The sequence below is a fragment of the Varroa destructor genome, unplaced genomic scaffold, assembly GCF_002443255.2.
Source record: "Varroa destructor unplaced genomic scaffold, Vdes_3.0 BEIS01000003.1, whole genome shotgun sequence".
In the NCBI taxonomy this organism is placed as follows: Eukaryota; Metazoa; Arthropoda; class Arachnida; order Mesostigmata; family Varroidae; genus Varroa; species Varroa destructor.
Window position 1 is genome coordinate 30,856,952 of NW_019211456.1, and position 102,210 is coordinate 30,959,161.

Consider the following 102,210-nt stretch of genomic DNA (forward strand, 5'->3'; position numbering starts at 1 on the left):
TCAGAATTTATAATAGCAGAAACATCTGAGTTCGGGCTTCCAATCAGTTGCAACTTCCCGTTTTCTTTTGTACATAAATGTCGCAATATGCAGCTCTTGTGTGTTGAATTTCCATTTGTCCGTTCACTATTCGCTTCTTGCCCATCTTTGTAGCTCAAGTTTTCTGAGCTGTAGTCTACATGTGTCTGCTCATCAAATATTGGGCTTGCAGTCTCCTTTGAATTAGTCCGGGTATCGTTTATGGCTTACCATGCACCGTTCTCGGTATGGGGTCATATCTCTGCCACGAGGCTTCGATAGTGAAAAACCAAGTGTCGTAATCAGAAATGGCCCAGTTCTCGCAAATTCGTACCGCGCGTCGCGTATGCTCTATATGATACTTTATCGTTCCTTTTTTCGATGCTGTCACAAAGGCGATCGACAATGCTAATCCTAGCACGGCGCAATGTCTTTTCCTTTCGACCTTTCCATAGGTTCGGATGATAGCACGATACTTCATTTGGTATACCCTACTGTTTACACGAGCATATCTGAGGGATGCATGATACTGTAACTTATAATATCGTTTGGTTACAACCCAGAGAAGGAATCTGTTGCTTATGTTGGCATGACAAAGGGTCAAATGGAGCACTCCTGGTAACGGTCACCTCATACATGACGGTATCTAAAAGGAATCTTCCACTACCAGATGGCAAAGATATCGCTGAAACAACGGAGTAAAATATTTTGTTATCTCGAAGTATTTTGGGAAGATAAAAGTCTATATATGCCGCTCACCTTTCGACAAATTTCGTCTGAACAAATCGAATACGGAGAGACTTTATATTTTTATAAATTTTTGTTTTCTATGCGCTATAGACAATTTACCTTTAACAACAGGTGTGAGATATATATATATATATATATGTAAGGTCACTAAAAATTGCAGCAAAAATTTTCGATCGGTGATTCAGATCTCAATTGTTTAGACAACACCGTAGTGAAGGTTAAGGACACAATCAATACTATAGGGTGCAATGATAACGATCAAGGCAAAATGAAAAACGCAGCTTTATCAAGCGGAAGGAAACATAAGAGCCGAAAGACAGATATAGTTAGTTCTCGAGCAACGGCAGCTGGGACAGGTCACCGTCAACGATGTACCAAATCTATGGTCGCTTTACATAATTAGGACTAGTTAGTGCCATATAGATTTTTTGCAGTTTCAGTTGATGCTCACTACATGCTGCATATATATATGTATATATATAATAATTATCACTAGGCGACCTACTTGCAAAATTTTTAGTGAATCTTCGGTCTCACCTTACCAACGGAGGTGACAATCACAGGAGCAGTTCAAATAAGTATAACATGAGACATAAATTCATGTTCGTGACCGACCAAAACTTCGGTGACAGTTGGTGCGCATGTCGACCTATTAAAGTAACTGGGTTAAAAGATAATAAATGGCATAGCCTATCATTTCTCGTTCCTCAAACTTTCGCTACCATTCCTGAGCACCGAACTCTTTTTTCGTTTGTTTCTGCGCTTTCTATAATAAGCAGCTTATTAGAGGTAATACATCCTCGGGGCGGCAACATACATAAGAACGTGGGCAGGAAAAAACCTCCGAAAGAGGTGCTCTATTTTTGTTTCTACCAAATGCGTGTATACTTGTATATGAAGCTTAGCTGTGGTGGCCACGCTGAGGTTCCGTTCACGCGACAATTTTGTTCTGCTACCTGGTGTTGCTCACACTGATGTCCTTGTCTTTTAGAGTCGAGTTGACTATTACTTAGAACCAAACGCAGTTAGGCAAATAAGGGGAGCCTTTCACTCTACGGGCCATTGAGCTAGCAACCAGCGAAGGCGTTTGCGGTCGCAACCACGAGGACGAGGCCTACTGCGATAACTCCTTGAAATAGCCGAGTCTATTCGGAGAAACCCGGTGGCGAAATATGTTGATAATGCTGAAGATACTGACGACAGTGCTGACGGCAACGTGTCTAGAACAGAAATGGGAGTGTAGCATCCACTCTGTTGTTAGCCTTAGTGTATTTATATGCTCTTGTTAGCCTTGCGGAGGAAAATACAGCCATATACATGCGTGAGTGTGGATCACACGAGTGCAAGAGCCGAGAGCTACCCAAAGTATGTCAAACTCTTACCGGTAGAGACTGCTTTCGTCTGAATTTCTATAGACCTAGAACGTAGGCCTATATAGATAACATTCAATGAAGAAACGTTCATGCAAGTCTATCGGCAAAAAGTTAATCCATGTATTATATAGAGTTACAGAATTAAGGAACTGTAATGGAGCTGCTTACCTCCCTGGCAAACTTATTTTTTTATTTCTAAGACGTGATCGCTGTTATTGACTTAATCAAGTGGACCAATAAAACCGATGAGCGCAGAACGCTTCAGCTTTATCTTTAATGTCGACTTCGGTGCGTGCAGTTCCTTGTGGTTACTAAACTCTCATCTAGAGTACAAACTTTCAATAGCTTCCGAAACTTATAAAATATATTACGTGGCTGAAACATATTGTAGCAAATTAACTGGATACAAACAGAAGAGCGGGAGTGAATACTTTACAAATAAAAAAAAAATCGAGCGATAATTTTTCAGCCGTCGACTATTGCTTCTATAGAATAAGCCCGTGGCTATTGGCACTCGTATCTAGTTGGGCTGATCAAATTGATTTGTTGGTAACAGCAAGGTCTTCAGTTCCAGTATTCCGGTGTGGAGGTAATCGAAGTACGACGCTGTTATGTTGGTCTACAAACGAGATATTCCCATTGACTTGGCCGATTAAAGTTAACGAGACTAATACGGGACTAGTGAAGGATATAGCCTTCACCTGGGTCATTGAGTGTGTGTCTCTGGATTGACTAGGCATTACCAATTCAAGTAATAAAAAGTTGCAGACTATCTAATGTATTAGGTATTTTTTTTACCATCGCGAACCCACTAAAACTGTTTGGAGGATGTCAGCCATAGACTGTGGGCATAAATATTGATTCACAAAGTTACTCTGTCAAGTCTGAATAGTTCGTCGTTAAGACTTGCTGTCTTAATTAAAGGAAATTGATTGAAGTGTCAACTGGTGTTGCTGCCGACCTACGAAAACAAGCGGGAAATGCAATAAGGCACCAATGGAGAGCCCAGATCAATATGGTATTATGTAACTTGTTTTTCCGTATAGGTTGAATTGAATATGTGATTTGAAAAAGCGACCATTAGGCTAAATTGTGCCGATTTATATACGTTTGAATTTCTGCTGACTGACCTTCTTACTATGACATTTCTGACAATGCGACAAAGTAGACGTGACCGAAAATGCCGGTCTTTTTTCTAATTTCTTCTTTATTTAAGGCTTCATTTTCATGTTTCGTCACTTTCCGCCTTTTGTATAGAGTTCAGTTAAGCGTGTACGTTTTTTCATGATTTCTTTTCTCCCGATCCGAGCTCCCTGCGTACCTAGTGGCGATATGGCTTTTGTTCGAGTTGATAGGTTTATACTGTCTGATGTTAGGTGTCTTGGCGTTGTGAGGCGATTTAGGTAGGAGACTTAGGTAGGAGACCGTGTGCTTTCTCACGAATAGTCGACACAGAGGCTGATTTACGGATCAGCTTGCTGGACAGCCCTTAGTGTGTGGCCGAAAAAGACAGCTGGCACGCATCGAACATGCAAGTGCCCAACGAGAACGAATTAAAGTAAGGATCGCATTGACACTAGGTTGTAATGCGGAAGTCGAATCAGTCGAGATGGGCGCGCGAGCTTTGTCATGCCTCATTAACATTAAATGTCTACCATATCAAAATGGCATTATTTACATGGTGTAACCATAGGGGTATGTACACATGAGCGTCATATAGAGAAATGCGACATGAGGGTAGTGTACTTCGGCACACATAAATAACTTGACAGAATTTGCAATGTTGTATACTTCAAGGTAGCACATTAGCCATGCACAAATGTACTGTATGCACTTGGGGTATAGCGCTTACTGCCTCTATAGATTGTTTACAAGGTTTTTCAGTCAGTATCTGGCTACCTGAGGCTAATTATCCTGGTTCAAACAAAGTTCCAGCTGCTACATTTAAGGCGGAAAGTAGTTATCATAGGTCAGTGAACCTTCTAATCGTGCAGCTGTGAAAAGCAGTTTGCTGTAGCCCACCAAAACAGAACTTTAGGGAACTATTACTATGAATCCTTCATTTCTCGTTTGCACTATTTTGAACGCAGTCGTTATTCTGCGCTTCAGCTTCCTGCAATAAACTTATGTGTAGCAAATGGCATCAGCAGGCAGAGCGTTACTGATACTACCGCGTTGCTGATGGTTTCATTAGCAAACAGCAACCGAATTTGGCAGGTACCTTTATGAGACCGGTTTCCCTACTGCGTTAGTGGAATTTGCTAGGAGACACTCTTGGCAAGGTTTGTCGGTGTGCTCTGTCGATAGATACCATTCATGTCTACTACAGTGCGTGTGGGGATAGCTTGGTAAGCTCAGATCCTTTGAACGGGGTGCCCGTCGATTTAACTTCCTCTAGTTACCTATAACTTTACATGCGCGCCGACTGCGCTATACAGCTATGGATGACCGTGTCAGTACCCCCTGCGTATGTATACGACACGCAAAAAAATTATTAGTAGGATAGACAAAGCAGTAGTTGATGATTGTTGCAAAGTGTGGAAAAGTGGTGACAGGACGTAAGATGTTGGTAGAAGTATGCGAATTCAACCTCCGGAAAGAAGTCTTGCCATTCCGATAAGAAGGCTTATATTATAGTAGGAGGGGAAGCGATGATGTCTAATTTCGTTTATTTGGGTTTTGTGAGGTTAAGCCGGTTGAGATAACGAATCGTTAGGGACTGAAGATGCGGGCGTGTATCTATCTGGTTCAGGTCGTCTTTTGTTTGCGCGAATCCGTACTCCGACTTGAACAAAGAGACGCAAAAGGTAATAATGGGGGTCTTTTTTAGCCATAGGCCAGATTGTCCCTCGACCATCACGTTTATACTGAACTCTAATTTTTCTCTCCGCCGTCCTCAAAGGCAGCTATGTAAAAAGTCTCGTATCTCAGAAGGCTATCCTCCAACTATTACATTGCGGTACGCTAATAGACAATGCGGCCGACAGGACAATGACAATGGTGTCCAATTGTGAGTCGAAGCGTAAGCGCAACAGCACGCCTCTCCTTATACTGCGAGGATTGCCGTAATTCGCAATCCTTTGACATGACTACCGGTAAACGTCAAAGCGGCTAAAAGTCTAAGTCTTAAAATTTACATTAAACCACAACTTGTAGTAGAACGCGTTGTAATCTTCGTGGATTGGTAGTCACGCTAACAAACAAGCATGGTCTGGTCGTAGTCAGCCGCCGCCGACGACAACAAATGAGTCTGGCCAGTCCAACATTGAGTGCTGGCCAATGAATGCGATGCGATGTAGAGTAGAAAAACGGCAAGGCCTCTCATCAAAGGTACTACCTCCACTGAAATCGCAAACAAAGGAACAAACTCAGCGAATTCATTTGACTCTCAGACGATTGAGTCAGTGACGTCGGACGTAGACGCTGCCAAGACGATGACTCTGATGTCAAAGGGGTCTAGTTAAAGAGGCGTAGACATGCGTTCGGCGGCAGAAGAAGCAGCAGTAAACTTAATCACCATCTCTGCAGGGCCCCACGCACGAAAACTCGTGAAAACGACATAAGGTTGACGGGCTGGCTGACCCCAGCTGGATGTCTCATTGCGAAGCAATGATCTCTTTTTATTCGTCGAAGTGCTTGCTGCCGCCGTTCTCTCGTCGTATGAAATCGAGTGCGCAGAAAAGTCCAAAAACGACGAGTTGAACATGGAGCCAAATTGTGCCATCTGTTGTGGCCTATACCTTTGCAAACTTCTCTCTCTCTCTCTTTCTCTGGCCTGTTTTTAGTTGCCTGCTTCCATTCTCTTTTCTTTTTTGACGACTTCATATAGAAAAGCCCTCTTTGCTCTTTGCAGTGTATACGTTACCATGCATGAAAGTAACGAGATGCCTGAAGCCTCAAATCCCACAGGGCCGCCAGCCAATCCGAGAGGATAACGCGAGTTTCCGTGTTCCACGTCTTGTACAGACGCAAAGCTAAATAACCGTCTGAAGACCCAGCCTTTGCTGCCATAGCTGAGTCACTGTCACGTGAGGCCACGGAGTCACAAAGTTAGTCAGCCTGCCTTTTGAACTTATCGGTTTGGATAGGAATAATATGAGGCTCTCAAAGCAAATACATCGGCGGGAGTGTAAGAGATCAATTGAACTAACCGACAAATAATCTGAAGCATTGCTGCTTGGAGGGATTCGGAGTAAGCGGGCATTGTCGCTCTTCGCTTGGTAGCGATAACCACCCGGGGCAAGCGGCAAGCCGTCAAAGAGAACAGACATTGAGCAGAAGAGCCTGATGCGATAGTAATAATGTGGATGTGGATCTTGATGCGGCGCCTCGCCACGCCGTTATTTGTACCCCAAACGAAGCCCAAAATTAATCGTCGTCATTCTCGTTCTTTTCGAGAACGTTCCAGTAATGTCACTCCGAGATGAAAGCCCGGCGGAACCAAGAAGTGCGCAATCACTGCGAAGGCAAATCTCTTTTAGAACGCCGTTTTACACAGAGCCTGGTGGCGTCATGTCCCACCTCAGTAAGTAGCAATTCAGACTGGGCGTTTTTCGTTCGCTCGTTGACACGTTGGCATTGAGTAGGAAAACACGTAGGCAGCGTTAAGGGCCGTCTACCGCTTTGCCTGTTTGCCATCCACCACGGTGCTGCGTCGTGATGAAAGAATGGGGAATCTAAGCAAAAACCGCTAGCTCTTACATATACGTGCCTCAGCCAATACGTGGCGAATTTCTCGTCACACAGACCTTTCCAAGAGGCCTACCCCATTCCGCAAGAACGGACTTTTTTCTTTTTCTTCCTTTTCTCAACTTTCTTCTACTTGTACAGTCCAGGCAAGCGAATCAGTAACGTCCCAATTGCTTCTCGCCTACAACGTACCGCTCCGAGTTTTCGTTGCTGTGCCCTGATTTGGCGTCATTACGCCCGCATCTGGGTCTCTACTCTGGGTAGCTGACTGCCACGACTTCGGTGCCAAGCCGCCAAAGGCAGTTCCACTTTGGCCCGAGCTATTCTGGGGCCGCTGACTCTTGGGCCAAGCTGATGGATCGCACGGCGTCTGGCCACTCAAAAGGGCACACATCCTACCACTTCATTATTATTATTTATTTATGTACACGCTTCTCCGAACCATCTTAATACTAGAGGAGCTACTTTTCTTTGATAAGGGGTCGGCAGACAACTTCTCGTGGTCCATAGCAAGGCCGCTTTGTAAATAGACTTCGTGTATTCCCGCTTTGCTTTCTAAATTTCGCCTTTTTACAATGTGATTAGATCAGTTATCGTTATAGATCTAGCAACCGATTTCGAGAATGTATAACAGGATTGACAGTTATCGCCGAGCCTTATTGACCCCTCCTATAGCGCCCTTGATAACGACCGGGGTCGAGTATAGCCAATTCGAATACTCGGTGTATTCTTCGTCTGAAGCTGTCTCGTAACGGTTATCAACACGTCGAAGTTATCCAACAATATACTGCCTGACAATTCAACAGATTTAGGATAAAGACTTCTTGGCAGTTGTTGGGATGACTCCGTTTCGAAGCCTTTATGGAGTGTAACACGTAACAACCAACAAAAACTGCTTGTTCCTAACGCACGTGCACGACGCAAAATCAAAGCTGATTCTCTCACGAGGCAACAGCACATGAAGAGAGGCGAAAAAATAGCAAAAAAGGACAGCTGAGTCCATATATGTATACAGATGGGCGGGTGGCGGATGGAAGTTCTGCAGTGACCGCGTTCGGCGTGGATTGGGTGGTTAGTTGGTCGCCGGCAAGGAGCCGCACGACGGCTAACACAGAACAGAATTTGGCGACGGAGTACGGGGTATCTCAACTCGTCCATGAAGTATGGCCCTGTGGCCGGCCGTGCTGTGAAAGCGGATTCGACCGTCAATTGTAGTTGGTTGCTACCGAGAGCCTTCTTTGCCCCGCAGAGACGGCTGTGTGTGTCTATGGCTAGTAAGGAACAGAGGGCTAAGGAGTTTCCATTGGGAAGGGGTTCGGTTGAAGGCTGACACCGGCGGATGAAGTCGCCGCGCGTAAAGAAGTGGATGACAAAGCGATGTCACGGCTAGCCACGCGCAAGGCGTTCTCTCGCCACCGCTCACTAGCGCAGCTAATCTGAAGTTGCTGGCGAAACGACAGACCCGAGGAAACGGAGCAAGTGTGCTACTGGAGAGTTCAGGGGGTTCGATAAGATGAAAGGTCTCACTCCCCTTACACCCATCCCCTCTTCAACTTCTTCCTTCTCACGTCTTGGGACGTTGCCCGAGTAATTACGGTAAGCATACCCAGAGCGGGCTGCACACGGACATACTGGAAAGAAATGGGATGATGTTGGCGACGGCTGGCAACGCCGCCATTGCCTATGGTCGCCGCCATTCATTTTTCTCACTTTACCCCACGTCCACAGACAGACACAGGGACTTTCGGAGGGTTGCTTCTACGCACATTTATTTTCACAGTTGCTCGTAGTAGCCAAAAGCCCATCGTTCGTTCATATCGAGTTTGTTAGTTTTGTTGAGACCCAACAGCGAAGTGAACTTGTCACGACACTCTCGATAGTTATTTATATGCTTCTTTTTTCCTTTTACGGCTGTTTTCGAATCGTACATGTCAGAACGATTTGCAAAACGCGGTGCTACGATGAGATTTTTTAGACGTTTTTCTTTTCTTTTTTATCTATCAAAGTGTCATCTTATGTGAATGATCTATAAATAAATCCTCAACAAAAGTTAACTAATCGGAGCCGTTTGTACTATCAAGCATTCCTCTTTTAGTGGATGCGTGCGAAATGTACGTCCTGAAAGCGGATCTGGTTAAGATGACGGTGCTATAGTATATATAGGTATAGTTAAGCTCTCCAAGCTTGCCGTCGTAGACTTTGAGTCGCTTTGAGATCAATCGTTGTTAATTAGTAGTCCTGCTATGAGACAGAACGAAAATTTCTAGTAATGAGCGTTTCTGTTTATAGCTTGCTATTGGTTTTTTTTGATAGTTTATCCGTGTCTAGTGTAGACTAGTAAGAGTAGTATACGCAGTCACTGCGCGTGAGAACTAGATTAATATTTATCGGGTAATAAGGACAACCACCGCTAACAAAGAAAGCTCTAGTATGTCATAACTTATATTCTCGATCGTTCCTTAATTAGGTTTGCGTTGATAGTCAAATGTAGAAAATATAGAATAGTTTGTAGAATGTATTACCGAAGTTTCTTTTTCTACCATTTTTCAATATGAGTGTTTTTCCTTTCGTTCTGTTCAGACATATTGAGACACCATATTTTTTCCTAACACAAAACGTTCTAGAGACAAATCGAATCATACCATATGCGTTCGCTGGTATTTCGAGCGACCTTACTGGTTCAAAGCCTTCAGCTATGTACTACTGCCAATTAAAGGTTTACTAAAAAGGTTTAATTAGGCAAAATCGTATTCTGCACAGCCAATCGATGAATAGCCTTTTGTAGTTTATACGCTGTTAGCAGGATTTTTGTATACATTGTAGGTATTTATTTGTGGAACTAGGATCCTATCGTAAAAATACTAGGTGTTCCCTCTGTTAAAACTCTTCTGTGGCATAGGTGAGTTGTTAGCGTAGTTTTGAATTGTTGTTCGGTATTTTAGACAACATCAACATATTATTTGTGATAGGAAAGAGGCTAGTATCGTTTGGGCACTGAGCGCTCTATGCACAGCGGCAGCATCAACACATACATGGCTATAGGACAATCTAACTACAGAACCCATGTAGTAACAACATGATAGCTTTCATCGAACACTTCCACAACCTCTGGTCATAATCAAATGAATCGATCATAATTTAGGCCTTTATGACCCCTCAGAGGTTATAGGTGCATCACTGCGTAGATTTAGTCAGATTAAAACGTTCCTAATCCACTGAAAATCTTAGGTAATAAGTTCTACACGAATCACCTATACGAATGCCATTGGCAGTTCTCAAACTACAATATAAGCCAAAGATCGATAAATTCAACACGGTTACTTTGATCTAATGCTTCAGAGGATTTTCGAGGTACAAAAAGCTATCAACAGGTTTATGTCCTAGTAAAAAGGAAAACGTTTCCTTGAAGCTTAGCTTTATGTGCTGTTGGTTCTACTGACTTAACGAAATCGAACACAGAAGGTAGGTGTAATTGCGATGTTACCATAAAGTGTAAAGCCTTTTAGCGATATACAATTCTCGAAAAACTGTCACCAAATTGCAGGTACATACGGTGTATAAAGAATCTTGGGCGTTTTTTGCAATTAGGACTCCTTTTATCCTTAGGATATGTGCAAGGCGATGTTGCGGTGGTGATTTTTTAAATTCTTCAGCAGTTTCCAATGATTTCTTTGTAACTGGCTACGAAAAAATATTAGAGGTAACGGTCGTAGTTAGCTTCTAAAACGGAATTTCTGTTGTGCATTTTTACCTACTAAATATCTTTTTTGTCGAAATAACTTGGACGGATTCGTGATTATCCCTCTGCGCGTCGTACAGAATCATTTACTCCTCAAAAGGCGGAAACTTCTATATAAAAAGTTTTATTGCTCTTCGTTTCCTTGCAGAAAGCTTCGAATGAAGTTGATACGCTTGTGCGACCTCAGCATCATTATGATTCATGATACTGTAGCTGGTCCATTGCCATGCCGACTAACACTTAACAAAACCGGGAAATCCGTAAACATAAATAAAACTTCTATTTGCGACACAAATGCATTATTGACGTTTGTAATTGGCGAATATCTATTTTGAAATTTCCAAATTTTCCATTCATACCTCATCGGCATTAAATAAGTGTGCTACTTTATATTGCAATAGTAAACTCCCCTTCAGATTCCTCGTAGATGATATCTTTGCCTCGAAACAATTGTCGTTATTCCTTTAGAACTAAGGTGATATTTTTTTTAGGGTTTCTTCGAAAATTGAATCGTCACCTCATTTTTTCTTGAAATTCTAATTCATTTTATCAATGAACAGAAAAGAATTAATGTAATATTTCACTGACTGTATTGTAAGCTTGAGAATCTAAAATGATGTCCGTCTACGGAAGAATGATGGGTAAGCTTATAGCTTACCATGGATCATGTCGCAGGAGACATCGCCGAGCCAATTACTCACAAATATTGACTGCAGGTTATCGTTCGACTCCACAAGATGTGCGACAATAAAGAATAATATTGACCCAGTAGCGTTCAACCAGAAGATGGTTAAACAACGACCGTTTCCGACGCCCTTAAGAAGCCAAGGAAAGCTTATGGATATATCTCTGTGCATAGCGCTGAGATACCCGATAAAGTAATATGAAAAGGGGGAGGGCATTGCTCGCGGCATATTTGAAATCCTCTGGCAAGCAACTGGCTTGCTATCTGCCTAAGAGCAAGCTATCTGCAATGCCGGCTATAGTCTCGTATCTGTGTCATTGCTTTCTACTCGATGAAAACAAACAGAATTGGTCTCACCAACGTGGGTGACAGGGTGCTCGTATCTGAATATTCGTAGCTTGTTTCATCGACGACTCAGGGAAGAGAATAGATAGCACTAGAGGTTCGTGTCCACTTCCAAGACAGAATAAAACTTGTACCCCAGTGCATTATTCAATCCCGTAACCAAATGGATACCTAACGCACGCCCTATTGAGCTCTATAAAGATTGCGGATGTCGTTACAGGCACCATGGACTATCTATCTCTTATAGGAACATTTCTTAAGCATAAGAAGCAGTTTCTATTTGAGACATGCGCCTGATAAGACTCCTTTGTACGTTGAGGGTTGTGCGACCATTGGCGATTCGAATAGCTCGGATAGACCCAAGGATTAACGATATGTGTAGAGGTTGTAACTAAGCCGGGGAAATAGGCCCACCAGTCAAGCACCGTTACTCCAAAGTAGTGCATAAAAGCAACGCTTTATGTTCACCGGATACGAGTCCAGCTGTAAGTAGAACAACTGCTGAGTGTTGTTGAAAACCGAATCGCAATTACTTAAAAACATATGTAAAGTAGGACATTTTCTAATGAAATGACTGCCAAGAATATGATGGATTTTCTGCTCACGTCTACCGGCTGCAATTGTCGGCCAATAGCATCACATAACAAAACGTCGAAATATTGTGTAATGTTCTAATGAAGTTTTTTTTGGCAATAATTAAAAACCTTCTTATAATGAGTAACATCGGACATCACTGTACATAGTGGCTTTATTAGAGCTGGCAGAAGATATTTTGTACGGTACGCCGATCGACGTCAGATACGGGCGAGTCGGATAGGAACACAGGTCTTATGAGGGTGGTTGTTTGTTTCCTTTGCATTTCTAGCTCCGCAATGAAAAAAAATCACTGTATACTATGTCTTACGAAGATCATTATGCTCAAATATTCTTATGAAATATAGGAAAATACGAGTACAGGTTCTGGGGAAGTTCGTTACAAGTTTCACTAAAAAAAAAATATGCAACACGAGATTAATCTGGTTATTACTCTTCCAAGGTAGCATTTCTTCACGATGCCCGCATATGTTGTCAAGAGAGCTAGCGAAACGGTTTACAATAACGGAGGGGGATATGGTCCCTGTACACACTTTCGATCATATATCCCGCTATGAAGCTTGATATTCTGCCGGAATTATCGTGACAAAAAACATAATGCCGTTCACGCCATTCCACGAGGCTTCAAACAGATAGTTTAGCGTATTCATACTATATCCCATTAAAGTGATAAGAATGCATCGTATAGGCCCAGTGGGTTTGAGGCTTGAGGTAACTTTGCAGGCTCCTTGAACTTATCATTTCAAATAGGCATATTTGACGTGTTAATCATAAACGAAAAGAAAGACTCAATTAATCTGATCATTTCTTAGCCGATAATAGACGTGTCTTCTCTGTTGGCCTTGTCTTCTAGAATAGAATCGTCAGACACACTGTATACTTGACACACTGAAGCCGGACTGCCGAATATATACTAAACATTTAATATAAAAACATCACGACTTTATGAAGTTGAGGGGCTATTTGAATTCCTGTATTAGAAAAAGTTGAATTATCTATGTAGCATCCGTCTAGCTATTTATGAACTCAAGATAATAAGTTTGCCTGGAATATCTTAAAAGCGGCATAACATCCACCATAATATGTCGCCTCATGCCGCACTACACATTGATCGTTGAGGATATCAATATTAATTATGTCTGAAGTTGAAAACTAGTTGGATACTTCCGCGGTTTTCAGCTATGGAATGTAATATCGGTGTTTATTAGACAGTCTGAGTTAGACGGGGCACTTCTCAGATACTTAAAGTAAATTGCAAGCTTGCTTTGTTTTTTATTAATGGCCACATGTTTTTTAACTTACACTTCTTCAGTTTTGTTCTACTAGTAGTAGAAGATACTAGAAACAGAGGTTGAATGAATCATATTGAATCTCCCTAATATTAGCAGTGGCCACGTGTGAAGCTGCAGTAATGCCTCGTCAAGAATTCGCTAGCGAGCTTCAGAACAACGACAACGAATTGAAAAGGATGAAGGCGTAGGAAGTGTTTTTGAAGCTTTCCGGAACAAACGTCGGCGTTCGTTTCGCGGAAACTAGACAAATGTTTCAGTGACAAAGATTCGAGAGTAAGTCACAGCGAGAATGGCTCCCTTTCTGCATAACAAGTTAAAGTAAGGAGTTTCATTTAGCCGAATTGCTCAACTCACGAAATGATGTTCTCACTTGACAATTTCCTATTATTCAATGGCGTCCCTGGCGAGATCAGTTGTACTGGTATCGTTGTCCGTACCTTGGAACAAGTGACGCTGTTCAGATCAAGATGAGGAAACTTGTGTCGTCAATAGTTCTACTTCGCCTATTCGATTAAAAAATGCCGTTTTAGTACACATCACAGGCGTATCTGTTTTGCTTGCATCAACGGATACTCACTCGCAAGCACGAACCAAATAGAGCACAATTATTTTCGAGATATTCACACAATGAAGAACTTTAAAGCACCTTCGAAGCATTTAGCTTTACTATTTGTAGACTATATTTAAATATACGGCAAGCACAAGTGGACCTCGTAGAAAACCCAATCATTATTATTCCTTGTAACTCATCCGTCTACACCACAGCTTGGATCCCTGTTTGCACATTGATTCATCGTAGAATTACACCGAGTTAATCACTTGCTAATGAAGCTATAAACCCACTTTGTGGCACCGCAACTCAATCGGTAAATAAATCGAAATCCAAAGAAACTTTTGGCATGTATATGAACCGCTTAACAATGGAACAATGATAGTGATTTTGGTAGCCCTGCTCAGAAAATATCATTTCTCTCAAGTGAGCACAAATCATATATCTGAGATTTAATTAGTACTAAACGGTAATAACTGCTATTGCGCGCTAAAGCTCCGCTGTCCCAATTTTGAAGAGCGGGGTTCTAGGCCGCTGGTATCGTGTTGATCTGGTGGTCCTGGGGGCCCGCGCGCCTGACACCGGCGCGGCCTCCGAGCACGTGGAACTGCTGAGAGAGGGCCTTGCTCTATGGAAAGGGTCGTTTGGGAGAGTGCCATTCGAGGACAGTGACATTACCTTGCCGTAGAATCGGAAATGCTGCGGATTCGAACATGGAGAAATGGGCCAGCTATTGAAGGAAGGGTGAGTGATAATTGCTAAACAGTAACCACTCTAGGCATGCACACATTTGCGGCTGGTTAATCTGTGAAAAATGGCATCGTTGGTAAAGAAAATTGAATTATCAAACTATTAGTGTACCTCTTCCACCGATTAAGCCTAAAGGGTGACGTATACCTACAACTAGAGTTGCCTGGGAAGGTCATGCGGGGAGTCAGCAAATCGATACTAGTTATTCTGTGACTCAAATGCTTCGTCGGCTAAAAGTATGTAAAACTGTAAAGGATTGCATTGACAACTTTTCCCGTTGTGTAGTCATGGTATTGAGGGTTTGATGTGCTTACCGCGAACAGAATCTGGCTACACATATTCTTGAGAGATTACCGGTCGAATAACTTGCAGCTAGTAAACAATAGTTATTTAGAATCTGACGTAGAAAATAACATTTCCTATAAATTCAAGGGAAACTAATGCTTGGCAGTATAAGCTAAGCGATACTATCTGTTTCGTTACGGAAATTATGACGAAGTCTGATTTACCATTATAATGCAAAGAGATTTTATTGAAGTCAGTCATAAATAAAACAAGTGATCCATTAACAAGCATTAATGCCTCAAGTTAGCACAAAAATTATCTAATCGAATGGTAATGGGATTTTGCTACAACACACATTGATTCCTAATACTTTTATTTATTATTGCGGCTCGGGTATAGGTATCGTGAGCGTAAACGTTGGTCCAAGTTCGGCAACTGAATCAGCAGAAAATGAACCGTTAACTGTAAAAATGTGTAAAACTTAATGTTAAATAAACGTTTGTAAGCCAATGAATTTTGGCTGTAATGCTTAGCTTTTAAATCCTCTATTACGATAACTTAGATAAAAAAAAAGTTTGAAGGAAGAAATGCGTCTTAGAACGAAAGGCTGTATTTCACTTTGCCCCCCAAAGGCTTGACAGGGTACACCCTGTCACTATATATATATGTCTTCAGTCATTTGTGAATTTCTTCGTTTAAGTAAGTTACTTACTTGCCTGTGGAACAGGTTTGTTGGTATTGAATGTTGAAACCTTTGAAAACCTGATTTTCCTTACGGTCTCGTTCGCGCATAGGTGAAACGAAGTTGATAGCCAATATTGGGTTTTCTAAAAAAACAAATCGTTAATGCAACATACAGCCCTTCAAGATCGATATGTTGGTTCTCGTGCAGCTAATGAGAGCACATGCTTTAGGGCATATATGTAATACACATATTAAACAACATATATATATATGTATATATATATATACATACATATATCTAATATACAAAATGAACGGCGATATCGATTGAATATTAATAAAAAAAAAAAATGAGATCCAAGAATTTAACGATATTTTAAAAGGTAGCATGCCAACTAACGCGTCTTAAAAGTACGAATGAATCTTTTTCCACAAAAGCGCACATTGTCAATTTGTATATAAGCCCGCGCTTCGACGTTTGGATCGGTTGGAACGGTGCATCCTGCGTCTACCTGGAAGTGTAACCATTTTTGACAGACTTTTCTAAGTAGCGTATAGCAGATACGTAAAATAACACAAAAAACCGGTTTTCAGTTACCTACAGAAATTGGAAATCTGAACCCGCCAAATGCATATGTTCTATATGGAAAATTAGAATGATGAAAATTAAGGTTCAAGATGCTCAAATCGAACATGTATAACAAAATTTGCTTGTCCTGAAAAAATCCTATTAAATATCTTTGAGTTTAGCGTTTTAAATGAGTTTAGCATAAACGGATGGCGCAAGCAGCTTGAATGCTTATATAACGTACTGAGAATTGTTGGGCAAATTGGATTAGACCAAATAAAAAATACTAGGTTTGTTAAAAAGAAAAAGGTACTCCTACTTATTTCCGTTGAACATTTTGCATTACTGTCAAATCTGACAAGTTTTGCTCCGGGGGTGGGGGCATCTAGCACATTTTGGGTCGATCGGCTGAATGTGTGAAAAAATTATATGACTCACAAGGATACTTCGATCGCAAAGCAACAGTTTTATCTCGTAACAGATTATTCTAATTGAAGCTCTGAAAAACAACTGCCAAGTTTCCCACCTTTTACCCAATATATATAGGAATTAGCCAGCCATCTACTAGCTGCAACAGGAAACGGCACTATTTAATTTGCAACAGAAATTTCTGATTGAAACATATTGTATCTATTCTTATCCGTTATCTCTTTTTAAGAGACACTGGACTTTATTTCAAAGCTCATGTCATCTTTAGTTTGGATCTTGAATAAGAGGCGCGTGGTTCGTGCCGGTTGTCAGTCGTCTTATTTTAGAGTATCCAGAGGTAAAAGTTGATAAATTTATTTCTTTAAATGTTCGTCGAGCTTGCCACCTCGCATTTCTGTATGTTCTACATTTAACTTGGCTTACAAATGCGTCTGCTCTGAATTATATGTAACAGCTGCGTCAAATCACTTTGGCGAAAGGTATCGTGTAGCTGCCAGACAGAAAATGGGCATATTAAAGAGTAGAATAAAGTAATAAACAAATATCGTTACATATTACTTTCGACTGTCGGAGGAGCTGCTGTAAACTATTTCGAGACCTTTTTAATCACGTTTTAATAGATTCACTTTAGTATGCCTACCTAATTTCGCAACAAACAATATAAATGTAAAATAACTGTGATTTTTCTTAACAGATCAGAAATATAAGTGACTTGAAAATTGTAGATTTTAATCGATATTTGTGAATAAAAAAGAAATCGACTCGTTTTCTGTATCAGCGTTTGGATTTTTCCCTACCTGGACATCCTGGATACTATTAGCAGGATTCTGATCAGCCTTCTCGCCCAACTCAAAGGGACCGACTTGAGATAATTGCAGTTGGCACGGCTCTCGGAAACACATAAAATACCTGGAAAATGTAGGGTTGTCTGATATAGTGAACTCCATTTGACATTATGAGAAAGGACCCATGTTTTTTCGCATGTACAACTTACGACAAGCCTAGAGGGTACGTCGAACTCTCCGCTACGGGGTCATAACCAAAGCTTTTTAAGTATCCTGTCGAGTCTTCGAAGTACTGCAAACAGCCTGTTGGTGCAAGGCGTTGGGAGGTGCAAGGGATCTGAGTGACTCGGATCTTCCATCGGCGGGTTGTCGAATTAGCGCCCAGATTAACCATTAATTGAATACTTCGAGAATTCCGAACATCCACATATACTGTAAAGCGGGTCCATGGGAAAAGAAACTCTGAGCTAGGTCAAAGGAAGCAGTTTTATTATTCCAACACTTGTATTGCACGTATGGCCATTAATGTCATTCGTTATTATTTGGTACGCAAGATCGATATTAAACAAATTATGAAAAAATTACTAAGTATACATTATACTGACAGTGTTGGCGATCGTTTCTCCCGCAAATTGTTGGTACTGGTCGGTCAACCCCAACAACAGTGAATGCATCATGAAGACAGATTCCAGAGAGCGCGTTGGCGGGTCCCATTTCGAACTTCAGCAGATCGAGTCTCATTTGGCAAACGCTTTCCAAAGCCCACTTCTTCTCAACATCGACAACACACGATGAGCCGGGCCTTATCTCGCTAGGGTTTACGAAGAATGTGTTGTTTGTCGTGATGACGTCGTTACACGTCTTCTCAACTAGAATATCACCGACCCGCATGGGGGGATATGTTTGGCAGCGGTTATAAACAAGTTACAAATATATCAGTGCTACTGTGAAAAGAAACCGTATACGCAGGACAATTTTCAATTATTCCTTCATCGAGACTTACTTCTGCAGCATGTACCCAGGGCGCATGCTCCGAGTGTACGACCCTTTTGAATTCTACACTCGATAGAACTCATGCAGACACCATAGCCATTTTCACACGGCTCCATGTACTGCCGAGATATAAAATCTGAAACAAGAATGAAAAGACGAAAAATATCAAGTTGTAAATGCACGATATTTTACAAACTTAAGGAATGAATCGAAGATATGAGCAGGAGGACGCTGGCTCTAGCAGAACAAATTATAGCAACATTTCTCTAAAAATAGGTTTTTCCATCAGTGAAAAAAGCGCTTGAACCGAGTAAACAAGAGTTGGACATTCCTATCAGTCCTGCTAATAAGCCTTAATCCAATGTATCTGGGTTAAAATGCATACGTATTCAGGGTCATTTGAGTTATCTAGAAATAGACATCTAACAATGCAAGAAGCGTTTATACTATAGACTATCCATGCGCTGTTTGTGTCATCGAATATATATGGGTTGCGCTTCGTACTCTATCTAACTCCGGCACCGAAAAGGCGCACGAGACCTAAGCAAAAGGTGTACGCTTTACGGGCGCAGAACGCACTCACAGCCGAGAGCATCCGCTGGTGAGTATTCGCCTAAAAGTCCAAAGAGTCCAATAAGCAATATCGACCATTTTTTGCTCGTCGACATACTGATACGATTTGTTCAACGCAATTAGTAGCTAGTAAAACACCGGTTGCTCTATACACAAAATTTCGCTATTAGCAAAACCCACTAACGCTAACTCGGTGACGGCTTATATATATATGTATGGCTACAGCGATAGTTCTATGTTTACGATAATGACCAATGCTTCTGTAAATATTTCCCTTTCTGCTTTAAATACACCGTTGGCATGCTAAGAGGCATACCAGGATGAGTCTACCACGGTTAAAGCGTTGACAAAGCTGGATACTGCAAGGCTAAACGACGAAATAGAAGTGATGACACCTTATTTTTATTGTACTGGCTGGTGTCGATTGATGTTTCGATCCTGTTTTAGCCACCAGTGGGTGAGATACTTCGAAAACAAAAAAAAAACGTCACCCAGCCTTTCCTCCTTGACAATGCATACGAGAGTGAGTGGTGCTAATACAAAACGATGCGAGTGAATATGAGCAAACGGTTAAACAATGCCGGTACAACCTCGTATGATTTTAGGAATGGCACAATGCGATAAGCTGTGTGAAGACGCCCCTGGGGTTTGCATTGCAAGAAAGGCCGGGGACATCGCTGCCTAGTTTAGAATTGGTCTCAAGTTGGATTATGCAGAAAAAAGACCTTGCCAAATTACCCTCTTAAATACCTAATGTTTACAAAGATAATTCGTATGTATGTATTAGCGGAAAATCCTTTTGTTAAAGCGATTGTGCGCTCTATGCTAAGTGATCTAGTGGTATTGCAGTGCTCGCTAATTAGAATCACTTAATCAGGCCAAATAAAAAAGAATATAAATCATTTTTGATTTATTGGCTTTTGTTACGCTCTCGCGTTTCCTTCTTTCGAAATAATACCCAGTATAACTTCAAAATTGTGCTAACTAAACTTTTTATTAATATTTCCCAACGAAATTAAGCTTTTCAAAAATCGATAGATTTTCATTTTCATATAAAGTTTGATCATGTTGTTCATTGTAATTGATTTAAGCCCCAGAATCTCGAAGCTTCTTTCCAAAAGAAGAAACCCAATTATCAACCTTTGCTTTCACCAATGCGAGAATACAGAATATTAAAAAAAAAACATAACTTGCTCAATATTTACTTGTAGTTGTAGATGTAGCTTTTAAAACTTACAGAAAGCACCATGTCTAATAGATTTTAGCTGTGCTACTGCTTATTCTAAGATATCTATTTTTTATGGTTCATGCTGACTTTTTCGGCTCTAGCTTGTGTCCCAGCCGTACTGGCGCACATCGAACGTGGCAATGACCGCGGCAATATTGATTCTACTGTTTGACAATATTTTCGCCCGCAGATATCCGTCGTACGGTAATTCCCTCAATAGTGACAGTGGTTTTAGAGATTGTGGAAGGTCTGGTGCGGATTGTGGCTTCGGAAAATCTGAAGGCTCCACATTAGCCAACCTAATATTAGTAGCATTATTCACAGCAGTTCAGAACACCCTCACCTTTGGACAGGTGTACGAGGCACAATGACAATCTGTCATTATGGGCGATGTGGTATTTAAAGGGCTTCATTGATGATGCAGGGGCGATGCAGTGATTGCCTACTTAATCTAAGGACGCGTAAGGTCGTCTAGGTTTAAAGGCGAAGGCAAGAACATTTCGTTCAATGTTGGGGGCAAACCTGAGCCTAACAATAGTACGGGTTGTAAAACATTTCCTTATAATATTTAGTGGAAAATCGTATACGGTTATTCCGGCGAAGCTATGTGAGTCTGTTACGAAGACGCTGCTTAAATTGGATGAATTGCTGAACCAAAAATATTATGCCTGGACGAGTGTTAAGGTGTGCCTGTTAAGATGAATGACGAAAAATACACTAAAAAGACGTGTACGCATCGATCAGTTTTCTCAGGCTGTTAGCCAGATGATTTCCTAGAGAAAAATATTTATCTGACTGATGAAAGGGGACAATGAAATTCGGTTTCAGCGATGTATCGGCAGCGGACTTTCGAGCATATGATATTATCTTTGTCGTATAATATAATTCAGTGGTTAATGTATGCATGTTTGTCAGGGCGTCTGGGTACTCTGAAGCTTAAGCCCAATCATGGATCTGAGCTATCAGCAGAACTTCCCTTCAGATGCTCAATCGAATATCACGTTCCGACTAATAATAGCTCGTTGATTCCAGCTCTGAGCTTAAACTCGACTAATTAATACTTTCTGTGAGGTTATTAGTAAAATACGCCCGATAAGTTTAATTGTATATTAAAATGAGTTATCTTTTCAACTGTACTAATGCAAATGAAAGACTTCATTCATTTCTTTTACGATACAGAATACGGAATAACGTGAGGCCTAATGGCGCACTGCTTTTCTTCGAGCGCTACCTGCTGTTAGTTTAAAGATATGTCACTAGACTGTTTAACTAAGTATAGCGTGTAAAACGTATTACGTAAAAGTGAACGGTTGTGAATAACTGCTAAAGGAGACATCACTCGTTCTGGTCCGCCGATTCTGTTATTACGCCATAGAACTACTGCGGTACGGTTCATAGCCTCGGAGGCGCGTTTTCCTACTTCTTTTCAATGTTTTTAATATAATATGAAACTGATTTCTAGATGGGCTAACGTTTTGAGTAACTACGACTGGACCGAAAATGTATGATTTCCAAAAGTGTTGCATTTTGACACGTGTTGTACACACTACCAGGGCTTTTAAGAAATGTACTCAACTTTTCTGTATCATATTCCTTGATTAGGGCGGTGATACTGAAGAACGTAGTAGTTGATATAGTGAAAACTTTTTGAATTTCCACCTAACTAGGCTACATGGACAAGCGGAGATTGCGATTTGACAGCGATTGAAGTTAAACGTCCGACGTAGTAACTTCTCGAATATACCTGGCAGGTCGTCCTGAACTAGATACTGGTTCAGCTTTTAGTTCAAGTTCAAATGTAATTTATTCAGAAGCTGCAACCTGGTACCGCTTAAATTCTCAAATTATTAATAAATACACCTGACAATGCCTAAATCTATCCTTTAGTTCAAATCCACGATAGTAGCATTTGAATGGTATTATTCAAAAACATATTTTTGCCGTTTTTTTTTTGTCTTCGGTTGTGGTACTTAGCTTCTTCGTGGGTTGCATTAGTAAACAAACGTTTGCACTTACAATTGATCTTCGTTGGGTTCCTGCGAAGAAAAGAAGCTATTATAGTACAGTGTCAGCTGTATATTTCGAAGTTGCGGTCAGGATTTGAATGTTTTTCAGATTACTTACACCGTGTCTAATTATCTGTAATGAAAAGTTATCAGAAGAGTGTTCGCATAAATCACTTAGCTTTTGCCCGCTGCTGTAAAATTAAGTTCGAAGTGCTTATTGCATTGAGTTTTACCTTAATTCGAAATCGTTTTTAGCGGAAGGCGAAGCAGAATAGCTTTTGACAATGTCAGTAATGCTCTTTGTTCGTGTCGCTCGTATAAAATTCAATTTTATGTAATACTTCATATTCTACTTGCCCCTGCTATAACATATCTGTTTTTTTGAGCCAAAGTCTTACGTTAGCACCACTATTCTTTTCATTTCGTTATGTAAGCACATCAATTCGGCTTATCGGATTTACTTCGGACCGGATAAATTGGTTAATTTTTTTCAGAACTTACAACTTAAGCAGAGCGATGGTTATTGATTATGAAGACTATATAATGCTCAAGACAAATTAGCGCACGATAATATTAATAACTCGTACCCGGTATGTACATTAGTGAAAATTGCTTCCGCAAAAGCGTACGTTATCGAAATCAAGGTAACATTTTTGATTATCCACTTCTGGTGAGTGAGAGAACTCAAGTTACTTTGGTTGATGTTAGTTTTCTGTAATATGACGGTATTTCGCTAAACTGACACGTTTAAGCACGTTCGTAGACAATCAATGTATATACTGAAGGGTACACAAGGGATTGCATATCAAATAGAAAGGTACTGAAACTGTGAGAACGGTTTGTATCGGCAATGCTCATTGCTAACTTTGACGAAACATGCTGTACTTCGTATGTAGATTTACATTGTAGAAATATAAAGCTAGATATTATGAAATAAGCACCATTGTGTACCAGGTTATCCTGCATGGGAGTGTTTGCTTTCCTCAAGGGTTCAAATTAACTATGGCCGTGAAGTTGACAGTTAGGCCGACTGTAGGCTGTTCCGGACGACGAACCCATTAGAATCTATAACCACATTGAGATTGCTTTGAAAGCACAAAAACCACGAGTTCGTTTTGTAGACGCTCTCTCCTAGCGTTTGCACTCATAGCATGGTAACATTAGCAAAGCGAGTTTTTTTAATTTTTACAAATCATCCTGATATATAATTAAATTTATATTTGCTACTCCTGTTCGGATATGATCTTACGTGGTTTTGAAATACTGTAGACAGCATAAGTGGGCCAAAGGTCGTGGGCAGCAACGGATTTAACTGACACGGATTTTACATCTCTGCTTAGTAGTTACTGATTAGCCTAGATGTTCCGTTCTTCTTAACATTTAGCTACATTGCTTTGGTAGGCGAGTACTCGGCATAGGCAGTAATGCGGATCCTAAGACCGCGGAATAATACATCAGAACGTCTTACCTTCAAAAAAAAGCTCGACGGAAATCCTTGAACAATAATTATGTCGCAAATGAGTCAGATATTTGACTTCATATGAGGTAGGCGCGGGCTCCGGCTGAGTTTACTATTGATCTATCAGGCGTCGTTTTTTTGTCACTTAAACATATACACAACTGTTGTATTTGTTTATTGAACTTTTAATTGTAAGCTATTAGACCGAATATAAGTGGGAAGAATGGGTCTACATATATTTATAGTAAATTTTTCATATTAAGTATAAACCTAGGCAGTCATCGTATAACAATGCTAGGCTATTCACGCAACTGTATAAGATCTAGTAGACAAATGGTCTGTCCTTTGGTTTATTTTACTTCTTAAGATTTTGTCTATATGTAAAAACTGCATTATCCTAAAGCTAGAATCGACTATGGAAGCAAAATACATCACAGCCTGTACACGGTGAGTTGGTGCTACGGGCTAATATACAGCCTATAGCAGCGTGTTACCACCATCACTGAAACAGATTCAAGAAATCTATTAATCCTAAGTAACCACTGCAGGTCTGATTGAGGCTGCGCTTCAATATCTGAAGACATGCGTAATCCGTCTTTTTTCGACGCATGTGACCAAGTTCACAATGTTTTTGGCTTGTTTTTACAGTCAATCCGCCTGTTTGCTAATGAAGCAATCACACTATTTCTATTTTATGAGTTGCAATGAAAATACATCTTTCCTGAATTCGCTCATTGGTCACTTAAAACGACTTCATCGTGTCGAGAATATCGAAGTAGTATTCTTGCATACGAAACACGTGCTACCAGCGTGAAGCTTATTTTCTATAAGTGAACTGTAGGAGGTCTCAAACCTGAAGGACTTAATTCCGCCAAATTTCTTTTACCTGCGGTTAGGTAAATGCTCTGACCAACATCTATTTTGGATTATACCCGCAAATCGATGGCACTAAACTGTTCTGTCTATTGATAATTAGAAAGTCGATAGCGTACTCCCCATCCTGTCGGTTTAGCCCTATGATAGCAACTCCCTTAAAGTCAAATTGCCTCCGACACACGCTATTCCAACGAAGGGCATTTCGTGTAAAAAGTCTACAACGGGATTTTGAGTTCCGTGTTCTGGGATAAACGTAATATGAGTTATGCCTCGGTTGCAGGTTTTCTGAAAGAGTTCTACGGACCAAACATATGCAGAATATTAGGATAATCCGTCAGCCAAACTGAACTTGCAAATTAACTTAATTCCAAAAATGTACACTTCTGGGCAGCAAAGTGAAGGCGCATCCATTGATAGGTTCCAGTAAGCTTTGTGGCTTTATATTTATGTTTTTAACGATTCCTCGCAAAGTACTGTAACTTTTTTAAAATTTCGTTTTTCAGAGTATCTAAGAGAATACTTGTGTAGAACAGCTGGCAAGGGCGAGTATCACAAGACGGAGCTCCTTCAATTGTGGTCATTTATTTACACCCACTTTGACTGCAGGCTCCGAATTTGCAATTGCGTATATTAAATCCACGATAGGTTTTACAGCTGCCTTTCGACGTGCGAACGCCGTTACCATCTTTGCCTGGTTTCGTACATAAGCGGGCCACTACACCTACCGATCGGAAAGAACGTATGAAATAGAACAGGAAAAATGCATTGAACGGTTATGTAGCCGCATAGTTTTACACAAACAGAATATGGTATCATTTCAACCAGTATTTTATCTACGAATCATAAAAACTGCCCTAGGCCACTGCGTCTGTGTTAACACAGGATCATCTATTGATACCCGATGGGCCGTCGAGAACGCCGTGAACATAAAGTAGCTCGTTATTTTCCCTAAAGAGCATTTCCCGCTTGGCTTCGGTCGACTACTAAGTCGATACGAAGGAGAGAGCACTCTGATACATTTAGCACGAAGTACCAAAATCGAAGCACTAACGTCTACTGAGGCATTAAATCATGTGGTTTAAAAGCGCGAGCCAACGAATGCTGGATGGCAAACCATATCCAGAGCATCGAATCGACTGGCTCGGTGTTGTTTCAAGACGTTATGGCCGAAAATAGCGTGGCTTGATTATTACTGACGGAAGTCTAGTTTTGCTGTTCATTGTCAACGAATACTACCAGGGGTCTGATTCATTGGCCAGCAGTTGCAACAACTGCAACGTAAGTTGTCGTTTGGCATCCTCGTACTTAAACTGTAGAGCTAAGTTAAATAAGTTTTCTACTCCATGCGACAAAAACATAGAGACGGTTATTTACACAAGGTCGACCACATTTATCACTGGCAGTCACCAGTTTAAAATATATTTAGATTAATTCGCACATTTAATTGCGTAGGTATGACGGATTCTATTAGAGAAGGCTATCTCTTTATTGCGGGATAGCAACACGATGGGCCCGGAAATCCAGCGAGCGATCAGTCTTGGCTGGATGTCGACATGGCACTGGTACTATTGTGTAGCAGAGACGAAACATGGACTGCTGTGGAAGCATTCAGGTCTAAGGAAGTCGATAGAACTGTATATAGATAGAGAGAGAGAGAGAGAGAGAGAGAGAGAGAGAGAGAGAGAGAGAGAGAGAGAGAGAGGAATATTTATGTGAAAGAAAATAGCGGCGTTGTTCCGTTACGTAGCACGATGAGCGGACCTTGTAAAGTAATAGATCATATACGCAAGCAAGTATTTCTGTAAAAGCCGCTGGAAGTTAGCATTTTTTGCTTTTTAACTACACATGCGTATATCTACGTTGCGTCTCAGGGTTCTTCTGCCAGTTACACCCGTGAAAATTGCGCATTATTGCGAAGTAAGTATCTAGACAAACAGTGTGAAATACACGTCGTATTGTATCGTATAGACAGATTTTTGACTTTTTCTACTGCGAATTTTGTCGACACTATTTGTCGATATTATATTATATTATATTTGTTATTATTTGATATTATATTATATATATTATTATATTATATTTGATAGATAATGAAAAACACCAGATAGAGTCTCGTCTTAAGTTGGTTTTGACAAATAGGGTTATTAGATTTGCTTTCGCTCTTTAAGGTACCACAGAATGTGAAGTTGGAGAATTTGTCTTTTAATTACCTTTCTACATGTTGCTAGTTAGAAAGTTAAAATGCCTTTTAGCGATAAATATTTAATAAACCTTTAGATTCTAGTTCATTATTAAGCCAACCATTATTTTGCCAACGAGGAGCCACCTAATTTCACCATGGATTTTCTTGGCATCCACGATGTCTATCTGAGGTACGACCCCAAAAAGAATATATGTAACGAACGCTTGAAGAAAAATTGGCCGCTATTGTTCGACGCCCCAATTACTGATGAAATAATAATGGGTTATGGGTTCAATGGAAAACTAAACAGTTCAAATTGCATAGTCATGTACTAATTTATTATCTGATTTTTGGATCATTTTGTGTATCCGTTTGATTATTTCAACTTAAAAAAAAAGTATTAGCATTATTATTAGGTAACAAAAGTATTCCATAATAGATTGTTTCTGGCCTGGAAATGGGACCGATTAGAACACACTAAGCTAAATTAAATATCGAATACTTTAGACGGATTGGTCCTTTTGAGATATAGACATGGTTCGCAAACCACTGTTCCGTTAAATGTTAACATAGAATCCAAACTATCGGATATATTTTTACTACTTTATTATTAGCAGTAAAGTTGAAGTTATCCTTAAGCGGATGTTTCAATTCTTTGACTTTGACTTCCCTTACATATAAAGTCTCGCTTGGACGCATTCGTCATAGAGACACCTACACAAAGGGTGAGCGCGTGCTGGATTTAGAGATCTCTTTTGATAATCTCAAATAAGTCTGATATCCTTAAGGTTCCTTTTACTCGAAATTTCGAGTTACTCTGTTTACCCGTGTAACAATCGGCTGACATACACCTATTCGATGAGTCAGACATTTTCCTATATAAATGAGTAGGCACATTCGTGATATTAAAACAGAGGTTGCGACCTAATACAGTTTTAAACAACTTCAAGTTGTTTGAGTTGCTAGGACACATCCCACTTCCGTTCCCATAGGCTCTGTTGGGCTAAAATGCACGTTGTTCACGTTTAACCTTATATCTTTCTGTACTGTTACCTTAGGTTTGTCACACAAATTTACGGATTTACATCAAAAATGCGAGCACATATTCTCGGTAAATGTAGGGGACGTTGACCGGGACATCTAGTAATCTAGATCTCGTAACACATTCTGCCGTACGGCACGAAAAAATCATCGTCATGACATGAAAATTGGCTAATAAACAAATTACTTTGTGCAGTACTTCGACATTATGATTTATTGTTAGCCCGGAGCAACAGGACTGGGTATCCCGTAATTGAATATAATCTTGGCTTCAGAAGACATACTTACACTAATTGAACCTCTTATTGCAGTCAGAGTTTTTGAACCACTTCATTTGTCGAGTTGATGGGATATAACGATCAGACTTCATGCTTCCGATGGTATATTTTTCGATGGGGGAGTCTCGATGAATTGACTGCGATGAAGATCTACTACGCGCGTTGGTCACTTTTATCTAACAGATTTTCCTTCTTTTCAATAAATGAAAAAAAAAACGCCGATTACTGAAAGGTTTTATATCACACGGAAGAAATCGCGTCTAGGTACACCAGAGACATCTATAGTTGATATGGACAATTTTTCAAAAAAGACAGAAGTGCTATCCTGCCAATTACGCAACGACACTAAAAATCTCAGTAGTACAGTGACTCTATAGCATAAGTTGTTATTGAACCCTTAAAAACGGCACCGTCCACGGTAAATGGTTACGTCGTGATCAGACTGAGCATCGTTACTTTTCCTGTCCGCCTATATATTTACACACATAAACTAATATTCATCCCATTTGTACTGCAGACCATAACTTCATTGTCGTATGGCTGTTGTAGAAAGCTTCGAGGCGTAAAACGACAAATAAGTCAATAAATTGCAGATAGATTATGTATTATAAAAATTTGGAGTTTGGTCGTGCGTCGTAGAAAAAAAAACATTCGAAGAGATCATTTCGAGACAGCATTGCATTACAGCAAACCGAGCGTCAAATTGGAGACGAGTTTCTTCTGCAATATTTTCTGGGTTCATACCCACTTTACTGGGTACAAGCGCACTTAAGCTACGCGCGTTCAGAAGCTTATTTTGAAGACATGGCTAAAATGTTGCTTGCTACGGCATTCTACAGAAAAATTTTAGAATCATGACAGAAACTGTATTCACAAGTGGGCATAAACTTAACCGTATTTATTTTTTGTGTTTACCGATAGCCTAACAGCATGATTTTATTAACTACAGTCAATCTGTGCCTGATTGGATTTTGCAGTGCGCAGTTCATTCATGAACATAGTAAAAGTCCTTTCAGCTTGCAGGGCCTACAACCTATCGGCAACTTTATGTCCCACATTGGGACATATTACATGCGAGCTAATATTTTCAGATTAATCTAAATATATTATTTACTGCCTCATATGCTATAAAACTTACATATATTCATTTGCTTCATATTTATCATCTCTCGTAGTACCTTTACTACTAATAAAAAATCACTCAGATGTCATCAAGAAACGTATGATACTGTCTTCAGAGCAATTAACAGGCCCATAACAACACCCTGTGATGTTTACACAACTGGCGTCGTGTACATACACTTCGCTATTGGCGTACGATAAGTTTACGTATATCTTGTAAAACGCTCACCGCCTGTTCTGCTCAGTAAAGCTTAAAAGAATCTTCACCCAAAATAGTAACAAGTATTATAGAAGAGGGCTCTCCAATGTTAAACGTAAGTACCTCGGCCGACATCTATTCGTTTCGATTCCTCTAGTCAATGATGCGCGCGAAATTGTTGCATCATCGTTGCTGATCCTATTTGAACCCAGCTTGCTGTCATTTATCGAGCCAGGCCCGGGTGAAGCACTGCAGCTCCTGTCATAGAAAAGAACTTCTCTAAGTCATATAAATGACTTAGGAGGGATGTTGGCTAAGAAAGTTTTATTTGGATTAATTTGACAGGACTCATAGGGCTGCCTAAGTAATGCTTTTGTTTTAACTACAATTTGCAATCATTATTTTTATATTGTTCTTTATATTCCGCTTATTCAAGGAATAAAAGGCGAGTTATAATGTGTCTTCAATGTAATGGCTACTTATTTCGACGTTCCGAAGTCAAGATTGGTGGTACGCTTTCCGCTGATTGCAGTCACATCTTGGCCGACCTATTCTATGCGAACGTACCCCTAGCTATTTTACGAAAATAAACATTGGTAAATAGCTTATTTAGGTAATGCAAACGAGCAGTTGCCTTTGGGGTTTGTCGAAAGAAAAAAAACCGCAAGAGGATTGTAATGTTAGAGTTTTTCGTCTCCGACTAATTCTGTTTCCCAGACAAAATTCTCTTAAAATCCAGTAACGTACACAATTCACAGAGCAAGGTCACTACGTAAATTATACGGGCAGGTCTTTGAAGAGGACAGGAAAACTTTTCCGGACCGTAAACACAGTTTTCAAGTGTTTCAAAAGAGGCTTCAAAACTAGAAACAAAAATAAGCTTTTATCAGTTATAGAATTACGTCAAGACACCATGAGTTGCCAACAAACCATAATGAACGCGATCGTGGCTTCCTACCGCATCAAAACCGTACCCTAAGTGTTACGGTTCCGTAGTGTTGGGCACCATATAGTACTGCTATTCGGAGATTACCATCCATCTTATATAATTGCGTAGATATTAAAGCTGTCCGGGGCACTCAGAGCACTAATCGATCGTTCTCGTACAGGCAATAATATTTCAACTATTTTCGACGTATGCCACCTCACGTTCGTTCGCAGAACGTGCGTCACGCAAAATGCACAGAGATGCGTCATCAAGGAAACAATAGAGTTCCTACTACAAATAGCCTCACCACATAATTCCTTCGATAATAAACAGTTGTTACTTATACCTGAACATAAAAGTTGTATTTACAAACCGTTCATAATACGGCCTTTACATATACTATAATATAATGAGCTCGAACAATAGTGGCAATAGTTGTAACAGCTTTATTATAAACCTCTTTTTAAAACCGCGTGTACTTAGATGCCACTGGCAGTTGTTTTTGGCGGTTACGAACATTTATATCCCATTGAGGTTGCTGCCGTTGACCTCGAAGATTTACTTCGGTCGACCTTCGAGTTGATAAAAAAGCTTTTATCCACACAAAGCTTAGCAACACTTTCGCTATTTCAAAAGCTGGCCGCGGGCACGATCGAACATTTTGGATAACGACTGCCGCCAGTATAAACCGTGAAAAGCCGTCAGCGTTTACTTGATTGTCTATCGTTCAATGGAACTTCTCTACATAATGCTAAACGTATCAATTCGGCCACATTCTTGGCTAGTCGTCAAGGGCGCCTATGGGCTGCCAGTCGACATGAGAGGCCGGTACGACGTCTGCGTGGATTGAAGCAAATTTGCTGCCCTAGAAGGGGGTGTGAAGGTGTTAATTAACCATACAATAGTGAACGCATCATTGTTAGATATTATATTATTAGAATAAATAAATAATAGTATTATATTTTTCTTGAAATATCTGTATATCCATCTCATTGTCGTGTCTGTTTCATAAACAATAGGCCGAGTTCGAGAGTGGTTTATACAACGTACGCGTATGGCATTTACTAATGATCTATTGGCTCGAAACCTGTCGAAAGGAGTCTCCCTTATTCATCGACATGGATGTCGGGTATAATCTTTGACTATCGAGACTTTCGATAGTCAAAGATTATACCCGATTTCGTTTGCGACGTTTTGATTCCATCGCACCGTTCGCTAGCAGACGTAAATTTCGTACATTTCTAACTAGGTAAAAAATAGGTTTGTACACAATCCTCATGGGCTATGGTTGACGCAATATTAGCTGCGCCTGAGGCATTTGACTGCCAATATTGCTGACTGAGCGATATAATCACTGTTTTGAGTCATGACAGCAGGTCTATAGAGTTAAGGATAAATGGCCTAAATAAGGCCCGTAAATGATATTAGGAAGAAAATGTAGAGAAATTGGAGCAACCTGCAAGTGACAGGGATTATGCATGTGTATATAAAGTGTGTACATGTATAAACAGAGTTTACATAGGATGGCTGAGGTCAATAATATAAATTAAAATGTTGGTAAGACAAATGTGCAGATTTCGAGCGGAAGAATCATGCCACCTAAAGCCAGGCCAAATATCGGATTTACATAGATTTTCATGATGTATGACCAAAGAACTTATTGATAAAGTCATTCCCAATGACCGTTGCTAGCTCAATATATATTTGGCATGTCGAACAGTGCCTGTTACATCTCTGCCTGTATAAAGCTTTAAGCCCTGTTTAACTTAGGCCTAATGAGTCATATATGTTATGGGCAAGCAGGGAGAATCTTCGTACTTGTTAATCTTAACAAAGATGCCTTAATAAGGCATCTTAATAAAATGGACAGACCTTTGTATTATTTACTACAGGGAGACATTGTGCACAAATTATTTGTAAGTAATCCTTCTTCTTCTTCTTCATCTGAAATGAAAGAAATCATTTTCAGAATCTTCCTATGTCGACGCTGTGTTTCTACACAATCGACGTAGCGTACTCTGCTGAAACTATATTAAAGCAACACAGAAAAATTTAGTATTGCCGTTGTATTAAATTGAAGCTACTGTCCTCGGTGCGAGCAAATATTATTTAATATTTCGTATTTAGATTAACCATTGTCAAGCGTTAGCCGAAATACGTTGAAGCGTTGTCCTAAAGCTGGACACGAACGTCTCACAGGAACCAATAAGTGTCGCCGCAGAGCGGCATAATACTAGTGCATATATAGTGCTCTGAGTATACCGTAACGGTGGTTACTTAAACTAAAACCACTACTTGGACTTCGATTTAAGATTTTTGTTCGATATCTGTCCCTTAGTGAAAAAATAATCTTATTCTACAGTTATTTTCCTTACTTATTTAAGTTTCTAAATGAAATCGGCTCGGAAGAGGCAATTTTTATTAAAAATAAACGACTATATATCTGAATTTTGGCTGTGAATAATGTTCGTCGTATAACAGACGTTCCATGTTTGCTATGCGATCTTGTAGCTAAGAACGAGCCCAGGCAACTCGGTGACAGTCACTTTAAATGGAGTGTACAAGCAACGGGTACATTACCTGTAGTGTTTCTATATATCATGTATAAGTATCGATCTGTATAATGCACGCCCGATACAACAAGCAAGACAAGTAACGCTTAACTGAAAACATGAAACAGGCCTTAGCGGGCCTCAACTGGTAGGTCGTCTGCCCCTTCATAGGCTATCTTTCATATAAAAGGTATATCTTCGACTATAAAACGATAACGCTCATAGGAAAATAATTTTCTCCCCAATCATGGTAAACCAATATAAATATAACCATTTATGTGCAGATATTTTTCGTTGCGCAATTAAAAAGCGCGGTTCTGTAACACGGTACGAAAACGAAATACAGTGAATTATTGTCGCTGCGTCGGCTCTCGAGAGGCGTGAATATACCACCTACATAGCACTCGATAGCGCCTAGCAAGCGTCGTGCTCCCATATCCCTGATATAGGACCAGTTTTTTTTTATTTCTTTCTTCGTCGACGTTCTATCATTGCCTAGAATTCGTTTAATGTCTTGAAGCAGAGCATTATCGACATTCGATTATCATAGATAAAGGGGAATCATTGAAGACGGGTGAGAGAAATCTACCCTGTAGATTAAAATGGGTTTACCTTACGTCTGAGCCACGTTCGGTGACGTAGAGAAACGTATTGCTTATGGCGAAGTGTGCAAACCACCGCCATTGTCCAATTCTAATAGGTGCTGTGATACTGATCATTGAACTTAGCGAACATTATCAAGGAGGGCAATTACGACAGACATTTGACTCTCCGGGTGCACGATACCGCTTGCAGCATTTACGTTTTGAAATTATTTGAATAGCTAACAACGAACGACGTAATGAAATGACAAACAAACAAGTATCACTGCCAAATGGGCCTTGAGTGCGGGCGTTGCCCCCGGCACAGAAGCTCTCAATACTAGTAGTCTATCTCTAGCCATTAACCAAGGTGGTATTTCTTTGCAGAACCCTGCCACCTCATCACTGCAGAACATGATAGTATTGTTCTTTTGATTTTGGTCAAAGAGATATAAAATCACAGTCTCGCGTAGCTCTGAACACAACCGAGAGATCAAAAGCACACACAACTCATGAGAGAAACAGCTCCATTGTTTTAACACTGATGCCCCATGTAACTGTTACAATAATACTTCATAGTGTAAACGCGAAATATCGCTACTGATATGTCCAATGCCAATCAAGCAACAAATTCTTATTCTGCTAATATAAGGAACGATGACTGTGGGTTGTCTCAAATAGGCATATTTTAAATTATAGCTGATCCTAGTGTTCCACATATGTTCGATACCTGTATTTGTCTTAGCTACATTAGCTAATTAGTTCAATATATATTAGTGGATTATTTTACCGAAGAACGATCCCGGAACTGTCTCTAATGCATGTGGGAAACTTGACCCTTTTATTAACATGGTGAATTCCCGTTATAGTCATCGACAAGTTAAAGTTATCCCTTTAAGCCGCTCCTGGCCAGCCATTTTAGAAGAGCACGAACAGTATATCACGTGCTACGTGCTGAAAAATAATAAAAATAGTACATAACGCTAATAGCAGTATAGTTTTAAAATATCCTTTACTCTTTCAAGTATCAAATAGGCAGTCATTTCTTGATTCTAATCAAGCCTTAGTAATCGTTGGACCGATAAGGCTGTGAAAGGCCAAAGGAATTATTCAAGCACGGTGTTGCGGCTAAATAGTTAATGTTTAATCCAAAGAATGAGGTAAGATGTTTGTTGCCTTTTATTCTCGGTATTAACGCCATAGAGCCTGCTAAATGGTACCCTACACAACCAATATTTTTAATTCTAAGATATTTCGTCTCGCTAATCGTACTAATTCTATTAATTATAGTATATACAACGATAACATTACTCGTCAATGTTGTTGCAATGAAAAATAATAAAATTCGTAAATAGGCCGAGTTTGTCTTCATGAATGCCTACAGTTCTAAGCGACCCTTTTATGCTCATATAGCTTTCGCCTTCACCCGCTTTTCCGTTCCGAACCAATGGTACGATCGGTTTACTGCGCTATAACGTGGCGGGCGCTATGACGGACACTCGCCTACTCCAATTTTGAAGGTCCTGTATTTCCTTGAGCCCTGTATGCGGCATAGCGTACTAAAGGGGCACAATACCGTCACATGCTCGCGCGCGGGCACCGCGATGGTTTATTAGATAAACACATGCACAGGAAAGACGTGTGCATTGCCGATCTTCAGAGCAGCCGCTGAATGTACAACAGCAAAGAGATAGATGTCAAGTGCGTAGATCAGGGATGAACTGATAACAGATGGAACTGGTACACGCGTGGCGCAGATACGGCTCTTTGAACAGAGCCCTGGAGAGGACGAAACTAGACTGCATTATTACTTATTAGAGAGAAGAGATCTTTCGTTCTCAGGGGTCCCCAAGGCTTTAAAGGTAAAAAGATCTCGAGAGACGTCTTTAAACGTATCATATTTTTGCTGCTAGCGTGTTCTCCACGGCTGGACGAACCTCAAGCGCTTACATAGCCTTCCGGTATTTAGAACTCAAGTTGACCATGAAAACGACGGCTTCCAATCCTGCATTGATTAGAGGCTCCATCATCAGCTATCTAGATGTCAGCGAAGGGCGACTTGAAAACAATCTTTTTATGGAACGACCTGAAGTTTTGCAAAAGGTGGTGCAGATTGTAGTAACTTAACAGGAGGCATGGCACTAGGGCTCTTAATCATCGTAGCTACCATTAATAAGAAACGCCTTTAATTACATAGTTATTCCTTACCACGATCTGAGCTCTGTGTGCGTTTGAAAAATAAATCGAGAACGCATAGGTTGTCCATTCTAAGGTACGCGGCTATACGATTTTCCTTGGTTGTCTCCCTTTTATTATAGAATAAAGAATCATCGGTCCATTTTGTGGCATAAGAATAATAATGAAAATGCACCGAAATATAGTATACAAAATAGAATGTTTATCAATAAGGTAACTCAGCTTTTGGGTAACATTGGGCCGCCTCATTTGTTCAATTGCACAGTAATTGTCTTCGTGTCCGATATCATAGATAAGCAGAATCAGTATTGCTTGGCACTGCTTGGCATCTAGGCGTTCTTAGGGTAGAACTTTTGGCGGAGTTTTGGATACGTATCTATCGGTCTGATTCATTGGTTTCGTGGCGGGTTTTGCGCGAAGATAATCTACAGTTATTCAATACAGTGACCTAAAAGTCAGTTGCTCAAGGCTAGAAAACCGTATGAAAACTAGAAAACTCCGAGATTCTCCCCGGCAAGTGTTAGCATCCTAGAAATGATTAACTCGTGCCACAGTTGAACTAGCCTAGCAGCTACGCTGTGATTACGTGATCCCCTTACTTAAGAAATTTTCGAACAGGTCCCGTTAATTGGTCAGCTTTTGAATTTGGCCAGTGGTGTTCTCGTCATGAAGATTCTTGCAAAATAGTAGCTGTGACTTAAACTATTAGTAATTTTTTTAGGAAAATGTTTTAATGCAAAGCGATAGGCGCTTTCAATATTTTTGCCTGTTGTTTCTGAGATAAACAGCCTTCTACATTTGGCATTCAACAAAGCTGAATGTCAGTTATGTTACAAAGGTCGAAGTGAACCTCCAGTTTATGACAGTCGTCAAAATATTATCACATTAGGTATGAACTTAGGCGATCAAACTGTCGCCTAATAAACACAATTGGAGAATCCATATAGTCAAACGGAACAACCAAGGGAGCGCTTAGCTTTCTCCGTAATGCAATAGCCGATGAGTCGAAATAATAGAACGAGCCAGCTCATCGAAGGACATACAGGCCTTAACCCCACAACCTAATCGTTTGCAAATTTTTGTTTTAAATGATTATCGAGGTTTGTCTATTTGCTGTTGTGATGGTAGCCATCTTCGTTTCGGTAGCTTTTGCCAGGAAGTACGGTATAGGTGCACACAGGTAATTGTTTAGGCACTTTTTAATTTAGCAGATGGGGTAGGGGCACAAAAATAGGTCGGCTAATGAAGTGTACATGATAGAAACGGTATGTTCAGATTCAGAGTAGACTCAAACACTAACGCAATACGACTAAATTTTAAGTGGTTCAGTGGGAGTATAGATGTCATTGATGCAAGTGTCGTTAACGACGTATGCTACACAATTTGTGCTAAAAAATAAAGTTTTTGTATACATAATACATATGGCTCTATAAATCGTGGTTGATATATCATGTTAGCGTTAACCTGTTTTGCTAGTTGATAGGGTTCCTATTTTTTTTTCCTGACACAACGTCATGGAGAATCGTTAGAACTTGGCGGACAACCTGTGACATGCGAACAAAATCCAGTGGTAAAAAACTGTAGGCCTACCTTAGTTAATTGCCAACGCCTGAGGCACCTTACATTGCTTTCAACTTTGGATTTCATTTTATCGCAGTTAGCGTAGTCCTAATAGGAGCATAATTTGAAATAACGTAGATTAAGTTATGTACCGTCTTTCGAAATTATTGGTTGCGAATCAGGTTCCGAATTATAGTTCTGGTGTTGGACAAATATGGCCAGGTGCCTCAAAAGGAGCAATTTAATTTTCTGCTAACAGTAGGAAGCGGTTGCCGGTGAGGCTGTTGTTTGCCCTAATGCGTTAACATAGATAGGCTACCATATGTACTGGACGTCCGACCTTATTAGAACATCCCGTAACGATGGTTCGATGCAGACTCGCAGTTGATCCTTAGAGTACCCGCAATATCTCTCCAAACCTGTATTTTGTATTGCTTTCATTAGAATGCTTTGCACAGAGGTCAACATTGGAATTACTAAAGAGATTTAACGTTGAACGACAACGTCGACGTGGTCTGCCAGCCGAGATGACGGAGTGCTTCCCTCATCAAAAATGTATTACGCTGTAATCTATTATTTCTATGATCGACTACTGAGAGAGCATTTAATAGATCTGATGTGTTTTCTCTTCAAACATGTGGCCGCTCTAACGAAAACAGAACATTTGCATAGCGCCCTTAGTTTTGCGGCAACATCCAAGGGAACGTTAGCACATCGCCTACGGCTGTTTTTTTTTGCTCTAAAGCCTCTATGTATTGCTTCCTCTATCAGAAAGCTATTTTCAATTGCGCCGTTCGGGACGGCCATCGTAAAGCTTTGAAACTTTGTGTTCAATAACTATTACGTGAGAGATAAGAAATTAAGCGCGATTTTTAAACTACATTATCGGGTCGTCGTGCACTACTCAAACCGATGAGCTTTGTCGGACGTCCTTTTCGCTGTCGATTTAACGGATCTGACACGTTGATGTTATGCTCCAGACTACATTGCTACCAATAATTATCCTTATTGCCCCTAAAAGCCCTTTGTTAGCCCTTTAAAGTACTCCTACAGCCATTTTGATTTCCAGCACTTATTTCATCAGTATATTCTATGGTCAAGAAACTTTGTTGGTGTTACACCGAAGCTGACAAATACCGCCTAGTTGCAATATTTTTCAAACAGATATTATATATATCTGTATGAATATTTTTCAACTATCCAGTGATAGTAATTATGCTTCCCTGACCGTTTCTGTGACCTTGTTGCATTGGCGTAATTAGTACAATTGGCCTATGTCAATATGTTTGGTATATGCCTAGTTTATATGATAGTAAGTCATAGAAAACCGTTACGGACACCTTGCTGCACTTATTCTGTTTTAATATTCATTGATTGCTAGAGCAAATAACGATACAAGCATATTTTACTTTTACATCTTCACGAAATTGAACCCAGACTTCGCACGCGCCGCTGGCCAGTCGTTAGAACCTTACCTAATCCGTACCACTTCAGCTGCAATGCCGCCATCATCCCGAATAAATAGTTTTGCTTCTTCAATGAAGCGCTTTTAAACATTCGATAATGGGTTACTGATCTCGTTTTCATATTGCATTAGTCAGTTTCCCACGATCCTGCATCCTTTGCAAATCCTTGACAATTTTGGCAAAATCCCAATTCCCGGCGCTCAGTTGCAAAAAACAAAAAAAAGAATTATTTTTCAAATATGTTACGCATATTTCGTTGAGCTAGAAAGGTTCGGGCGGCTGCCAAAACGGGTTAAAGCTGCACGAAAGTAGTAAGGAACTGTTTCTTGTAAAACGATTTATCTTCGCAAAATTAAAGTTACAGAAACCTCAGGACCAGACTCTACCAGCGCAGAAAAGGCTAAATCAAGTTGCCCGTTCTACATGGGCATTTTTAGTAATAAAATACATTTATCAGAACAGGTGAAAACCCTACTATAATGAAGCCTTTTGCCTATTGATTGCTATGGCTTATGTTCCAAATATTCCTTCATACTTTCCACAAAAAAACATTGTTGCTGTGGATACTATAACTGATTACTGGCATTCTAAGGTACTTTAATATTCTAATTGTACTGATCTCTTTTACATCATCGCTACGTTCTGACTTCGTTAGTGTCCAGTAAAAACAAATCATGGTTAGTGTCGTATAAAGCCATGGATATTGACCTGTTTACCGCAAAAACTTACCGAACATTATTTGTCTAAATGGTGAATGTTGCCGGAATAGTGCTTATTCCTTCTTTACCTCTCATGAATACGTGCGTTAATGAGTACCGGAAAGGAAATCCGTTAAATCAGATCTTTTTCATTGCTTTGCTTCGAGAAAGCTTTCAGCTCGCGGGCCAAACTCTGCCCTTTTCCCTACTCATTTCTGTTGTCTGTAGTGTTCTGTAGCTGACTTATAGATGACACACCACGACAACTCTTCAAAGCTTGAGCAGTCTTTATAATTGGCGTCTGCCCTTCACACCTCCTGATCTTTCGGATGTATTGAACAGCTCGGGTTGATGCTGGCCTTTCTAGCTACCGCATGGAACTAGCCGCCTGTGATGCCCTCTTGCATTATGGGCAGCAAAAAACAAGAATCGAAAACTGCAACCGCCTTTGAACGTTTGCCTTAAAAGAAAAACACCAGTAGCTCACATCCTGGGCCGTTAGCGGTACAGGCCAGCGTCTTCATACATCCAAAGCCTAATTATGACTAACTTTAAGAGGCTGGAAACCGAAGAAATACAATGAAATCCCACAGTCCGCATAATAGAGCAATATCTTGAAGAAGACAACTGGAGATGAATTGTGCTTCTGCCGCTAGACCGATTGATTGACTGATTCATTGAAGTCAATGAAGGAATAATTATATTACTGTCAGTATTTATAATATTGTAGGTCGTGCCTTAACTGTCGGACCGTGTCAGATGCAGCCAATGGCTTTTAATTTAAATTCATTTTCTCTAAAGTACGTAATATTAATTAGGGTGACCTCTATTGAAAAATAACACTCGTTCTTCTACATGCATCCTCAACGTAGACCTGACCAAGTGCGCCTATTTCCAGTAGCAATCGAAAATAAGGTCTAGCCAATCGCTATCTGTTTTACGCACGACTAAGGGACATGAATGGTTGATTTTTTATAGCGCACTATCGATTTGTTTGCAGAAAAAGAACGGACGACTAGAATATCAGAGGGCGTACGAACGTAAGTCAAACTAGGGGTGGCCTTCGCCTACCTGGCGAATATCACAAGTTCGATATCTGGGACAATATCGACGCGATATAACAAGGTGTGGCTATTATTCTAAACACTATCACTATAAAACAAAGATCGTATAAACCTATAACCGGCGGACTTCGTACGAGTTGAATTTGTGATAAAACAAGCCTGCTCGGAAGACCATTAGGCCTACTGTCGCTAACTAGGTCACTATACGCATACGAGTTAGCTATTTGTCAGCCTTGATAGTCCCCAGAAAGTAAATTAATGCAGCAGATAGGGGGGAAGCTCAATAAACTGGTAAGTCTGGAAAGCTTAATAAAATACTCTAGTAGAATCTGACAAAAATCCCGAATTTCCCGTGCAGCTCAATTAGTGGGGTCTAAGTACAAAAAGTTAGCTTGAGAATAGCTAATTGGGTATCCCACGTTACTTTCGGTACCAAGCGCATTGCCAATTATTAGGACACTGCCGATCTTCCAAAATATCCACTGTCGCGTGAGCGCGTTTGCAGCTAAAGACTGTGGATAATATATCAAGGGCAAGTAAATAGTTGAATCTAGAGATCCAATTACGCAAGCGCATTTTGGCCAGTGTGTTTGATTCTGATCTCGTCCAATTTCTATACTTTGAGCTTTACGTCCGGTATCGCCACAAGCCGTTCGACGAGACGGTCGGCTCCCAGCACGAAACGAAATGCCTTTATGCCTCGGTTCAAACAGATAGACCACCACGCGTCCCTAAGGTCGGGTCCCCGTCTAATGTCTTGTAAACGGCTACACTCATTATTATTATTATTATTATTATGCACTTAAAATTAGTTCAGATTGCATAACCTAATCATATCTTGGTACTAAATGTTTTTTCTTACAGTTCGACGTACGGAAATTATAAGCTCGTCATAAGTAAACAAATCAATCGTCTCTGGCTAGCTAGAATCTGTCAAGTTTGTCTGCCTTAAGGTTTATCATATACGACAGCAACTTGCACGTCTCGTCATCCATGACACCTAACAGACAAAGCCCCCGAGCCAGTTGCTTGTTTTACACTTTCTGCTTCTTTACCCAAATCACCCCTATGGCAATTCTAGCCAAGTGTTCAAAAGTGTTTTGTTCACCAACTATCGTCTGCTACCGATTTCGTCCGCGTCTTATTCCCTAAACAGTGGTGAACCACTTAAGTAAGGCGTATCATATACCCTTCAGTTGCCACTGAAACGCAGCATAAAGCTAATGTAGATCAAGGCGTGTTACCCTATTCAGCTACTAGAGGTTGACGTTTGCTATTGACTTTGGCTATTTACATGGCGCAGTGAACGATTGACGCTAAATGTGTGAACTTTGCATTCACGGAATGGGTGTATAAGCGGACCGAATTACTGTTCTGCCGGTTGGTAATTTCATAAATGTGGTACCTAAATCTCCCTAGCTTTCTAGATAGTGGTATTCAAACTGTTACCAAGTAGGATGTCTACTATTATGGTCGTTCGATAGCTTTGTTCCTCGTCGAATAATGTCAAAAACCGAAACCGATCTATGTTGCTTGAGTTAGGCTGTGGCAAGGCTACTTTGATCGAGTCGTGACGTATCCCTTCGTTCTAGAAGGATGTGAGTATACGGTAGCTACTTAAATAGATACTCATTAAACAGGTATAGGTTGGCTTATGTAAATCCTCATTTATGCCGGTGTGAAAGTTCTCAGCGAAACAGCCCGATGGTGTCAAAGCTGATGTTTCAAAGTCGGTTACGTTCCAGTATATTTCCGTGGGGTGCGATCGATCGGCGCCGTTAGATCGCGACACAGATAATCGAATCCCGTAACTTCAATAAAGGTGAAGAAAGAGTCAGCGTCGAAAATAAATAGGAATATGTCAGAGACAGCTCGGGTTCCGTGAAAGCATTCTCAGAAAACGAATCGGTTGCAGTTTGTAATCAATTTAACTGTCAAATGTTATTTTTATAATAATAAACGACTCAGCAAAATGTTTTTTATAAAAGTTGGGTGAATGTAGGGTGATATTTCCGCAAAATTTTCCCGACGATAAGATCTATTATCCATAAGGTCTGTTTACAATGACGATAGCAAAGAATGCTTTCATGTTTCACTATGTGCTCAATTTCGATAAGAACACTTGGCTTTGTCTTTAGTTAAGACAGATAACATACGAACATAAACATAAACAGACAACTTCATTAACTCTAATATACGCCGATATTTTTCTCGGGTCCCAGCGAGTCTGGTTTTCGAAGTGAAGTCGATGGATTTTCAAATATATTTCTTATAAAAATGCCATGTGTTATAGTAAATAATAGTTTCTATTACAGTTTGTCCAAATAATATCCTTACTACGACATCTTTTTGCTATCTGCCAAGTGTTAATTGTGCAATAAGAGCTCTTTTAAAGGCCACCACCAACAAATCTTGACCTATATGAACGAGAAAGCGGGGCCAGAAAGAAAAAGTGGTCAGATCAGAGAGGGCTATATCTTGAGGTAATTTGTTAATTAACAAACGTCCACTATAAAAATACGTCTGTTTCGAAACAGACGAACGCGTCTATTTACATGTTTGTATATTTAAGAATAATTTCATCGTGTAAAAGCCTATTTATGGAGATAAAAACAGAAAGTATGCTCAGATGCTTGATGGACACTCCAAAAGAGGCCTTGTAGAAATCGTAAACCTCGTTTTAGAACTTTTGGAAGACATCCATATAGAAGTGCTAGAGAGACACCTGAACGCCATAACCCAGTCTTACGTTGTTTTAGACATGTTCGAACTGGTGGAAGCTGAATGAAAAGGTTAGGTCGATCATTCGCCCAGACAAAAGGAACGGTTATAAATATACTGTGTAACAAATTTGTCCAATATTTTAAAAAGCGTAGCACAAACTAACGTAGTAAAGTTTTCTGGCCTAAGTTGATTGAGATATTGAATTTGAGCAATGTTTAGTCGTCTTTATTTATGGAAATAATTCAGCTTTAGAAGTAATGCTCTTAAGTAGCCAATGGATACTATAAGACAACGTGTCGTTATCAGTCGGCGAAAAGCTTTTCCTAGAAGCTAACTGGTAAAATGAATAACTGCATTTATTAAATCTTATATCTTACGAGTCTCTTTTAACATAGTGTTGGCTTTGGGGCTTCTTGAAGAGCAGGGGCAAACATTTCTGCTACGCGTTTGTTTTATAGCCATAGAATAAATAGGGCGAATCGAAAAAAGTTTTGTGACAGATGCCTCCAGAACACTTTTATTTATTTAGTATATGCTACGCCTTTCAATGTCGTGTCGGCTGTTGCTACATATCTGCTCGGTTATACATGTTGAGCTCTTACAACTACTCGGTGCAAATGTTCAATCTTCCATAACCACGTATATCGAAATTTTATCCCTTGATAAACATCTAAAAAGCACGTCAACGGATTGCTTGCGTAGACATTTATGTGATACTTTAATGCTGGCACATAAAAGTATTTTGTTTCTGTTTTTCGGTAATACCAATTTGGATAGGCATTCAAATACGCTCCGACGATTGCGTCAAGCGTAACCCATAAGTTAAACATATCTTATTGTTTAAACGAGGAAAAACAATTGCAATAACTAATCAATTATCAAACCTATCAACTATTACAAACATAAGTATGAAAAAATTATAATAAAAGTATGTGAAGATAAGTTATAAATTTGATCACCATCATTAACAACAAGAAAAAACAGGTTGACCCAGTACAATAGAGACGAGTAGCTACACTCAAAGCTGTCCCTAAAGTTCCAGTTCTAAAGACTAACTAAGTAGAGCCAATGACCCATACCATTGTATTAAATTACCTATGAACAATGTAAATAAATAGTTTAAATTTAAGTTGGTTTTTTTTTTTTGTAAATATGGCAAAAGATATACTATGGCGAATACGATATTTTTATGCAAATACTTATAACTTTTCTAGCTGCGTACCCGTCATCCGAAACTATCCTCTAATTGAGCCACTGTGGTGAAATAAGGACCAAAGACCGTGAGAAGCAGTCCAGATGACGCTATTTCTCTCATTTCTACAAACACTCCAGTCTTTACAAGAGATTAACAGGGCGCACGCCCAGTTTGTCTGACACTAACAAATGGGCGTTTACGTAAATAGCGATTAGTTTGTCTCACGTCAAACGCCAGATATATATTTGCTTACACAATCGGTTAAGTCCAACTCTAGATTTCTGTCAATTCAGATATATACCAGGAACATGCTACGGTCATAAAATGGTTCGCATTGAATACTTAAAAATATTCTCTTTATTCTTAAATCATCTGTTTATTACGCTGATGACAAAAACCTAAAGAAGGTTCGTAAAGGTCCCTGTCTCCAAACAAGCAGGTTTATACCTACGAAGAGGAATAGGCGTTGGCGCTGAAGGCCTCGACGCTCAGAATTTCCGTTTCTATACACACATGCCAATCGATGAGTATTCTACTGCCAAGTTTGCTAACAAAGTAAATTATCAGTATTTGTCTTTAATATAAATGTCACAGACATTCGATTAGTTAAAACAATCCACCGTCACGTATTCTATTGCATCGAAAGGATCACGCGTCGATGTCGTACTAGTAATACTGATTGGCCAATAAAAGTGTAATACGTCAGACACTTCATGCTGTTTGCCCCAAAACAAAGTACCAAACAAACATGCACGTATATTTACGTTTCCACCTATTTTTAAACACATTTTTTTGTGCCATTTTTTTGTTGTGATGAAATATCGCCAGTTACCCCTTCAACAGACGATTTATTGATACGATAACTAATATCATCTACAGCAACTGTGCGAGTCAGGTCCTACTGGACGATTTAGTCATGTGTCCTGCAAAATAAATGTGTAGATTTTTTGAAATGTAAATAGAGAGAAGTTGGTTTTCATAGTGCTTATCGTAACTCTTAGTTTACGGCATTATCGTAATGAAGTTAATTGTTTTGAAAAAGACTGGCCATAGCGTAAGAGTTATCACGATCAGGCGCGCTTCTGTAGGAAAAACGCCATGAGGTAACCCTACTAGTAACAACATGCCCCACCCGTTTCACATGCATGAAAGATGCTCAATACACTTGCTGCGTCGACACAATTAACTTCAAGCTATACCTTTGCAGAGTAATAAACGTGAGGTGCGATAGCTAAGATTGCCGCAGTCAGTGCGATACCAATAAAAACAAACTACAAAACACGTAGAGGATACACTAAACTTCTGCCACGCATGGATCACTGCGCTGAATATTCGTGCAGACTGGATTGCACGGTAAAATGGCCAAAGAATGTCAGGTACCTACTGAATAATATAAGTAAGCACAAGAGTCGGGCACACGGGGCCACTATACCTCATTGGTCAGGTGCAGAAAAATCCTGCTAATATTATCAGTATATTCTTAAATTGGTAAACTTTGAGGAGTGCTCAGGCTTTATAGAGCCCAGCATTACGGCCTGTGGGGACCTGACAAGCGCACAGCGCCCACATGAAGCCACTGTTCAGGATGCCGCTCCCCTCTCGATCTATTTATGATTGCAAGCTTTTCTAGCGGGACTATCTCTCAACCCATAGACAGTGTTAAAGCGTGCCAAGCCATAAATAGCAAGTGGCATTTAATTAACACCTAATCTCGATATAAATCTTTTCATAAAAGGTAATGATTTCTACATAACTTATACTTTTGACAGATATTCTGGTCCAGATAAAACAGTCTATTATGATCTTTGACGCTGCATGTGTCATCTGGCTGTTTGACCCATTCCGAAAGCGACTGTCTGACATACAGCTGCTTTTGGAAGACGGACTACCAAATGACGTTAAGAAATTTCGTATTTGATCTTCTCGTTGGCGATCTCCAAGTATTATTTAATTGAGAATTTCGTGACGACCACCGGAAAAACCATTCTAATAGTTAACGAAAATACGAACATCTATTTTTTTAACTGACTATTATTTTCTTTTTTAAGGCGTTCATAAAGGATGCATACTACATCACAACGCGGATTCATCCAAAAGCGAACACCTGTCCTGATCAATCCATCATCGAATAGATGGATCACTCCTCAAGTTGGCTGTCATCGTTTTTGTCTCGGGTGCCGTTTAAGTAGATAGGCGAGCTTCAACTTTCAATAATTTCTATCTTTCCTAAAAGGGAACTATAGTTAATGCTAAAAACCGTGGCAAGAATACAACAGCAAATTGGGGTCAATTGAAAAAAAAGTAGTTATCGCAATGAGTTAGAATTTTTTAATTTAAAATTAAATTAACCAACATAAGGTTGAGAGCTGTTGAGAAATGCTAAGTCAACAATAAAAGTAAATGGTACGGGTCGTATTTGGCTGTCACCAAATTTTCTAAATTTTTTTTTATATTTGCCAATGGACTTTGTTGACGCTTTAAAAATTAGTCTGGGTCGGTTTTTATTCGGCTTTGTTTTACTTCTTATTGACTTCGACATGCTGGCTTTTATATCAAGCTTTTTAGTGTTGTACATTTAGAATGTCGAAATTGAGAATAGATGCGCCTGTCTCAAAGGATAAATCCGGGATGAAATGTTGCGACTCAGGCAGTATACCTATAGAGTAAAACGAAAAAATCTAGCAACGTTAGCGACACCTGACGATTGGAAAACGAAAAATTGGACAATGGAACCAATTGAAAAATACGGAAACAATCCATATGTCAACCTACCATAAGATTACGTGCTCCCCAAAACAAATGTGCTATAGTGTATGCTTACGGCAGTCTCGATGTGTACCATATTGCGCTCTCAATTATCAAAAAAATAGGAGAAATCTGTGTAATTGCCTGATACTCACAATGCTTCGCACTGATTTTCCCCACGTTTAGCAGAAATTCCAGTTTATATTTTTGCCTGCTACGTATACCTGATAGAGGGAGCAGTATTTCTTTGTTTATATACTGAACGGGTTATCGAGGGAAGATGGGGTGGTGTGTGTGGGGGAGGGGGAGGGGGAGGGGGGATTATTATAGGTGATAGAACTGACTGCGTAAGTATTTTCTTGCGGTTTAAGGACATGGGTAGCTATAGCAGTTAGTACCTATTTTGTCTCCCGTACATTGACCGGCTGAATAAATTACAAATTTTCGAACTCACGTGTGCGAAGTGTCACCCCAATGTAAGTCACGTCACTGTAAGTGTACCGCGCAACATATAACCTATCGTTAAGGTTTCAGTGCAAGCTGTTAAATTATACAACAAATAAAAGGATAAAAAATGAAGAGCGGCTTCTATAAAGGTCCATCAAATTTTTTACGGGTCCGTGTATAATAGCGTCTATGAGTAAGAAAGGTCCAACATATTATTTTTGCAGGCGAACAGCAACTGCATATCATTGAAAATAATACATAATTATAGAAGTGATCTTGTTCCTCTGCTTCCATACATAATGGCGTAAGAAAAAATAACGAGAAACATAAGTGATACAGGGTAAAGAAGCTTGCTTATTTGGATAAACACGAAAGAGACCGCATTCAATTTGCCGCGTAAGCATTACGAATTCAACCCAGTAAAACCAGCAGGATACACGACAAGTGCCAATTAGCTACCAACCATAAGTTAAAAGTATCTGTTAGGAAACTAGAAACTTAGATAATAACCGAATAAACAGTTGCATGTTTCCAGTTCGTGCTTTTTCCTAGAACGGTCAACCCTTGATACTTAAAAGAACACCTTCTGGTCAATCCCCATTCAAATGAAATGGAACCGAAAGTGAAGTAATATCAGATCATGTAATAAATGATTTATATTGCGGAAAATAAAACTAAATAGAGTAAAAGCTAATCTATTTATATTCTAAGTTTATTTAAACATTTAGCTCATTTGGATTTTTTTAATTGTCGAAGTCAGAAAATGCTGCTATATTAAGTTAACATTGCTAGAAGAAAAGGTTCCGTTAATTCTAGGGCGATGATCCGTTGCTGCGACATTACAATTGCCAGCTGATCAAGTTATCTTTTCCCGATAGATATCTTTTTCATTTTCTTCAGAACAACACTGTAGTTGTCCGAAGCAGAGAAATTACCGTGTAAGCCTATGTCATTACGGAAGCGTCACGAATTTAACGCGATTATTCAATGATACGTTGATCTGACTTGCAAAATTAGTCTTCTTTGTGACCGGTGAGCAAAATTATTGAGCTCATTATATACGGGCAAATAAGCTATTACAACATAATTCAAAAGGGCGTTCCTGCCTTCAACCCTGCAAGCGCATGCCATTTTTCTCAGCAGCACAACGGGGTGCAGAACAGCGTATTGCGCTTCACGAAGGAAAGATGTCGATGCATTCAAAATAGCGAAGACGTAACGTAATCAATTTCTTGTTCATTACAGCCGAACGAAATATATGAAGGCTGATAGCCAAACTGGAAGTATTTCCAGCTTCCCATCCAACGATGGAACTTTTTTTCCTAGGCATTTCCGGAACCGTATGAACGTGCCACTATCAGCTCTGCACAGTGCGCCCGTTCGCTGATCAATTCCTGTTCCTGTAATTTAGATAGGACATAGAATTAGGACAGCAGAAATTGGCGTGCAACAGCTCCAACAACGCTTTTTCTAGTACAAAAGTATGTTCCGGCGTCAGTTAGCTAGTTGATTTCAGTTAGATAATAGCCTGACGGAAGTACGGCTAACGGCGATACCGGACGTAGGACTCGAAAGATAGAGATTATATGAAGTCCCGATGTTAGGTTATTGGATAACGCATTCACCCGCCCGCCAATCTAATAGACACTTTACGTTGCGGCGTAGGTTCGAATCAAAGCACAGACACAATTCGTTCTGTGCTGGGAGCTAGCCGTACGATAGACCTAAAATTCGAAGCAGAGAAAGTTATTAGTAAAATGTCTAAAATTGTGCCAACAAAGATAAAAACGACCCCTCAAAAAAGGTAAGTAATAGAATAGTCTAACATCCGACGTAATCTGGACTAGAATTTGTTAGGTTAAGCGGTTTCAAGATGGTTGAATCTGATGGTTTTAGGATTCGACTTTTATAGGTGGCATTTAAGGACTTATTGCTTTGGAAGACGAATATCATTGTTGTTATTACCAGGAGATAAGGCAGAAGAAAAAAACTAATGGAATCTCTTTCAAAATACCATGTCTATGAAATAATATCAGGTGGTGCAAAGTTTGCTGAACATTGACTTTAGTTTTGATGTTGTGGCCTGCGCTACTGTGAACGTGTGTTCGTTACACGGCCAATGACTTTGTCCTTGTTCATTGTATTTCTAGAAAAGATTATATTGTCCAATTGCATTACAGAGCTCTCGTCCTAGAATCTCAGAAAACGCGATGAACGACAATGTGTTGGAATATTCTTTTAACCTCCGATATGGATAACAGGAACTCGGAACCGTGCATCTAACAAAAACGTGCTCAGAGAACTTAGACTGATCAATCAAAATTCAACCTCAGTTAATAGTAATCGGTCGACTAACGCAAACATAATGACGCTAATCAGTCAGTGAAAATGGCTTGGCTGCAACGTCCTTGTATATAAAAGGCCGTGAAATCCCGGGTTTGAAATCTATGTCGCACTTTTTTAGGTATTCGTTCAGAATAAGAGGAGCATAAAGCTAGGCAAAAGAAGTACTGTTTTGGCAATAGAGAGCTTGCTGCTTTTAGACTAAAAGAACTTCTACGATATAGCTACTGGGCAATTTTTATCGTTGTTTCTGTTTACAAATGCCAAAATTGAAGAAGCTTCCGTAGATGACAAACCAAAGATAGAAAGCGAAGAACGCAAATATTCGAAATGACATTGAATTAAACTTTTACTTGATTAAATCATGGCATCACCGTGCGTAACATTATATGCGTAACGTTACCGTAAAATACGGTCGAACCCACAACGAATACTCAGTCCTACAATTTGATTAAGAGTTTAATTGGGCCTCAGGTCACTTATTTTTCAAATGGTCAGGCATTGGGTATCGTTTGTCTTATATACCTGCAAAACGTTTTGTTTCACAGAAAAAAAAGCATCATCCTAGCATTTTTCCTAAGCGATAACAAACCACTGTGAACTGTGTCTATTAGACGTGTTTTTTTCCGGGCATTTCAATATACTTGCAGCTACGATGCTTATCTCACCGTAAAATCCGGATTTGCAACTTCAACCGACAGAAACGCTACATCTGATTCGCCGATTGATCGCTAATCCAAACACGACAATTTTTATCGTTTTATTTTAAAGTTCTCTGTTATCGTAGATGCAATATACCAGCCTGGAATCGATTGTAAGTTCCACCGCAAATGTAAGGCTGCAACCTCGTTCCTGGCATTTATCATAGAATCGTTAGAGGAGAGGTTCCGGAGTGGCGTGCCAAAGCCATCTAAAGCGGCAGTTAATCCGCTGTGCTGCTCTCTGCTCACCTCATAGCAGGCTTATGGGCCTTTAAGCATTATCTGTCCTTGAATGAAAAGATACATTAGGGTTGAATTGTTATGATAGCACTGCTAACATACTAATATCCACTAAAAGCACTTCTGCACTTTGACGTTAGAATTCGTGAATGAACGTCCTTACTTCGAGCGTCGCGGTAGAAAAAGATCGATGAGTTCTCGCTCGCCTCATCAATAACTCTCAATCATTCTTTTCTTTATTTATTTTAAGAACATTCCACTTATTGCAGATGAAACGTTAGTTATTATCGTGGAAATGTAGCCACCTTTTTTTGTCATCAATGTGGTTTGTTTGGACTTTTTTGCGCAAAACTCGAAATATGGGCATAAATCAAACGCTGGAAGCGCGTATCAAAAAAACGACACCTCTCGCTAAACTTCCCGGTGAAGTACTTTCGAACAAAGCAAATTAAATTCATAACATTTGCATGCACCCACGTCCTACATGTTGATGACCATGAAAGTGACATAGGACCTTTCTTATTGAAGTTAGTGCAGTTGTCTCCGGATCAAGAAGCCAATTATAACTTATTAGTCCGTTTAAATCCTGCTGAGCACAATAAGGAACAATGGGAGGTATAATTGATGCGGACAACTGGGGCAAACTCGGCAAGAGACGTGATCTGCAATTACTTAGTGACTGCAATTAGGTTTTTTGTTGAACGAATAAATAAGAAAAACGATATCAGCTGCTTTGTTTCACGGCTTGTTTTGCTAGGGATCCTGAATGTTATTTCACAGAAAATTCATGACTAAAGAAAATGTAACAAACAAAAAAAATGGGGAAGGGTACGCGCAACAATACTGAGAAGGATTCGGTCTACAACGTACAGAACAGTGTGCCGTTAAACCACTGAATAAATATTTCCAATTGCAGATAGCGAAAACATATAAGTCGCGTCCCTCAAATGTTTTCGTTTCAACAGCAAATCATTGCCGTACATTACATTCAAGCTATACTGGATTGTAGATTAGCTAATATAGACTTATTTAGGTGATGCAGTGGACGCTATAATCGAAGAAAATGGATTCGGTCGGTTTACCCCCTTGGCCCCGAAGAGGGAGGCATTTCATTGGCTTGTGACCTTGTTAATTACCGGCTTTCATGGCACGGATAATAAAAAGTGTTGAAAACCTTTGAAATTTCAAGGAGCTTTTGCGACACTCCTGATCAAAAATATTTACGCTGGCTCCTCGGTACGACATAGTTAACCTTATGAATGTTTCTATCAACAATAGAGAATGTTCGTTCATGCGATCAAAGTCATTACGTGCACTTCGTGTGAGCAATAACTGCGAGGAAAAAGATGCGGTCTTATGGTTTCTAGAGTCAATAAGGACCCAGGATCGTTCTACGGTAATCTTAGATGTCTGCGAACGTAGCCAAGTCCAACCGAAACACAATTCTCATGATTTTCGAACAAGATCATTTCTATCGGATTTCGTTTGTATCCTTCCTCCAAATTGGGATAATTAGTCGGACAGGCTAGGTCAAACCTTTTGCTAGAATAACTACTGATTTCATTAGAAAGCTTAAAAAATATACTTTTTGCTCTAAGCGCAGAGGCAGTAGCGTAAAATGCACAAAAGCTGGGTCCGCGTCTAGAGCCCTTACTCATATGGCTGTCGTGTATGCGACAGTGTGTTCCGGTGGTGCCTCATTAAAATTTCAGGGGTCGAACATAATTGTGCCACAATCGTCTCCACCTCCGTAGAGCTATTCCAATCTCACTCCTGAAACACGACTAAGTTAAACAGGTTTCTACGGCTAGGACTGCTACTCAACTAAGTATGTTCTGCCTGACCCGGAACATCGGACAAGGCACGTGTAGTCGGCTAGATTGGATGAAGATCAATCAGTCTGATTGATCTCTAGAAACCATTATTAGCCGGAGTAATTATGCACGGCTATCCTGCTTATTATATGCGTACAGGATTGCGTCTACGACCAGACTTAAGGTGGTCAAGATTTTGAACACGTTTTTGGTACGATAGGTAAAAAATCCTGAAAAAAATCCTTAGACCTTTATTGCGTAGGGAGGCGACAGATCTCGCGCCGACCTTTTCATGTGTAACCTCACCCACGGTACGAATATCAACGAACTTTCAATCAACGAAACTACTCGACACTCCAAGTAAACCCAGTAGCGCTGGAAGCCAGGTCGTCTTGAGCTAGAAGGGATTATCTATTCAAATCTATTATTTTGCTAGGAGTAGATAATGTTAATGCACTAGTGATCGAGAAATTACCGAGCTGTTCAGCCCGTCCGTGCTCAACTTAGTGCCGAATTTGATACTTGTTTTACTGTCTATAAAAAACGTGCCATCATGAACCCGCTATGAAGCCATGCACTATTTGTTTTTTAAGCATATAACCCGAACACATGTTAGTAGGTTAGCATACAATGTTTCTTATCTTTTTTTTTTTTTACAAGAACGAATGAGTCCATACAGATGCATACATAAATCGAATAAATGCTTTATGCTGTTTAGTTAAAATTATGAAGACATTTTCCGCTTCATGCCTTCTTGTACAGCTATGCTACGAGAATCCTGCCGAATCAGCAAATGCTATAATTAACCGATCCGAGCTCAGTTTGGACCAAGGCTACATGGCTCTGAACTCGAACTTTATCTCGATTTTACGGTTGAACGCATTTTATTCTTGTCGTAAGCGTGGAAAGAGCTGCGAAATTTATGCCTTGGGTGAACAAGAGCACATAAGTAATAGAACTGAGCGATAGAAACTTTACATTTATACATCGTTTCTGTACAGTAATTGTTTAAATAGGTCTATTCTGATCCTATGCATTCTAATGGCTACAGGTTGTAGTTAACTAGAGCAAGGTGACATAGACGAAAGCGCTCATACATCAAGCTTTACTTAAATAAATAATATATCTCGAAGCTGATCGCCCCCTTGGCAAGTACTTTCGAACGATCCTTCGAGGTCGTAAAACGTCCGTATTTGGCGACTATGTTGAACGAATAATCGAAAAGTACCGCAAAAACTAACGACACGTAAGATTATGTATATTCTCAGAAGTCATAGCCGCGTAATCATGGAAGATGTGCGAGAAAGACGCCTATTATTCGAAAGGACAAAAGTATATAATTAGGTACTATATTGCCAAATGCATTTTGTTTTAATTACATGCCTTTCTATTTATCTTGAATGCTAAACGAAATTTCAACACTTTAGCTTGCTTCAAATCACATGAATTATATAGAGAACATCCCAATACGTATAGGCTAGTTGAATATAATATGAGCCACCTCTCGCGACATGTACACCTAGGTAGTTAAAAAGTTTCTTAACTCAGAGAACGCGAAGTTTCTTTCGCAAAGCCTTTCGCCGATTACGTCCATGCAAAACACTTCACACACGGTTAAACTGCGTGCTAAATTGTACGGGCCATAGTTGTTATGCCACTGATAATCTACACGTGTGAAGGCCTAATATGGCTGACAGCAAAAGGAGCGAACAGCACGTGTTCGTTACTAGACGCCTTGTCCACACGTCCTGACAGCTCGGCCTTGCCTTGTTTCTCGCTGATGAAAGTTTACAGCGTGGGAAGTCTGTAATTTAGCTAACATCGCTATGTTTGGCACAAAAAGTACGAATAAATGGGACTAACTAACTAGTTAGGTGGCAGTAGCCTATAAAAAATTTACGTCTGCGATCAGCGCTCGTATAAGAGCATATCAGAAACTATGAAATAAAGGGGGCATAGCATTTCGATGCTAGAATTAGTAAAAGCACTAGATATTTAGCTCGCTGTAGGTAATTATCTTAAACAGATTAATTCAATCATGTTGTCTGTTAATCGTAATGAAATAGCAGCTATAGTGTTTAAGAAAAACTCTCTCTCATTAATTAATCTCGGAAAGATATATTTTACTTTGTGTGAGACTTTGAACTTTGTGTATAGTCAGCTATAGTTTCCTCATAGACCCTGTCCATTTGTGGACCCATAAACTTTACAACTAGTAAATTCACACGTTACGGGGTTCCGCTGTGGAAAAGCTTCACCTTACCCACATTAGCGGCCCACGTATGTGATTGCTATTATTTCAGACTTCCCGTAAGATAGCATTTGCTTAATTAGCAAATGTATGTAAGAAAATCCAATTACTTTAATTACCTAATAAGTGGCAAACCATAGCCTTCTTTAGCCCACCGCATGAAAGATACTCTGTTGATTAAGTACAGGGAACTGTTCAACAATTGGAGGATATGTGTGATCTGTTTTTAATAATTTAGGTCGATGTACGTAATTTGGAGATAGGATTTGTTTCACAGTTTGTATTAATCAAACTCATATGTACCCTGAGCTGTTATTAATTTATGTTAAATGTTCATTCTATGGCAACGTCTAAAACAACTCGCTGTATATTGAGACAAAGAGCTCATTTTAGATGCTCTGATAGTGGAGAAATTTCGGTGGAAAAGCTTTTATGTTTCGAGTCTTACAGACGACTGGCTCCCAGTTATCACAAAACGAAGTCTGTCCGTCTATGCTCGGGTTAGAACCCAGACCACATATGCCCTACGTATCCAATAACATTTATTTCACTAGATTAACGTCGAAAACATATTATTTTAGTGTTCAAGGTTAAATAGACGCTAAGTATTTCTAGGATATTTTAAAATCCCTAGACTAGATTCGAACGTAAGTTATCATCATGTGAAAGCGGTGTATCTTTTTTAGAGTTTTTTTAATAGCACCAAAATAGCACAGTTCTATATATATATATATATATATTGTTTTTGATATTTTACGATTCAATTGTAATGACTTGAGATCTTTTTTGTTTGTTTGCACTTTTCCAAAGTTAAATTGGCATCTTTCCAAATCAGTCTTACCTGACTCGTGAGGCATTTCGTTAGACAGGGCAGCCGTCTACGCGTGCTTCAAGTTTTTAACTAGCACGCTAAGCGTAGCAGGTACACACTCGTATACGTGACAGTAAACGAGAGAAACCGCTGTTGCTTCGAATGGCTATTCGTTCAACGGAACAGTGCTCGAAGGGACTCGGTGGTAGGCTCATCTCTTAACCGTTTTTCAATGGGGTGTTAGAGACGCGAGCAAAAAGGTTAAATACCTCAAAGGCATTAGACTGAACGCTATGATCGGCTTAGCATTTTTCTGTAACGCTGGCAAACTTAAGCTGGTCCTTAACTCTCCCAGCGCCGAAGCTTAGAACCAACTGCCAGCTAATTTTGCCCCCAAGCATGTGGCACAGGTGTAGAAAAGCAAGGATGCTAAAGACTATGTTGTCATGGCGGTTGAGGGGACAGATTATCGCTTTCGTTCCTTGACCCTGTCTAGAGTCGTACTGCATCTTGCATGAGTGCCAAATGTTCCGTTGGTATAATTCGTCCGTTTCGATTAGAGACCAACCGGGTCTCTGTGCTTCACGGCTCTGTGATAACTGAAAAAACAAGCCAAATAAAGCTGTAAAACACTTTCGATGCATTTATCAGTTTCGTTAACTTAAATATGTTGTATGTCAATTAAGTAATCATAAGTGTGCTATAAATGTTATGTATTTACTAGGTTGTAATTAATCGTATCTGGCTGTATCTTATCATTCGTATAAATATAGAATAATCTATGAAGGTTGTACAGTTGTCATTAACTTGTTGGCCATATTCTGTGTTAATATTTGAATATTTGTGTATCCATGAATACACCTTCACTTTAATCTTAGAAGCTAGTGTAAAGCTGATAAGGTTACTGATAAAAACTATCCATTATTTCTGTTCAGTCTTTCCAGAGCTGTTTCTATTTAGGTGGTTTCATCCTAAAGTCTGATTCTTGGGACGAAGACAACAGTTTTAAATCGGAGTGAGATCATGTTATTTCTATCTGTGTAACAGTTATTCATTCGTCTATCAACTTTCGCGGGCTTTGAGGATTTGTTCTGGAATGGTTGGAAATAAGAACATTTGGCTTCTGCAAATATACTCTGGTGGTAAACTCTTTGGAAGTCTAAGAGATACGCCTGTATGTTTGATGATATACCAAAATGACGTGTTTCGCAAGCGGCCAATGTGAAGTTCGAAATGAGTACTTTTAAGGAAGCTATTCAATGTGACGTACGTCTAGGCTCACTCAGCTCTTCGACTAACTTCGTTTGTCCTGTTTCCTAGTTACTCGTGCAAGGCCAAGGATGTTACGACTAAGTTATGCGCCCACAATGTCCGTTTCGCCATCAATGGGAGGATTTAAACCTGCCGCTTGTTGCAGGGCTGCACTTATCACCAAGCTACGTCACCTCGTTTCAGGTTGGCTGCGGCTCCACGCGCAACCGTAACGTTATGACCCAGGCTTTTGAAGCGAGCGGAGAAAGAAGCATCGGCCCCTGATAGCTTTAAAAGGGAACAGGAAATAGCCTGAGTGGACACCTGCATCGCAAACTTTCGTCAGGAAAAGAAGCAGAAGTAGCAACAAAGTCGCTGCCAACGCATGAGAGAGCAATGTTCAACAATAACAACAGCAGGCATAATGTAAAATATCCAGTTTCCGCCTTGACAAGCGATTAGCACGCGGTCATACCCCACACATAGAGATAGCCTTATTTCTGGCAACCTATCGCGATCCACCGTAAGATAATATACCCAGTCCGATATTTCCCGCCGTTTATCCAAGTATTAAACAGTATTACTTTGGTGACTCAGCATGGTTACTCTAAATACTAGTTAAACAAGGACTTACCCAGGTTCAAGAGCATAATAGGGTGTGAATTTAGTGGGTAATTTTGCACTAGAATAGACTGGTTCAAGTCCCGGATTACCATTGCCAATACCTACCAGTAAGGCCCTGTATCCGCCAAAGGAATGGACGAGTTAGCTTCTTAGAAAACACTTAAATAGCACGCGTAGTACTCTATCAGGCGCAATGCCTATTAGCTGGCGATGGGGTTCAGTTCAGTGCAAACTGGTTCATTGAAAGTCGCTTCACACGAGACATCTGCTTCTTATACAGTTGCCTTTGTTGCTGGGAAAGAAGCAAGACGCGCATGCAAAGACAGAGAGACTCATCATAGATATATGCACCCAGAGCGTGTACTATAAACAACTTCAGGTACATCAGTACGTTGTCAGCACAGTATTTTATTATATAAACAGTAATGTTTGGAGAAGACATGTGAACAGGTCCCGCAGTTTGTAGGTAGTGATATTGTTATTAAATATGTGATATTTCTATGCCCATTTTTCCGACAAAAAGTTTGTATCTCTTTGCACCTATATCGAGTATTATATAAAAATGTTCTCTTTTGTTTTTGTTTGCGGGCTGTGTGTGGTGCCTGCAATGCACAGAGAGCGCTCGATTAGGCAAATCCCGTACCGTAATTTATCAGGTGTAGTGCTTGAACATTCCCTGAACTAGTCAGAGTACCTTTTACATAAAAGGATCTACATTGATGTTAATTTCAGCGTAAAGACACTTGTACGTAGATTCAGACAGAGAAAGATTATACAAAATGCAAGATACTAAGCAGGTCCGCTACGCCTCATTAAATGTAACGTATATAAGTCGTCTCATAAAATCGTTATGCTGAAAAAAAGCACCCAGAAGCAATTGGAAAATCAGATATATTCAATTTTTGGAAATCTCATGCTGAAGTACACTGTGCGTTGTAGTCACCGTGTTAAATTTAAATTAATTTAAATGTAAGAACAAATTTTATGCGTAAAACGCAAGCAAAAAATAGAAACGCAGTTGGATCAGCTTAATAATCCGGTGTAGAATCGGCATGGGGTCTTCACCTGAATAAAGTAAAAGGCCACACATTATACAGAAGTATTAACCCGTGAAAAAAATTTAAGCTAATTTTGATCACCGTCGTTCTGACCTCGTATTGGTAAGACCAACCTCAACAGAGAATAAATTCAGTTACATAGCCTCCTCTATTATATATAGAAGTATATAGAACACAATCTGCAGTAGTATCGTTATTTCAACATAAAAAACGATTCATGTTAAATCGACGGCTATAAGAAAAGAACATACTTAAGAGAACTGCGCTAAATGACTTGCTCTACTTTGCGTTTTAGATGGAACCCTTAATCGTCGATATCATAACGCGTAGTGAGACTACGACTGTAGCTTTTTCTGTTCATTTATTGATCATGACATCAAATTGGTTGGCCATTGGTCCTCGACCTCCGCCGAAAAACGACGAGGCATTCTACACGACACTGGGCATCGTTGTCGTTTTAGCGGGTTATGCATGGCCGTTTACAAGACGTCAGTAATCGGAACTCGTCAGTAAACTCGACGTCAGTAAATCGTCAGTAAGACAGCAATCGAAACGTAATATTTTGCGCAAAGTTAACCACATAGTTAGACAGAATACTCGTCATGGTCAAAGTTACGAATATCTTTCTCCGGTTCTTCTTGCAAGCCGTTGATAGCCGCTATTGAACGCACGAAAACCTACGCAAGTCATGCTTCGTGCCTCAGCCGCTCTTCCATAAACATCCTGACGTAAACAAGCTGTTCACTCGCGAAAGATCGAGCCATACAATGCGTAGCGGAAGAATGAACTGATCACTTTGAGCCGAAGCGACGAAGTGCATCTCCTTATTACTAAAGTTTCCTTTCTTTACATCCGCTCTTTGAAATGAGAACATTTTGCCGATATATAAGTAGCGTCACTGGACGGTGCTTCACGAAATGTTTGTTTCGTTATAGCTCACTCCGAACAGCAGCTGTTCATGGAAATCCCGTGACTCAGTGTTAGTAGCGTGCCGTTAATAACTCCGAAGCTCAGTAAACAAACAGTTTAAGGGAATTGTTAATTTCACTATAACCATAAGAATGTTTTGTATATAACACTTCATATTACACCGCCTCATCTTGCTAAGGAAAAAAACTGCGAGCCAAAGTTCGTCGACATGACATCCCAATGTTAGTGAAAAAAATAGTATTACAAATGGGTTAAAAAGTAAAAACCGTCAAATAACATTCGAATAGCAACTTACTAATTAGCAAGATTTTATTTATTATCCATGACAAAACTAGCTGACATAGCAGACATAATGTTTGTTTTCTGACTCTAGCGCCCACTTTTTGGTCGAGAATTCATATTAATCCGGCTGGCACTTTGATGTCCCGGTATTTGAAAATGAAATTAGTGGCTCCTCTCGGTCACTGCAGTTTTGCGTGAAAACAAATGAAAGATAAGCGTGAAAAATTAAAAAAAAAACATTTACCAAAAAAAATATTGGAATTTTTGCTGATAAACTAAACTGATATATAAGGCTATATCAGTTTACTGTGCCTCACTTCCCTTCAATGAAACAGAGTTCAGGTATAACGTGATTAAACCTAATTTTACTCAACTCTGCGAATGGTACGCCCCGGCTGTGACTGAAATACTTTAACTCACTAATATTAACATCAGACAAAATGGCTCTAACGACTCGTTATTTAACAACCGATGTTTAGTAGCAGATCAAAATGACAAGAGTTTACTCTCTAGGTTTGTATAAAATTTGGAATCGAAGACAATTTTGATTATGCAAGACTAAATGTAGGTTCGCCTTAAACATGGACTACCTTTTACAACGTCTGCTTTTCAAGGCTCGAGAAACAAGTAGTACTCGTTTCTTCCCTGAAGTGATATCTCCAGTGTTTCTAATTCGGCTTCATGTACAATCAGCGAGATTGCAAATGTTTCCAAAGGAAGGAAAACAACACTGGGAGTTTTTGATGATATATAGGAATGCTAGTCAAGCTGGTTGCGGTTAAATAACACTAGTTAAAAACACTTATATTTGCTTGAGCATAAGCCCTATTGTTAGCAAATTAATTTATTAGTTAAATACACTTGTTATTAATAAGAAGCCAAATAAACACCTTTGATGCGTCGGACAGGGCAAAAGAGGCCAAACGTATGTGCACATATGATGAAAACTATCACGCAAGTGATGAATTTCGAACTCATTATTACCGACTGCTCGTAAGCTAGAGTCTATTTGAAAAGGGTAGCAGTTGTTATAACGAAGAAATGTAGAAATCCAACTAGACAACAAATATAAGGAAACACTTAGTTGTTAAAACAGATGCCTGTTGTGATGCTGTACATGTACAATATATGGGGAAGATGTTGTGAACGTGACAAGGAATTCGTTCGTTCGAGCGCTACTATCGAAAAAAAATTATTTCTTACCGAAACACACGTCTCAAAGCACAACACTAGTATGAAGATGCTTTTCAAACCTGGGTCTAACGTTATAAAGTTAACATCGACTGGACGTTCTTCGGCTTGTGCAACTGAGAAGTCTCCATAGAAATCCGTATGTATTATTGCAAACCTTGCGAAAGTAACTCTGAAAAATAGCTATAACTACCGAAAATATTTGTGCGTATCTGTAATGACATTAGCTAGAAAAAAAATGAAGCTGAATGCCATTACACAGTTCACAATTTAGTTTCTGGCTTTTCCCTTTCTGAAGACCGTTCTAGTTGTCGAATGCAGGAACCCCATGACATCAATAAACATTTGTTGTATATGGATAACGCAAGTTTAACGAAAACGTAGACAAATCAACTTGGATCATACACAGAAAGGCACATTTCTTCAAAGACAATGACAGAAAAGAAACAGCCCGATTCGCTTGCCGCCCACATTATAAACACATATATCATCGCACGATTCAAAATTAAATATGCGCTAAAGTGCTAAAAAGCGCTCTACTCCAAAGCTCACTCAACTCTAGATGTACTCACCTTTGAGGCTATATAGGTTGGCATTTAAATCTTCTTCACTGACCTCTTTACCATAAAGTTATTTTCGAATTTCGCGGGCTCATTTCGCTGCTTATTTGTTGCGTTTATGTTCGCGATCACTTCTTCCGAGACTAAATCAACCCTTCCAATAACGGAAAATGCTAGCGCCTGCCACGTCAAAATGTAACCTTGCGTTTATCAATAATTACCAATTGCTGTAGTTTTTAGGCCAGAACAGTTATAGGCTGCATTATCTGAATTCCCACCATTTCTAATTATCCTATTTTTTTTTTAAATATTCTGCATGATTTTAAAATGGCCACATGTTACAGGTCACATACCTAGTTATCTAATACATTCATACCTAATTATTGCTTTTTTGAGGCAAGCATCATTAGAAGAGTTTGCTAGATGTTCGCGTTCTTTGTCGTTTCCTGGCTGGATTCATTATGGCACAGGCGCTCTGTGTTTGTTACGGCTTGAAAATCATCTTCGGCTGCCATGAAATCTGGTAACAGAAATTACAATTTACAGGACGCTTTAACTTTTTTTGTGTGTTCTGTGACAGGTACAAGTTACATGAACTTGTAGCACGCATTTCCTGAAATTGAGGGCTAGGCAGGGTTTTAGATTATATACTCTAACAAATTCAGAGAAGGTTACGTCATAGTTAACTAGTCTTCCTTTTATGTTTGGCAAAGTACAGAGGATACGAAAATGATTGTAATAGAGCTTACAGGCTTACAACCGATTTTTTCCAGGTGGAGCCTCCGGGATTGTTAAGTGTTTTGTTTTTCGAATTGATCAAGTACCGGTAACAAGTACTTGTTATACCCGGCGTATTTAAAAGATTTTTTACTTCTAACTAAACCGAGCCCTTATCTAGTTATGGTGCTACGCGTATGTCCGGCATAACTATGCGAGAGGACCACCGTAGTAGTTCGCGTCAGCTATTCCATAAACTCTATAAATATTCACCATTCGCGCACGTCGTTGAAAATCACCAATAATATTTAAAAATTCATTTACAACATTAATCGTACACAAAAAACAGCGATAACATAAATCGATATAAGGCCTCTTTGGGACTCAATAACGGTACGCAGTGGCCACAAAGACGTCACGTAAGCGGATTAAGCATATACGTCATCACAAATACTAACGAGTATTTCACCTCATTCGAGTATTCACCGCAATTTACATCTAATTATTTTGGAATTCATTAAATACATTATTTTGAGTACATCTAGACTGTAGAGTAAGTGGATTTAGCTTAATTTTAGCTTGCGTCTCTTTCGATCAATGACAAACGCAGTAAGGTGCTTATAAATAGAAGCTTTAAGGTGCTAGGTCATAGTGTACACTTATTACAGAAAAAATACACGTGAATTATTAGCTATTGAACAGACTTCAGTTGTTTACTGGACCGTCTACAGTCTACCGCTGCAGTCTACCGAATTCCTACGAAACGCACTAAAACATATATATTTTATTTTTTTCAATGAAGAAAATTTGCCAACAAATGAAAACAGGCCATAAAAAGCTGCTTTCAAAAATGAGGAAAACTAGATTACCAGACATAACAACACTTACAAGAATAACGAATCGGAATCTCTTTCTTTTTTACATTTTACTATGACATACTACGGCTACCGTCGAGGCGCTCGTTTCTGTACTTCAATGTTCCTGAAATAACACCTCATGATTTCTCATCTTAATTGAGGTATCCATTCATTCTTGCTACACACAATAATTTCTCTATAACTCAGAATAAAAAATGACGGCAATTTTAATGAAGTGAAAGCCAATTCTTTATAAACCAACTATTTCTTTATAAAACAACTATTTCTGTGTGTGAGTTACCACTAATTTCCAGTACCATATCACGTTCGACATTTTAAGCATGACTAAAATTACTTAACACATAATATTTCTGTCTAGATTGATGTTAGAATTTATTTTGTGGTAAGATTGACGGTAAACAAGGTTCTAGTATAGGGAACTCACAAACTACAGCTGTGTGTATTATGTAAAGGCACGTGTTGTTTTAATTTCAAATTTACATAAAGGCTAAGTTAATGTCTTCTGCGCGCTACAGAAACGTCCTAGCAGCAACATATTTTCTTCTAAAGGTCTGAAATTGCAGCCCCTTACCGAAACCCGTTGCAGCTAACTTCAATGATGGCAAAAAAAAAGTAATAGATTGACGCGCGTTATTTAAAGTTAATGCTATGTTATAAGGCCCAAACAGGTTGTCCACCTAAATCGATCTGAGCAGGACATGCATAGTTACCAAAACGCATATCTAATATTGAATATTAATCTTGTGGTCTATAAAACACTATGAGCGACAGGTGCAGTGGCAGAGCAGAAACGTCGGCTAGAACCCGTCTGAAAAATTAACGACGACGACGAATCAATACCTTCTTACGGATGCAGACAGGACGCTCTTGACTTCAGAGTGCAGTTAAGGCCTGTTTTGAAGTTCTCAGTAAGTTCTTCTTTTACTTAAAATGAACCAGTCTAGGTATGAACCGCCGAAGCCAGCTTTGCTACACTGAGGTGATAAGAATTAAATAACGAATGGCGTAACTAATTTTTATTCTAAAAATAGCGGAGAAATCTTCAAGGTTTACCACGGATCCTTATATAATTAAATTATATGTGCTATTTCTCGTTATTCTTATGTTGAAAGGGTTATGATTTATATGAGGGCACCGCGTGTAAGTATCGAACTCCTGTCAGGGAATTCTCTTATAAATGAAGGTAGTCTTGCTAAGTTTAAGTTTTCAAAGGCACTATTGGAGTTACGCCTTCTTCATGATTTTTATTTGCAATTGGCTTTCCTAATAAACAAATTAGAACTGCACAAGGAAAAGGATAAATTATTCCTCAGGCCCGTAAAGTTCCTTTCAACTGTATTTGTTCACCTGAAAATTGTAGTGTTAGCGTTTTTAAATAGATAATGTTAGGCATTGAAAAAGACGGTTTTCGTTTTTTACCATTCTAAACGCAGATAGAATCCGTCGTTCTCAATACAAACAATATTTCTCAGATGCCATATCGTCGTTAGATGGCAGACGAAATTGCCCGATGTAAATAGAGCAGAAGCTCACAGCGTTCGGCCGATGTTCCTAATAAGCCGAATACTTGAAGATACTTGGTTTTACTCGTTCTAATCAATATGCTAATATTTTGACATCATATAGCCTTCCACCTGACGTTTGCTATGCAGACGATGTCGATTGTTGCAAGCATTCAAGTCATATTGCTAGGAGCTGGAATTACACGAAATGGGATTATGAATAGCCGAAGTGATGGTCACATCTGCACCTTCATGATGGCTTATAGAATTGGCGTACTGGGTCACTAATCCACTAATTTGTTGAGGTCAAAGGCAAGCCGACTTCACAAGAACTTTTTGTATATACCGAGACGAACGCGGACGAAGTTTATGGGTCTTCTTTAGCGAATAGAATACCGAAAGCAAAGCCTCGTGCACTCCATTTCAGTGAAGTGGCACGATGCTTCGGGCTTAACGATGACTGGAAAAGCGGAGCTGACGCAAATTTGATTAAAACAGAAAAGTATCTGAATGGGACGTGGATTATTTTCACTGGAACTATTTTTGCTATTTTATGAACTAGGTAAAACCAAGCGGAATCAATCGTCATCCGACTTTACAAGACGAAACAAAAGATCGCCATTTTTATTCATTTGCTGCTATTAGTTTATGATGCGTTGAAAGTTACCCTGTTATATGTGGGATATGTTCTATTGATTTTATCGAACTCAAGTCCACAAAAAATATATGTGCGGAAGTGCATGTTATATGTGCACGCTGCGGCGGATTGAGTTCATCTCTATTCGGCACGTGTGCTGATAGCTCCTGTTTCGCTCATCATATTATCACCAAAAAAAAGATGGTTTTTCGATCCGGTTTGGCGTGGCTACTTAGCTCCTACGGAAAAGCTTATCTTCAATCACAACCAAGCGCAGACTCCTACCGCAATAACGCTATAGGAAGCCAAGCCACAGTTTATACTGATTCCACTGGTTTTAATTTACTAATTTTACGTGGTTAACGAAACCCATAAAGCAAACAACTAGCTTTCACACACGTACAGTGAGAGTTATCATGTTTTATTCAAGCTGTCCGTCATACAAACAAAACGTACGAAGTAACGAGTACAAACATATGAACAAAGGTATATATTACTTACTGAAAATCAACCAGGGAAGTTCATTTGCAAGCTGACGTTTCTGTTCTCGGATAACGTTTCTAGCACACTTATCAAAATCCCCTTGGATTTATGATGACCGTGTAGGCAGTAGACCATCGATCAGTAATAAACTGTATGACAAGTAGTTTCTCCTCGCGCTAGTCGTATCTGGGCTTGGAACTTAACTGGGCATCGCAACATGCAGAATAGACCCCGCCTAGTAAGTGCTAAAACTTAGACATCGAATTCGAACACTTGAGATACTCGGCGTATACAGCGGACATCATGTATTCAGACGATGCATTTAATTATTATAACAACGTCTTTTTTTTTTAAAAAAACGTAGATTTCCTCCAGAACAACGAATTTACAGTGAATACAGTTCCAATATTACGTTAATTACTCGAAGAGCTTTAGGCAGTGCTTCATATTCTTTAGGAAAAAGGTATATTAGATTTATTGTCCTCTGCCATCCTCAGTGTATTTAAATGCAACGCGACTATCATTATTAAGTTGTTTGTGTCCTCCGCGGAACAATTTGAATTGAAAGTGTTATGCTGGCGGCAGTAGGTGGCGCCAGCTACGTTTCCTTATGGTGGTTTCTGTCGTCACGGTAAAGTTCAGGTTATAAAATTGCCAAAAAGAGGACATCGTGACCTATGTCACTTAGTGTACCATAAAGGTTGTCACCGAGGATAGCAGAGTGAATCTGACAGTAAATTATGAAGTTCGGCTTGCAACTAAAGAACTCTTTGCGTAATTAAAACTTGTGTAAATGCCTTCGATATTGGGAAGTATGAATTATAATTATAAACCACGTTGTTGCGAGACAAACGACTGACCTATTTCAGATTAGGTACCGCGCTGTGATACTTGATTCGCACCGCGACTGTGAAAAGGGTGACCGTTGCTAGTTAGTAGTAGTCCAACATAACAAGATAAGAAAATAATTGGCCTTAAAGCAATGAGACATCTTAGAACGGTAAGCTGGTCTAAAAAAATCGTTTCGTTCTATGAAGAGAGTAAATCAAACCTTGAAAGTACTCTAATAAACAAATGCTTAAAACTTAAAATAAAACAAAATTACCATTATGCAAATTATTTAATTATGTAGGAAAATAATTGTTGTTGGTATACTAATATTACTGTATTATCAAAGTCTAGGAAGTTACTTGAATGGACGAATTAATTCCATTTCAAATCAAACTGCCTAAAAGCTGCAGCCGTCTCTAAAGTTGAAGTTACATATTGTTTTTAGACATATATGAAAACTATTAAAGGAATCCTACTGTATGCTTTTGTATAGAAATAAAATAGGAGATGACATGAGGGATGTAAGCTGGACGTGCCCAGCGATCATGATCTAACTAACAGGCAAAAGTCCTTTTCAGCACCGCCACGATATATGATTTTCGACCATTTCGTCAAGTAAACGATGCCTTAATCCTCAATCCTTTCTAGTAATGTAGATATTTAACTCTGTGAGGATATTATTGTGGAGCTTTTAATTTGTAAATGACCATCAGCTCAGAAAAGCAAACAATAGCTTTTTTCGGATCGGCTCTGTAGTTGAACAAACTCACTATAATGAGGGAGGGCGTATGGAAGTCTCATACAAATCCCGTACAGGGAATTTCCTTTGTTATATATACGGCATCTCCGATTAGTTTTCCACACTGGAAACAAACTAGAGCGACATTTTTCTATTGGTTTTATTAGCAAAATGAACTAATTCTCATTCGGGATTCTTTCACACTATAGATTATATAGCTATCATCATAACATTATCACATTAATCATTAGAAATAAGAAATATCCTATGAAAACGATAGTATTATTTTTTCGTTTCTAGAGATCCCTCTAATTTTACTACTACTAATGATAAAGATAAATGGCTACAAATATAATTGCGGAATGAAGAAACAGCTTTTTCCAACGATTCTGTTAAAGATGTTGTTTCAGACCCTTCTAATGCAACTTCCCATCTAGCTATTCTTCTATACATCTTTCTATTTAAAAAGTATGCGATTTGCTTTTAACTACTATATTTCACGGCGGGCAACGGTCTTTTCAATTTTTTTTTAGAGCTGTCGCCGTAGTCATGACTTTGTTACGTTGGATGTATATCGAAAATTTCTGGAATTAGCAAATACTCTCTGTTCGTTATGGATAGTTGGCAGGAAGACAGAGGAAATATATGAAAGTGTAGCTAATATATGTTCCAATTGATTATATCTAGTTTGGCCGCTCCAATCTGATGTATATACCTGCCCATGCGCGCCATGTGCTGTTTCCAATTCGTATCGTATGCAGGACGCAGTGGCCTGAAACTGAGTAGGCCACGTTTCCTCGTTTCAATAGGGAGAACCTACTATTGCACATTTATTGATACGATTTCACACAGTTGTTTAAAGCTACAAATGTGCAATACATGTTGTAAGATTTGACTGCGCACATGTATGAACATATATATAAACTAGCTAGTCATTGGAGTTTGCAAACTAGTTAGCTGATCTAGTTAGGCTACACCGGCTGGAATGGTATATAGAACAATATAAAAATAATTTTCGTTCTGTTAGTGGTATCCTTGGGTTTAGCAAATAGAATGACGGAGCTCGCGCACAGCGGATCGTTTTATAATATCGCGACCGCTTTCGCTCGTGAACGACAACAAATAAAGGATTTTCGTTCGCCAATTTTGACCGTTGTGTCTACGTAAACGTCCAGTATAATTCTGTTTCCGGGAGGCTAGATGTTTTTCGTATACCTTCAATGAATGCCGAAGTACCGGTAGACTAGTATACTAGTCAGTTACGAGATGTTACTGTCTAAGCCGACACTACTCTAGGCCGGAATCTACTGAAATTACACAAACTTAATAGACTACGGACACCTAATTTTTCTTGACAAATCACGGTATCGTATGTGACAGCCGGTGCAATCTTCCAACTGAACAATTTTTATCTCAACTGGTAGCTTTTATTGATCCTCGATTATAACAGCCTTGGCCTTTGCTACCTTGTTTCCTCTGTACGATTAGCGAAAGATACGCTTGTTGCCATTACCGTTAAGCCGGCGTACGTAAACAAGTAGCCTGTTTTCCGGGTCGTTCCGTTCAGACAAAATGAGTCACGGTTAACAAGCCTTTCCTTTCTTTTAAGCTTCATGATGTCTGTCATGTTCTTGTAAATTTGAAGAACAAGTTCGACGACGCGGTTGTTTAAATTTGCGGTGACGCCTGTTATAGGTAAAATTCGCTTGTGCTGTAACTAAAATTGTTCCCTCAGAAGGTTGATGACAAACATGTAGAGCATCGCCTTATGCGAATCCCGTGCTTTGTTTGGCTTTGTTTCTCTCTACAACATCATTATCAAAGTTAATAAAGGTTATTCTGTATGTTCCGTTTGTAAATTATGGCACTTTTAAAGGAACCTTCAGTTGTGCCAGCTTTCTCGATACGACGGTTCTCGAGCCCGAGTCGAGGGCTCCTTCAGTCTTTTCGAAAATTTAGTAAAGCGACTAATCAGTATGACTGAAGTTTGAAAAATCTATTCATAAATGTGTAAAATAAAAAGGTGCAGAATTTAGTACTCGCAAATGCTAGTACAAAGGTCACGTCATGAGAAATACTCTATGGATTATTAATATTATTTTTACTATTGTAAATTAACTACCCACTCAGGATAGTTCGCGTTTTTGCCTTTACCAGTGTCTAACGACGTTGCGAACTCATCAAAATAGCCTCTTCGTCATCATTGCTAAATTACAACCAACATTTAAAGAATTTCAGCCTCATTTCTTTAACATTCTATCATCTAGGACGTTTCCTTATTTTTCAAAACAATACGTTGCCGTAGCTACGTCTAACTGTCGTTCCTATCGTTTGATTGTCCGCGCTTTTTTGAATCGCACAAATTCTTCCAGCCGAACTGCCTTCTCGCCTGCCAGATGCAAACGTATAATTTTTCCCTGCCAGTCACCTTGAATCAGCTTGACTGCATGTTAGAGCGTAAGATACTGATGGATCTACGGGCCGACATATCGATGGACGACTTCGTCTATTTGTTTGCTCTAAATTTCTCAGGAAACATCTCCAGAAGCGACGGATCCTCAACTAAACAAAGAAATCAAAGCATAGGATATGGGGGAACTACAGAGCCTGCCTAAATTTGTCGTCATCAGATCAGACTGCAGACTTCTCGAGATGCATCCTTATTGGTCACAAAAATAGACAATGTCGTTAAGACTACCTACTAAACGATTATATGAAAGTTATCTTTTTGCCATGTCGGTACAAACTTCTTTCCGTTTTAGATCCATTGCTGTATTTGCGCGAACGATACATTTGAGTTTTCGATTTTCTTAGGTTTCCCTCTCTATAATAAAGCGACGCCTTTGACTGCTTGTGGCCGTAATAGGCAGTTAAAAATTGAAATGTTTGTAATGTACTTCTAAATATACTGATTTCAATTACGAGATTACTTTGTTCAGTGTGTACACTGTCTGTCGAAAAGCGGTTACTGAATAGTGGGAATTATTAGGCAACACCCTGTAATTAGGATTACGATATCCGATGAATGCACAGCGGGGCAACGATCATTGTTTACGACGAGCGAAAAATGTTAGTCAGTCTAGGAGTGATTTTAGAGCATAGTACTGCAATATGAAGTTTAAATCTGCTATCCACTTAATACGCTCTGTAGCCTATCTGTAACGGGTTTTATGATACAAGGAGTGACCTTTGTCCTACTAGCAGAATGAGCTTAACAGAATAGAATTTGGTAGGTACTGGATCAGAAATGGCTTTAGTCATTATTAATGTCTGACTAATTCATGTCCTTGTGAACAATATATATTGTCATCAAGCTGTAGGCTTACGGGTTTTACGATATTAATAAGTAAACAGCAGACAAAGTGTATAACTTGTTGGCTCGATACGGGTTTTGTTACTTACCGGTGACAAGGTCACAGGCGTTTCGGTGGCCGGAAAACTTACTCCGTGTGTCAGATAAATTGCCTTTCGAATGTTCCACAGTAAACACACATTATCATCATAGAAAGACTTCGCATCCTTCGAAAAACCATTGAAAAGTTGTGCTCATGTTAATTTTATTATAGCAACTATTCCAGAGTGAAACGGCCACTACGCAGATCGGATCTCTTCGGTGGGTTTCTTATTGAGTGGTGGTCATACTTGCAACCTTGTGAGTGGACACGATAGGTACGGCAAAGGCTACCTCGGCTAAAGCGGCCCACAGCACTTGACCATAGTAGGTAGCCAACTCTCGAGGAATTTGGCTCGTAATAAAACATAAATGGTGTTTAGTTTTAGTTCCTTTAGCAAAAATCTCTAATGTAAAGGCACGGGGTGCGGAGTTGGGTTCAAGCCTGCGACTTTCCTGTTTCCCGGAATATTCTAATTGTTAAGGTAGCCAACTCTGTGAAGGTAGTTTTTGCACTTGAGTGGCCAGCAGGATATTAATATAACTGATGTGAGCAGGTTCACAATGCTCTATGACTGATTAATGTTAGGTTTCTTAGAAAAATCCATTAGACCATTGAGTCTATTCTTAACAGGCTCGAAATCCGAAAGCTTTCTATAGACAGCCTTTTTACTCTTATGGTTTTTAGAAGTAGGCGTTCTTTGTTCGCATGATAGTCTTGATGATAACATTAGAAAGTGACTGGTTTATTTCAAATCATATGCCATATGTAATAATCGATGTATTGGAAAAAGCTAGGGTTGTGTAAAGCAAAAGACTCTTATTGTTTAGAAGGTTCCAAAAAAACTCGAATGATCACGTGGTACGTATTTGCGAGTGTGACAGTTGTCGAATGCACTATGGAATATAATAGCTTCAAAACTAGCCGAGCCTCGATGATGGTGATAATCGATTTAGATCATTTAATTGGCCTAGTTCTATTAGTACGGAACGTGATCGAACCTAAAACCCGCTGTGTCGACATTTTTCAAGTAGGTCTATTCAGCACTGGAGTTAAACTTCGTCTTGATGAACGGATTTGTCGCACTTAGAAATATATTGTTAAACTCGCTTAAATCACAATGCTTAGTGTATAAAAAATTCTAAACATCGTGTTAAATTTAAACAACTAGATACGATAATTTCTATATCGTGTTACGTTTGAACCGTTAACGTAAGCCAGAGAACCCGTGGAGAAGCTCAATCAACAGTTTACTATAGTATATCGTTATCGATTCCGATTTATGTCGCTATCGTGTGTTTGGTCCTCCATGCCACCGCTGATGATCGTCGAAGAAGAAAAGTTTGCTTTCAGAACGCGGTAGAATCGATTGCGGTCATAAATTTATCCTGCATTCCACTTGCGATGCAGTTCTCCATCATAGGAAAAAATGTTCTGCCTTTGCATAAATTGAATATGATAGCCGGAGGCTTTAGCAAGCATGGTCAGTCGTTAGGCGTTGTAGCGTCTTAGTCCGGTGAATCTAAAGTATCCAACATAGCTTTCCATGTTCCGCTAGTTCAAGTAGATGTGGCATTCTCTAAGTCATTTAAGAAATTATTTTTAACGAAATTTTTAACATGATTTCAATTTATGTGAAACTATGGTAAAAACTATATTTCGTATAGATATAAACGACTATACTCTTTTTCATATTGGATAAGTTCCAACGCCATCGAAATGGTGTTCTTTTCAACGTATTCGTGCGTCTGTTCTCTTAATGTGAAAATGCCAAATACCAACCACTTAATACCAGTCAATCTATCATTCCATTAAACATACGTTTGATGTTAGCACAGTGGACATTGACGCCTTGTACGTAAAACAAGGTCCACGCATATCGCAGCTTATATAAGTAGTATTCGTAACTTCAGTCTTCATGCGCGGACTGTATTTTCAAGTCTGAGATCTTGAATTATTTCAAGATAACGGTCTAGCTTATTGCTATTCCAGACGAACAGCTTTTTTAAAACACCTACTTTTGTTACGCGTATTCCTTTCTTCTAACCGAATTCTTGCAAAAGATCTAGACATTGCCGGTAACAAGAAATTCCATTTTGATTTCCGTTGTACAGATTATCTGCATGCAAACAAATACTGTCACCTCAATGACATATTGAGCCATCGCAAAGCGCTTGTCGTACGTTATTGTGTTGACCCGTATAGCTGTTGCCCCTCTAGCTGGTCACAAAAATGCATGAGTATGTTTTTTCTGTTTCCCTGGATTTTACAAAAGGACTATTGGTCTCCAGCAACAAACAACGAGCAAGGTTTTAAAATAACAGGCCGCGATGTCGACGTTCAGTTTATTTGAGGTAGATAAAGGAGGAACAGGAGGAACTGAGCAATACAGGAGTTAAGCAACTTACACAGTCAAGTAGAACTGGTGGCAGCATATGCAATCGTGTACGGTTGTTAAAAAGAACAAGTGAATTCAGGAGAACTGCGCAGGCGAGTGAATGCCGCGTTATAAAGCCTCTGAAGGTAAAAGCTACTGACACTTGATGTCGGTGAGAAAGGACATGATTAACGTTCAGTGATCGCCTTCAGATACGCGACAACTTCATAAAGAATGATATAATTAGCGCTGATGAGACCCACATGACACATGAAAATTATGGATTATTCATAGGGGAGAATAGTTTTCCGAAGTACACATTCTTCGATAAAATACGGGACACAAGAGGCGACCCATTTAAGATGCAAGAAGAAATCCGTGTTATTGTGTTTCCAGAATCATAAGTAAACTTTAGGCTTTGGAATCCAGTTGTTGAAAAAAAACAGGAAGTTACAGTTTATTTTTTAACATACGACATGAACTAAAGCTGATAAAGTAACGACCTAGTAAATAGTATTGCTTTCTACGTGTGTAAGTTGACGAAACAACCCTTTGTTAGGCGTAAGCGCTGCGGCAACCGCGTAGTCAGAACGGCTAACGCGCATCACTTAGAGTGCGTTCTCACAGGAATTATAAACATTCGGCCATTGATGGTTCAAATTTCAGCGTGGTCAAATGGTCTTTTTGACATATTGTTACCGCACATTTTATATCTCTGTCAGAAAAAGATCAGTGCACTGGATAGCCTATATCCGATGGGACGAAACACGGAACATAGTATTTCACATCGGGGCTGACACTTCACAGTCCAAGTCTACTCTTTGCGTGTTTTGCCGTGATACCGAAGTAGATCCAGTTACGTCGCAGGTCTTATTTTTTTTCCGAGTGATTCATTATACAAGGGACTAAAGATAGGAGGATACACGGTAAATAGAATCAGCCGTAAGTTAAAGGTAAAAGTAAGGCTTACTGAGCCCAATCGTTGATCGTCAAGTTTCTAAAAACTACAGTAGAATATACTTTTGTACAATGGAAGGAATCAAGGCGATAGAAATAAAGCAGAACTTTGACAGCACCTTTTGCAAGGCTATGTTGAGCTGTGCACCATAAAAGCCAGAATATGCTTCAAGTATCTAGTTTAGGTCCTGCATTTTATGGCATAGAAAGCAATAATGCAATCTTCTTGTTGATTCTGCAAAGAAAAGAAATCGAGACTGAAGAGACATAGGAACTGCGCGACGATAGGTGTTACACAGAATCGATATTGGAACAGGCAGACAGCTCTAGTGAAAAAACGACCGACCTATCTATATTGCAATCAAAATGACTTTTCTTTTTTTATAGAAATACGCGAACTGAGTGCCGTAATTTTGTTTGTGCTAAGAACCAAGGAAAAACTTGGATCGGTCTTGAAGGATTTTCTGTGTGTGGTGTATGCCGTACCAATGTAATGATAACGGATACATTGTTTTACTTTTCATAGAACCATTGTATTGATTTAATACATACATAATACTACATACATACACAGTCTCTTTTATTCAAAAGGTGCGTCAATATGCGTTCCGTTTAGGTTAAAATTTAGACCGCATTTCTTGTATCTGCTTACCGTACAACATGGTTTTGAAGGTTTATAGGACAGCTTTGGCTGATAATGTAATAGGACCCTATGAATAGTTCCAACATCTTAAAATATGCATAATTATATAGTATTAGCCTATCTTAAAGACACTATATATAAATCTTTCATTCCTTCATCTGCCCCTTACTCACAAGACATAAGACATATCTTATGTTAGTGATGTGATATATATATCACATCATTGACATCCTGGAGAAATCAGCATCGTTACTCTGCGATGGGCAAGAAAATACAATTATGAGGCCCGTTTTCGCTGCGAAATACCGCTTTTAAATATCTATTGTATACTATCCATAACACAAACGATCAACGGTAGTGCTCTCCTGTACAATGCTCGTCCAAGATGTCGATCTCAATCACGCTTCTTATGCTTAGAACGAATAGAAATATTCAAACGAAATTAAACTTTGCCCCGTCAAATGGGGCTCATTAACACGAATTTGGTTCACTTTGTTTAAAGCTACATCTGAACTTAAAAAGCTTCAGCGGAGCAGCGGTGCAAACTGCCTTTAAATGATCTTGGGTACGAATCACCCCCAGCTGAAGCAGATGCGCAGACGGAGTAGCGAGAAGCCGAATCCTTGAGATGGGCCAGTGGCAAATTATAAGAGTATTCCATCACAGGACAGAAAGGCTATGTTTAGAAGTTTAGAATAGGCGCCTGTATTTGAAAAACGAGCTGCAAGTTGTGATAGAGGTTAGAGCCTTAAAACCTCTGGCTGTTTTAGCTAACATGGAGTTACTTGAACAGTGTGAGAAAATTATATGATCTATACGCTGACCAGTTTCCTCTAGTTGCTGTGAATAAGAAACTCAAAATAGAGAAAAACTGGTGCTTGATGAAACATGCTACGAGTATATTTTATTCTAGGCTATTGGAATATCCTTATTCTCAATCTGTTCAGAATTATTATTTTTATCAATTTTTATTTGATTCAACGAATCCATAAACCCTTTTGTAGGCAAAGTAATATCTTTGAAATCAGACGAAATGCTACCTCGTTCAAGCCAATAAGACAACACTGGCCTTTCAAACCGCAGGTGATAAACGGAGCGGATTTGAGTAGTCAGCTTGAGTCAATCGCTCATCCATTGGTATAAGACTCTCGTATCTGAATTCGGAGTCTACTACCCCATAAAGATGCTATGACCTCTGAAACTCAGAAAGTTTATCAACTAGTGCACACGATCACATAACGGAGGTATTCAACGCTGCACACCCGAAAAGATGCTATATCTTTCATTTGTCAGCTCGTTATTTTTAATAAGTGATATCTGGTAAAACCAGAAACAAGCTAAAAGATCTAGACCCAGCAAATTCAGTCAGAACGTATATTTCGTTAAATAGTACACATTTATTCACGGCCTATGTAAGTACCTAACAGATTTAGCCGTCTGCGATCATTATGAGATTGAACCCAACGATAAACATATAGAAATTAGTATAGGAATAAAGGAAAAGTTTCTAGGTTAAGCGCTATGATAACAAAGGTACGATGAAAATTGCAGGTCACCTTGAATAGCAAAATGTTATTACTGGCAGCCATGTGAAACAGATGTACCTCGTGAGCTCAATAATGTGGTCCTATCCAGTTAATTATCGTATACAATCTTTCACAGAGACATAAAGTAAGAGGCCGTAGTAATTATACACAGATATCATACTCATATGTTTCCTTATTTACCGCTATAATGGCTAAATATCAAGAGTGAAGCTAACTGTCGATGTTCAAAATTCATGCGTTATATATACATTGCGGTGAAACAATCGCATTATAGATCTTACAACTTGGTCATAGTTTATTGATCTACATAAACTGCACAGGCATTTATAGTCATACGACGCGTCATAAAAAGATATAAACGGAGTCATTATACTGTTCTAGTTAGAGGTGTATATTATAAATAATATCTCCACGATAGCTCATGTGAGTGATATTCCCGCTGCCATCTGTCAGTGTGTGACGGCATGCCAAATGGCTTCTCGGATCCGTTTATTTATAGTGATACCTTCTAGAATCACTTTGTGACTGACGTACTTCGATAGACATATTTAATATGTTAGGTTATGAATTGGCACTACATTCATTTATTTAGCTTAGAAAACTGTAGAAGGCCGCGAGGAAAAAAGCTGTGCTCGGTGAGACGTAAATTGAGTTATGGTCATGTCGTAAAGATTTAGACTGTAAAGATCAAAGCCCTTCTCCAAAAGTCAAAACCGTTAAAACGTGACCATTAATCTCTGTCAGTCGATCGGCATACAGGTACTCAGCAGAACTGCCCGGTCACCACTCCTACATCGATTCGCCTATAACAAATATACACTGTCGCAAATGCCCCTCGTCCTTGAGCCCTTAAACCAGACGCGTACATGGAAATGCCTTGCCATATTCGAGTGGTTCTGTTTATTGTATAATAAGCATACCTTTTGCATCGCCGGCTTTCAGATCCTATTTTATATGGTATAATCGTACCGTACTTTCTTTTGCTATTCTCCCCTAACGTCGTAGAATGATACGGTTGCAGTAACAAGTAGCATTTTTTTTTACCAGAGGATGTGTGCGAGTGAAACCGTTCTGCCATAGCGGTGGGAGTCATCAGCAAGAGCATCTCAAGCTCGTGCCCACACCTCCGACGCTTAGTAGATATGGACATTGCTACGTTAATTTTGCCGTTGGCGTTAGCACCCACATTTCGCAGTTATCTGTCTGTTAGGTTTTCTCGATTCCTAGTGTAAGAGTGATGACTATCACGTATACTGCTGGAGTACATTGCTTTTGAGTCGTTTACATGCGGCACGGCTTTTTAGTCTCTAACGAGTTCATATGCTTCTGTACTGGGGATCATTTGGGTACATCTAATCTTTGCTCACTTTTTTTTCCCTATTTCTTACCCCACTAATCATAAGCGACGGTAGCGCCAGCACCAATTGTCTTGGTGGTGTGTCTACAGCTTTACGGATAGTCGCAGCAGCTTCTAGTGGTATTTAGCAATAAAAAATGCCTCGTTATCATATAGTAACAGCTATTGTTACTGAAACATGTTCTATCACAACATAAATGTCTACCGGAACCGCATAACACCAAACGAACCGACACAACTATCACTGCGGCTCTTACTATATCTTCTATGATTACAAAAAGCTCTTGTAACTTTGGGTCAACTCCCCGACTAGCGTCACGCACAGCTACCTGTTTTCTTTGTTTTTTTTTTTGGGAAAAATGGTGCGTATGTAGAGTGTGTCAGCCTAGATGCAGTGCACATCTCGATGCTCATACAATTCTTATGTGAAGTGATCTATTCCCATCTTTGCTATACTGTGTTAATGATCCTGTTATTGCTGCCGAAGTCCTCTATCTCCATAGGAGAACCAGATTGAGCTAAAAAGGAGTTACAAAATGTAGTTCATATATAGTTATTACCGTATACAATTGCTGCCGACCTGGAAAACGCCTGTTATATATATATGGGAAGCGTCAACAATTTTCAGACAGCTATAGTGTCTCTATTTGACATCTGCAAATAATCGCGATAAAGAGGGGGTTCAACCGTGAAACATATTCGTAATATGGTCATTCCAATATCATTGCAAGTCCTGCGCTATTATGTTATTATAGACTTAAATATTATAGTGGTGTATGTTCAAAGTACTATTGATTAGGCTTTAACAATCTTACATAACCTATAACTGCTTATTGTGTCTTTTAAACATATCACGTGAATGTTTCTACATCTTTGTAGTGTAATATTAATAACGTGGTTATATTAATTATAATTGATAATATAATATACATACTAATTAATATACATATTACATATAAAGCTTAAACTTTCTCATTCTTAACTTAAACTTATATATTGAATTATCGAGATTGTATTGACTGTGTTTCAGTTAGCTGGCTTCCAAGCTACACGTCTTAGGTAATGCGATCTAAAAATGTAGTAAAAATGGCTCAAAGATGTAAATTACCCTCTGGAAGTTTTGATCTGAAAGATATTTCCTGTAGTGGTTAACTATTACGGAAAAAGTTGATGAAATTATCCTGTTGAGAAAGGCTTATATACGAGTAACCAGGATATCATCAGGGAAGTAGGCATCCATCACCACAAAAATTTAAGCCATTTGGAGAAAGCTGGCTACAAGAAGGCTTAATAGTTAGGCACCACAAGAATTCACTCAGAAATATTACTCAATCGTATTTCCAGACGCATAATCACAGAGAAACGCAGCAAAATCGAACCATTCCTTATCCAATTAATAGCGAATGATAACAAGTGGATCATATACGATAACAATGGGCAAATAAAAAAAATACGAAAGAAATAACCCGTAACAGAGCTCAGATTGATATCAAAGGAAATATAATGCTACGTGTTTTGTGAGGCTGGAGGGAAATAACGCGTTATAAGCTGCTGCAGGCTAGCAAATGATTTACTCATACCCATACGGTCAACAGCAAACAAGGTTACACCAAACTATGGAAAAAAAATCGATCGAATTTAGTGAACACAGAGGGCGTTGTCTTTTACGGTGATGACGCTGGACAACCTACCCTTTAGTTGACGGCAAAAATGAGATGAACTTGGATGGAAAGTTCTTAATTCATCCGCCGTATTGCTCGGAACTTGCATTTTCAGATTACTGCCTGTTTTGGATTTCTTAGAACTTGCTTAAGGATATTAAGTTAGGCTCAATAGAAGGATGCAAAAGTTTTGTCATAATTTTCTGCTTAGACAGTATAGAAGATTAACGGTAAGACTGTTATCGTGTCGCCAGAAAAAACAGTAGAAGTCATCGTTCAGAATGACGCATATTCAATTTAGTCAAATAATCCAAAAATATTTACTTATTTGCAATTCCGTTTAAAAACCGATCAGTACCCTTTAGGCAACCCAGTACTAGTCAACGAAAACTTTTGACCCACTCTATCATATATATATATATATGTTTGTGTGATCGAGGCAGGTGAACGACTGTTTGTCACTACCTAGCTATTTAGTTCAGCTACCTTTTCTTAACAGTATGGGTCTCTATAGTTCGTAACCTATGTCGACAATAGCTTCTCTACAATTCGAAAACTCTCTAGTCAGTGCAGCTATTAGGTATACAATCACTGTCTACGCTGGCTGTCCGTATTATTACGAAGCACTTTTTCGCACGTTACCAGTGTACCACAGCCACTTATGGGGCTACCAGTAATTAATATTCACCAAAATGTATGCACTTTGTGTGCAGAAGTCTGTTCTGAAATGTCGTCTGCTTGTGTGCTAAATTATATGTTTGTTTACGAACTAGGTTTTAGCTGAAGCATTAAAATGAGATGACATACACGCCCAAGAGCTGTTATATTATATGAGTTCATTCTATGAAATTGCACATGTCCAGAAGAAAACATTGTTTATGTGATTGCAATACGATACTCTGTTCAAATCGTTCTTCTTTTGCTATTTTGATCTGTGGCCGCTAAACACAATGGCGGATGGAGGCCGCGCCTCTAATCTTCCAGGCGCACGAATATCTATAGTAATTCTGTCTCTTTGGTTTTCTAGGTTTATCTCCAAACAATAATACATTCACATGGTTTGAGCGCTCGCTGTTAGTTCGACCTGAACGAAAGCGGATGCATGGCGACCTCTGTTACACCTTCCGATACTGAAACAAGCCTGAAGTATTTGTATTCGAGCATTTTAGCGCATACACGGGTACGTGTGCATGGAACTCTTTGATGAAAATGAGTTACCGCTAACAAACAGACAGATCTGAATAAACTATACGCATGTATAAAGGATGACGACGTTGGCAGGCTTACAGTTAGGCAACTGCATGAATAAGGTCTGAAAATAGATCTTTCTGAACGATTTTTAATTCTCGAAAGCGCTGCGTTTTCACACCAAAGGTAGTGTCAAAATACGGTAGAAGATCTCCGTGATTGAAAACCCACAAGATGATAAGGGACGCTACTTTTCCAAATGGAGTTCTGATACGTTCTCTTGCGTAACCTATAGCGAATGTTAACCGTTTATTGACACATTGCTTATACTGATTGAATGATGACACATATCGTAATTATTCATAAGCTGGTTCCTTAGATAAATGTTTCGAGTTTTGAGACTGAGCTGCTATTACCAAGCATTACTTCAGTTTTTCTTGCAGGGAACATTATTCCGTGTAGACATTCACAAAAAGCGATAAGCATTTGCCAATATAGTAACTATATTAAAATCATTTATTGGACTAAATGTCCTACATGGTCAACACCTAGGTATATTGAGCTGGGCATCCATGGCATTTAGGAATATTGAGTTTATCAACAATTTGATATTACTTAATAAAAAATACTTATAATAAAGTTAAAAAATATACACACTATGCAATCTCGACAAGCTTATCAATGTAAATTAAAGGTGAACAACATAGGAAGGTGGAAATTTTTTTGCACAAAAGAACTGCTGATATGAAACTTATGTGCAAACAAAGTAATCTTCGAGAAACAAGATCAATTTTTGGTACGTAACTGCGCGCAATTTGTGTGGACAAGCCCAATTGTCGTCAAGGCTAATTTTAAGTCGAGCCTGCACAAACTGACCGTACCAGCTTTCAATTCAACAATCGACGGCCCCAAAATATAGTGTTTTCTTAATTGTTGCAGCGGCGAACGGCAGGTATCGTCGACGTTCACAACCAACGTCATCTGGTCGTTGGCAGACAAAACATGTTTGCCTGTACAAGAATATAAAAATGTGGAACTATTAGTTCCTTTCTTTGGCATACACCAAAGCCCGAGTGTATACCGTAGGGCTTCACATGGAAGAGCGATTAGATGCATGGGATTACGTCGTTGATATGGCGTTTCTGTTGTCAGCTGTTAGACCGTAGGAAAAGGAGGTGTTGTACGGAAGATCTGTACATAAAACGCTGTGAGTCATTTGCTTCCATGACAGTAAGATCCAAAAAATAAAAAGCTGTTGCCCGTTGGGGCTTTCTATTGTGACGACAATTTATGCTGATGCAAATTAAGGCTCGATCGAGGGTTCTACTATGGTCCGTAAGGAGAAATATTAGATTGCTATATCAGACCGCTGAATTCCGGCATGAGGACAGTCTGTCTGAACGAAAGTACGCCGAAAGGAAGACAACTGCTGTAACAAAGGTGCTGCTAGGGTTTAAACCGCTCGTTACGCCGTCCCAGAGTCGATTTGAAAGGGAAAAAAATTATTCCTAGATATTCTTAGACTGCAGACACAGATTATCAATCTATTAATGTCAGTGTTGTTTTTTTGGTACTTTGAAGGTAGGTAATACCGTAATTTTCTCACCCCTATATTTTGAAATAGGTGACGTAAAAATTGTCAATTGTCTTTACATAAAAATGAACGCGACGCGCAACATCGCGTGAGTTACTTAACCAGTCCCCGCCATCGATGTTTATCGCTGTAACTCAATTTTTTGGTCTGCTAAAAGCTTCGCAGTGCGCTTCTGCTGGTTCTGTGTTGTGAAATTGAATGATGAGAAATTAATTGAGCTCGGACATACGACGTTGTTTTGTACACATGTGTGCTAACTGAGTTTGTATACGAATAACCAATTGGTGATATGGATAGCTTTCAGAGTTGAGTCTCTCCTACCATGTGGCCTATTTCGTCGGTTGTCCTTGACAAAATGCACGTTTTATTGTCGTCCTAATGCAAAGGCGTCATAATGATCCTGATGGGACTATCCTACAATGCAAATGGGAACAGTCGGCGATAAGTGCCGATGCTATTCAAAACATGATACTCATTAAAATTTAGATACAGAGAACTGTTGTACCTACGGCCACTTCATAATCTTAGCTAGTTAAAGCGAGCAGAAAATGTAAAGAGTAGGCTGCATACACGTTAGCTTTTTACACACAACCTGGTCTATATGGCACAAGTTCAATTTTTAACTATTTACATTTGTATTTTATAAATTCCGCCGAAGATTTTTGTTCATGAGCTAAATGTGGTGTCACCCCCCAGTTGCCTTGCCTATTTAGAATAAAACTAACTAATTAGTTTTGAGAAGTTCGTAACAAAACGCGAAGATAGTTGAATGATTTTTGGTATTAGATCAAAGATTCTACGCTAACACATACTGGAAGTGGTAGAAAAAGTTGTAAGAACATGTAAAATAAGTTTAATTGTTTGATGGCATGATTAATTAAGAGTCTGATCTTCCAAAAATCCAAAACGTTTTTTTGTTACTGTTACAAATTTTGTTACTGTAAAATCGTTTTATTTATTGATTGACCGAAATATGGATGCGTATCAAACAAAATAGTGATGTATTAGAGTATCTCATTAAATGTCACAAGGAAAAATTGGTACCCTTTTTATGGAAACTTACTCCTTTTACTTTTATGGAAAATTTATCTCACAGAGTTCGCAAACACTTTATACAATTTATATAGCATAATATGATGCAGCTGCTATCTGTAACTCTCCAGCAAGTTCATTAACAGGACTCATTCAAATGCTCTTTTCCACTTGGAGCTGGTCAGAAGTGGTCTCTACTGAAAGGCTGAGTAATAAAACTAGGTCAGAAGTCTCCAGTGTGTGTCTTAAAAACCTATCATTGTAAATTAGATTGAGTTTTTTTTTTGTGTACGAGAGCAGTCCGTGAATACAGACGGCTATTGAACTGAATTTTGTCCAAACAGGCCGATAATGCTGCTGATTTCTATCTTCTGGTCCGTATGGAAAACGCCCTACCTCGGACTATGAGCTCCTGTTTCGGCAGGCCGAAAGCAACGTTTGGTCTGAACCCAGCGGCACGTGTCACTTGTAAAAACAATTAACGTATATATGAATAAGAAAAGGCTCAGCTACGATAATATACAAAGATCATTTTTAATATATATACTAAGACCTTTTAATACGAAATATATTCTTTTATCGTAGTGCTTTAAACGAAACACGGACGATTTTTTATGGACATCTCTATACAGACGCTTACTTGAAGCGAATCGTCAGAATCGGAATGGGGTTTGGATTGTCAGCTCTATAAATTTTAGTCAGTTCTCGATAACAAGTAAATGCCATACTTTCAGTTTAATACAAAGGGAACGATTCTATTAAAAAATAATTCAGTAGCTACCTTTCTTGTGACATTTAATGAAGCATTTCGTCTTCGAATGCGCTACTGTTTCTATTGAACACACTTCGGTCAGCGGTTTATTTGTACTATTACAATATAACAATAATAAATTCTGCTCGAATACAGGTCTCTAAATCGGCGTTCATAGACGTAACATCAAACAATTGATCTTATTGTTGACAACTTTTTTATTCATACAAACTGTGTAGTATGTGTTACTGGCGAGGGTTGAAACAGAAATTCCAACCTATTGTTGCTTGTAGATTATAAAGGCTATTTTCCCGCTACGATAGTGGATAGTTTCAAAACTCCATATAGAATACGAGGATTTTCTGAATCCCGGTTATTTTCACTACCCGACAGCTAACAGCTACTAAGCGCATTGGAATACAAAGGTATATAGGCTTATTCAGTGCATCACCCACTTTCAACGTTTGATGCCTATCGTTTGACCTAAGGCCACTAATTGCAGTTTTCAGCAACTCCCTCGCCATTTTTTTGTGCATGTCTTTTTGCTTGCATCATTCGTCCCGCTATGATCTAAACGCTTGCCAGCTGAACATGCCTCAGTGTACAGCACAACTCATTGAGTTATACCCATTTGGTCCTGACAGTTGACGACAACAGTTAATATCGGACCCTTTTACATACATATAAATAATAGACTCATCAATAATTCGTGGTCGATATACGTTTGAGGATCAGATATGCTTTCGGCCTTAGCCTGCACAATAGAAAAGTGGAGCTGGACTTCGTTATACGCTGTACAGGGAACTTTAGTTGTATTCAAAGTCGGCAAAACGTGAGTGAAAACGTTGCTTCCTATTCTAGTGGCTGGCTGCTCCAAAGTCCCTTTGAGCTCGTCTGTGTCAAAAGGCCATCATTTGACACCTGTTTCAGGCCGCAAAAGTACGAATTCTATCATAATACGATTATGCATGTAAATCACGTAGCTCACTACAAAAAGTGTTCGAAGAGATCAACATAGAAAATGTATGATGATTCTATGGCGAAGACTTAACTTCCAGTGGTTGATTTCAAAGGTATAGTCTGAATGTTTTGTCGCTCACCAACTTATGTTGCATGAACGAGTGATGAGCAGTTTATTGAAAACTTACGTCAAGAATTACCACTTTTGTTATTTATTTTCTCTCATTTTATAGACATAGCTGCACACATTGTAAAGTGCCATTGGTAAGCTAACGGTAGAAAAATACGTAAGTGTGTAGAATATTTATCAATTAACGTATGGTAATGCAGCTTAATAACAACACTCTTGCTACGAGCAAGTACGACTAGTAATCAGGTATTACGCAAGCAAGTATGCACTTGTGGTCATTCGGAGAAGACTATTTTCGGATCACTATTCGTTACTCTGTTTGATAGCAGAATACCAGCGATGACAGCATTCTATCTCTGACGAACAGAGAAAAAAAAAGATGGCAGCTTTGGCCTCAGAGCTGTTTGTGAGAACCTCCCCAAAATTTGGCTATAGCAGCCGAACTTCAGTGTGAACCCTATGTAAAAATGTGTCACCAGATACATTTATTTGACAAAAGCATGTATCGCTACTCGTCCCGTTAGGGCTAGGTTCATTAATATTCTATCGTTGACTTACATTGGACAATATTGCCTTTTACAGTTATGTAACACTTATGACGATGTAGACTTTCGCAACGCACGATCTAATGTATTCTGGCATAAGTTTAGCATGTTACAGTCGATTTTATTTGATCTTGTAACCACTGCTGCAAAAGTATGTTACGAGAATCTCCTCATGCTGATGCGTAACATTTTTCAATCCCGTTGAGAATGTATAATAAAATGTAATTGAAGAACTATTTCGGTCGACCACATTTGTTCAGATAATGCGTTACGATCAGTGACAGTACCCTAAATGCCCGTTGTGGGCAGGTTGAGACTGTTTCTGCCCTTGCAGCCTCATTACCATCCTAAATTAACTTTGAAGTTCTGCCATTTCATTAGTCAACCAATGACGGGGGTCCATTAACTGGAACGTGAAGTTAGTCGTGGAATGACGACTTCTACATACATAATTATTGTCCGCCTTCTATTTCGAATCGAAGCAGCGCTGACAAAAGCTCTATTATCGTTGTATCCAAAAAACATAATTAAATGAACAATAGGAATGTTGGTCACGGGTTATAAATGTTTGGGCTCAGCGAATTGGCAATGTAGAATTATTTCCCTCTGTAGCCGGACTCTGGCATCATGACCGAAACGTGGACGGCGACCGCTGCCCTCATGACGAAATTCATATTCATATTGCACAACATACGTCAATCAAATCCTATCTACAACTGTCTCCGTCACAGAAATTTACTACTGCTTTGATGGCAGTGGCTGTGGCCAGGCACGGTAAATATGAATGAAATCATCATCTCAACCGCTAACGAAGTTACCACTGGGATAATTTCGAAACTGCATTTTTAAAGCCATGCTCTATCCTTTTCCATAACGAATAAACGTCGAATGTCTGCAGCGGCCATAGTTTGTGTAGGGAGCAGAATTAACGTAGCCGCTGATAGAAGAGGATTTCCAATTGAATATATCACGCGAAAAATTCTCTCTATAATTTGGAACAGGATGTAATTTTTTAGTGTTGTAAATTATTACACCCTTGTAGTAATAATAATAACAACAAGGAAAATTACTCAATTGACCACTTTTAATGTTTATAAATGTTTCGGGCATCTTTTCCGTTACAGCTGTCGAGCATTTCTTCAGACCGCTGGCTGTCTAACGCTAGACAAGGTGCATCCATGTCTGGCCTCGAGCCTAGGCCACCCCATGTTTTCCTAAAATTCGCAGGTAAACTCGCTACCATTATACAATTATAACTTGCTGCACATATGTATCTGTCCATTAGCTAACGTGACATCGCTTTAGGTCACTTACAAAAACGCACAAAAAATCACACTTAAGTCTTTAGGTTTGACAGAATCAGCCCAGCGGTGCACTTCATCAAATGTTGCGTGTATTTATACCTAGATGGAATATTTATAATATATGTGCAAGGTCTTGTGCATCTACACCACACATTGAAAATCGACGTTCTCACTCTGACCGCGTAATTCGACTTTTCACATAACGATTTGTACGTCAAATTTCCGCCATGTCATAGGCACCGTGCTGATGCTTCGATGATCATCTTCTAAAACGGAATAGCAATCGATACACGAAATATATACAGTTTTAATTTATTTTTATTTACAAATAACTAATATTCAAATTGTAAAATAATCGATATAGAGTACGTCATTTTTCCTGTTACTGAAGATTCTCAAAATGACGACCGGTCTAGCGAACACAGTGTTGGTAACGGTGGCCTATTCATTTAATTCTGTGACGTATTTTTGCGACCTGTTGTACAACTCGCCGCTTCTCGTTGTTACAGGTAGGCCAATATCTGTATTGTCGATCTGCAAGCGCCCTTTAAGGCCCATGTGCCATGCCGGTGTGTGCTCCATGTCAAGATAATTGATTGAAAAATTACGACGATAAACAAAGGACACGTCGGACATTTGTTGTTGTACTATTGCTTTTTCATGCAAACACTTATTATTGAATATCGTATTATATATATATATATATATATTTTTTTTTTCGAAGTGCTACGCACTGCTCTATGAGTAAGAGACCAAGTCTGTTCTAGACAATATTGATACTGTTACAGCTGTCGAGCATTTCTTCTGACCGCTGGCTGTCTAACGCTAAACAAGGTGTATCCATGTCCAAGAACAGTCGCTTAAGGCAGACTTTATAAATAAACCTATTGATATCTGATAGTCTCGTTACTACTCAACTAAAAGTTAATAAGGCTTAAGTGTGATACTTGAAATAAATTTAATCAATGGCTTATTCATTTTTTTTTATTCACTTTATTTAATAACAAAAGAGTCAGCAAGGTTAAATATGGTCTGTGTCGCTAAAAACGTACTTTGAATAACATGGCAAAGTTGTTTTCGATTGAAAGAAAATTTAAATTTTGTACTTCATCGATAACTCGTACGAAACAAAAATAAAGAAAGAGCACTTACTCTTCGTTTTCATTGTGCATCGTCATGGCTGTTGTACGTGTCGTTAGGAGTACGTGTCATCCAGAAAACGTAACAGGTCAGATGTTCCTCTAATTGCATTTATGAGTTCATGTACAAATGCCATATTTTCATCTCTTCATGCGCACGCAGCCATTGGCCAATAAAATAGGGGCACCTAGGTATTTCGAGTTTGATCGATACCGCACCTGCACTAATTATCTGCGTGCGGTTTTTCTATGTCAAAATTTTCCTAATTTCTGCCGCTTCCTCCTAATAATAGTACATGTCCCTAGAAAAATATTTTTAAACCGCTGTGGAGAGGAAGGCACTTATTGAAGCGTGTGGTACAACAGCTGCTGGCTGCTATATGTATAAGCACTCGAGTCATTACGTACAGTTTAGATACAGAATTGCCATTTCTTCCGTTCATAGAAAGACATAATTGATTGGGTATAGCAATTTCTGGCACTCACATCTACTCAATGACAACGATGTTTAAGTGAACCTCAATGATTTCTGACTATGAATAAATTCGTGATAGGGTTATCATAAGATTTCACGGCTCCAATAGCTAGACTCATAGAAGAAAAACGACCGCCATAGAAGTAGGTGGGAAGACCGAAGTATGTTATTGACAATAAAGCCCACAAGGTTAAAAATAAGGTAACTTTGTCATAAAGAAAATTAGGAAATAAATAAAAACCATCCTACGTAGCGACCAAATCGGATCATTTAACTATGCGACAAAAAAGCCGCTTTGCAACGGCTTCTCAGATATCTCAGAGCATGGGGTCACTGTGTTCTTAAGGACCCTCTATCGTGGTATCGAGATCTACAGGCGTCTATAGGCATTCCGATGAAAGATCCTGCGAGAGTTGTGCAATACGGCAAGTCAAACATCAGACATGGTGGAAGGTCGTAATTTATAAACGCTGTGCAGCTGCCCTAGATATCGTCAACGGAATCTGAAGAAACGACGAACAGTGAAGTAATTCAAACGAAAACGCTGCTCTAAAGAGGAGATCCGTTCCCAAATGAACTCACGTATGATAAGCCACCAGGTCCTACGCCAAAGTGTGTTTCTCTCTATGAGGCTCTACAACATCATGACAATTCATCCGATTGAAAACGTGCAGCATCATATCAAAAGGGGATTCACGGTAGGTTACTCCTCACGCCGTAACGATTAGCAGATGTTTGCGGCCGTATCAATGCAAGCGCTGTTATTTGCCTAAGAGAAATCGTTGTTTTAATAGCCATTTAAAACGACGATAACGTTTACTATAGCAATATATTTGGTGCCTTTGATTTATCCAACACACTATAAATTATCATTTGATGATCCACTTTTATCATTTAAGATTTCCACAATGTTTCACCAACTATTTTGAGGCGACCACCAGGGATCTCCTACTTTAAATTCAACCTTAGATTTAAGCTCGTTTATCTCTATAGGCCAGCATCTCTGGTGCGTTACGTAAATGATAAGTACGGATGTACTAAACGTGTAAATATACAGATCAGCAAATGACTTCTTACAAGTCAATGTAGTAATTTATTGGATTAGCTGATCCCTTCACTCCGAGAGCCGTGTAGCTTTGGCTACATATGTATGGGGGCCATATACTCAAGGAAAAGCAACTAGGTGCTAGTAAATATTGACACTATTTCACGTTATTCGTGTAACTTTTGTTGCGATACGCTGTTGAGCTAGCAGGTCTAGTAAGTTTGCCAGGTCTAGTAAGTTAAGAAGTTTGCCAGAATGACGCTTCGCAGAATCGAAGAGTAGCTAGGGAATTTTTGCTGCCGCTTCTGGTAATTATACCGAAATAATAAATTCACTACTTGTTGGCGAATACTCGGAACATTATAGGTATCAAAACGAGACTTCAACAGATGCACAAGTAAAGCGACCCCTAGAAATTACGAATTCCATAGCCGCTTACGTTTATGGTCCTTTTACTTATATCCGGTAAAATTGTCCTAATTTAGCAACATTAATGTTCTCAATGCGGCTTCAAACGGAAAACTTTATGTCGATATTAGTACAGCTCACATTTTTAAAACTGTATCCGCCAGAAAAAGAAACTTCAACAAAGGTATTGCCTGTAAAGTAATTAATCTTTCACCTTCGCTAAGGCATATGTATTTATCTCATTCGATTTTTATGCAGCACGAAGCGCCACACCATGAAAACCAAATACCAAGAGAAAAACGATCAAGGATCTACTATGTACGATCGCCTCCCAAAGGTGTATTTTTGATACGCGGTTGAAAAAGGTCAACCGCGTTCAATCGCAATAAAACAACCTTCAACACAATCAAACTTATATACTCCCCATGAATGGGAGGATGAATGAAAGGAGTTTTACAGTTCATGTCCCAAATGGGCATCAGAATCCGCCGTTATTTTCGACATTGAATCAAGTGAGTCGTTAAGCGTCAATGTGGGTTTGTGGCTGCCAATCACGAAACTTCTATTGGAAACGAAAAACAAACACTAATACGCCAATAAAGATTTTGATAGAAGTAAAAATTGTACGCCGCTGGTAGTGAGTAGTTATCCAGTATAAGCTTCAAGTGCCTGTGCCCTGAGAGCAATAGAGAGTGGCTACTTTGTTTAGGACGGAACACGGTGCCTTTCGACTGTTCGCGCCGTATCTGAGCTGGCTGACACACGAGCGCTGTTGGGATGCAGCAATGGTTCTGTTAGGTCTGTTTACATATCCGGGTCTCTGTGTCCAGGTAGCCTCAAAACTCGAAATAAAATAGAGGCTATTTGCCCTATGAGCCCTTTTCTACTCGGAATACGCTAAACACTTTTTGTGATATTCAATCTGTCACAATAGGCAATGAGATATTGCTGACGCTAAGTGCTAGAGGAGCGGCACTATTAGCCCGTTTCGTATCGAAGTAGTGAGGAAAACCGTACCAGAACAAGTATCGTTTTTTTTATTGGTTTTTGGAAGTAAAAAAAAAAACATGGGAACGTTAAATCTACTATAAGGCACTCTCTCTAGCTGGCCACCTCAGCTGTCACCTCGATATCGCTGTGCATTGGTGCTATATTCAATGAGTCTATATTTTATTACTGGCCTATTATGGCTTGCGATTGCGAGCTAAGTAACTCTGTTATATCAGGACGTAGAAGACATAATGGTCGCGTGGAATAGTTATAGTTGGCTACAACAAATTACAATGGAACAAATATTAAGAATTCAGAATGTATTCAAGGAACTGACCAAAGTTTAATATTTTCTAAAGTAGTTTCCTCTGCCTTTTTCGGTTTATAACATGACGGTAGCAATGCTAGATAGTGTTGAGGACCCTCATTAAAATAACTATATATGCATATACACAATTTTTGTACATTGTCTTTAGGACTATGTTTAGGCAAATCAAACGTTCAGCGAAATGTTTTGCATGTTGATCGAGTAGGACCCTCATTCTTGGCGATGAAGTCTATTTAATGTAACTGTCATTCTCCGCGATTGTATCTATATTCAGCTCTACCACTCACTGGTTATTTTAAACAAATGTCCTTTCTTGTTCCGCAAATAATATTTTACTGGTGACCGTGCATCAAGTGACATTGCTAGGTGTAAGCTGATTAAAGTGTCGCTCACATTCGTTACATACGAGAACCTCCAACCGAATTCAACCTAGGACTATTCGAAGTTGAATTCGAAAAATTTAAGGGCTCAATGTGTCGGCCAAAAGATCCAGAACGTCGTAAAAACACTAACCACTAATATTCACCTGAACGACCCAGTGGGCAATTAAGACTTTACCCTTCAAAACGGCCGTAAATTTTTACAAAAAAAAGTATAGATGTATTAAAAATGCCTTTTTGGGCCACTTAAATATGAACCCGTCTGGTTTTAGTTCCGCAAGTTTTTATCAGACCTTTTAAAATCATTCAATAATGGGCAATAACGTAAATCATCTATTTCGGGCATACAGAGATATTAATAACCTTAGCGATATTTTCCCGCAGGTAAACACACATGGAATATTAGCTCGTATTTGAAACGTGCGCGGGAATAAAGTAGAATCTTTAATACCAGTAAGTTAGATGCACGTTTGAATCATGAGGCTTCTATAACACGACTTACAAAACTTGCTTATATTGTATTATGCAAAGCAACAAACGCCATGAGCGGAAAAAAAACTATGACTGTTTTAGGCAAAATTAGGCAATAAATTAAAGAAAAACATTTTCGCTATCAAAGGCATTTATAACACTGTTTTAGCTTAAAAGCTGTCTACGAAATGTGCCATATGTTTTGAAGGGCTACGGGTCCACTTTACGTAGTAAGCTCAGCGAAACGAGTGCTAAAAAAAAAGGTCAACGTTCAAAAGAAATCAACCAGCAAAGGTCCAATCTTTTTCGGATCATGTTCAGAATTGTCAACGTCATTTTTACTGGCATAAACGCACTACACTTATCTAATCTCTAAAGAATGTTCAGGGTCACAAATTGGACTAGTTGGCGTGCGTTACGTAGCTTTATGCACTTCTACGCAAAGAGTGAGTATAATAGAGCTACTAGTTAGACTCTTTTTTCCACAGATATTTGCTCGACAGTTTTATTTTGGAAGGATGGTAACTTATATATTTTTTTATGTTATTGACCACAGTGAGGAATGCAAAGTAAATACTGGACGGAAAACAAAAGTTGTGGTTAAAGGTAATTTCTATCTATTCGATCTCAGTTAGGTGAGCCACTGGTCTAATCACAGCTGAACCATTGCCTATTTGATGGCCTAGTTTCGGTCGATCTAAATCACCTGTTAAGTGCACTGGACGACGTCAAGCTGAAAGACCCGGTAAAGCGTGCACCGTTATAACGATTTACACTGTGGAGCGTACTAAGAAATCGCCAAATCCCTTTTTAATAATTTCCTTAATATTAAACTAGCAGAAATTTGTCAACTGGCAGTAATAATCACTATTTTTTTATCATTTTTCTATAAACTTATTCTTCTAAAAACTAATAGAGTTTATAGACAGATAATGATCATTTTAACAGTTTTCCTACCATTGGCTGGCAAAACAGGTCGCGGCGGTAAGTACTGTTTTTCTTTGAACTTCAGAGAATACTAACTTATTGATTTGGCGTGCCGAAATTATGAGTCTAAGGTTATTCTAAGCCTCGTGATACGCTACAATGAAGACAGAACTAGCTAACGTATCGAGCTAAAAATGGCTCCGATTTACGATGGCTTATTGACACAGGCCATCTAGCCCGTGTGCCTTGAATTCTTTTCCCTGACTAGTAACTCCCTAACAATGGCCCGCCCAATGGCTAGCCTAGACGAAAACCATGAGCTGTATGTGCCATCACAGCCTGCTCGGTACTGCTGACAGAACGTAGCCCTGAGCTGGTAATTTCCTACAAAGCAGCATTTTCGTGCTGTCAGACCTAAGATATAATATTGATTAAAAAAGCAAATCGAAAGGCAAATGACAAATGATACGACTCAGGTATTTATAGTGACAATAGTAACGCTTGTCTTCTCTTTATATTGCAGTATTATGTTTTTGCCTCGGAACGAAGATACTAACAATTAAGGCAATCAGCGAGGGTTTCAGGACACTCAAAACCTTCGAAATAATTCAGCCTTACTGGTAATGATATGCATTAGGTCTTAGGAACCTCCTAGGGATGTCACTTTAACCTTCAGAACAAAACAGCAGTGCAGCGGTTGCATTAACTGCGTTCAGCTATGAAACTGCAAAGGATACGGCTTGTAGCGTTAATAAAATGGTAAAAAAACTGTTTACTGGTTTTCAGAGATTAACGTAATTATGCGGAAGACAAGTTAATAAGACAACTCTATTTGACATTGACGTCAAATAGTAAAGATATTCCGAAAAAGCTGCAAGAAATTAATACACAATTAGCTAGCTTTGCCTCTGTTCCTGCTAAAGATTATTTACAAAGGGCCTTCGAAAGGACCCTTCATTTAAACTGGAAACATATGAAGGGAAGAAAATGCTTGCCCATACTGGCCATCTAGCTTTCGGCTATACGACACAAGTTTACCCTAGTCAACTTTGACAGCAAACTAACCGTTTCTACTGATTCAGCAGTTAGAAAAGACCCAAGTCTGTCCTGGAGCTATCCGCTTATCGGCTTTTGCTAAACTATTGAACTAGTTCGTGGTATTCTTATCAAATCAAGGCGATAAGTGGAAAGATCCAGCTAATAGAAAAAATAAATCGTACCATTGAATTATCGTTGGTTTGGTCTGTATGTACAATACGCCTAATCAATGTCAATTGTAATTAAATAGAATATGATTGCTTTCTCCCTAGATGTGGAAAGATAGTACATCGTAGTAGGATATACGGGACGTTGTAACTCCTTCGAAATAGCTTAGAAACAAGTAAAGCCACAATCGAGATTTACTTATATAATAGATATTGTTTATACAAGTATATATATTTTTTTATATCAAAGGATAACGTGTAAAATAGGTTTGCTTTAAATAGAATGTCTTTACAGTGTGCTTATAGGTTTAGCGCCGTTGATACACTCATAATGTAGATCTTTTCTCTTGAAATAAAGTTTCATGATACTGATAAATGAGCCTGTAGTTCTTTATGAACATTTAAAACAGCCAAAATTAGATAACATTTATAGTATTCCATAAGTATTATGTTCGCAGTTACGCTTGTTCGATACGGGCTTAGTGGCTTCATAACTCAGGAAACCTTTCCCTAAAAAATGTTAAGACCCTTTCCCGTATTCGTATATTTTCGCACAGTATATACTACTTATAGGTATGCGAGTAATTGGTTTGTATAAGTACTAGTTTGATTTTATATGTTGTGATAGGTTTATACATAAACTCGTCCACAAGTTCACGCACAACTAACATAAGCACAATTCTAGTTCAGGCTTAACAAATTGACCCACTGTATTTTCTCTTCAGTAATCGACCTCAGAGTCATAGACGACTTTGGTAAAGATTGACTAGTTAGGTAGGACAAGGTAGGTTTTAGCTAGGCCTTAAATCGACCCTTACCAGTGCTGTGTTCGGAACTGCACTTTCCCGTACTTACATGCGTTACGGCCAATACAAACGACGATTGTTGGGTAATACATTTGTCTACTTCCTAATAAAGTTATGTATCAAATTAATAAAGAAATATACAATTTTAATTTTAACTAAAACTGTTCAATTAAGGCTCACTGCAATAGTAGAAAATCGTATGTAATAATGATTACAATTTTAAACAATTTAAAGTATAGTTTGGTATTCTTTGAGTTGTTGTAAGTATGGCAAATTTAACTCGGATGTCTGATTCTTCGTCGCTATGTAGAACGGTTATGCTGTGTCAAATAATATTAATGTGTGAATGAATCCCGTAGATGAGTCCGTAATGTTTTTTTATCTCTAATGGCAAGTAGGATCCCTGTCGGAACTTTTGTCAAAAAGCTCAAGTTACTTCCAGCACTTCATCGTACATAGTTCGACTCAGATTGCTAGTCACTCGTGTCATTTACTGTTCCGTTCTTACATGTACATGCTTGATAAACGTTAAACAAACGTTTGGATAATATTCAAATTTTACCATCGAACCATAATGGAAGCATTAAAAGGCACTTTCACATATGAATGAATTTAATTTTTACATTGTATTATATCATGCCTGGTGAAGACGTCCTCAAATATAAGGTTTCATTAGAGTATACAAACAACGTAGCACAATATAGAATATCCATTCAGTTGGGTTCTTTATCCTGAAGAATGCGGGTCTGTAATAGACAAGAAACCACTAGAGTACCCACACACATGCATGATATATACGATTCGAAAACTATTATATTGCTTACCCATGATCGCGAGGTGATCGCGCGTCAATCCTGTTTGAAAGTCAACACATACGTTGCGGGCTGTGATTATACTGAGGTGCTTATTTCAGCTAGAATTTCCTGGGCCTGTCTGCGGTCAGCCTCTTTCTGCTGCGTTTGACAATGAACTCGAGGAACCGTAACAGAAACCCTACTCTTCGCTCAAATAACGACTCTTTCCAGACCTAATCCAGAAGATATTTCCAGACCTATTCATTGTAGTCGCCATTAACTATTGCGCGGTTGTAAGTTGTTTTGTCCTTTGGCCACAGCTTCCGTCAAAGTTCGCTACATGAACCAAAATTGCCTCATTTTAGTCAGCCCATGCGCTCTATAGCTTTATTCTGTTTCATTTCACTTCACGTGCAAGCGGCCTATGCAGTTCTGAAAAGAAAAAGCTATTAAAAAAAGCCAGTTCGCCATTTGTTCGAAGCGGGTTAGGGGTCATTGATCAGACAAGTTCTCTTCAAGGTCACGCGATTTTATTGAGAAGTAACTGCTATGGAGAACTTAACCGACATTGCCAAGAAACTCACTTTAGACTTATCCCAAATGTTTCACACGCCTCTTATTTGAATTCGAACGCACTTATTGGACCAGTACCTCTCGAATCTTGTGGGAACGGAATAGCTGAACGCAATGATTCCAAAGCCTTCGTGCTAACATGAACAATTTTAAGGAGAGATTATTTATCTTCTAGTAACGATCTTTCGAATTAATTAAAGCGGTGTATATAAGCCTTGAAGTAGGAAGCTTCGTATCGCTCTTCTACGATTAGACTAGATTTTTTTTAAGAAGAAAATCGATAGTGTCAACCAATTTGCATGTGTTAACCCCCCAAAACCTGGGGATAGAGATAGACTGTGTTTATTCCCCCGTCGTCTCGCATACACTTAGAGGATCGTTCAATTTAGCCTAACGCTGTTCACACACGTAAAAACATTCTTCTTGCTCTACCTTGAAGGAAAAACGGCATTTAATATTGTCTTTGATAATACTACAATGTATGCTTGGTAGGAAACGTTTACATTCATAAGCATCACTAACACTGAAAACTCCAATCTAATCTCTATAGCAGACAAGCCAGAACCGATTACAGTTAATTTCTCAATGGCCTGCGGATCACGATTAGTTTCCAGATGATCGTGTAGTTTTAGCCATCGAAAACAATCAGATCTAGAATCAGGTTGTGCTGTGCAATGGTCTCTAGTTAAATTGTGTGATGATTTTGGATAGAGTCGATATATTGATACACTGTAAATACCCGTTGCTTAGATCCGCTGAACAACTCACTCAGGTGCCGAAAAAAAAATAACCTGCGTTTATTGTGCTAAATATATCATACTGTAGAAAAATCTATCGCAGCAGATCAAGTTCTACTTCTTTTCGAGCTCGCCACCGGTGGAGTCACTGTTACGGAATGCTTCATGCTATTCGGTGACCTCCGATCTCGATTGAAGCGGTAAACTTTTTTCATTGATCTGCGCAGTGAATTACTATATTTACGGGGTAAATCGATGAGTCCTATAATGTTATCACCTTTCTGCTTCGCCTAATAATAAAAAACGTTTTAGTCAATATAGTAATGGGCCTTATTCCTGGGGGTTAACAAAAATAGATATAGATATTGCCTCTACAGTTCCATGCAAGAGCAACGCTACGGATTTCGTCACTTCATCTAGGAAGACAGTTCCTGCAATTTCAATTAGACATTAAACCTAATAACATACGCGAAGACCAAGCTTAATAGAATCATTACTGTAGTTTTAACGTGCTTTAAATTGTGTTGTGAATCGTGCAGATCCGTCCAGTACTAATACTATGCTTTTTCTCTAGAGCCATATATCGTAGATGATTCTTTGTGTAAATATCTGCACTAAGCAATAACACTGGGCGGTTAGTAATTGTCTGCTTAAACGATAGAATCGAACGCGTTCGTTCTTTGCTGTCCATTTTACCACATTCTTCTCGTCTTTCTGATGTCCGCTCCCCGTTTATTCCAAAGGAAAAACATCAAATAGCAATGCAGATCGAGGTCGACTGCGCGATTTCCAATTGATTAGACGACCTGTGCATCTAAGATAGGCAGGATAGAAGAGATAAAAAACAAACTGGTGTAGGGACCTGCTCTCGACGACGAGTCAAATGGACGAAACTATTTTTCGGTCGGGACGAACAACCGAATGGATCTGTTCGATGTCAGTACGACGCGTACAAGGGACCTCGCTTGGTCCATTCGGCCAGAGTTGCTGCTCTTTTGTATGTTCATCAAAAAACGATCCTTTGAAAAGTACTCGAGTGAAGTAATGGTTCAGCTTAAAATGTCCAAGCAATTTTACTATGTTTCTCCAGGCGCCTATAACTGCAGATTGTGGCGTCTCAAACAGTTCGTTATACCTTTGCTTCCAGTTTTATGCAGACCTATGAATCAAAAGCAGCTTCATTTGTTAGAATTTATTCATCTCACCCACTAATAGAGTATAAGCCGCCTATGATTGTGAAAGTGAGAAAAACCTGTAGATTTTTGGGGTTCTACGGAGTGCTTAAATGATTAGCCTGCGGATGTTTTACAGAACTGTGCCAGTCAGCAGAACTATGAAATTAAGAAGACTTTCCATCCCTTTTGCTTATGCTACAGTCGACTTGTTCAGACGTCGTTTTCTTACACATCTGGCTGACGTTTTTTCCAAATCCTACGTAGACACGCCTGCAATTAGGAACCTAAGGACGCCAGAAGCCGTATAATTATTAGTTAGTACTGAAGGGAATGTTCTAAAAGCGGCAAGCAATTCAATGTAAATGTATAAACGCGTGGGCGCCATTACTTCACCCGATATTGAAGTCAGACAACTGGTGGGATCTGATGTCGTTTCATTCCAGGACATCGCTGATCTCAACCGATATATGGAGGCAGTGTTTGATCTCTTATATGTGTATACATATATGCATATCAGAGACGGAATATTGATTTGTGTTAAGTGCCTAATGATACTTTTATAATGCTAAATATAAAAGGGTAATCTGTGTATAATGGAGTTCATATCAACAATATCAATGATGGTCATACGTTACTGTTTGATTCAAGTGAAACCGACTGCAAGCATTACCACGCTATACATATAATAATCGTATCCTATATAATAATCGTGGATATTGTAACATAAACGTAAATAGTAGTAAGGTGAGTGCAATTATACAATCGATTCATTGTGTACGTTAATAAAGGGGCAGCATTCTTACAAAATTACGGTGTAAACGTCCGTACATTGTCTGCGCAGGTTACATCCTACTTTCTGAACTTGTAATGACCCTGTAGTGCATGTGTTTTTGGACTCAATTCAAAAAGGAAGGAAGCCTTCTTCAATTAACGCACTTAATCAGACGCTTTTTGTATTGGGTTTTTTCATTAAATAAACAACAACTCAATTGATTATTCGAGATTGACGAGCTGACCATTCACTTAGCCCTGGCGAGCTTGTTAGAGGTAATGCTAATGCTAATGCTGGCATTGATCTTCTTTAGGTTACAAAGGGACGCTAAAAATTTCCCTAGCGAGGTAACGTATCTGGATCGTTAGGCCCACTTTTGCGATTCGCTTTTTCTAAATGAGCTTTAGTATTTACAATGCCTCTAAAATCACCCGAGAGATATTTCCAACAGTTCTCCTAAGTCATATCGCCTTTATAAATATATCTAAATTTTAATAATAACTTTATAAATATCGCTAAATATATTGCTGAATCATAACTCGGTCTCTGTTTGCCCACAACTTCATACTACATCAAATACGTGTTGCAGAAATACTAGATGTATATATACGTATATACTCTGTTATATTTTAAACAAACAGCTGTAAATATGTTATTTTAATCTTTCTCGTTTACATATCATGCACATTTCAGTATTCAGTTGAAAGCGCATGGCCCTTTCGATTTGTTTTAGTAGCGTAGGATTGCCACTAGAAAGATTTGATTTATTGCAACGAAAATATACTATAAGGGGCAATTAATAACAATCAAAATTAGCGTCTCTAAAAAAAAAATAGGCAAATATCATATCGTGTTATTGTTGCTGAGGTAATTGCCCAAGTGATCTAGTACTGTGGGAAAATTCACCGTTCTATAAAGGAAAGTATGGCCACAACAAAGTCGTGCACAAAATCTATGAGAACAATTAGTCCGAACTGTAGACTTCCCTATCTAATACAACAGACCTACCTGTCACAGGTACTCTCTAGTCAATCGAAATCGGGTGAGAGTGGAGTTCTAAGATGTTTGCCCGCTAGATTTAGCGACGCGTAGGGTAGTCTAGGTTCGAAACCAGGAGCGCACAGACTCAATTGAGCACTGGAAGACGTCGTAAAACTCGTCAAATTTATATAGAAGACATACGCTCAAATATTTCAGGCTTGCCCTTTCCAGGTCTTCTACAAATTTATTTAAATGTATTCGAAAAACTCCACAGATAGTAGCGTTTTTTTTTGTTTTTTTTTTTGATTTTCAAAAAGGAATGCTGATTTTCGAATATATTTAGAAATACTAAGCCGGCTGAAATTTGCAATGAATTATCATACATCTTTGCTATAGTTTAGGACCTGATATAGGCTAAGCTACCGGTAAACGTTTAGGAGACATGAACAAACGAGATGCACTTTAGATAATTATTATCTCCAAAGAAGTAGGTAGACATTTTCGCCGCGGGTAATATCGTAAAGAATTTGCTGTAAAATGTGACACTTCCTTTATCATTAGTTTTACGAGATCTTGAGCACTGGCGTACGTCGGGTTTGATGAATAAACCAAAGTTTCCGCTCTATCGTATTAGAATCAATCTCAATTAGTACAATTGTGCATGTGTAGATTGTAAGAACAAAGCGGTTGAATAGGACCGTCGTCAATGCAAGTACATAAGATTCTCTAGCACAATCGGCTAACGAAAATTTAATTAAGAATAGAGTGTTAGCATTTTCGTATGCAAAGTCAATGTAAGAGAGTTGCGTAAGCCAATCGCCTTAGAGGTATCCGCAGTTCTCACTCACAATGATCGGCGATGCCTTTCCGAGCATACAAGGCATTTTCCAAAAGCCTAGCACAGCGACCTGCGGTTACCAAATCCCATTTGGTGTATACTAACTACTCCTAACGTCAAGGTTCGATCTTCGGAGAGAGATCACTCTACGACTATGTGCGCCACAATTAAGACCGTAACGGCACGGTATAAAGCCGCGCTTCATTTATGTGAAGCTGCAACCGTAATAGTGCTGTTATGTTATTGGCCACGGTGATTGCTTATTCGGCTTTTCCATTCGAATGGAAAGAGGAGAAAAGCCGTACAGGTAGATATAAAAGGAGCCGCTAAGAAAAACGTTTTCTTACAGATGCTACTCATAGAGGCCGGTTTTCGGAAACACGTATCATCCAGTTGAATATATAATATATGCAGATGATACCGCGAAATGGGCTTGTTTACTTACTATAGCTCGTTCATCTCTCTATCAAGGGCAGCATAACGATTTGGAAAAGACGAGAGATGAAAAATCTTTTTACCGCGTCAGGTACTGTTTTCAGTCGTGCAAATTCACTGTCCGGGTATATTGTACCATTACTCCACGTGCTGTAATGACAGAAGCTCGCGTGAATCCGTATGCCATGTACATAGCGTGACAATGATGAATGGCTAGTAAATGGACGATGGATCCGTTTTACTTCGCTTGAACGAAATGTCTCTATCTATCCTCGTGATTAATAGACGTTTATACACTTTACGTTTATTTTGCTTTCATGATCTATTTTATATGGAGGAGTAATCACGAAATTGGCGGTGGAATTTATCTAGGGCATGATGGATTAGGAGTCAGGATAAGGACGCAATGCTTGGACATTTGAGCACTTTTGTATATGTAGCAACGACAACTATCGGGTTAACTTCGTACGAAGCAGCACTCGGAAACTTATTAGAGCCTTAGGAATAGTTTATGCTTTTGAATACGTGCCAATTCCTGACATAAACTAAATATCCATGTTTACTTCGCTTGCCTGCGCCTTCGGAGAATTCGTTGGTTACGTGAACGAAACGGATTTGCGAAATGAGTAATAATGTGTATCGCAAAGAGTTGATGCCTTCTGGTATGTGGATTAGCTTCTTTAGATAGCTAGAATAGGTCTTGCAAGACTGTTGTTACCTGCCCCTTTAGATTCTAACTGCACCACTATAACAGAGGTAACATCTTCCAGTAACCAATCTGATACAGATCTTATATATGCA

At 39.2% G+C, this 102,210-nt stretch overlaps 1 protein-coding gene and 2 long non-coding RNA genes across 8 annotated transcripts; 1 reads left to right on the forward strand and 2 right to left on the reverse strand.

Moving 5' to 3' along the window:
- The first annotated feature begins 11,239 nt into the window (after positions 1-11,239).
- LOC147756808 (uncharacterized) lies at positions 11,240-88,070 on the forward strand. 2 transcript variants are annotated; one of them, XR_015324135.1, is made up of 6 exons: positions 11,240-12,084; positions 14,553-14,779; positions 64,072-64,208; positions 80,454-80,606; positions 86,751-86,853; positions 87,440-88,070. It is a non-coding gene; the product is annotated as an uncharacterized LOC147756808 (long non-coding RNA). The 2 variants fall into 2 exon arrangements; XR_015324136.1 differs by lacking the exons at positions 11,240-12,084; positions 14,553-14,779; positions 64,072-64,208; positions 80,454-80,606 and adding an exon at positions 84,588-84,823.
- On the reverse strand, positions 15,277-19,299 carry LOC111246907 (uncharacterized). Of its 5 annotated transcripts, none has more exons than XM_022797281.2 (8): positions 19,113-19,299; positions 18,540-18,665; positions 18,142-18,405; positions 17,746-17,968; positions 17,549-17,660; positions 16,198-16,266; positions 15,787-15,897; positions 15,277-15,532 (listed from the first exon to the last, which is right to left on the reverse strand). In XM_022797281.2, exons 1-8 carry the CDS (start codon positions 19,195-19,197, stop codon positions 15,443-15,445), a joined length of 1,080 nt encoding a protein of 359 aa, XP_022653016.1. In that variant the 5' UTR covers positions 19,198-19,299; the 3' UTR covers positions 15,277-15,442. The 5 variants fall into 5 exon arrangements, with proteins under 5 accessions (XP_022653016.1, XP_086840744.1, XP_022653017.1 ...); XM_086984618.1 differs by lacking the exon at positions 19,113-19,299 and adding an exon at positions 18,915-18,933 and having other exon boundaries at positions 15,283-15,532; positions 16,155-16,266; XM_022797282.2 differs by having other exon boundaries at positions 15,284-15,532; positions 15,783-15,897; positions 19,113-19,298.
- LOC147756809 (uncharacterized) lies at positions 48,343-56,392 on the reverse strand. The gene is made up of 2 exons (XR_015324137.1): positions 55,840-56,392; positions 48,343-49,049 (listed from the first exon to the last, which is right to left on the reverse strand). It is a non-coding gene; the product is annotated as an uncharacterized LOC147756809 (long non-coding RNA).
- Positions 88,071-102,210: the final 14,140 nt, after the last annotated feature.

Excerpts from the sequence above, each read along its gene's own strand:
- LOC111246907 (XM_022797279.2), bottom strand. The coding sequence starts at position 19,197 with ATGTCGACGAGCAAAAAATGGTCGATATTGCTTATTGGACTCTTTGGA. Across the intron at positions 17,661-17,745 it reads ACGTACCCTCTAGGCTTGTC|GTATTTTATGTGTTTCCGAG; the intron begins GTAAGTTGTACA and ends TACATTTTCCAG. Across the intron at positions 15,533-15,786 it reads CCAACAAACCTGTTCCACAG|TTAACGGTTCATTTTCTGCT; the intron begins GCAAGTAAGTAA and ends ACATTTTTACAG.